The sequence below is a fragment of the Schistocerca gregaria genome, chromosome 1, assembly GCF_023897955.1.
Source record: "Schistocerca gregaria isolate iqSchGreg1 chromosome 1, iqSchGreg1.2, whole genome shotgun sequence".
Lineage (NCBI taxonomy): Eukaryota > Metazoa > Arthropoda > Insecta > Orthoptera > Acrididae > Schistocerca > Schistocerca gregaria.
Window position 1 is genome coordinate 478985995 of NC_064920.1, and position 144179 is coordinate 479130173.

The 144179-nt window shown below is 42.6% G+C and overlaps 2 protein-coding genes and 1 pseudogene across 2 annotated transcripts; all 3 read right to left on the reverse strand.

Moving 5' to 3' along the window:
- Window positions 1-1876: 1876 nt before the first annotated feature.
- On the reverse strand, window positions 1877-89861 carry LOC126353460 (putative odorant receptor 85e). Its single transcript, XM_050002765.1, has 9 exons — window positions 89745-89861; window positions 78787-79044; window positions 74291-74443; window positions 66468-66746; window positions 41576-41802; window positions 37433-37532; window positions 34512-34625; window positions 11731-11886; window positions 1877-2031 (listed from the first exon to the last, which is right to left on the reverse strand). The coding sequence occupies exons 2-9, from the start codon at window positions 79021-79023 to the stop codon at window positions 1972-1974; spliced, it is 1326 nt and encodes a 441-aa protein (XP_049858722.1). The 5' UTR covers window positions 79024-79044; window positions 89745-89861; the 3' UTR covers window positions 1877-1971.
- Window positions 58678-58795, reverse strand: LOC126287526 (5S ribosomal RNA; annotated as a pseudogene).
- A 21437-nt stretch (window positions 89862-111298) lies between the features above and the next one.
- On the reverse strand, window positions 111299-120396 carry LOC126354885 (uncharacterized). Its single transcript, XM_050004973.1, has 2 exons — window positions 120388-120396; window positions 111299-115021 (listed from the first exon to the last, which is right to left on the reverse strand). The coding sequence occupies exons 1-2, from the start codon at window positions 120394-120396 to the stop codon at window positions 111671-111673; spliced, it is 3360 nt and encodes a 1119-aa protein (XP_049860930.1). The 3' UTR covers window positions 111299-111670.
- Between the last annotated feature and the right edge of the window lie 23783 nt (window positions 120397-144179).

Genomic DNA, 144179 nt, shown 5'->3' on the forward strand with positions numbered 1-144179 from the left:
CGTCCTCTCAGTTAAAAATATGGCCTGCCTATACTTCAATTACAATTACTTGTATTACTCTGACACTATATTGTGGCAACTGGCTGCGAGTGTAAACAAAACGAAGACTTTTCACGTGCCACCTTGTAAAAGGTAAACCTCCTCTGCCAGAATTGTTTTACTTTGAGAAAAAAGCCTTACATTCTGTGAACTGCTTTGTCTTCTTATATAGAAATAAGAGTGTTTGTTTGTTTTCCTAATTTGTTTATAGTCGAGGCTGACTGCCACGATATAGTGTCCAAGTAGTACTTGAAGTTGTCAGCTGTGGCTAAACTGTTGCCACGCAGCCTGTCAGTTGCCAGCTACCAACTGACAGTACACTGTTGCCACCCCGCCTGCCAGTTGCCAGCTACCAACTGACAGTACACTGTTGCCACGCTGTCTGCCAGTTGCCAGCTACCAACTGACAGTACACTGTTGCCACCCCGCCTGCCAGTTGCCAGCTACCAACTGACAGTACACTGTTGCCACGCTGTCTGCCAGTTGCCAGCTACCAACTGACAGTACACTGTTGCATCGCCGCTGCTGGCTATGGACTGACAGCTGCCGTTCAGTAAACACGCAATGACGTATTTCCGAGCTGTTTACATGGACACGAAAATCGATTGTGGAACTGGAAAACGGCTTTATAAAAGCAGATTTCCAGAATCGATTTTGTAGTGTTTACCTGACCAACCGAAAGCGAAACTGGGACATCGGTTTACGAAATCCGGTTTTGGAAACACATGTAAACTGGATGAATGAATTCCCACACATTGCACAACAGATGTCACAATAGTCCTTTAAAGGCAATTCCTTGGCCTCTTTTCTTTCGTGATGTGTTTTTATCCCGAATCATGGGTCTGCCTCTTTTCTTCACTGCCGAGCGGAATCGCCGCGCAATCTGAGGCGTCATGTCGTCGTGGATTGCGCGGCCGTTCCCGCCGGAGGTTGAGTACTCCCTCCGGCATGTGTGTGTGTGTGTATGTGTGTGTGTGTGTGTGCGTGTGCGTGCGTTGTCCTTAGCGGAAGTTAAACTTAGGTTAATAGTGTGTAAGACTAGGGACTGATGACCTCAGCAGTTAAGTCCCATAGACTTTACATACATTTGAACATTTTTCTTCGGATTTAATAGAACCCCCGCCCCCCCTCCTCCCACACACACACTCACACGACTGTTACGAAATATGAATGCTCCTTACACAACAGTAGCCAAACAGTGAAAGTGAACAGATCACGTTGATTGCTCTTGGAGGAAGGCAGCTCCAGCGTGTGAAATGTCCATTATCAAGTAATTTTAATCAGGCTATAGTGTATTGAACAAAGGGAGTAAATCCACTAGTAAGTGTCTGGATACAGTGAGAATTCAAATTGGATCGTTAATTTCAAGCTGTTTTCATTCATTTCTAAAGCAAAGACTATTGATACTTCAGGGGAGGGGGCGAGGGGGTGGGGTCACTGGGAACATGGCACTTGCATTAAGAAGCTTTCACTTCCCATGGGTTTCGCTCTGAAATTTAAAGTTACTGTGCTCTTGACTGACTAGGGGTCCGACATGGATTTTTGACTGAAGAAGGGGTCTGCCAGCTGAAAAGTTTGGGAAGCCCTGGTCTAATGAATACCTGTTTATGATCTGCATATCTTCTTGGTGTAGTAATTTTAATGGCCAGCAGTGTATGAGGAATTTGGGCCGGATTAGTTTCTGGATGTCTAATAATGATGTTTAGTGAAAAGCTGAAAAATTTGTAATTAAGGTGAGACGTTTTTTATTTATTTGCGCAGAAATACCTTTATTTACATACTACGCATGTTAATCAGACAATAATCAAAATTATTATATTGTATTACAATTCCCAGAATACCTATTATAATAAAATGCAAAGAATTGTATCTATCGACACCGTTGCATTTGTTTCGTTGTGTAGTTCCAGTGGCGTCAGGCATCTCGTGGAGTCACTTTTTCGTCTGCACCTGGTACAACATGTTGAACAGCGTATACGATCCATTCAGTATCTGTGGGATAGAGTACACTTTGTAATATCCAAGTGAGACTGTTATGATTAATAATCTAGTCTCAGACTAACAATTTGTTCTGAACACTAGAGCCAGAAGCAAAACAGTGATCCTAGGCTAGGGTGACCAAATTATTTTCGGTGAAAACCGGGACACCTCAATCCACATGTATCCAGGTTTCTTAATTTTAAATATTAATGTTTTATTGATACATTTTGTTAACCTGATTATTATAACTAATAAGAGGATACAAAAGATTGATATAATCTATATTATCTGTATAATTAATGACGTTTAATAAACGTATACAGTAATAAAGAAATGTATTCCGATTTTACAAAATTTTACAACCATTCAATTTTTAATCAATTAATATTACCATGAGCTTTAATATTACTGAACACTGGTAGATGGAATTGACTGTCTTTGGAGAAAAGGGTATTTTTCACTGCCTCCAGCCATCTTGATCATGTCTTTGTTCTTTGATACACAGTGATAAAACTCGGCACAATCCATCTTGTAGTTGTACAGGATCTGCAGTATTGCTTCAAGAGAGTCCACCTCCCTTCTGTTTCTTTCATCAGTCCACTGGATACTCATGAACGAAAATATTCTTTCCACATTGGCATTATGGGCTGGGATTGCAAATAAATACCTTGCAATTATTACCAACTCAGAGTAATGCTGAAGACAGTTACAACTCTTAAAAAAAACTCACTCACTTCTCATGACATACCAATGGTGTTTTTTTTTCATCATTCCACTTGTGAAGACTTTCTTCGACAAAATTTGTCAGTATGCCGAACTGATCAAAGAGAATGGAATCATCGATTTCAAGCTCTTTCAAGCTTTTTACTCTTCAAATAAGAAACTGTCTCTTCAACACTTTTCCGTTTTGGCACTCTCTTCAGTAACTTCCAATCAAACACCGGTGATGAGGGTAAATATGAGGCGCTCCTTTTGCTGAGATATTCTACACAAGCGTCATAAAACTTGTTGACTTCTTCTCTAAAACTCCTTTCCGCTGCTTTTGATACTTCTGCTCTTTTAAGGACATATTTAACATTAAAAGAAATGAACTGCTGTTCTCTCCTCTTAGTAACAGTTTCCAGACTATTTTTCAAAACATCATTTACCTCTTTTACACTTTTTGTGCTTCCTTATATTTCCTTTATTCCATGCTGTAAAGTGCTAAGCTGACTGTGAATGAACCATAAGTAGGCTTCACTTAAAGGGTTACTGAAAAACTGTACCAATATTTTGGGGGCTTTGTCTTCATTTAGGAAAAAATCTTTTAACGGTTCAGACATGCGGATTACTCTTTCAACTGTTGGAAACAGTGATAACCAGCGAGTTTTCGAGTGACACATTACATTCATATATTAAGTTCCCACATAATCACAGAACTCCTTAAGGCTCTCCGTTCTAACAGTATATATAAGTAAAAGTGTGAGTATACCTTCATGACGATAGTTTCAACATCACAGCTTAAACCGTCAGAAGATGTCTACACGCTATTGTGTAAAACATGTGCAGGGCACCCTATGCCTTCAATGTTTTCATCCAATGTTACCTTTAATTTGGTAAATACGTTGCATTTGCAAGTTTGTGTTGGTGTTGTCTCCACAAAATGACACACATTTATTTTTCTCAAGATCAAACATTTCGATAGTATTCTTACAAAATCTTGAAATTTCGTCAGATGTTTCATAAGGTAGGGAACTCACCTTCAAAAGTTTGGTCTGAATTCCCTGATTAATATCGAAAAAGTGAACAACAAACGGAAATATTTTAGTGGACTTATGATTGCTGGCATATGTGGATATCCCGTATTAAGAAGATTTTTTGATGTATTCAATGCTTTCCTTTACACTCTGGAGAGCAATAACTCCTTTCACTAAGGCTGACACTTTAGTTCTTGCTGAACTAAACTTTTTGGCAATGGAAGAATCATCAAACATAATGCTGTTAAGCTTATTAGTACAATCACTAGATCTATAAGTTTGGTGATGTTTCACCGTGTGGTAGGCTAGTGTACGCTCGGCTGCTCGAACTTTCGTCTCTTCACTTGACTGATGTTTCACAAAATAATTTTGTAGAGTTTTACTGCAGCTCGGTGCACTGTATCTGTTAATGTGTTTCTTTGACCTAATGTTATCAACTATGTCGGAACGTCCACCATGACTTATACTAATAAAACAGTTACATACGGAACACTCTGCTTCGTAATCAAAACGACCTTTCTTAATGAAATTCCATTCCTTGGAATAACAGTCACTGAACTTGCAGGCACGTTTCGGCATTGTGTTTCACAGTACTGCAGCAATAATACCACTAATATGAGAAAAAACTGTTGCAGTTTGTCTGACAAAACATCAACTAATACACTGCTCTGACAATGAGGGTGTAAGTGGCGCGACAATCGGACGGTTTCATAGCTCTGTTACAATAATACAACTTCCTACTTGTTGGCCAAAGTACCGCTCAAAGTAAATTATTGCCTGACTGTATCAATACTGATACTGTGATTACTACACTCCTGGAAATGGAAAAAAGAACACATTAACACCGGTGTGTCAGACCCACCATACTTGCTCCGGACATTGCGAGAGGGCTGTACAAGCAATGATCACACGCACGGCACAGCGGACACACCAGGAACCGCGGTGTTGGCCGTCGAATGGCGCTAGTTGTGCAGCATTTGTGCACCGCCGCCGTCAGTGTCAGCCAGTTTGCCGTGGCATACGGAGCTCCATCGCAGTCTTTAACACTGGTAGCATGCCGCGACAGCGTGGACGTGAACCGTATGTGCAGTTGACGGACTTTGAGCGAGGGCGTATAGTGGGCATGCGGGAGGCCGGGTGGACGTACCGCCGAATTGCTCAACACGTGGGGCGTGACGTCTCCACAGTACATCGATGTTGTCGCCAGTGGTCGGCGGAAGGTGCACTTGCCCGTCGACCTGGGACCGGACCGCAGCGACGCACGGATGCACGCCAAGACCGTAGGATCCTACGCAGTGCCGTAGGGGACCGCACCGCCACTTCCCAGCAAATTAGGGACACTGTTGCTCCTGGGGTATCGGCGAGGACCATTCGCAACCGTCTCCATGAAGCTGGGCTACGGTCCCGCACACCGTTAGGCCGTCTTCCGCTCACGCCCCAACATCGTGCAGCCCGCCTCCAGTGGTGTCGCGACAGACGTGAATGGAGGGACGAATGGAGACGTGTCGTCTTCAGCGATGAGAGTCGCTTCTGCCTTGGTGCCAATGATGGTCGTATGCGTGTTTGGCGCCTTGCAGGTGAGCGCCACAATCAGGACTGCATACGACCGAGGCACACAGGGCCAACACCCGGCATCATGGTGTGGGGTGCGATCTCCTACACTGGCCGTACACCTCTGGTGATCGTCGAGGGGACACTGAATAGTGCACGGTACATCCAAACCGTCATCGAACCCATCGTTCTACCATTCCTAGACCGGCAAGGGAACTTGCTGTTCCAACAGGACAATGCACGTCCGCATGTATCCCGTTCCACCCAACGTGCTCTAGAAGGTGTAAGTCAACTACCCTGGCCAGCAAGATCTCCGGATCTGTCCCCCATTGAGCATGTTTGAGACTGGATGAAGCGTCGTCTCACGTGGTCTGCATGTCCAGCATGAACGCTGGTCCAACTGAGGCGCCAGGTGGAAATGGCATGGCAAGCCATTCCACAGGACTACATCCAGCATCTCTACGATAGTCTCCATGGGAGAATAGCAGCCTGCATTGCTGCGAAAGGTGGATATACACTGTACTAGTTCCGACATAGTGCATGCTCTGTTGCCTGTGTCTATGTGCCTGTGGTTCTGTCAGTGTGATCATGTGATGTATCTGACCCCAGGAATGTGTCAATAAAGTTTCCCCTTCCTGGGACAATGAATTCACGGTGTTCTTATTTCAATTTCCAGGAGTGTAGTATGGGACAATGGAGGTTTTAGACAAATAAGCTAAAATATATTAATTTCTTGTGTTGTATTTCCTTTAATATAGCGAAATCCCAAAAATTTGAGAAAGTTTCACGAAATGCATTTAAAAACTGAATTCCGGGACTTTTGAGCGTCCCGAAACAAATTTTCGGGACACCGGAACACAGGGGTGAAAACCGGGACAATCCCGGTTTTCCGGGACGTTTGGTCACCCTATGCTAGGCGCAAGGAACTGCTTTCCTTCACTTGAGATTTCACGTTCCTCCTTGCATCCTTTTAACAGCGGAAAGATGACTACTTTTACGCGTCAACGTGGCCACCGTTATGCGCAACGTGTACACTCAGAAAGGAAACAGCCTGGTTATCGCTATTCGCGAGCGCCCTTTAAAATGCATAACCGCAGTCGTTATGTCGGTAGAGTCATTCTTTTAGCGGAAATAACAAAGGATCCCGCACTCTTCTCAAGAGTTCTTGGAAGAGTCCTTGAAAGTGAGCACAAATGTGCCCCGTCGGCTTGAGACCCTCAACAGACTTCCAGAACCGTATTTTAGTGCGAAAGCGCGAGTTATCAGTGTCTTGCATGGGATTGTTTGTGTGTAGGCCTGCTGTAGTACCCCCGCCGATAGTCCAGCAACACGTTCCTGAATGTGGTTTGGACAGGAAGTTGAAGCTTAACATCTCGTCGACAGCGAAGTCATTAACGACGGTTAGCTAGCTTTGTTGGACAGTGTGTGGAAGCCAACACGTTGTTGCTTTCATGAAGTTTAGAGATCACACTATTCACTGGTTGTTTAAGGAAACAATGAAAAATTAAATTTTGATTGCCGGAAATTGCGCCTCCAGATGCTGTAACCGACTAACAGCCTCGTCATAATATTATGACTCGTCTCTAAGAAGAACGTTGAGTTTTCAGCGCACCGAAACACAAATCATAAGAGGTGTGGGCTCTTTACACTCGTAGGTTACGGAAGTGATTATGTGGACTACCGTTTAGAGACCTACGCGGATACGGACATACGCGGGTGTATCTGGGGGACATCTGCAATAATAAATAGTTTGTAGTTAAAGGTGCCAGTATTATGGTTTTCATATATTTTTGCATTGTACGCGGTAGATAATAATTATTATTGACATATTAAGTCACTCGGGATGGAAAGCCGCTATATTGGCTTGAATATGCCCTGTCATGAAGAACCTAGATGCGCTGCTGACATCAAATGGCGATATGCTCATTTCACTGGTTTTCTGCAACGTTTGCTCGTTCATCTTGCTACCGTGGTAACAGAGGCTGTCTTACATCTGAGTCATTCCTGTTTCTTTTACATTAATAGAGCTCGCCTCTCGTATTTACCGCAAGCTGATACAAAGCGAACTGAAGGCTATTTTAGGACACCCAATCCATTGGAATCTTCGCTTCATAGCCTAATGCCTGTTTATTTAATAAATACAAGTAATTTTCAGTATACATAGTGTTTCACGATTCCTATTTCACTCTTTTAGCCATTGTAGAGGGGACGTAGAAGATAAAGTTTTAAAGGAACGTATGTCCAGGAACGTACCGTAAAACATATTTGGAGATCGATCACTTTCGAATCTACCGCTTAGTTGCACTTACACAAACTGAGAAGCGGGCGCCGTAGTTAGTTCCTATAGTAATTGTGACGTCACATAGCATTCTCGTTCTTCTACGATAACGGCTGCGGGAGGCTGTTACGTTGGCAAGTAGGAGGGGTTGACGGTGTTGCTCCACGCCTGCATCGCACTCTCGACTTTGAACAGGAATTTCTTCGTCACGTAGAAGAGAAACCAACGACGAGTACTCTAAACGTTGCCCAAGCTATGGAGTCCTGTAGAGCACACAAGCCTCCGTTGTGTGCGTGTCGTGAAGCGGCATATTTGAAAGTGATCCAATCTTCAAACATATTTTACACCCAAACGGTAGATTTCCGGGCATGGATGCCGTATCAAAATTTTATCTACCACGTTTCCCCTACAACCCATAGAAACATATAACAGGTATTGTGAAACGCCCTGTATAATCAGCGGTGTTACCAAAGTTTCTCTTGGAAAGACACTCTAAGAAAAAAAAAGACCCATCATGAAGGAAGTGTCCGAATGGAACAGAAATCGGTAGATGTGATGCTCTTGTACAGACAAGCAAATCATTACAGTTTCAGCAAGCGGATGAGTTATTCACGGGAAAGAGCTTCACATACTCGGCAACTCAGAAACGCGTTTGTCCGCCTGTGATGCTTATTCAAACAGTTATTCGGCTTGGCATTGATTGGTAGAGTTGTTGGGTGTCTCCTGGGTGATATCGTGCCAAATTACGTCCAACTGGCTCGTTAGATCGTCAAAACACGAGGTCATTCGAGGGCTCTGCGCATAACGCTCCAAACGCACTCACTCGGGGAGAGACATGGCGACCTCGATGGTAAAGATAGGGCTTGGCAAGTACGGAGATAAGCAGCAGGAAGTCTCGCCGAAAGTGAATAGGCATTATCTTGTTGAAATGTAAGCCCAGGATGAATTACCATGAAGACCAACAAAAAGAGTCGTAGTTATTGTCGACGTACCTTTGTGCAGCAAGGATGCAACAGATGACAATCAAAGGATCCTACTATGAAAGGAAATGGCAACCCAGACTATCATTCATGGTTGTCGGGCCATATGGCGGGCGACAGTCAGGTTGGTATCCCATAGTTGTCCAGGGCTTCTCCAGACACTTCTTGGCTGGTCATCGGGGTTCAGTTCAGAGTGCGGCCCATCACTGAAGACAACTCTACTCCACTCAATGAGATTCTAGGCCGACGACCTGTGTGCAGACGACCTGGACGACGGTGGAATACCAAGAGCGATTGTCTGGGGTGCTGCTACTTTTCATGTCAGGGCCACTTTGCTTGTCATCTGTGGCACCCTTACAGCACATTGGTACCTCGACAATATTTGACGCCCCTGTTTGTTACCTTTCATGTCAAGGCATCCTGCATTTACATTTCGGGAAGATAACGCGCGCCCGCACACGGCGAGTATTTCTACTGCTTGTCTTCATGTTCGCCAAACACTACCTTGGCCAGCAGAGTCACCGGATTTCTCTCCAATTGTGGACGTTTGGAGTATTATGAGCAGGGCTCTCCAAACAGCCAGGGATTTTGACGATCTAACGCGCCACTTGAATAGAATTCGGCACGATATCCGTCAGGGGGACCTCAAACAACTCTATCATACACAGCCAAGTCAAGTAAATGCTTGAGTAAGGCGAGAGGTGGACCAACGCATTATTGAGTTACTCATTTTGTGAAGCTCTTTCTCTTGAAGAAACATCGAATTTATCTGAAATTGTAATCATTTGTTTTTCTGACATGTGCATCACATCTACTGATTTCCGTCTCATTTGGATAATTCTTACGTGATGCGAGTTTTTTTTTTTTTTTTTTTTTTTGTCTTAGAGTTTATGCACAGTACATAAGCTTATGCATTTTATGATTATAATTTTAGAAATTCGTCTCTGTAGCAGATGGAGTTGTCAAACAGACACGATTTCAGTTTTTGTTTGAATTCAAAGTTAACATGTTGTAGCTCTTGACATTACTGGATAACTGGATGAATACCTCATTTCTTGCTGCGCCACTTCAAGACTAATTGATGGATATTGTTTAGATATTCCTACTGCTAGAACTACTGGTTTTTTTTTTCGATCGGACCTTCTCGTACAGCTTGCTGGCAGCACGATAACTTTCCAGGCAAGGGGGTGAGAGAGACCCAAACTGATGAGCGCACATTGGCCATTCCTATCGTAGTTTTCAGACGGTTTTCCACGATCATTTAGGCAATTCGCCGCCTCCGAAAATACACTGCTCTACAAAACTGAAGGAAGAGAAAGATAAAGCAACATAACATTAAACACTCTGTGGCAGTAAATGAAGCTGTGGGGTGATGTCAGATGTCTCCCAGTCGTGCACATAATGTTGGAGATCACGCGGTGTGAGGTCAACGTCACTATAGTGGCAATTGGGGCTGGTGCTGCAACACGAGGAGGTTGAAGAAACGGCAAAAGACAAGTGCGCCTTTCAGTAAGCAGATACGGTGCCCTGTGATGGTGGTGTTCTTCGTTACAACACGGCCTGGAGACAACACTTGGATGACTTGACACGCAGAAGAATCATTGGGAGCTTGGAATGAGGACGACGTGTGGCGAGTGTAGTCAGGAGTATGATATTGTTCACAGCATTGTTTCACGTGCATGGGGAGTGTTCCACACCGAAAGCATGGCTGCACCAAGGAGAAGAGGCGGTCGACCACGCTCAACTCAAGAAGCAGAAGCAGGTGTGCAGCAGGTTGAAGGTACCATGTCAAAAAGCAGGTACAATTGGAATCACATTTAACACAACTTCAAGTCACGCAATATCAGGCTCCACAGCAGCATGACAACTACATGGAGGTGGTCTCTTTGCCAGGCCGCCATTGTGTTGCGTGTCGTTGACACATCGGCTGCACCGTTTGTGATGATGCCAAAAGCAAGGGTCTGGACCAACGAGAAGTGGATCAGTCTGGGTAGTGATTCTGGACGTATTCTCTCGGGTGACAGGTAGGAACATGTGATACACCCAGAAACATTGTCAAACATGATCGTTCTTGTGGTTTAGATGTTATAGTGTGGAGAGGTATAGTATTGCATGGGCATACTCATGTCCAGTTCTTTGAACAGAGCACGCTCGTAGATCATTGGTTTGTGTTACGGTACTCTTTCCCACGTCCGTCTTTCCAGAGATGCAATCGGCCCTGACTTCACTTTTATGGCCGGGGGGGGGGGGGGGGGGGGGGGGAAGGGGGGACAGATGATTGAATCAACTCAGTAATAGATACGGATTAGTTGAAATTTTACACGGAGGCATCTGCCACGAAATCTCAAGCCTGTTTCGCTGTTCGTCTCTATTCTCTTTGGAACTGAAAGTGTCAGATAGTTCTGAATTCTTAAAGTTCTATGTACACTGACTTTTTTTCTTGTGATTAGTTAATGTGAAAACTTGTACAATATGAAGAAAGAAAGTAATCGTACGTATCTAAACAGTACATGCCTGATAACAAAATAATATGAACAAACGTCACATGACTATACCCTCCCACTTAAGTACATTGTAGGTAGTAGGTATCTACCTACTATAACGTGGTAGTGTTAGCATGTTTCATGATTAAAGTTTCTTTGTAGGAAACGTACAAATAAACACCAGTGACGGGTTAGGGTTTTGACCTGAACCGACTGGCCAACTTCTGCCTAAAAACAGAAAACAGTACGAGCAGCGATTTACGTCCGTGGGACACGTATTCTGTATGTCACCAATTCCTCCAGACGCTGTTGCCAGTAAAAGAATTATAATAATGCCGATGTTTCTTCATTCGAACCCCACCTCATTTGGCCTCACGTGGCTGAGTGGACCACTTCCAGGCCTCTCTATGTCAGAAAAGTCTGAGAATGTATCGATAATCGAACCCGAGACTTTCTGCATCGAGAACACAGACGGTAACCATTTGGCCCACACACCCTTCGCAAAACCGGATGGAGTCTCCTCCACACCATCCCACCCTTCCCTTCCACCTGCAGCTCGGATCACACCAGTATCCAGATTTGATTGTTTATATCGTTCTCGTTCCAAAGCCATTACGTTGCTACGGGATGCTCTTGTGAGCCACTGCGTACTGTTTATAACGGTTGTAGCTCGGCCAGCATACCTGGAGAAACGTGTGCCTGGAGAGCACGTACAGCTTGCCCACGGTGAGTTTCAGTGGCTTGGACGAGCGCAGCATCAGCACGAGGAGTGCTTTGCGCATGCGCGCGTCGCCCTCGGGCCAGTCCCCACTAAAGGCCGACGCAGTCAGCTGTTCACCCTGCAACAGTTTACATCCCAGGAAAATTAGTAAAACCAACAGCAAATGAGGAAATAATTTACAAAGTTTTGAAACGTGAGGAAAATATTCATATACGATGTAGTTCTAAGAAACAGAAAAGTTCCTTCCAAATTTTAAATTTTTGCGCGAAATATCATGTAGGACAAAAAGGAGACTGTATCTACTTTCTAGGAACTTTTCATCATAAAATTCTACACAAAAACGGTCTTTTGCTTCGAGTCAGACGAATAGGTTTACAGATATCAATTAAAGTAGACTCCTTTTAATGCATAATTTTTACAACTTTTGTTGCTTAGGCAGTTATGTATAAGAAAAGAGTAATTAAGTAAATGTAAATATTTAGTATGTTTTCAGCTTGATGAAATTTCATTTGTGTTAAGTATTGTTTAAAACCGGATTAGATGTCAAACAATGAAAACGTCACGTTGGTTGGTTGGTTGATTTGGGGGAGGGGATCATACAGCGAGGTCATCGGTCCCATTGGATTAGGGAAATATGGCTGACGACGTCGGCCGTGCATTTTCAAAGGAACCCTCCCGGAATTTGACTGGAACGATGTAGGGAATTACGGGAAACCTAAATCAGGATGGCCGGACGCGAGTTTGAACCGTCGTTATCCTGAATGCGAATGCAAAACGTCACGTTGCGCTTCCCATTCACTCACCATTCCCCTAATTATGTCACTTCCGTTTTTCCCTACGAAAGTGCAGTTTAGTTTGACGTTGTGAGGCCGTGCACACAATTCAGTTGTGTTTCTTCTTACTAAGGACTCAGAGAAGAATAATCCTGGGACCTAACACCTGTTACGTTTGCGGTAAATCTGTTTCAGAAGCTGGGGCATCAATACTGGCGACGCTGTTGACAACTTTGATATGTATCAGCAAGGAACGGAGGGATGAGGTTCATGCTGTTCTACAGAACGTTGGAATGGTTGAAGTGCATAAGGTATGTCTACGTAAATATATTAACGAACGTAATGTAAGGAAACTAATTAACTAGAAAGTTTCCCAAGATGATCTTATGGTGGAAGATTAATGTTGTCTTCGTTATATCCATTCAGTTTCAAAAAAAATCTGTTTCATGTGTGCTGAAATATGTGACTTGCGAGCTGAAAGAAAAACCACCCCAAAACAGTCGTGAAACGTTTGAAGTTCGGTATCTAACTATGAGACAATACTGCTTGAGAAAGCAGAGAAACGCCATGACGATTTCAGTAGAAAGGTTGCCTTTCATCAACAGTGATCGGCCGATGTGCCCGAGTGGTTCTAGGCGCTTCAGTCTGGAACTGCGAGACCGCTACGATTCCAGGTTCGAATCCTGCCTCAGTCATGGATGTGTGTGATGTCCTTAGGTTAGTTAGGTTTAAGTAGTTCTCAGTTCTAGGGGACTGATGACCTCAGATGTTAAGTCCCATAGTGCTTAGAGCCATTTTTGAAAAACCATCAACAGTGCTCTGAGTTCATTGGCTGCGGAAGTCCGTTATCATCAACATTGCTATGCTCATCCCTCTATCGATTTCATATGAAACGACCAATAGCTCCAGAAAAAAATGTTACTACTGATTTTATTTGCTGCACTCAAGGTTCCAGAAGAAAATGCAACTGCGTGATGACTGGCTTACCCTGTATACCCATGTATAAAAGCTGTCAACGACGACGTTGCACTAACGTGACTCGCAGTGATCCGACAGGATTGCAGGGTGGTTTTCTGTATATAATTATACGCAATAGCTTATGTTTTCAAAAGATTTTGCAGTATTTTATTTGTGTACGTGTTGTACATACGATGATCGTAAATGTATTATAAATATGATTCATTGATTCTACAACAAATCTTAATAATCATGACAACTCATTTTGATTGCAATATAAATTTTAAGGTGGATAATACTGAACAAAAAGGGTATAGCAGTATTGTTCTGAATCAATGTCAGTTTTGAAAGGAATTTCTCTCTCTCTCTTTTTACCTTCAGGCTTCAGTATTAACTTTTATATCCTGAAATTAAGTTTCAATATCTTTAAATGCAAGTAGCTGTGGAGAAACAGACGAAAGATTTAATTGAGTTAATATCGATACTGAAAACTATGCCAAACTCATATGCTAATGGATTTTTAATCTGTCACTTAGGAAGTCTCGAAAACCGATCTTGTTCAAAACGTTCTTGTGACCTGCTTTGAACAGAATTTTACTAGGAATATTTTTTTCAGAATAGGTGTCTTCGGAAAATGAACGGTTTTCCGTGAAAATTTAAAAAAGTACAGAAATCTGATTAAGCAGAAATCGAATTAAGAGGTGGCGAAGGGGGATGCTCACCTGTTAGAACCGGAAACTTTTACCTTCTCACTACTACATGCCCTATGAGTGTTATCTCAAATCTTCACAACTTTATCAATTATTTCCACCATTTTTCCTAATTTGCCCGAGGTATTACAAATGTACAGCAAATTCCTATACAAACTTGTTATTACTGTTGTCACGTGCATCACAAATATAAATAATGGTTCACTATGAAAATTTCAAATGCCCTTCGTTGGTAGCCTGCATCAAGATGCACTTGCACCCCTGTATCGAGAAAGTTGTCTACGAAGTGCAATGCAGACTGAACAGGGCCGCAATCATACAAACAGCGAACTGCCTCGGTTTTACTTAGAGTCCGGCGCTAAAAGTCGCATACTTGGGAGTTGAAATGATGTTACGGCTGTGGAAATCAACGAGCTAGTCCAGCAGTTTGGGAGGTACTGTCGCCACTGCTTATCAACATTCGTTCTGAAGCACTATTTCGGTCTGAATCAACTGAGTGCACACCTACCATTTCAGGCGGACTTACAAACTTAGTTTCACCGATTTCGTGTTGCTATATTATTTGACATATTGTCACAGGGCTTTTCAAACACTGACGTATTACAAGTTCTTTGTAGAAGCCCCCCCCCCCCCCCCCCCCACTGATTCTGCAGATATGCAATCGACAATCAAGTTCTTCCCACGTTCAGCGCAGCATGTCCGTGACAATCTGTTCAAAAGCACTATCGATGTGAGCTAGCAGTTATAGTAGATTTGTTGGTAGGGGAGGTATAACGCCGAATCTTACACATAACCCCAGTGTGCCATTCACAAAAAATGTTGCTTCATGACTGAATATGACTTTCTCACAAAAACCATGATCCTCCACAAGCTGTTGCGACTGTGCCGAAAATTCGAAGCGTCTGACTTTGTCATTGGAAGTCAGGCTTGCAGCTATTGCAAGGGGTAAGGCTACGGCTTCGGTCGTTTCCTTAAGGTATTCCAAACAGTCCGTTGTGGTACGTTGAGCTCTCTGCGTGCTCTGTTAGTAGATTTCTGTGCGCTGCGTCCGAAACTCGTCCTCACGCGGTCAACCGTTTTCTTCGCCTACTGCAGGCCGACGCGTTGATTTCAACTGGGCGTACCATCGCTGAATGGAGTTGGCAGTTGGTGAACCTTTGCTGAACTTAGTTCTGAAGCGTCCATTCCAAGGAAGAGACCGGAGCGTACTCGATGGTCACAGCCTGCCTCCCAAGTATTGGTTCCAGGGCAACACCAGATATAGCAATTACGTTGTACGTAAAACACCCTGTACATTTTTGAAATGTTCTTACCAGTTGTTCTTCTTGATACTGTGGTTACTTCCACGTGACAAGTATTCTGCTGCTTTTCGTATCACACACTCTACGACAAAAAAAAAACCTACAAACTACAAGGGATTTATCCTATATAGACGTAAATCTGAAATGAATACAATTTAAGAAAAATTGAATAATTTATCCAAGATAAAGTGAAACGTCCCCTTTGAAAAATTATACAAGTCTGTGCTTAAACTGACACACAATATTTTTTAGCGCAACACAATCTGACTTTTAAAAATCCATACGAAAGAATGGCCCTGACTAACATTAACCTATACGTTTCACAAATCACTTACCTCACAAAACTCTTCGTTACTCAAGCTACTGTAATACAGCGAGCGCCACTACTGCCAGCTAAATAAATGATTCAAACTACGAAAGGCACTAATTACTGATAGGCATAGTTAGCGAATGAAAGATTTTAATAAAGAACAAACAATGTATTTACCTTAATAGTCATAATATATATAGCAGTTCATGACATCCAGTCTTACAAATTTCAAAACTCCGCCATCTCTCTCCCCACATCCACCGCTGCTGGCGGCTCACCTCCAACTGTGCAACGCTACGCGCTGTTAACATCCAGCTGTCCAAGACTACAATGGCGAGTATTACAACAATGCCAACCAGCCACTGACTGTACACAGCACAGCCAGTGATTTTTCATACAGAGCGCTATGTGGCGTTACCAATAAAAAAAACTAAACAGCCTACTTACATAGCCCCCATGCTCCCCACAAAAAATTGTTTTGGGCAGTGGCCAAAACAGATTTGAAATTTTTTTTCATAATTACAATAACAATGAAATGAAATGCACACACTTATCGATACAATGTTGGTCAAAAGCTAAAAGATTCTCACAGTCCATAACGACAGTCCTGATCGTTCATCACAGTAAAATAGCAGTGTTTTTGCTCAATGTCTGAGCAGTAAAAGAAAATGTACACTGAAGTAGTGGATTTCCATGCAGTATTGAAGAAGTAGTGTTGTCCTTCCAACGGAAAGACAGTGCTGACTCTTGACATGCTGACAGGTAATGGGCCACAACAGAGTAAACCCACAGCAGAGTCAGTCCAAGTTTTGAAGAATATTGGTAGGTTGGTCATCACAGAGCAGACACACTGTAGTCCTGGTAGAGATCATGTAATTGGTGGGCCACCATAGGTGCAGACCCACTGCAGTCCTTGTTGAAATAATGGTATTGGTGGCTCATCAAAGGTGCAGACCCACTGCAGTCCTTGTAGAAATAATGGTATTGGTGAGTCATCAAAAGTGTAGACCCACTGTAGTCCTTATAGAGATGGCTAGCAGCCAACTGTTGCGACTGTGCAGGTGCACAATAACCATTGAAGAGTCTTGTGGACAGTATAGCAAGTCCATAAACCACCACTTGTCCACTCACAAAGAATGTGTTTGAAATGTCCTTAGAACCAGTAGTGCTGTTGTCCAGTCCCTTGCTGAATTATTAACACACATGCAAACACTATCAGTCCCTACTTCTCACATATTGTCCATATACAATGACCAACAGAAACGTGTGCAGTGAAATGTAATTTACAAGTTACTTAATTTGATTTCTGGTGTCAATTACAATTTTATAACATGAGAATACAATAACAAAGATATAAAATATATCATTAAAGAACATAATAGTACAGATAACATTTGCAGTAATACAGGCTTTACAAAAGAATCGAAATAACAAATACATCAGTGTTACAAAAATTATGACATAAGTACATACATAAAAGCTCAGAATAACTTTTGAAACACCAACTTCACACATGAGCATTAGAACAAAACAGAATAAATAATGTGTAAACATCTTTACGAAGTAAATAACATGTTATTAATGCAAATTATATTTGAGGATAACAGTATTCCTCATCATAGTGAATGTAGCTTAGTATTAGAAGAGAAAAAATTCTATGAAACCGTATACAGAGACAGGAAGAAAATAAATACACAAGGGTACACAAACACATAGTGGGATAACACAAAAGGGAAGGACAGGGTTTGTTTTCAGGGCAACATTTGGTACTGCAGTCCAACCCAAAACTTCATTCCATAGATCGTCCTTCTTATTTCAACATTTGCTCAAGCAAAAAAAAAAAAAAAAAAATCCTATCCAAACATGCTTTCTGTATTCTGTTCACATCCTCTTTCAAAAATAGTTTTTCTCCACTGTACACTACTTTTTTGGCCGAACCATTTTCTTATAGCTTCTCAATGCTTTTCTTCCAATTCATCATAGTTAGTTTCTTATATAGTCTACCCCCTCTTAAGCTAACTTAAACCTACTGAGCTCAGATGCTAAACTAAGGGACGACGCAATGCAGCAGCACAAAACAATTAACACAAACAGCAATGACAAAAAAATGCAAATTGGCAAAAAAAGGCAGCAATATAGGACTTAGCAAAGCAAATGCAACATTACAACTAATATGAAGCAATGAACAGCAACAAGAAAAATAAATCAGTAGTAAAACTGGCTTAACAGAGTAATACAAAGTGAAATTCAGTAACACTATGCCTGGCAAACAGCAGCAGCAAATGCAATAACTTATATCTAAACATGACAAAGCTCAAGCATAAAAAATATTACAGTAAAGACAACAATGCAGAAAAGGGAAATGTCTATTCACATATTAATATCTATGTCATTAAAGTGGGGCACCACAAAACTAATTCTACAAAAGATATTACCAAGTAGTTGAAAAGAAAATTAAGTATGCAGTAACTGTTATTAATCCCTTCTTATTGTTCTTTTCTTTCCAAGTGATCCTTTGTCGAAGAATGTGGATCGTAAAATGATTATTTAATAAATCTGTTGACAGAAAGTGTTCACATTAGCAAATGCATTTAATTTTATTTTATAAAACCAATGCTGCAACACAGTTGGAAACCAGATATCAAATGAAATAAGCAACTATGAAAGGCAAAGCATAAAAATATCATTCAATAGTCATGTGACATTTCACAAGTTAGTACAAATTCTCTCAACTCTCGTAGAAAGACGCTTGTCATTATCAGGTGTGCAGATGTAAGAAAGTATCATTCCAAGTAATGAGCGTGTCGTTTTTGCGATGCTTTCTACAAAGGAATGTCAATAGCGAGGATAATGGCCTCTTTTTTTTTCCCTCCACCTGTGCCTCTGACAGGCACACACTAATAGCTTTTTTTCAAAGGCGTCTGTCGCGCAGCTGGGTGCCCACGACGCATTACGTGTGCAGGTGGTCACTTAACTTTCTTACCGAAATATTTACGATAGCAGTTTCCGCTACAGTGACAGTCTCATTTAAAAATATTTCACAGGTCAAGAATTTGCGTTACAAATCTGTAGAAACAAAATCCTTTAAATATAATAGTGTCCAAAAAATTTTCGCCAGCATAGTGATACATTCACGCATATACATATATTTCATAACTCTTAAAGCACGATTCTCGGTTTTCAACATCCTTTTTCACAAACCAGAGTCCCTAACCACTACTCATTATTCCTTACCTTATTAGACATATACATATTCGTCGACACTTCTCCAATATTTCATCATAACAGATATGTAGCATAACCAAATAACTCATACAGCATCAGCTTAAACATACCTCAGCAGCATAATTCACATCGTCGTCGTAATAATAACATCATAACACCTCAGTCAAATCTCAAAAGCGTCATAGCTTTCTGCAATAATTTCAAACCTAAAAAATATTCTCTGCTCATTTCAATAGTGTCATCTACCTCAAACGTACTTTAAAAATCATGATCTCATACCAAATACATCATTCAAAGCTCTTATAGTATCACAATGGTTCCGAAAAAATATGAACATTTCACAAAGTACAGACAAAATACAATTTCATAAGAGTGAAGTTATCCAACCGTGTAATTACGAAAACATCTGTCACTGATGTAGTAAAATAAATATTTGTCTCTCTCAGTTAAATGATCAGATAGCTGTGTAATTCTGTGTTAGAGAAATATGGTACCGATGTGTAAAGTTGTATAAGCAAATACCATATTAGCTAGGGCTCCTTGTGCTTGCCATACACATGGTACACAAAGTAAGCATGTACCCCCCTGAGGATTAATGTAATTATACCCTCAGGTGTTACAGATTACAGCAATGGAATGAAATGTATCAGGGAAAACTTTCTTTGTAATTGGAAAATCTTGAAAAACAAATGGTCTAAGTACAAAATTAATCACTCAAATGCGTGACTTGTAGTGCTAAATGTGCGTCTTGCTGTAAGATAATTCTGTGGAAGTGTCGTAGTTATCGTCCTCTGTAAGCAAAGTTCTGCTGAAGTCAATGTACTTACCTCATGATAAACAAAAGTGAAATGCCTTGCGTATACATATCGTAGTTATTACGTACCTTATCGTGATCAAGAAAGTACTATAATGTAACGTATTGTTGTGCTACGGAAAAGGCTCTCACATTGTAGCTACACCACAAAAGTTACTACTAAAACATGTTTTACTTTCCAGAATAATACAGAAAAACTGTGCAGATATAAAACAGATACACCCCAAAAGCAACAATGTAAATTGTGTCACATATTAGTAGCGTCGTGATATAATAGTGTAGTTATCAAAGAAACCAAATGCTAAGTCATCTTTAATCTCACGGAAAGTACTTCAAATAATGAATGTCTTTTCAACTAAACCAAAACGTTGCATTAAAATGTCATTAACAGTATATGTTCTAAGTATGTGAGCCTTATAGTCGTTACGTAATCGTGCAACTAACAAGCAAGAATGTACAAATAACAACACTGTGCCGTCTGTTCACTATAACAATGCATTCGTAATTTCTGTTTAAAAATGTTCCCTAGGTTCTAGACTGGATAGTTAACTTCAAAACATTGTTGCATGTTAACAGTTTCTCAGTGTGACAAAGCATACTTGAAATGTGAAGTGAAATGTTTTATGGCAAAGACAAAGTTAAAAAGCTGATTACTTCTTAAAAAACGGTTTTATATGTGAAATGTGGTGCAATCTTTAACCCTTTCTAGTGCGGAGCGTTTCAACTTCAAAGCAATTATCATGTTGTGCACGTCGGTAAGGAATGCTAAAATTTTTTCAAGGTGAGCGTCTATGATATTTTTCTCTGAGCCAGCCGGCGTACGCGGCTGCCTGCGGTGCGAGTCATTGTTATTCAGATCATCATCTACCTTTGCAGATAAGTTAATGAACTGATCCGAAAGTTCGGCTACTTTCTCCGACAGTGTACTTATTTCCTCAGGGTGTTTTTCTAAACCAAATTTCAAAGAGTCCATTTGTGTTGAAATCGTATCTACTGCGTCCTTTAAGTTTTGCTGAGTTTTTGCAAGTTGCGTAACCGAATCGGTAGATGCAACTGAGTCAATTTTAGCTTGCAAGGTCTCATGATTTTCATGAACAATAGTTTGCAGTTCTTTTATGGCTGATTTGTGATTCTGTAATGTATTTTCATGCCGCGAAAAAATAGGTTGGAAATGCTCACAAATTTGTGTTTTTACGTCATTCCAGACTTTTTGGCATTTCGATTCGATTTTATGCAACTCAGTAGTTAAATCATTACGTGTTTGTTCAAGCGTATGTTCCACTGAATCTAACTTTTGGAGCTTTTGTTCCATTGTGTCTAACGTTTGAAGAATTTGTTCCATTGTGTCTAACTGTTGCTGTGTTTGTCTCTGGTGTTGTTCGATTGTGTCTAACTTTTGAAGCTTTTGCTGTGTTTCTCTCTGATTTTGTTTCATTTGTTGCATTAATTGCAATAATAATGTATTAGTGTCTGGAATCTGTTCCTCTATGCTTTTCGGCAGTGCATTTGCACCGGCAACATTCACATTTTGACAAGCAGAAAATGTGTCTTGACTTATTTGAGAAAACGGTGAGGACGCAAAACCTGAATGTACAGAATGTGCAAGATTGTGTCCTGTCATTTCGGATTCCTGACGTGAGCTGTTGCCGACCGATAGATCGATAATGCTTCCCTGTTCACTAATTGTTTCACTGCCTACACCATTATTTGCAGCCCGCTCCATTTCCCTATGCACTATTACCAAATTACTACTTTGAACATTAGGTAATTCATTACATGGTGGCGCTAACACATTGCTCTCGTCTTCACTGTCATTTCTCAGTTTACTTTGGAGCCTAGTATTACGTTTTTCACACGCCATTATTGTCACGATATTTCACACGACAACACAGAAAACCACAATTTGAAAAGCAAAATAAGAGAACACATTAACATAGTACTGAAAATAATAACTAGTTAATTGCAAGCGCAGCTGCGAAATACTTGGTGCAAATGTACATGCATGCCACAACTGTTTTACTGTACAACAATGAAAGACTACAACTACAAAGGAGATTCTCTCTACAATTACGCACTAGCAATAAACAAAATCTACACTAATTACACAAACTACATGAAAAAAATCAGAAGATTCCAGTGAGGTATCCTCGGCTAAGGGTTGACATATGAAACGTCCCCTTAGAAAATTAGTACAAGACTGTCCTTAAACTGACACACAATATTTTTCAGCGCAACGCTATCTGACTTTTAAAAATCCCTACGAAAGAATGGCCCTGACTAACATTAACCTATACGTTTCACAAATCACTTACCTCACAAAAATCTTCGTTACTCAAGCTACTGCAATACAGCGAGCGCCACTACTGCCAGCTAAATAAATGATTCAAACTACGAAAGGCACTAACTACTGATAGGCATAGTTAGCGAATGAAAGATTTTAATACAGAACAAACAATGTATTTACCTTAATAGTCATAATATATATAGCAGTTTATGACATCCAGTCTTACAAATTTCAAAACTCCGCCATCTCACTCCCCACATCCACCGCTGCTGGCGGCTCACTTCCAACTGCGCAACGCAACGCGCTGTTAACATTCAGCTGCCCAAGACTACAATGGCGAGTATTACAACAATGCCAACCAGCCACTGACTGCACACAGCACAACCAGTGATTTTTCATACAGAGCACTATGTGGCTTTACCAATAAAAAAACCTAAACAGCCTACTTACAAAAGTACTTCATAAACACAGCAAGTCAATAACGCGTGGCCGGCAGCTGTGGCCGAGCGGTTCGAGGCGCTTCAGTATGGAACCGCGCGACCTCCCTCGGGCATGGATGTGTGTGATGTCCTTCGGTTCGTTAGGTTTAACTAGTTGTTAGTTCTAGGGGACTGACGAGCTCAGATGTTAAGTCCCATAGTGCTCAGAGCCATTTGAACTATTTGAATAACGCGTTGGTGCACCTCTGGACCTTATGAGAGCAGTTATTCACAGAGTTGTTGGATGCTCTCATGAGGGATAACGTAGCAAATTCTGTCTAACTGGCGCCTTAGATTGTCAGTGGCCCGAGTGGGTTGGAGGGCTCCAAACGTTCTCAACTCGGGAGGGATCTGGTGATCTTGTAAACAAGGAGTAAAAACTCTAACCGTGTGTGGGCGAGCTTTATATTGCTGAAATGTAAATAAAGAAAGGAACAAAACAGGGCGTAGAATCTTGGTACTCGTACCACTGTGCTGTAAGGACGACAGCCAAAAGGGTCCTGCTATCGAAAAAGGGCACTCCAGACTCACACCATTGTCAGGGGCATCTGCAGACCCGTCTGCGCTGGTTTGCATGGCTCTGTTCCAAGCGGGACTCATCACTGAAGACAGTTCTCCAGACAGTTGTACTCCAGTCAATCAGAGTTAGGGGAGGACGTGTCTGGAGACGCCCTGGGCTGCAGTGGAATACCAACCTGATTGCCGTCTCCCATAAGACCCGACAACCAGAAGTGATGGTGTAGGGTACTGTTTCATTTCATAGCAAGACCCCTTTCGTTGTCATTCTCGGTACTCTTACAGCGCAACGGTACATCGACGATGTTTTACGACCCGTTTTGTTGCTCTTCTTGGCAAGCCATCCTGGGCTTAAATTTCAGTAAGATAATGCCCGCCCACACACAAGAGTTTCTACTGCTTGCCTTCGTTCTTGTCAAATCCTATCTTGGCCGCAGGGTCAGCGGGTCTCTCCGCAACTGAGAACGTTTGGGTCATTACGGGTAGAGCCCTCCAACCATCTCTGAATTTTGACCATCTGGCACGCTAGTTGTATAGAATTTGGCACGATATCCCTCAGGAGAACATCCTGCAAGTCGATGAAGCATGGACCAACGCGTTATTGACTCGATCAATTTGTGCAGCTCTTTCTCTCGAATAAGTCATTCAGTCTTACTGAAATTGTAAAGAATTGCTTGTATATGTACATCGCATCTGCCGATTCCCGTGCCATTCGGAAAATTTCTCCGTAGTACGAGATTTTTTTTGGACTTTAAGTGTAGGTTCTCGATAAAATGCAGAAATAAACGGTCTACTGAGGTGCGAGTAAACATTGTCTTTGAGTGTATTAAAATGGCATGACTACTTTTTTAATTTTTTTTGTCTTTCTAGACCTGAAGATGGCAAATGTCAGCTGAAACCGATTACTTCGTGAGAAAAAGTTATCGGTCCAGTAAATTAATCTTTCTTTCTTTCTTTCTTTTTTTGAAAAAAACCGTTTGGGAGAAATCGGCCATTAGTAACAGGACGTCGCATTACACGCTACCTGATGCACCGTTAGTCTACTAAGTTTGTATTCCTTAAGATGCGTTTTCAGTGAGAATGTTGTAGTTCAGCGGACGGCAACGTTGAACTCTGCGGCCTCGTTTCTGCTTTCCGGCACGACTGGTTTCTTTTCCCGGCATTTCCATACTCTCACGTTACAAAACAGGACGCTACAGTTAACGTGTCATGATTGCAGTAACCCAGACGGTATAGTTTGCTATGTATCACGCCACGTTCATCACGTCAGAGGAAGGCAACGGAAGTTGGCATAGTGGGCGGGATGCGAGCAAACATGATTAGAAGTATAAGCGCCATGTAATTTATGCAAATGTTGGTACAAGTATATAGTCTGTGTTTAGGAATAAAGGCCGAAAACTGTATTATGAAAGTTCGAACTTGTGTGTGCAAAATGGCGTCTAATAGGCACGTGACGGCTAAAAATATGCCCGAAAGGATTAAAAAATGAAAAAGAAGCATATGATGAATCTATAGAATACTAATTTCTGTTTCAAGTACTGCCGGGTGGAAGAATGTGAGCAGTAACATGTCTAATTCGGATATTGCAGAATATACAGGTAAAATGCAAAACGGACAGTATTCCGATGTATATAGGGTGTTTATAAATGAATATCGGGGTTTTAACGCTTTATAATATTTATTATATTAAACTTACAGTTATAAATGATATGTCAAATGAAAGAGCAAAGCGAACAGTTTTACCAAGAAACTTATAAATGTTCAATGTGAGCACCATTTGTCACACGGCCTCCGCTACCAGCAGACCTCCCTGAGCTAAGAAACAGGACTAAAGCAGCTGTTGCTACAATCACTGAAGACACACTTTCCAACGTTTGGGAAGAACTCGGCTGTAGACTTGATGTGTGCCGTGTGACAAATGGTTCTCACATTGAACATTTATAAGGTTCTTGTTAAAACTGTTGGAGTTGCTGTTTCATTTGACTTATCATTTATAACTGTAAGGTTAATGAAATAAATATTCTAAAGCGTTTAAACCTCGATATTCATTTATAAACACCCTGTATTATGCTGCATCCAGCGATCCGCATATCGATACATGCGATCGGTTTCGCCGGTCCCACTACCAGCAGCAAATCACTACATTTCCACCGTGAGCGGCTCTACAAATCAACAACACACCTCCCAGCGCCATGTAAGATCACGTGCCGGCTAACAGCTTCTTCCGTGCTAGAATAAAGGGACCGACATGCCTTGCGGAGAACCGCTTGCATGTTGTCCTCGATCAGTGCTCAGACCCTGTGATGCAGCTGTTGTTTATATGACGACTATTGCAACAGACATGGCGCGGTGTACTGTGCCGGCCCGATTCTCATCTACAGCTCGTATACAGATACTCACATATATTGTCGACGACGCCTTAACTTGGTTTCGAGTATTATACTTGTGTTCTGTGCAACCAGCGTATTGTGCTTAAAAACGAGCCGTGTACCAGCACTCAACATATTTTGCAACTTTTTTCACAAATAATGTCTGGTTATTTGTTGTTACTAGATGTTGACACTGCACAAAAATAAGAAATGTGCATGTGGATTTAACCTAAACGTCAGTCTTTACTAGACTGAATTTTTGGATTCTCAGGTTTCCCGCCTTCGTTGTTTGCGTGCATCAAAACAACAAAAAATCTTTTTTTTTTAATGTAACTGTGTATCTTTGCGGGTTTGCTTTCTGTGACATCAAATTCAAGAAAAGACTAAAACTGATAAACATATGATATTTTTATAATAAATTTACCACAGATATAAATAACCATTAGTAGTATTGTTAGTTAGTCTTAAATAAACATTATTTTCTGAATTTATGTTTTTGTAATGCAGAACGACTAGAGACATTGGGTTTTATGTGCGAAGAGAAGTATTTTTGGTGTAGCAAAAAGTAACATAAACCAAAAGCTGTTAAAACAACTGGTATCTGTACGAGCAGAACTGTTGTCGTGTGGCCTACTCCAAAAATACAATCTAAGGCAAAAGAAAAGTGGCAAGTAGTTTCAAGGAAACTGAGAGATTTTTGAGAGAAATGAAGCTTGGCTTAATAACAGTCTCAGGTTTTTTGTTATCAATTGCTCCGAAAAGCTAAATCAAACTAAAATGAACATTGAACTTCTATTCTCGTAATGAGCGATCTCAACGTGGTAAAACAGGAAATGAGGAAACAACATGCGTCGAAGTTATTGACACATGGATCTAATTCACTTGATGGTTCGGATTTTAAAAGTAATTTAAAATATGAAGTAAATCATATTATAGATGTCATTTTGAATTTTTATAAAATACTTTTACCCTAAATACAAAATATACACTTCTATCAGTTTTTGTGTAAATTATATGCCTTTTGGACTTTTGACCACATTTAGGATATTCCTACTACTGTATAGGGTGTCCGGGGAAGATGTATACAAAAATATTCGTACCTATTAAGCTGTACGTTTATTTGTCCAGCATTGTACACAGGAGCTCAGACATTGCTGGCTAAGGTATACGTAAACATTTCTTTATATTTCATTACGTATTAACGTTTATGACTTTATTTGTCGAACATTGTACACAGCAGCTAAAACATTTTTATGGAGTTTAGTACAGATCAATGTGGGTGACGTTTTTATCTCGACAGATATCGAAAATGCACTCCATTCCTCGTCATGACAGGTGTTATGACTTCTACTGCGGCGTAGATCCGTTGTCTCAGATCCAACAGATCTTGAACCGTTGCTCTGTAATCAGTATCATTGATAAACCACCATGCACTGAAATCCAGCAGAGGCAAATCCGGAGACAGAGAGCGCCAGGCAATGTGATCTCTTCCCCTCCCTCCCCCCCCCACCCCTCCTTACCAATACAACGCTCAGGAAACGTCTCATGGAGAAATGTGGTAACATCCCCATGATGTTGGGCACTATCCTGCTGGGAAATGACAATCGAGAGGCATCTGTGGAACTGCATAATTGATTTGGCCAACAAGTCGAGATATGGGTGCCCTGTTACTGTAGATAGCATGGGAAATGGACCAGTCACATCATGTTTCTATACTCCCAACCACACATTAACTTCTGGCATGCCCCTTTCGCAACTCAGTTTTTTCTCCTGGAGTCTCACTTCCTCATATTCGATAGTTACATCGGTTGACTTTGCTACAATCGTGGAAGGTAGTTTCATCACTGAGTAGTTCTGCATTTAGGTAGGCCTCGTTTTCGTCTATACGAACAACAAAAACACAATGTCTGCGGTGATACTCAGGCTTAATGTAATGCAAAAGTTGGAGCAACCGGAGACGTTGGTGCACAATGTCTGCAGCGTTGACTGGAGGACGGCTAGTTCCCTACTAGCTAGTGTGGTGGATATACGTTGGCTTCTAGAGAATGCTTCGCGCACACGTTCCACAGTCTCTTCATTAAAATGCGCTGTAGGATGTTTTCCGGCATTTAAATCTTACTTACCGTTTCTCAAAGAGTTCTGTCCCGCTGATAAATGAATTTACATATGGTGGATCCACGTTCCATTCTCTTCTTGCACGCCGCAGAACACGTGTTAGAGATTTTAACTCTGCTAACCACAGCACACAGTGCGCCTTTCGTTATGGCGTCCACATGTTGACTGTCAGGAGTATGCTACACAGTAAACATTTGTGTGCATGCGCAGACATGTGCCATACGACTCAGTGTTGTTCATGAAATGATGAGGATCATAGCTTTGAGAGTGTCTCTACTGACTGCGTATTTGCCCAACAACATGACATGTCAGATTATTTTGTTTTAGGCATTTGTTTGTGTAGAACACTCCGTACATGGCCGGCAAAAACACCTTGCGGCATGACTGTTCGGAATTTCCGCCTTCCCCTCTGCTATCAAAAATCAGATCTAGTGACTTCATGGGAGTAATTTACATGTCTGTGTTACTACTTTATGATGGTATGATTCTATTTGCAGTGATGTTTTATATGAGTTGCGAATCTTTGAAAAGTGTTGCTTTTTGTTACCTGTACATGGAACATGCGTTGCTGAGTCAGTTAATACGCTACTAAAATGGTTCTAATAGCTCTGAGCGCTATGGGACTTAACTTCTGAGGTCACCAGTCCCCTACAACTTAGAATTACTTAAACCTAACTAACCTAAGGGCATCACACACATCCATGCCCGACGCAGGATTCGAACCTGCGACCGTAGAGCGCGCGGTTCCAGACTGTAGCGCCTATAACCGCTAAGCCTCTCCGGCCGGCAATACGCTACTAAATTATTTATGTTGTCTCGTCCTGCTACTGTTGCAGCTAATGGTGGTATGAGATGCCCGTGTAAGAAATTGCACAGTTAATTTGACGTCAAGAACATCGAACTCTAGCACAATTTTGATGATTGTGCATATGTTAATTGGAGACGACTTAATTTGGTGTCAACGCTGGTTGGATTTGGTAGCGTATGTTGTAAACAACGGCAGTGAGAGCGCTACCCTTATTATCTGTCTTCCACTATCATTAAAGTCTTTTCAACTCGCCAATGCGGAACTTGAGCCCTCGATGTAATTCCTAGGCGGTAGCCTGCGACGGCTATGATACAAAGCCTCATTCCTGCTTGTGATTTTCTCTCATCATCTATTTTAACTATTGTTTTTAGTTAATTATCGGGCTTCCAATTAAATATTTGTTTTCAGATAAGTGTATCTACAATCGACAGTAACTAAAACATTGTACACACCTATAAAGGAACCTCTTCGAATGGTCATTATTTTTCAGATGTTTCCTGAACTGGAAAAAATGCTATTAAACATCTCATTTGTTCCGCATCTAACTTGTTCGAAGAACAATGTAATAAAATAAATTTAGTGGTTTGCTTTTGGCTGCAAAGAAGAATTAGTTTTGTGATATCCAGCAAGCGGACGTACTACGTATAGTTTTGCGTACGAGAAACACGATTCATTTCATTTCACTCCGCAACTGGGAATTTTTGGTCTTGTGCTTTTTTAACAGTTGTACTCTACACTTATCTACCGGAAACTGGAGCTTAATTTAGTTGAGTGGAATTCGTCGAATGGATACTGACTTGTTTTTTCGTTTCCGGCACATATTTCTACTTCTATGATGTAGTCCATTAGATGTTATGTGAGGGTATATCGGGAATATTGATCGATTTCAAGAATTCTGTTGAGAAGTTACGCTTTTGTCTTAGTTGATCATTGTATCAACGGATTTAAATATTTTTATTCGCTCGGTATCACATACGCTGATTTGTTTGTTGAACTATCTGTTTCGTTAAAGGTATTCCCGCTCCCAGAGCCAGTCTCAGTTGATATAGTTTCTCTCTAAAAGCGGATACACTTTTTCGATGATTTATTCCTCTGCACAACTCATCGGTTATGACGATTTTGTCCGAGTGCGGCTTAATGCGATATGTACTCATTCGATTATAGAACATTCGTGAATAATCTAGAACTGTCGTTAACATCCGAGAATATTCTTAAAAGCTCGAGAACGTTATAGATCGATTTGGAATTAATCCCCTTGACAAATAAATTGATGCAAACAGACAGCAGCTATCCTAAGTACCACCGTGGAGTGACGACGCGACTTCAGTTATTTCTCCACAGCCACAACAGCTATCACCACACAACCACTATAGTACACACCATTGGATTCGAGGGTGGCAGGAGACACAAAAACGAATGATTCACGGTGTGTGTTTTCGGAGGTATCGTCATCGCAGTCCATACAGAAGGTTTGTCCAGAAAGTAATTAGCGTTTGGCAATAAAAACAAACGAGTACATATGCAGAAAAACTATTTTCCTATAAAAGTGCAAATCTTAAACTTACCTTCTACATAGCTCTCACAATTTCGAAGACACTTGTCATGTACCCATTCGCCATAGAAGATTGCCACCTGTGTGATCGATCACGTGGTAACACGGTCTTTGAGTTTCTCGTCGTTGTTGAATCTTTGGCCACCGTGGAATACTTATATGTGCAAAAGTCGCTATATGGAGGATGGGCCAAGAGAGTCTAGCCAAAATTTTGTAACGGTTATCGTATCTTGTTCGCAGTGCGGTGTCTGGCATTGTCACGAATTAACTGAGTTTTACGTGTCGCTAAATCTGTATTTCGCTACGCAATTTCATAAGTGATTCACAGTAAACATTTTCCCTGATTGTTTCACCTCGCGGAAAAAGAGTAACAGTAGAATGTCGTATCTATCCCAAAAGACTACACACATGACTTTTCGAGATGTCAAGATCTGCTTGGAATCAGTATGTACTTCTGACGCACGTCGTCACTTTTCCATTGACAGTAATTAGGATGGAGGGATTTCGAAGACTCATCTCCGATCAAGTACACTGCCCTGACGCTGTTTTTGGTGTAGCTATATAAGAGTTAATGGCAGCCAAGTAGCACACAATTTTCTAAAATTAAGTTTTCAGAAACAGTTTTATGAAGAAATTATTTTGAAATTTGCGGAAAATTCATACAAAGATCATGTTTTACTTTACGAGTTCTTCAACTGAACGAACCATTTGTGCTTTAACCAAGCATAGACGCCCGCTTTGTTGGTCATCGTGCATTCGATAACGGCCTTCATTGAACTATCGGGCCCATCTCTCTACCACTGAATCACTTACTGCGTTTTCTTCGTAATTCTTGCAAATATGTCGCTGAATGTCGAACGCTGTAACGTTCTTCGCGCTCAGAAAACGAATTACAGATCTAATCCCACAAGCGGCAGGTTTTGAGTAAACTTCGCCATTCTAAACAAGCGCTCTACAGCATACACAACACATATCTCTGCAAGTCGAACTTACTTTCTGGATGTGTCACGTATATATATTCACCACATTCTCTTAAACGAAGTACTAGGTTAGTATCAATAAATGAAGCGCTGAGTTAGTATCAGAAAATTAATAAAACAACTCACTGCATCTTTGAACCTTGGTTAGATTCGAAACGCCTGGGAAGAAGAGCAAATGGCACTCCACCACAGTTCTAGGCCAGTGCTGACTACAGAGCTGATTTTCCGGAGGCACAAGTTCCGGTCATCTGACTGGGAAACTGACTTTCTCTGCGTGGACGAGACATGTGTTAAATTCAAATGATTTGATAGACCTGACTGCGTCCTGTTTTCATCACAAGTTTGTGATACATTTGGGTAAAAAAAAGAACGAAAATTATCATATTTATGAGCGCTTTAGAGGGACTGGAAAAGCAGAAATGCGCGGAAGTAAAACGCCCAAATTCTTAATAGTGATATATGTACAGAATTGGCATTATATTTAGTAGGATATAAGCAGATTTTGTTTTCGACGACGATGAAGCTGTTAGAAGGATATGGATGAGTTTGAAGATCGCAATTTAAATTAAAGTAACAGAAAAATTTTAGAATTAAAAGCAGTGTTAACATTAATTCAATAAAACAGTCTTGATCGCATTTACGTTGTATATTTAGTTTGGTGATCCGTTTCGGACTTTTAAAAGACCATCATCGGATCATTTTTTACACCCTGGTGACTGCAGCAGCCGGTGGCATGGAGCAATTCGCTCTGGAGGCATACGGAACACTGACCGATACCGGTCTCCAGACGAAATATACATGCAGTCAAGAATGATTTATTGAAATAAGTGTAATATAATTTTACCAATCGAAGTTTTTCCTAAGAACAATGTCCCAAAAAGTTCCTAAGAACAATTTAGTAAATGTTTTTCTATGTAGTAAGAAAAAATGGTCGCTTTGGTCAATTTTGTTAAAAGAAAACATTTTTCTGACGTTAAATGTTCAGTGTCTCATATATGACAGACATTTCTAGGCAGGGAAAAAAATTGCTTCTCTACTCTTCTAAAATACTGCTACGTATCTAATCTTCGTTTTTACGTAAAAGACAAAATCGCAGTGCTTTGCAAGAAACAGCCCTGTTGCTTCTTGTATGTCCTTATTTTCTTCCGACTTAGCAATTTTGTTACCAAATTGGACGTGGATTCTGTACTTCGATGTAGCTCGGTATTTTTCACACTAGCAAATCATAGCCGAACACGAAAAATCAGTGCGTCAGAGCACGAACAGCGTTTAGCAGATGCACTACAAATAGTTGTATGTGTCTGTTAATAGTACATGCATCCTGTGATTAAAAACAAATTTTAGCCAAACAGACAAACGTCAAAAAACCACCACATTGATGAGCGTTTGTTGTTAACGACATGATGCATGTGTATACTATTGTTCATTGTACAGCTGTATGAGGCTTTTCATGTTGCATAACGATACTAACAGAGTGCCACTTAAGTTGGGCCCGTGACACGATACGGGTTATCGGTACACTAAAAGTTTAAAAAAGAATCCTACGCAGCTGATGTCGACTATTAATCATTATAAAGAACGTGAGATGCGCGCGGGATACGGAGCACAATGTGTATGAAACTTTTATACCGCTGAAGTCTTACTTACGCAACTCCTACTATTCTACCATTCTAATGAACTAATTTCTTGGCAGTATGTACAGGGTGTTTCAAAAATGACCGGTATATTTGAAACGGCAATAAAAACTAAACGAGCAGCGATAGAAATACACCGTTTGTTGCAATATGCTTGGAACAACAGTACATTTTCAGGCGGACAAACTTTCGAAATTACAGTAGTTACAATTGTCAACGCCGGCCGCGGTGGTCTCGCGGTTCTAGGCGCGCAGTCCGGAACCGTGTGACTGCTACGGTCGCAGGTTCGAATCCTGCCTCGGGCATGGATGTGTGTGATGTACTTAGGTTAGTTAGGTTTAAGTAGTTCTAAGTTCTAGGGGACTGATGACCACAGCAGTTGAGTCCCATAGTGCTCAGAGCCATTTGAACCATTTTTGAACAATTGTCAACAACACATGGCGCTGCGGTCTGGGAAGCTTTATAGTACGATATTTTCCACATATCCACCATGCGTAGCAATAATATGGCGTAGTCTCTGAATGAAATTACCCGAAACCTTTGACAACGTGTCTGGCGTAATGGCTTCACATGCAGATGAGATGTACTGCTTCAGCTGTTCAATTGTTTCTGGATTCTGGCGGTACACCTGGTCTTTCAAGTGTCCCCACAGAAAGAAGTCACAGGGGTTCATGTCTGGCGAATAGGGAGGCCAATCCACGCCGCCGCCTGTATGTTTCGGATAGCCCAAAGCAATCACACGATCATCGAAATATTCATTCAAGAAATTAAAGACGTTGGCCGTGCGATGTGGCCGGGCATCATCTTGCATAAACCACGAGGTGTTCGCAGTGTCGTCTAAGGCAGTTTGTACCGCCACAAATTCACGAAGAATGTCCAGATAGCGTGATGCAGTAATCGTTTCGGATCTGAAAAATGGGCCAATGATTCCTTTGGAAGAAATGGCGGCCCAGACCAGTACTTTTTGAGGATGCAGGGACGATGGGACTGCAACAGGGGGCTTTTCGGTTCCCCATATGCGCCAGTTCTGTTTATTGACGAAGCCGTCCAGGTAAAAATAAGCTTTCGTCAGTAAACCAAATGCTGCCCACATGCATATCGCCGTCATCAATCCTGTGCACTATATCGTTAGCGAATGTCTCTCGTGCAGCAATGGTAGCGGCGCTGAGGGGTTGCCGCGTTTGAATTTTGTATGCATAGAGGTGTAAACTCTGGCGCATGAGACGATACGTGGACGTAGGCGTCATTTGGGCCGCAGCTGCAACACGGCGAACGGAAACCCGAGGCCGCTGTTGGATCACCTGCTGCACTAGCTTCGCGTTGCCCTCTGTGTTTGCCATACGCGGTCGCCCTACCTTTCCAGCACGTTCATCCGTCACGTTCCCAGTCCGTTGAAATTTTTCAAACAGATCCTTTATTGTATCGCTTTTCGGTCCTTTGCTTACATTAAACCTCCGTTGAAAACTTCGTCTTGTTGTGTTCTAGGCGGTGGAATTCCAACACCAGAAAAATCCTCTGTTCTAAGGAATAAACCATGTTGTCCACAGCACACTTGCACGTTGTGAACAGCACACGCTTACAGCAGAAAGACGACGTACAGAATGGCGCACCCACAGACTGCGTTGTCTTCTATATCTTTCACATCACTTGCAGCGCCATCTGTTGTTGAAAATTGTAACTACTGTAATTTCGAAAGTTTGTCCGCCTGAAAATGTACTGTTGTCGCAAGCATATTGCAACAAACGGTGTATTTCTATCGCTGCTCGTTTAGTTTTTATTGGCGTTTCAAATATACCGGTCATTTTTGAAACACCCTGTACTTCTCTCTAGAAATGTCCGATTTTTTTATAACTGTCAGGTTTTTGCTCCTCTTTTTTTCATTTGCGAGTAATATCAAAATTTTCTTGAGCACCTACCTGGTCAATAATTGTCTGGCCGAATATGCAGTACAGCCCCGTTTCGTACATGTATATTGGGAGTGTGCATAACATCTTGGACATCGTCGTGCGTTCCACGTCTTTCTGTAACAGCTGTTAAATTACAATTAACGTGTTAGATTTACAGGAATAAATCATTATAAGATGAGGACTTCACGTATGAAATCACAAAGCAATAGATACACGGAGGTGACAAAAGTCACGGGATACCGTCCAATTTCGTGTTAGACCCTCTTTTGCCGGGCGTCCTGCAGCAACTTGACGTGGCATAGACTCAACAAGTCGTTGGAAGTCCCTGCAGAAATACTGACCGATGCTCCCTCTATGGCCGTACATAATTGCGAATGTGTTGCTGGTGCAGCATTATGTCCCAAAAATGTTCAATGGGATTGATGTCGGGCGATGTGAGTTACCAAATCATTCACTCAAATTGTCCAAAATGTTCTTGAAACAAATCGAGAACAATTGTATGGCGCATTGTCATCCATTAAAATGCCGTCGTTTTTTCGGAACATGAAGTCTATGAATAGCTGAAAATGGTTTCCAAGTAGCTGAACATAACCGTTTCCAGTCAATGATCGGTTCAATTGGACCAGAGGACCCATTCCGTTCCGTGTAAACACTGCCCACATCATTATGGAGCCACTACCACCTTTCACAGTGCCTTGTTGACAAAAGGAGCCATGGCTGCGTGATGTCTGCGACACACCCGAACTCTCCCATCAGCTCTTGCCAACTGAAATCGGGCCACAGTTTTCCTGTCATGTAGGATGCTACCGACATGATCACGAGCCCAGGGGAGGCGCTGCAGGCGATGTCGTGCTGTTAGCAAAGGCACTCGCGCCGATTGCCTGCTTCCGTAGCCAATTAACGCTAAATTTCGCCGCACTATCCGAAAAGCTACGTTCGTCGTGCGTCCCACGTTTCTGCGGTTGTTTCACGCAGTGTTGCTTGTCTGTTAACATTAACAGCTCCACGCAAATGCCGCTGCTCTCGGTCGTTAAGTGAAGGCCGTCGGCCACTCAGTTGTCCGTGCTGAGAGGTAATACCTGAAATTTGGCGTTATCGTCACACTTTTGACATTGTTGATCTCGGAATATTCAGTACACTAACGATTTCCGAAATGGAATGGCCCATGCAGCTACCTCCAACTACCATTCCGCTTTCGTTGTTGTTGTGGTCTTCAGTCCTGAGACTGGTTTGATGCAGCTCTCCATGCTACTCTATCCTGTGCAAGCTGCTTCATCTCCCAATACGCACTGCAGTCTACATCCTTCTCATTCTGTTTAGTGTATTCATCTCTTGGTCTCCCTCTACGATTTTTACCCTCCACGCTGCCCTCCAGTACTAAATTGGTGATTCCTTGATGCCTCAGAACATGTCCTACCAACCGATCCCTTCTTCTTGCCAAGTTGTGCCACAAACTCCTCTTCTTCCCAATCCTATTCAATACTTCCTCATTAGTTATATGATCTACCCATCTTCAGCATTCTTCTGTAGCACCACATTCCAAAGGCTTCTGTTCTCTTATTGTCCAAACTATTTATCGTCCATGTGTCACTTCCATACATGGCTACACTCCATACAAATACTTTCAGAAACGACTTCCTGACATTTAAATCTATACTCGATGTTAACAAATTTCTCTTCTTCAGAAAGGCTTTCCTTGTCAGTCTACATTTTATATCCTCTCTGCTTCGACCATCATCTGTTACTTTGCTCCCCAAATAGCAAAACTCCTTTACTACTTTGTCTCATTTCCTAATCTAATTCCCTCACCATCGCCCGACTTAATTCGACTACATTCTATTATCCTCGTTTTGCTTTTGTTGGTGTTCATCTTATATCCTCGCTTCAAGACATTATCCATTCCGTTCAACTGTTCTTCCAAGTCCTTTGCTGTCTCTGACAGAATTACAATGCCTTCGGCGAACATTAAAGTTTTTATTTCTTCTCCGTGGATTTTAATACCTACTCCGAATTTTTCTTTTGTTTCTTTAACTGTTTGCTCAATATACAGGTTGAATAACATCGGGGAGAGGCTACAATCCTGTCTCACTCCCTTCCCAACCACTGCTTCCCTTTCATGTCCCTCGACTCTTATAACTGCCATCTGGATTCTGTACAAATTGTAAATAGCCTTTCGCTCCCTGTATTTTACCCCTGTCATCTTCAGAATTTGAAAGAAGTTATTCCAGTCAACATTATCAAAAGCTTTCTCGAAGTCTACATTTGCTAGAAAAGTAGGTTTGTCTTTTCTTAATCTAACTTCTAAGATAAGTCGTTGGGTGAATATTGCCTCACGTATTCCCATATTTCTACGGAATCCAAACTGATCTTCCCCGAGGTCGGCTTCTACCAGTTTTTCCATTCGTCTGTATAGAATTCGCGTTAGTATTTTGCGGCTGTGACTTATTAAACTGATAGTTCGGTAATTTTCGTTCAAAGTCTGTCAATTCCCGTCGTGCGGCCATAATCAAGCCGGACACCATTTCACATGAATCACCTGAGTACAAATAACAGCTCTTCCGATGGACTGCCCTTTTATATCTTGTATACGCGAAACTACTGCCACCTGTATTTGTGGCAGTCCCATGACTTTTGTCACCTCATTGTATGTATAGCTACTACACATTGCTTAAATCTTAGTTTTGATATCACCTCGTGTAATGTCGACAGGTTTACCTTCATAGCAACATGTATTACGTTAGAAAGTTGTTTGCAAGAGCAGATGAGAAAAACATACGAAATAATATCTTTTCCTGTTTTTACCTAACAGATGCATACGTGACTTTCCGTCGCTTCCCATACCAGAGCTTCACATTTAAGCCGCCCACCAATTGTTTTTTGTCTGAAACGTTACAACTATTATAAATATTGAAAATTTATATTATGCTTACCACCGATGTAACGAAAATGTGTACACAGATGTTCATCATATTCAGAAAAAGGAGGACGAAAACGGACTGTGACATTACTGACTCCAACTCCTCGACACATCTGAAATGATATAAAGATTAGTATGTAATAGAGAGTGGAGTAGGGCAATTAACTGCATTCCCAACATTTCTTGAAAAAGTTAAGATAGTTACAGTTCAAGCAAACATTTTATCATAAGTGTAACGGTTACAAATGATGTTTTCCCTAGTGATTTTTGTTGCAGCTTCTTTTTGAAAACGTGAATCAAGTTTAACAAACTTATAAAAACGTAATTATAAATAATAAAGTTCATGTAGCAAAGGAGATTCAGTTTTTAATAGTATTGTTTTAGAAACATCTGCTACTACGTACATACGATTCCAATCACTATCAAGTGCATGGCAAAGGCTACATAACATTGTACTACGCAAATTCTGCTGTGCAAGATAGCTAAACGACATCTCAGCATTTAACACTGCATTTCTAACGAAAGGCGTTATGTAAGTTCCGTGATGTAACTTCTGTTTAAATAACTTATGTTCACTGACGTTAAATCACTTTATAATTGATACCACACATTTTCTGGTGCCGAAACCGTGAACGGGATCACGGACAGAAACTTTTGGAGTCTTTGTCTGCTGTAATTCAAGAGGCGTTTTTCATCTATTTCGAGCGCGGTCCCAGCTGTCATTTAAGCATTGCGACCTTCAAATGGTTCAAATGGCTCTAAGCCCTGTGGGACTTAACATCTGACGTCATCAGTCCCATAGACTTAGAACTACTTAAACCTAACTAACCTAAAGACATCACACATATCAATGCCCGAGGCAGGATTCGAATCTGCGACCGTAGCAGCAGCGCGGTTCCGGACTGAAGCGCCTAGAACCGCTCGGCAAAAGCTGCCAGCATTGCGACCTTCGGATTACTTGCATTCATTATTAAAATTTCTCAGCTTACTGCCCGTGTACAAGCTGCTGAAGTAATATTTAAGTAGAGCGTAAAGAATAAATTGTCGAATTACATAAAAAAATGCATATTTGACCTCTGCTGTGCAAATCTAACATTAAAGCTTGTCCAGTGCTGCAACCTTATAGTGATGCCACAATTACGACTAAACATAAGCAAACGTACTGAAACAACTGACAGTCTAAGTTTTCTAGTGGAATCTGAATCTTCTCTCCGAGCCTGTTACAATTGGTGGCTCGGATCTTGGCAAAGTTGTGAGTCCCTCCCCCACCAAAAAGTGTGCTGGTGAAAGCACTTTGTCTTACTTTTCAGCGATTGGCCTCAAGTTGAGGGCGGTTTCAATGTCCACGAGCACAGTCTCTGTAGCCTTTCCTCGTTGTGGAACGTTCGAGTTCTTTTCTGACATCTTTCGACTGAAAGTACCCCCTCTCCAACGGGCCCTACTAAGCCACAAGTGGAGCTTTAAAATTCAGTGTTATGCCTTGTTTTGCGAGGTTGTGATAGGTGATACCAGCATGGACTGCCGTCCACATTTCCATTATCTCTTTGTTCACTTCATGGAATGTCTGGATATTGTCATAGTAGATGGTGTGTCGAACCTCGCGTCTACCAATAAAGCTCTGTAATGCCAGCAAATATCGATCCGTTGTTGCATTGTGAACTGCTGTGTGAACTGTTCTAATCTCAGCATACGTGATATCAGTTTATAATTGGCCCCACATATCAGGGCTTGTCTCCACTGCACTACTTGGCTTTAAATACTTTTTATAAACAGAATTTCGAAATACCTAGCTCCTTACACGATTAATGTGAATTAATTAAAACATCAATACGAAAACATCAATAATTTTTCAACGCACTACCTACAAAATTGCTACATCTAATAATCAGCATAAAACGTTTCAATAACACCTTGCAGTTCTAGCAGAGAGCAGCCCTCTGAAGAAAACTCGAAGGTGTTACTAGCGTACGTTAGTTGTCACCACTGGAAATTCCGAATTGTTAGGAACTGTGAGCTTGATTTTATCCATGGGCTACACGTAGAGGAAAGTTTTCCCCGATGAAAAGGATATAGTAGTTATATTTCATTAGGAACAACTAAATTATCATTCAAGAGCATCTTAGAATGCCGGATGTGTGGAAATTGAATATGTATCGTAATTTTTAAGAGGACTGCTTTCCGTATTTTCACTGTAATGAGAACACCGTAGATGTAGGGTTGGAGGGGACTAGGTATATTCACGACTAGCCTTCCGTACCTATTTCTTGGGGCTATGCGTGAAAAACTCTCACTCGTTCAACACGTTCTTCAGTCATTCTTGGTTTGAGTAGCTCTTTCATTTGATGTATCGGTTATAATTACATTGGCAGTTCCAGTGACGTCTGTGTGGAGATTTTTAAGGAGACGCTTACAATTATTTCTTTATCGTTTGCAGTCGTTCTTTCATTTGATGCATTATTTGTAATTATAAGTTGATTGTAATAAATGCAGCAAAGCCCTAAAACCCATATACTCATTTTCAAAGGCGCTATATTTTCTCGGTTTTTGTACTCTGCAAATGTATGAACGTATGTTTTCTAAATCACCATGCAGACTCAGATGTTAACTGTAGGCAAAACTATCTCATAACACTTGTCACTCTTAGCTTTCTACCAGGAAAGCTACTATTATATCTAAATTTATGGAAATGTAGTATCTACCTGCAGGCACAAAATAACAGCTTTCGTTGCAGAGCCTGACGCTGATTCAACCGGATATCGACAAGGCCTGAGTATTTCCTTACGGAAGCACGCCCTTAGCAGTCCCATGGCAACATCCTTGAGCCGTAAGCACTGCTTTGTACGAGGGTTCAATGAAAAGTAATGCCTCCACCTTCGCTGATTGGGTTTGGATGGAAATACTTTAATAAATCAAACGCAGAAATAATCCTTAAAATGTGATCTTTAATTACCAATATTCACTTTCCCATATAATGACCAGCAAACTGGATACATTTCTGACAACGATGAACAAGTTTTCTGAAGCCGTCACGGGAGAAGTCAACACTTTGTTTCCATAACCACAGTCTCATACGTCCCTCAACGTCTTCATCAGAAGCATAATGATGTCCCTGCAGATCGTCTTTCATTATCGGGAACAAATGGAAGTCAGAGGGCGGCAAATCTGGACTGTATGGAGGATGCCTTACCGTGGTGAGATTCGGTCTCTGAAGTTCCGCTGTTGTGGCACGTGAATTGCGTGGTTTGGCATTGTCATTCTGCTTTCAGAGTTCGCAGTGTTGGGATGTAAACACTCTGAATTTATTGTTGTTCCACGACCAAGGAAATCGACATGGATAACACCATATGCGTGTCAGAACATTGTGGCCGTGATTTTTCCAGCTGAGGGCTGCGTCTTGAATTTCTTTTTCTGGAGCAAGTCGTTGTGTCGATATTCCATAGGCTGAAGTTCCGTCTCTGGGTCGTAGTGGTGTGCCCACGTTTCTTCTCTTGTCACAATTGATTGTGCTTGCAGTTTCTCTCTGAGTGATACGTCGATCGTCCTGAATCAATCTGTGAACATTTTGCTTGTGAAACTCGGTGGTTGCTGTCACAGGCCGTCCAACTCTTTGTTTGTTATGCAGGTGAAATGGTCCCGCCTCAACATCTTTAAGCTTACTCGCCCAACGGCGCACATTACTGACGTCAACACAATCACCATAAACTGCTTTCATTATTTGATGAATCTCCTTCGGGGTGACACATTCTGCTGTCAAGAATTCAATGGCGGCAAGTTGCTTACATCGCACTGACCGACCGTCTACGCGGGGTTCCATACTTTACATTGTAACAACACAACCGTTCAATGCTAAAGCTTCCTGCCAACTGGAGCTCTAGAGAAGAGGCTACGGAACAAGCCAGTACCTGCTCACATACCAATGCTGCCAACTGTTGAAGAGTTACGAAGGTGGAGGCATTACCTCTCAGTCAACCCTCGTACATTCAACTCTTTCGGTGAGAGACAGTGGTAGCGTTCTTCAAGTTGGTGTCAACTACCATGGTTGGGAAAATTTACCACACGACAGAACACAGATAACGGAATACGCACAGTAGCGGCGGTGATGCTGTTACTATGGTGATGATGTCGTTCGACACTGAAGAGCATGCGAAGTACTCACCGAATTATGGCTTGATGGTGTTTTATACTCTTCACCAGCACGCGGTACATCTCTGTACCTATCCCATTCGCATCGTCAGTGATGATGGCAGAACTCTCGGTGCGTTCTTCGGTTGACTGATGACCGTTATAAGCAATCGCACCTCTTGGGCTACTGAGTCCACAGCGCAACCAACTTCCATTTATCACATTGGTCACTCTATACGAGGCACTATAAAGTGCAGGTCTCTGAAACGTAGAAGAAATGAATGACAGAAAATGGACAAAATACACTTACATTTGCGAAAAATGCAGACCAAGAAAAATGCATTTAAATTAAATGAATTTCATACGCGGTCCAGACGGACTAACGTGACCACCTGTACAAAGCCTGAATAACCGTCTTTTGCAGTGCATGCGCCTGGGAAGAGAGTGAGTGAGGTTCTGAAAGATACCAAATGGCGTGTAGAGCCGATCTCCAGTGCCGTGACCAGCTGCTTAAGTTTCTCGGTCGAGAATCCAGGGCGTGAACTGCCCGATCAAGGTTGTACCACAGCTTCTCGATTGGGTTTTAATCTAGAAAGTATGGTGGCCAGGGAAGTATAGTAAACTCATCTTGATGTTCTTCGAACCACGCACGTACACTGGCAGCTTTGCAGCACGTTGCAGTGTCCTGCCGGTAGATGCCAGGGCGCAGAGGAAGAACAATCTGTATGTAGGAATGGAAATGGTCACCAAGGATGCATGCGTACTTGTGTTGATTCACCGTGCCTTCCAGAATGACGATATCGCCCAGGCAATGCCACATAAAGATTCCAAAACCCAGAATTCTCCCTCCTCCGGCCTGAAACCCCACGCCAATTGTTGCAGGGCCATGTACTCCAACGGCCATACAATGGAGCATAAAATGTGGTTCGCCTGAAAAGGCCACCTGTTGTGGCTCAGTGAAAGTTCAGTCGCGGAATTGGCATGCATATAAACAGCAGTCAGCATGGGTGCCTGAACCAGGTGCCTGCTACGGAGGCCCATCCGCAGCTCCGTTCTCTGAACAGTCGTTGAGGAGAAACTGTCGGTAGCCCCTTGGCCCATCTGAATGGTCAGTTGCTCAACAGTTGGACGACTGTACGCCCCACGCATCTCCATAGCATCCTTCACCCCTATGATCCATGGTGCGCTACAGCTGCCTCTGCGCTTCTTTTGGATAGCACCAATTTGCCATGCATGGTATACTTTAAGCAAAACGGCACGCGAAATGTTTATAAACTTAGCCGTTTCGGAAATGCCTTCATTCTTTGCTCGCAATCGAATGATCACGCTCTTTTGGACGAAAGACAATCGCTTTTTCTGGATTAGGACACGACTCGATTTTCCCAGCGTCCCCCGACACGGCTTCTATATCTTCCACTGTTAGTGCCGCCATCTGTCGTCTGTGAGTCGTTATAGCAGGCTGACGGCGAACATAGACGGTACTCACATTAATGGGACTGGACTGTGTACCGTAAACTAGGCCTATGACAATACACAAACATTTAAGAGTATCGAACTATTCATGGTCTCCTTCTTCAAGAGAAAAGTAAGGTGTGAAACTGAAGCGTAGTAACTCGACTCTTTTTATAATTTGAGACAACGTGAAATCATCGAACCCACGCTGCATTTCGAAGCTCACAGAACATTTTTTAAATTTATTTTCAATGGATAAGTTTTTCAGTATGCGTAAATGGAAAGCGATATTTTTTTGAGGTAGAAAAATGTAATTACCTTGGTAATAAACGAAACGAGTAGTCTGTACATTAATTAAAGGAACACACTGCATGACATAATGTAGAGGAACGCGTGTCAAGCTAGTTTTCGCACATAGGCGGGAACAGCATGTAGCATCGTGTCAGAGGATGTCGTACGAGGCGTAGTCTTGGAGTTGCAGAGGCGAAGCCGGAACATGAATGGAAGGTGTCCAAGCGGAAGCGATCTGCAGGACAAATGGCTCTGAGCACTATCGGACTTAACATCTGAGGTCATCAGTCCCTAGAACTTAGAACGACTTAAACCTAACTAACCTAAGGACACATCCATGCCCGAGGCAGGATTCGAACCTGCGACCGTAGCGGTCGCGCGGTTACAGACTGAAGCTCCTAGAACCGCTGGGCCAGATATGCAGGAGATAGAGATTCTTCTAGGACATTGCCTTTGGAGGACATCTGGTTTCCAGAATATGTAAGACGCAACAAATGTTCAATGTCCCTCAGCCGAGAGGATGGACTCGTCCATCGGATGGAGGATGGAAGAAAAATAGCGTGATACAAAGTAATACAGAGTGAGCGAAATAAAAATGGCCCGCAAGATATTTCGTGCACTTAATACAGGCAGCCTAACTTACGTCAGCCTCTCTGGAAGCCTATCGCAAGATGCATGAAATGTTTTCTAGGCCAGTTTTATTTTACCTAGCCTGTACTATCGATGGAGAGATAAAGTATGAATAAATCCACCATAACCTCGTGATGAACTTAAAGATTGATGAACTTAAAGATCCAACATAGGTGTTACGCCTAAATTTGCATCAGTGACAGTATGTTTAGCGAAGTCACAAGGGTTGGCCACGATAGCAAGTAGCCGGCCGCTGTGGCCGAGTGGTTCTAGGGGCTTCAGTACGGAATCACGCTGCTGCTACGGTCGCAGGTTCGAATCCTGCCTCGGGCATGGATGTGTGTGATGTCCTTATGTTAGTTAGGTTTAAGTAGTTCTAAGTCTAGGGGACTGATGACCTCATATGTTAAGTTCCATAGCCATTTTTGATAACAAGTAGTGATAGTCGCTTACGCGGAGAACTGTGACCAGTTAGAGACTGACTTGCTCACAGAAGAATTCGCATCTCTTGACCGGGCGTGGTTGCGCAATGGTTAGAACATTGGACTCGTATTCGGGAGGACGACGGTTCAAATCCGCCTCCGACCATCCACATCCAGGTTTTCCATTATGTCCCTAAATCGCTCCAGGCAAATGCCAGGATGGCTCCTTTGAAAGAGCACAGCCGATTTCCTTCCCCCTCCTTAATAAAGCAGTCCAAGCTTGTGCTCCGTATGAGATCACTCTCTAAGTTTTCATCTATTTTTAGGTTTCAGATATATATTTTAACGGTTTTTCTGATAATATTTACTATATAAGTGACGTATTAGTGGTTTGCTCATTCACCTCTGCCTTTCTTGTGTGGTGACCTGATATTTGTGAGTGTTTCGTGCCGGCCGCGGAGGTTTCGCGGTTCTAGGCGCTCAGTCCGGAGCCGCTCGACTGCTACGGTCGCAGGTTCGAATTCTGCCTCGGGCATGGATGTTTGTGACGTCCTTAGGTTAGTTAGATTTAAGTAGTTCTACGTTCTAGGGGACTGATGACCACAGATGTTAAGTCCCATAGTGCTCAGAGCCATTTGAACTATTTTTTGAGTGTTTCGTATCGAGCAACTTAACCTCTTACCCGTGTTTACATTCAGCGCTGACCAGTTGCAGCTGTAGCGGCGCATCGAAAGCTAAGTACTAATAAATTGTTTGTGTATAGTAGTTTATTTAGGAACTTTAGTAGTCTTCAACCGGTGTTCTTGGTGTTTTCCGATGAAATAACTTCAGAAGAAATTTTTGCGAACTGCTTTCAGTTTCATTACTGCGTCATTAGACATTTGTTTTTCTTTCTGTGTTAGTATATTGTTATATTCTCATTTGTTGTTGATTAATACTGTCAATAATAGTAGTTACTTCCCTTGTAGAGCAAGTTTGTGATTATTGTAGTCAGTTTTTAAATCTTCTTATTCTAGTAGCGGAACTTAGATAAAGTTGTTTTCTTGTTCCAATACCTGTAAAATTTTACCATGAGTGAGAAGTGTGGGCTTTGTCATAGGTTCGTGAGTAGTGGATTGCGGTGTGAGACTTGTTCGAAGTATTTTTACGGGGGGGGGGGGGGGGGGGAAATGCAGTGGTGAGATCCTCTCCTGGAACTGCAGGTTATGTAGCAAGAGTAAGTTGACAGAGGAGCAGGAGCGTAAGATCTGTGCCCTTCAGGTGCAGTTGAAAAACGCACAGGAAGAGCTAGATAGGATGAGGAGGGAGAAGAGGGTTGGGGAATGGGGGCTGGCTGTTGGCAAGAGATTTGCTAGGAGAAGGAGATTTTCAGACAGTTTTACTATTGTTGTTTATAATAGATATGACCAACTGTCAGAGTCTAGTGGAGAGGAATCTCCAGTAGCTGTAGATGTAGGAAGTATGCAGCAGACCTCAGCAGTTACGGTGGCTAGGATAGTTGCAAAGTCTAAGAGAAAGAAGAAGGTTCTGCTGTTAGGTAGTTCTCATGGTAGAGGTGTAGGCCAGCAGTTGCAGGATGTTTTGGGGAGTGAGTACCAGGTCACCAGCATTGTGAAGCCTAATGCAGGATTGGCTCATGTGACTGTTAACATAGGGGGGTAATGTAGGGATTTTACTAAAGAGGATCAGGCAGTGATTGTGGGTGGGGCTGGTAATAATATTGATAGGGATGGGGAGTATGACGTAGATGGTGACCTGGAAAAGATAGCCATTCAGACTGGCAACACAAATGTGCATCTCGTGGAACTGTTTCAGCGTCACGCTCAGCCTCATCTTAATACAGCCGTCAGGAGTAATAACATGAGACTTTGGAGTGCGCTGATGACAGAAGGCATGAGTCACATTTCAGTGGTGTCGGTGGAGTCTATCAGCAGGACGGGTTTCACTGGACATGGCTTGCACCGCAACAGGTATGGAAAGGGGAGGTTGGCAAAGCTTATAGGTGACAGCATAGGTGGGGGTGGTGGGATCACTCATGGGAAAATTCCGGTAGTTGTGGGTGTTAGAGCTGCACCTATTTTAGATTGAAGTCAGCTGATAGGTATTCCTGCTTAAGGGAAGTCCCTCTAACAAAGAAATCACTTTCGACAAAGCTTAGGTATCCGATTAATGAGGGAATTAGTATATTTCATCAAAATATACAAGGTATTAGAGATAAAGTTAGTGAACTGCTTATAGATGTTGACTGAAATAATTGGTATATCTGAACACTTCTTAAATAAGGAGATAATTCAGAGGCTTTCTTTACCAGGATACAGGTTGGCTAGCAGCTTCTCTAGGAGCTATTTGCGGTGTGGGGAAGTAGCCATGTATGTGAAAAACGGTATCCCATTTGAGTCAAATGGTTCAAATGGCTCTGAGGACTATGGGACTTAACATCTTAGGTCATCATTCGCCTTAGAACTACTTAAACCTAACTAACCTAAGGACATCACACAACACCCAGCCATCACGAGGCAGAGAAAATCCCTGACCCCCGCCGGGAATCGAACCCGGGAACCCGGGCCAGGGAAGCGAGAACGCTACCGCACGACCACGAGATGCGGGCCCCCATTTGAGTCAACTGATGTTTCAAAGTACTGCACTGAAAGGTGTTTGAATGTTGTGCAGGTGTGGTTAAATTCAGTGGAGCTAAACTTCTTAATGTTGTTATTTATAGATTCCCAGACTCCGATTTCACAACATTTTTGCTAAAGCTAGAGGAGGTTCTTGGTTCACTTTATAGGAAATACAAAAAGTTTGTTATATGTGGTGACTTCAATATTAATTGTATAAGTGATTGTGCAAGGCAAAGGATGCTGGTAGACCTCCTTAATTCATATAATCTTATGCAAACCGTATTCTTTCCAACGAGAGTGCAAGGGAACAGTAGAACAACCATAGACAATATATTTGTTCATTCCTCATTACTAGAATGGCATTCTGTTAGCAAAAAGCTGAATGGCCTTTCAGATCATGATGCACAATTTTTAAGTCTAAAAGATTTTTGTGCTGCAACGCATGTTAAATATAGTTACCAACTTTTTAGGAAAGCTGATCCAGTTGCTGTAGAGACTTTTGTAAACCTTATCAAGGAACAAGAATGGCAAGATGTTTATAGTGCTGATACAGTAGACGATAAATATAATGCTTTCCTGAAGACTTTTTTCGTGCTCTTTGAAAGTTGCTTTCCGTTGGAACGGTCATAACAGGGTACTAGCACAAACAGGCAGCCTGGGTGGCTGACTAAAGGGATAAGAATATCTTGTAGAACAAAGTGGCAATTATATCAAAACGTTAGAAACAGTCACAATCTAAATGCAGCAGCCCATTACAAACAGTATTGTAAGCTGCTTAAAAAAGCTATTAGGAAGGCAAAAAATATGTGGTATGCAGATAGAATAGCTAAGTCTCAGGATAAAATGAAAACCATATGGTCAGTCGTAAAGGAAGTGGCTGGTCTGTAGAGGCAGGTCGAGGATATAGAATCAGTGCGTAGTGGGAATGTCCATGTTACTGATAAGTCGCATATATGTACAGTATTTAATAATCACTTTCTGAATATAGCAGGTGAACTAAATAGAAACCTAGTCCCAACAGGGAATCATATAGCGCTCGTAGAAAAATGTGTTCCGAAACTGTTACCTGAAATGCTCCTCCATGATACTGACAAGAGGGAGATTGAGTTAATAATTAAATCAATAAAGACTAAGAACTCTCATGGATATGACGGGGTATCTAGCAGAATACTGAAGTATTGTTCCATGTATGTTAGCCCAGTACTTAGCCATATCTGTAACTTTTCCTTTAGGAGTGGTCGGTTTCCTGACCGATTAAAGTAATCGATAGTGAAGCCACTTTATAAAGAAGGGAGACAGGGATAATGTTGACAATTATAGACCTATTTCTATGCCATCGGTGTTTGCTACAGTTATCGAGAGGGTTGTATATACAAGGTTACTGGAGCATTTAAATTCACATAATTTGCTGTCAAATGTACAGTTTGGTTTTAGAAATGGCTTAACAACTGAAAAAGCTATAGTCTCTTTTCTCTGTGAGGTTTTGGACGGATTAAATAAAAGGTTGCCAACGTCAGGTGTTTTCTTTGATTTAACGAAGGCTTTTGACTGTGTTGACCACAAAATATTACTGCAGAAGTTGGACCATTCTGGAGTAAGGGAAGTAGCTTACAATTGGTTCGCCTCTTACTTTACGAACAGAAAGCAGAAGGTAATTCTCCGCAATTTTGAGAGTGGTAGTGATGTTCAGTCGCAATGGGGCACTGTTAAATGGGGCATTCCCCAAGGGTCGGTGCTGGGACCACTGCTGTTTCTTATTTATATAAATGATATGCCTTCTAGTATTACAGGTGATTCAAAGATATTTCTGTTTGCTTATGACACCAGCTTGGTAGTGAAGGATCTTGTGTGCAATACTGAAACATTATCAAATAATGTAGTTCATGAAATAAGTTCGTGGCTTGTGGAAAATAATTTGATGCTAAATCACAGTAAGACTCAGTTTTTACAGTTTCTAACTCACAATTCAAGAATAACTGATATTTTACTCAGACAGAATGGGCATATTATAAGCGAGACGGAACAGTTCAATTTCCTAGGCGTTTTGACAGATAGTAAGCTATTAAGCTGTTGTGGAAAGCCCATGTTCAGGATCTTGTTCAGAAACTATATGCCGCTTTATTCACCATTAGAACAGTATCTGAAATAAGTGACATTTCAACACGAAAAGTAGTTTACTTCGCATATTTTCATACGCTTATGTCATATGATATTATTTTTGGGGTAATTCTTCTGATTCAAAAAGGGTATTTTTGGCTCAAAAACGGGCTGTACGAGCAATGTGTGGTGTAAGTTCGAAAACCTCTTGTCGACCCCTATTCAATAGTCTGGGAAATTTGACAGTGCCCTCACAGTATATATTTTCTTTAATGTCGTTTGTTGTTAGCAAAAATTAGCTTATTCCCAAGAGTTAGCCGCTTTCACTCAGTTGTCGTTTGTTGTTAGCAAAAATTAGCTTATTACCAATAGTTAGCAGCTTTCACTCAGTCAATACTAGGCAGAAATCAAATCTGCATGTGGAATGCACTTCCTTGACTCTTGTGCAGAAAGGAGTGCAGTATTCTGCTGCAGCCATTTTCAGTAAGCTACCACAAGAACTCAAAAATCTTAGCAGTAGCCCAAACACTTTTAAGTCTAAACCGAAGAGGTTCCTCATGGCTCACTTCTTCTATTCTGTCGAGGAGCTCCTGGAAGATCTAAAAAATTAAGCAAATTCTTGTGTTACATTCTTGATTTTCTTTATTGAAACTAACGACTTGTCGCCTAAATAGGTTTCTTATATTTCATTTTATCTGTTTCTACAATTTACAACTGAATATGTTTCTTATATTTCATTTTATCTGTTTCTATAATCGTGTTATAATTTCATGTATTGACTCGTTCCATGACCATGGAGACTTCTCCTTAATGTAGTACCACGGAACAATAAATAAATAAATAATGACCACGTTGACGACTGGACGTCAAGCTCTAAGCTTCCTATATTCCAGATCAAGTAGCAAGCCTGTATCATGGTAGATTGCGTTTGTTCCGTTTCTCAGAGTGACTGTTATAGCGCTGTGACCAAATGGTTTCAGTACAGCACGGCTTGTAAATACGTAATATTAGTCTTGTGAAGCGAATTTTCTTCTGATAGGCACCATACTCTGAATCCTGTACAGTTTTATTTAAAGACCCACTTGGCAGCTCCGTATTTTTATGATCGAAAATGGACGCTCGCTTCTGTTTAGATTATGTGTCGCATGGCTTCCGTAAAACTCGCGGGAAAGGCGCGTGCTAACTTTATGGTTCTCTGTGACAGCTCTTTGCGATGTGGTGCCTAGTACAGATTACGTATGACCTGTAGCCTATGACAAGCAAGAGCATTAGGCTCCATCACACCTCGATAATGTACAGTAGTGGAAGTCAGTATAAAGACAGGATTTCACGAAAGTAATAGTACGATGTCTGAAGCATACATGTACCGAATTTACTATGAAAGTGGTATATACATATAAGACGGAATTACATAGTTTATTTCGTAGCCCGAGTAACAAAATAAGGCGTTCGCATTTCCTGGATAGAAACTGGTATAAAGGCACTCACTGTCCTGTTGTGTTATAGCATTGTCAGTACTTTTTCCACCCTCCGTTTGCCCCAGTTACCTCGAAAATACTCTGCGGCACTTATTTAGTTAGGGTTTGTAGTTCTTGCAGTGAAATTGTCGCCCACTCTTCTCGTATCGCTCTTTTCAGCTCACAGACGGCCTCAGATTGCGTTCCATTGTTTGTAAGTTTTCCCCAAAGGTTTTTCCGCTGGGTTCAAATCCAGGCTACTTGCAGGCCAGAGTAAGACATCGATATCTTTATCGTCAAGCCACTCTTTGGTTGCAGGAGAACCCTACACAGATGCAGTATCTTGCACAAACATTAGATTTTCGGACCCTTGGTTCTCATGCATTCTTATCAATTCTGTCTCTAGAGTTTCAGTGTGCATTTGAGAATTCATTCTAGTGTTCAATCAAGCAGTGCATGATTCACCTTTAGTATTGAAGGCAGCCCAAATCATAACACTTCCACCATGAAAATTTCTGCTTATTCTTACCTGCTGCTCCGTTCTCACATCATGTCAATAATACTGAAATCCATCTGGCCCATCTAAATTACACTTCTTCTCGTCACTGGAGATCGCTTCATCTCATTCTGAAGTCAACAGTCTAGCCTGTTTATGTTTGCGTGTTGGAGCGCCTTTCTGCAGTTGTTTGTTGAATGCAAGATTTTTGTAATGTGACAAAATTAATCGTACACGTATCGCAGATACTGGCAACTGTATATCAGCAACATCTGAGAAGAATGACGGGTTTTGGTCCTTGATTTGAGCAAAAGTAACCGTTTCTATGCCTCTGATAATTTTCTGTTTTGCCCGTATTTTCCGTACTGTCCACATCGTGCGCTCAGTCTAACGAAACTATAAATAACTTTATTTGAACGGTTCAACTTGTCGGCAATTTGACGATTAGAGAGCCCCATTTCTTTGTACGTACAGATTTTTACTTTTTCATCACATGTTAATTGTTTTCCGCGTGACATTGTTACAATCTGCATTAAATGCACGTACGTACACACCAACGCCGCACAGGGCCGTCTGCATTCGTACCGAGTTCAACCATCTGCCTCCTGAATCTCTGATGTTTATACTATGCTGCTGACACAAATGCTGTAACATTTGGATGCATTTGTCAACATACTAGATTTCATACTATTGCACATACGTTGTGATCAACTATAACGGCCGACAATGTTAATTTCGCTGCAAATATCCATGCCTTTATACAGACTTTTACTACTATATTGGAGTTACAGTATATTTTATCCTCTGCGTGCTTGTAGGTTTAACAAATTCAAGGTTTCCCGACGCAGAAGACGAATTTAAGTATACTCAGGAGTATGACCCAAAACTGTGACTTTCCAGGCGTAATATTTCTTGGAAATCTCCTCGGGTTTGCTGCCAGATCCTAAAATCATCGTGACTCAATATTTCAGCGACCCAAGTGTCCGCCATATTCAGGAGAACGCTGCTGCTGCTTCTGCTGAGTCCCGCTTGAAATTGATGCCAAGGCTGTAAATGGTTTTCCTATGTAGGCTTGCGCCACCCATCGCAGTTGCTGCCCTTCAAGACCGGGCTGGTGGAAAACAGGCGGTAACGATATATCACACTCAAAGAGTATTTTTAAACAATCGGACTGGCCGCACCGAAGGCCTTTCACTTTTAATGTGGAATAGTATAGAGTTCCCCATCCTGCTTAGAGGAAAACCACTGTCCGTTAATCAAATTGTCTATCAAACTAATTTCCATTGGCCATTTATAAACAGTGTTCCAAAAACCGGAAGCGCTGGCAATTATCACAGTCTCGTCAAATTTCATCTCGTGTCCCTCGTTTCAGCCATCTTCTGCTTCCGACGACTTTTCCGTCCTCAAGATATTTACCAAATAAAAATCGCCAAAGAGCCACATGTTTCAGAAGTTATTTTATTTAGACGACCAGTTTCGGTATCTCATTAATGCCATCTTCAGGCTCCTATGGACTCTATGTACAGAGCATCAGATATATCGATGCATGCGTAACTGGAGCCATCAGTATCTGGAGCCCCAGAATTTTTTGTGGAGTGTGTACTTCGAAGACTTGATAACAACGGGTTGCATCTATGTATCTGATCTCTGTATATAGAGACCATAGGGGCCTGAAAATGGCATTAATGACACGCCGAAACTGGGCATATAATAAAGTAACTTGTAAAAAAAAACGGCTGTTGGCGATTTTTATTTGGTAAATATCTGACCGGACGCTGTCCTGTATCCACAAGGGAGCAACAGAGATGTCCTGAAGATGGGGGACAGTTAGATCCCCGAAATATCGAATCACATTGATTTTAGTATCCGGCAGCAAACACGATTAGACTTTCAAAAAGATCACTGAAAAATTATTTGTGAAGAACTACGAATTTATCACCAGTTACAGACTGCGGACTGATATGAGTACATTTGTGTATGCGTTCAAATGGCTCTGAGCACTGGGCATATAATAAAGTAACTTGTAAAAACACACGGCTGTTGGCGATGTTTATTTGGTAAATATCTGACCGGACGCTGTCCTGTATCCAGAAGTGAGCAACAGAGATGTCCTGAAGATGGGGGACAGTTATATCCCCGAAATATTGAATCACATTGATTTTAGTATCCGGCAGCAAACACGATTAGACTTTCAAAAAGATCACTGAAAAATTATTTGTGAAGAACTACGAATTTATCACCAGTTACAGACTGCGGACTGATATGAGTACATTTGTGTATGCGTTCAAATGGCTCTGAGCACTATGGGGCTTAACTGCTGAGCTCATTAGTCCCCTAGAACTTAGAACTACTTAAACCTAACTAACCTAAGGACATCACACACATCCATGCCCGAGGCAGGATTCGAATCTGCGATCGTAGCGGTCGCGCGGTTCCAGACTGTAGCGCCTAGAACCGCTCGGCCACTTCGGCCGGCCTTGTGTATGCGCATTAACTATTATAGTGCATGACAAATTATTTCTTTCATAAGGGACCATGTTTGCATTCAGTATATAGAAAGAAGGCATGAAGTAACTGAAAAACTTAATTTCAAAACGCGAACTTTTATGCAAAGAACAGATCGTATGACTAAACGGAAAATGTGGTTGTTGAACAAAGTGTGACTGTTTACGTCTCAAAATATTGCTCCAGCAAGCTGTAATAAACTACTGCAGTAATTACTTGGAAACAAATTACTGCACCAGCTGCAAATCTACCAGGTGATTATTGTTAAAGTACAACTATCCACAGACGTCCTCTGTAGCCGAGCGGTTCTAGGCGCTTCAGCCCGGAACCGCGCTGCTACTACGGTCGCAGGTTCGTATCCTGACTCTGGCATGGATGTGAGTGATGTACTTAGTTAGGTTTAAGTAGTTATAAGTTCTAGGGGACTGATGACCTCAGAAGTTAAGTCCCCCTAGTGGTCAGAGCCATATGAACAACTACCCACAGATGTCCAGCATGGGATGTAATTATCGTATAGCAGCGAAACTTGGTAACGATGCATTAATGTTGAGCCTATTTACGCTGCAAAAAATATTAAACTGCGGCCGCCAAGCGCAGATCTGGCGCTGTGCACTGTTTGTACCACGGTATGACATCCACGCTGTCTTTTGACAAGCCATAATGTGACTAAACAGAAATTGAAAAGTGAGAGACCGCGTGCTGTTAGTGAAACTGTTTTATTTATTTATTTATTTATTTATTTATTTATTTATGCATTTATTTTACCTGGCAAGATTAGGGCCTTCAGGCCCTCTCTTACACCTAACCAGGCATACTCAGATTGAACGAGTTACAGTTTCTACTTAACATTAAGGACATATAGCCTATTATGCAGTATTGATGTTAAAGAAAAAAAATAGATATTATAACAGTAGTACAATGATAATTATAACAATAAAAAATAATTATAACAATCAATAATAATAGTAATAATAATAATAATAGTAATAGTAATAGTAATAATAATAATAATAATAATAATAATAATAATGACTATGTATATGAAAGTAAACATACTTTTCTTTTCTGAATGTCAGTCACATTGTTAGTTGGGAATTTTCTCGTTATGTTCTTGCAGCTTGTGAGTTATTCTCATCGAGCAGAGACATAAGACGATAGAATGGGGTGAAAGAGATATATAAGAGGTAGATAGGTTAGAGGAAGAGAAATAGAACGGTAAAATTCGAAGCTGTGATGGAGAGGAGAAAGAAAGAGATGGGAGGGGCACAAGAATGGTGGCTATACCGTCCCTAATATGTATGTTTTGAGTTCCCTCTTGAATGTTGAGTAGTTCTGGATAAGACGCAGATCACAGGGGAGCGCGTTCCATAGTAGTATGGCTGAGATGGAGAATGACACGGAGAAAGATTTTGTGTTATGTAAAGGTACAGCCAAGATGATAGACGTATCCGATCTGGTGTTGCGATTGTGGAATGATGATAGGTGTTTAATGTGAGAAGATAAGTATTGTGGGCACCAGTGGCTAAGAAATCGATGAAGTAAGCACATCGTGTGGAGATCGCGTGCCGTATGTGGACGTATCCAACCTAGCTGGGAGTATGAAGGACTGATATGATCATACAACCGAATATTGCACACGTATCTAACGCAAGCATTCATCACTAGCTCGAGGCATCTAGAATTTTCACTATTTGTGCCGTGTTGAACTACATCGCAGTAGTAAAGATTAGGCAAGACTAGTGTTTGGACTAATTTTTGTTTAACATGGGTTGGAAATATTTTTCTAAATTTTTGAATTGCATGTAGGGAGGAGAGCGATTTCCGGCAAGCTGTGACTGTTTGTTCTTCCCAGTTTAGGTGTTCATCCAAGATTATTCCAAGGGCTTTTACTGTTTTTTGGTATGGTAGTTGGGTACCATTGAGGAGTATTCTAGGGACTGTTTCGCGAAAGTACCGGCTGATTAACTTTGGATGAGATATAAGTATGACCTGGGATTTCTTGGGGTTTAGTTTCAGACCTAGGTTCTGTACCCATCGAGAAACAGAGCAAAGATCTGCGTTCATACTCGCTACTGCGCCAGCAATGTTCTTGGGGCTTGCACTTATGTACAGTTGGATGTCGTCGGCATAAAGATGGTAGTTGCAGGAGTGAATCACTGAAGAAATATCATTAATGCACAGTGAGAAGAGTAGTGGACCAAGGACGGAGCCTTGGGGAACTCCAGAGTGCACGCTTTTCCATGATGACTTTTCCGACCCACAAACGACTTGTTGACTTCTGTTTTTGAGGTAGCTGTCGAACCAGTGTATTGCGCTGATTGAGAAATTCAGCTGTTTCATTTTAATTAGTAATATATCGAAGTCAACTGTGTCAAAAGCCTTGCTAAAGTCAAGCAGTGTTAGGATAGTAGCTTCACGTCTGTCCATAGCATGTTTAATGTCATCAGTTACTTTGATTAATGCGGTTGCTGTACTATGGTGCTTTCGAAAGCCTGACTGATATTCGTCATGGATGTTATGAGTTTTGAGGTAATCCGTCAGTTGTTTATGGACGATGTGCTCTAGGGCTTTAGAAATTGCAGGTAGTATGCTGATCGGCCTGTAGTCACCTGGCGACTTAGGGTTGTCAGTCTTGGGTATAGGCTTAATTAAACTTTGCTTCCACTCAGTAGGATATGTACTACTGACAAGAGACAGGTTGAAGATGTCTGTGATAACTGGAATAATAGTGTCTACGACGTTCTTAATCATGCCAATGCTCATTCCATCATTTCCTACTGCCTCGGAAGAGATTCTCATAATTGCCTTGTGTACTGTGCCGGTAGTGACATGTTTTAGGAAAAACTTGTCTCTCGAGAGATTGATATCTTGGGGCTGGTAATTTGTCGCTGCGTGGCAGTTTGCAGCTGTTGAGAAGAAATCGTTTAATTCTTCTGCAGACGCTTGATAAACAGCGTCAGATCTTCGCTTCCCTATACCGAAACTGCGCAGCTTTTTCCACAGTGCAGCAGGTTTTGATATGCCGCATACGACAGAGCGGGCATGTCTGATTTTGGCATTCCTCACGCTTTGCTTGGTTCTGTTTCGGAGTTTCCTATAAGCTTCGTACGCCTCGGGAGTTGGGTTACGCTTGAAGGCCCTACGTGCAGCATCACGTTTATTCATTAACTGACGTAATGCAGTGGTGAGCCACGGAGCGGGAGCTCTCTTTACCTTAACAGTGCGTTGAGGAGCATGTTTATCATACAGTGCAATAATTTTGCGACATAATTGCCGAATTTTTTCGTCTAAAGTCGGTTCATCGCTTATATCATGCCAAGGGATGTCTGAGAAAGCCTTTTGAAGAGCGTCATGGTTAACATTTTTTAAGTTTCTGTAGGTTACCAGGTGAGATTTTTCTTTGGTAGTATGCATTGAGTAATTTAAAAATATCACGTCATGAGCAGAGAGTCCCGGAGCGGATGTCTGATTGGCGCGGATTATTTTATCTGGTCGCTTTGTTGCTATTATATCTATGATTGTGTGGCTGTGTGGCGTGTGATGAATTGGGTCCAGCGGTGTTAAACTTTTATGTGAACGGCAGCAATTACAGAGCTGCGTGAGAGAGTATGCCGACTGACACATCTGAGGAGAGGCCCGATGTCATTAAATGGTTTAAAGAAGGTGACAATGAAATTCCAAAACGCGAGGTTCCTGAGGCATCTGGAAGAGGAAGGTATCCTGCCCCGACGGAAGTAATTGACGAGGCTGCTGTTACTTTAACTGACCATGCAGCACGAGCACACGAGCAGTGATAGTACTCGTGCAGTGTCACGAGCGTTGTCCATTCCATAGTCAACAGTACGGAAAATTTTGCAGTCTATTTTACGCTGGTCTCCTACAAGATCCAGATGGTGCATTTGCTGCACCATCCACAGCAACGTTCTCAATTCGGTTTCAGGCACTAATCAAAGTTGATGACATGTGGCCAGGCAATATTCTATGGAGTGACGAGACACATTTTACATTACAGGGTGCACTGAATACAAAGAACTGCCAAATTTGGGGTATTGTTAAATCAAGTGTTGTTCACGAAGATCTATTCCACTCGCCGTATGTGACTGTGTGGTGTGGATTTCCAAGCGCCTTTCTTATCGGTCCGTTCTTCTTTGAAGAGGATAGACCCAGATGGCCTGTCAAGTGTACCGTGACGTCTGCTCGTTACCGAGACCTCCTTGTACAGCTTCCTATGGAAGAGCGCAGCTGTGTGGAAACCACTGTTTTCATGCAAGATGGGGCAACGCCTCACGTCACTCGCACAGTGAAAGATCTGCTTAATGCAACCTTCCACAAACGCGTTACCTTCAGTGGTTTTTTAGATGCTTGGCGTGCAAGATCGCCTGATTTTTGGCTCTTGGGATATCTAAAGGAAAGTGTTTACCTGGGACATGTTCTGTCTTTACCTGTTATGAAGGCAAACGTTGCTCAGATTCCATTGGAACTGCTGCGAGCAACTGTTGGTCATCCCGTTTTACGGGCACAGCATTTCGTTGACGTCTCCGGTGCTGATACTGAAAAAATCGTGTATACGGCGGTTAACAATAAAATGAACGTTATGCCTTTCCCATCTGTCTGAGCTTTTCTACCCACATTCCTTTCTTAACCTTATACGTATGAAAATATTTCTATACATCTTCCTTGCACACACCGCAAAATTTGCAACTTTTGGCAAAAACTCGAAGTAATTTTCTTACAATGTAAATAGGTTCCACATTAACGCATTAGAATGTCTACCAAGTTTCGTTGCCATATGATAATTACAGCCCACACTGTAACTCTTTGAGCAGCTGCAGTTTAGTTATATTAACGCGGTATTTTGTAACACCACACCGGTTTCACCCATCACGGGCATTTTCAATTCGACATAAGCCTAGCGTTGTGGTGTTATAAAATAATTTGTTTCCAAGCATATTATTCAACGACTTTGCATGTTGAAGCACTCCGTCTTCAGGCTACATAGGGACCATCCGACCGCCGTGTCATCCTCAGATGAGGATGTGGATAGGAGGGGCATGTGGTCAGCACATCGGTCTCCCGGTCGTTATGATGGTTTTCTTTGACAGGAGCCGCTACTATTCGGTCGAGTAGCTCTTCAGTTGGTATTACGAAGCTGAGTGCACCCCGAAAAATGGCAACAGTGCATGGCGGCCATGATGGTCACCCATCCAAGTGCTGGCCACGCCCGACAGCGCTTAACTTCGGTGATCTGATGGGAACCGGTGTATCCACTGCGGCAAGACTGTTGCCCTTGCATATTGAAGAAATACCATTATTTTATTTCCCCTTAATAATAGCAATCAGAACACACGTTGGTAGTTTAGATGATAGCAACCCGTTTTTCTGATATAACAAACCCCTTTACTCGTCCGATTGCCAATAAGTCAAAGTGAACAGTTTAAAAAGTAGTTATAATAACTACGCATCCATACTGCAAACGATTCGAAAATAATGTATAACACTGAAGTTTCTATGGTACTACGACTTAGAATTCAAGACATATTATTTAAAATTTGTCCCGATCGTGAGTCAGAATATGTAGGAATGCTGTAGGCAGTTTCTGTTTCCCATTTGTGTTTTACTTTGCATCAGGACTGAAACATTCAACATTTGATTACGAAAATGCGTTCTGAGGACAGTTAACAGTGACGTAAAATATTGGTAACATTTATTACCCACTTAGCAGAACAGAACAACTGGCTAAGTCTCCCCAAAGGGCAGTTCCTCAAATCTACCTACGAGTAAGGTCTTAGCTTCATGATCCTTCTACGCCGTTGAATCCTTAAACCCTGGGTCGGCCCTGCAACACGACTTTAACATTCAGAAACATCAGAACTGCCATATCACTATTTCTCCTGCTATCGCAACATTGCCACTCTCGAAATTTCATAACTTGTCAACCGCAGTTACTTGCAGTGATACTGACAACTAAAGTAACATCTGCTACACCAGGGTGAACAAAGTGTAAAGCACGTCTACCTAATAAGCTTTGTGGGCATCTATGGTATCCACAACGCTCTCAGTTATCATAGCAATGTATGTAGAAAACAGTGAATGGTGACCTAGTGACTTTTATACAATTTCCGCAACTAAAACGAATCTTTGAGAGATAAATGAAATTAGGTAATATAGTATTAATTGTTCAAATTTAAAAAATTACAGATACAGAATAATTTTCAAACAAGGAAAATTTGTAGGACATTTTCATATGCATCAGTCGTGAGAGTGGAGCATTGCAATTGTGGAAAATGCGTTTCCCTGCTTAGAACAGCACCTATCCTGTTAAACGAAAATACTCACCCAAAACTATTTCATGTATCTGACAAGTTGGCTTTATTTTCAGTAAGATCAAAGGTATGGTCGCTAAAGCCACCACATAATCTCACTATGCTTTGCAGATGGAAGAATACAGTACGGGTTGTGCGCCTCCCTTGATGTTCCTCATTTGCTGGGGTGGGGATCACCACATACATATACGATTAAAAGTGATCTGGATGTAATGCAGAATTGGCCACTATATCAGTGTTCCGCAACCTTTAATTAAACACGACACACCCAAACGGATTCAACACGTCACACCAAAATGTCTATTTCCTCAAAATCGTAATTATATTATTACGTTATTATGTAATCAGTTATTATTATTATTATTATTGTTACACAGAAATAGACTAGTGTATTTATTAACAACTTTTTGAATTTAATTCACTGTAGACTGTAGGCATTTCTAGTACGAATTTTGATGTAAATAACTTACTAATACCGTCGATGTGATACATGAGTCTTCCTAGATGCACTAAAAACGGCTGATTCGTGGAGGAATCGTCGACACAGCAAGCCTCATTTCTTTGTCGATGGATCTGAGTTTGATGCTTTAATTTCAGTCCACATGGAGAAGCCGAATTCGCATAAATTCGTAGTTGAAAATGGTAATACCACATTAGCTGTTATGTCGGGGATAGTTGGCTGTTTCTGTTGATTGACAAGCAAAATGCATCCAAGGGTGGTTCTAAAATTTTTCATTTCAATGTCTGCTTTCAATTCTGCCAGTTCTTTTTGTATGCCTAAACCTAAATTATTCGGAAGATGTTTCGAATCCACGAATGGATTGCGAACCCAGTCGAAATCTTCAGCACTTTCTCCAAAATATTTTTTGAAATTCTGCTGCAAGACTACCAAATGTTATTTAAGCATTTCCATCAAAATCTTATTATAGTCTGTTAGGAACAACTCACTGAATTCATTTTCAATTTTCTGTATCCACAAATTTAACTTGTTAACAAATCCTTGAATATTATCCATACTAGTCAGAATGTTCTTGTTTCTGCCTTTTATTTTTCTGTTTCGTTCATGTAAATGTACGAAAATATCGGAAAGTTAATGCCAGGTTATATATCCATTCATCAACTGCATGTAAGTCAGCATTGTTATGCCTCTCAGTAGTTAAAAACGCGAGTACCTCATTTCTCAAGTTCAGACATCCTTGTTAACACTTTACGTCGAGATTCCCATCATATTTTCGTATGTATCATGAGTGTAAAGTGCTGTGATCCAATTTATTGACATAAAACCTTAAAAAGTCTCGTATTTATGGGCCGCTATTTAATGAAGTTCACGGTTGGACTGCTTCACCCATCACAATGTTCAGAGGAGACGGCAAAAACTTGGCAAACGTTTTTTCGCCGTGAATATGACTATGGTCGTTATGTAAATTAGAATTTACTTCGCATACTTCACCCACGAATCCCTTACTCGCCATGTCACAGAAGCGGCTCCCTCTGTACAAAACACTAACGCAATCCTGTCATGTTAATTCATTACGGACCAAATATTCATTAATCAGACGAAATATTTCCTCAACGACTGCTCGACGGGGTAAAAAAAGAAATTACCTACAATTACATTGCGATCAACATGTCCTTTGTAGGAAAGAAGTCGTGTGTTACCGCCAGTATCGATGGATTCGTCTGTCTCAATTGAGTGCTTACAACTGCTCTTCATTTTCTCCTTCAAAATGGCTTCAATGTCACTGGACGTGTCACGAGCACGGCGACTGTCTGCGTCATCGGAGAGAGAGATTTCTGAAATTACAGTAGCAGATTCTGAAACAAGAACTATTTTTACAATTTCTTTACACGGGCACTAACAGTGTTTCTGCTACTGTGTGTGGTTTTTTGGCCTTTATGATATATTGCAAAACACATACCGACGTAGTCATAAGGTTCACTTGTTTTTTGTTTTGTTCCAATAACTGACGAAAATAATTTACATCTAAAAATAGAGGAATGTTTTGTTGACAAATGTAGTTTCAGTTTACTGGGAACTATAGCAGCATTACTGAATTTTTCACCACACTACACCAAAAAAACCTGTAAGATTAATATTTATCACTGTACTTCCTTGAACTATTTTCTGTTTCTTTTTTTCGGGTCGGTGGTTACATTGCTTGCACTCGAAGACGTACCACTCAACGACGCACAACGAACTTATCCATATCAAAAAGGAAACATTCATAACACAGTAATAGACGATATTGATTAGCAATCACAATTTTCGCAGTACTGCAGAGCACAGCTGCGATAAAACTGAACTGAAATACTCAAACAGTGGAAAGTCCGGGATGAAATAACAATAATGTTGAACTGAAATACCGTATTCTTCTCCGATGTGTGGGTCTTTTGCCGATAAACGAAAGGAGCAATAAAATTTACGAAGTGACTACGAACCGCAACAAATATCAAAACAAGCCTATAAAAATGATAAGAGAGGGACATTTTTGCTAATCCCCGACAATTTTAGGGAAAGTACGTGCAGTCAGCCGTACACAGAACACGCGGTGTTACAAGCTGTCCTCACCCTAACGCCATAAGGTGCAGTGGTGAGGCGAGAATAAAATTAATTCAAGATAAGCAAGGTATAACAACAATATTGAGGAAATAAATTCAATTTCATTTCTGTAAATGAATGACAGCTACCAGCATGTATTAAATAATCAAAGAATGAACAAGCACCGTCTAATTTAAAATCGAAGGAAATAAATTAAATTTAATTTATTTAAAAATATATAAATTCGTTGTATGTCTAGAATCCTTGCAGTAATATGTAAATGTTCACTTTGTGGCGGTGTGCACTAGAGGTCACGAGAAGCGGAGCCGTCAGTATAAAATAGGGTGAGGAGTCATGTGTTGTCATAAGAGAAGTAGAAACAACATAATGTGTCGCTCAGGAGATCCAGTGAATTCGAACTTCGACTACTCACATTTCACCCGTTCTGCTATGTGTTGTGGTCATCAGTTCGAAGACTGGTTTCATGCAGCTCTCCGTGCTACTCTATCCTGTGAAAGCCTCTTCGCCTCCAGCTAACTACTGTAACTTACATCCTCCTGAACTTGTTTAACGTTTTCATCTCTTGATCTCCCTCTAAGATTTTTACTCCCCCCCCCCCTCCGACACACACAAACCTCCGTCCACTACTAAATTGTTGAATCCCTTAATGTCTCAGAATGTGTCCTATCAACCGATCCCTTCTTCTTGTCATGTTGTGCCACAAATTTCTTTTCTCCCCAGTTCTATTCAGTACCTCCTTATTAGTTATGTGATCTACCCATCTAACCTTCAGCATCCTTCTGTAGCACCATCTTACAAACGCTTCTACTCTCTTCTAACCTAAACTGTTTATCGTCCATTTTTCACTTCCATACAAGGCTACACACCATACAAATACTTTCAGAAAAGACTTCCTGACGCTTATATCTACACTATACGATAAAAAGTATACAGACACCTGGATGAATATGACTTACAAGTTCGTGGTGCCCTCCATCGATAATGTTGGAATTCAGTATGGTGTTGGTCCACCACTACTAGCCTTGATGACATCCACTCTCGCAGGCACACGTTCAATCAGGTGCTGGAAGTTATCTTGAGGAATGGCAGCCCATTCTTCACGGAGAGCTGCGCTGAGGAGAAATATCGATGTCGGTCGGTGAGGCCTGGCACGAAGTCGGCGTTCCAAAACATCCCAAAGGTGTTTTACAGGATTCAGGTCAGGAATCTGTGCAGGCCGGTCCATTACAGAGATGTTATTGTCGTGTAATCACTCCGCCACATGCGGTGCGTTATGAACAGGTGCTCGATCGTGTTGAAAGATGCAATCGCCATCCCCGAATTCCTCTTCAACAGTGGGAAGCAAGAAGGTTCTTAAAACATCAATGTAGGCATGTGCTGTGATAGTGTCACGCAAAACAACTTGGTGTGCAAGACCCCTCCATGGGAAACACGACACCACACACACACATAACACCACGGCCTCCGAATTTTACTGTTGGCACTACACACGCTGGCAGATGACGTTCACCGGGCATTCGCCATACCCACACAATGCCAACGGATCGCCACGTTGTGTACAGTGATTCATACTCCACACAACGTTTTTCCACTGCTCAATTGTCCATTATTTACGCTCCTTACACCAAGCCAGGCGTCGTTTGTCATTAACAGGCGTGATGTGTGGCTTATAAGCAGCCGCTCGACCGTGAAATCCAAGTTTTCTCACCTCCCGCCTAACTGTCATAGTACTTATAGTGGATCCTGATGCAGTTTGTAATTCCTGTGTGATGGTCTAGATAGATGTCTGCCTATTACGCATTACGACCCTTTTCAAAAACTGTCGGCGGTCTCTGTCAGTCAACAGACGAGGTCGGCCTGTACGCTTTTATGCTGTACGTGTCCCTTAAAGTTTCCACCTCACTATCACTTGGAAACAGTGGACATAGGAATAATTAGGAGAGTGGAAATCTCGCGTCCAGACACATGACACAAGTGACACCAATCACGTTTGATCACATAGTGTATGTCCGATCTTACAAAATTTGTCCTCTTCAGAAACGCTTTTCTTTCTATTGCCAATCTACATTTTGTATCCCCTCTACTTCGGCCATCATCAGTTATTTTGCTGCCCAAACAACAAAACTCAACTACTACATTAAGTGCCTCGTTTCCTAATATAAGTATGATTCCCTCAACATAACCTGATTTAATTCCGCTACATTCTATTACGCTTGTTTTGCTTTTCTTCATGTTCATCTTATATCCAACTTTCAAGACACTATTCATTCCGTTCAACAGCTCTTCCAAGTTCTTTCCTGTCTCTGACAGAACTACGATGACTTCGACAAACTTCCAAGTTTTTATTGCTTCTCCAGGATCTTTAATTCCTTCTCCAATTTTTCTTTGATTTTCTTTAGTGCTTGTTCAATGTACAGATTGAATAACATCGGGGATAGGCTACAACTCTGTCTCGCTGCCTTCCCAACCACTGCTTCCTTTTCATGCCCATCGACTCTTGTGTACAAATTGTAAATAGTATTACGCTCTCTGTATTTTAGGCCTGCTACCTTTACAAATTGAAAGAGAGTATTCCAGTCAACATTGTCGAAAGGTTGCTCTAAGTCTACAAAGGCTATAAACGTAGGTGTGCCTTTCCTTAACTTATCTTCTATGAGATTTCTCTGGAATCTAAACTGATCTTCCCCGAGGTTGGCTTACACCATTCTAACGTTGCCTAATTCGACTGCTAGCGATGTAATTGTGAAGTGGAAACGCGAAGAAAGAAGCACAGCCAAGCAAAGACCAGGAATACTTCATGTACTGACGGAAAGGTACTGCCGACCGTTGAGGAGGTTGGTTGTAACAATCGTGTGATAGCAGCGGAAGGAATTATTCGTGAGGTCCACAGTGCTACCAACAATCGCGCTATCACAATGACTGTTGGCGGGGAGTGAAACGAATGGACACAATCGTCTAACATCTTGTAGCGGGACACATCTGTAGTTGGCGTTAAGCGGATCTTGTGGTGGTGTAAAAAGCGACGCCACTGGACAGTGGACGACTGGAAACGAGTGATTTGGAGTGATGAAGCACACTATGCCCTGAGGCAATACATAGAACGGTCTGGGTTTGTCAAATGCCTGTGGAATGTTACCTGTTGTCACGTGTGATGCCAACAGCGAAGTACAGTAGGGGGTTGTTTTTCGTGATTAGAGTATGGTTCCCTAGTTGTGCTTCAGTAATCAACAATGATGCGGAAGGACATTAGCACATTTTACTGCGTTGTGTACTGGATACAGTACAGGAATAGTTCAGCGTGACATTGCATCCTGTAGTAAATTAGCTTCTGTGAGGCCAGGGTTTTCTGGACAATAAAATTCCTGAAATGGACTGTCCCGTCAAGCGTTCTGACCTGAACCCCATGGATCATCTGCGGAATGAGCTAAGAGTGTCGACTTCACTCCAAAATCCAGCTTCAACATTAATACTCTTCCCGGTTTCGGCTCTTCAGGAAGAATGGGTTATTATTCCTGCATAGGCACCTCACTGAAAGTGTCCCCAGCAGAATTCAGAGCGTTATAACCCCTCCCATATGAAAGTGCATATCCACAACCTACCATCGGATCGCCAAATTGTGTACCGTGATTCTTCACTCCAGACAACGTTTATCCAGTGCTAAATCATCCAGTGTTTACGTTCCAATGTGTCCGTTGGTGGGTAGACAATGTTTGGTGCTGAAGTCAACTCCTTAGTACTAACCTTTTCATTGGAGGAAAGAACGCTCTTTAATGTCCTACGTCAGTAAGTTCATTCTTTCTCCCACTAGTGTCAGCAGCAGACAAGGTTTACCCATGAACCCTTGATACATGATACTAGAAACACGGACTGTAGGTACACCTAGCAGATTTTAAGGGTGGACCAACTGTGATAGTGTCTGTAGTTATTTGAAGTTTGTAGCGTTCAGTATGACAGTAGAGTGACATAATAATCTCAGACGCCTTGGGTCATAGAATAGTACCAGAGATACCAGGCAAGAGGTGTTTATAAGAGAGAGGTGGTGTCTAGTTTGTGTCCAATTAGTGCAGTTACTGACCAGAACTGCTGGAGCCTTGATGGAGGCAACGGCGTCGTTGAGCACGTGCAGCTCTGCGGAGACGCTGAGCATGAGAACGACAAAGCAGACGTCGAGGTAGAGCGACGCTTCGACCACGGTGATCATGGCGAGAGCCTGGAAGGCGTAGAGGATCTGGTGACCCGGTGAGGAGCGCAGGCCCGGCGGTACCCACATGGGCATCGGGAGGCGCCCCGCAGAAGAGCCGGCGCCCACCAGCGGGTCCAGGAGCCACAGCGTCGTCGGTACAACCACCATCACCTGCAAGCCATCCGTGGTTCGTCAGTGTACCTTTCCTATACTTCTGCTCGACCACTCTGCAATTCACACGTGTTAGCCAGAGGACTCACAGAACAACTTAAAGCCTATTCCTCTACCGTCCCCCTCACGAATAGCTCATGGGAAAAAGAACTTGCAAATATTTCCGTGCGATTACTGATTTATTTTATTATGATTGTCTCGTCTCCCCCCTCCTGACCCTAAGTAGGTGGGAGTTAAGAAAATATTTTCTCATTCTGGGGGGAAATTTGGTCATTGAAATTTGGTGATAACATTTCGCTGCGACTATAAACGTCTTGGTTTTAATAACTGCCAATCCAACTCGAGTATCGTACCTGTGACACTATATTTCATTGTTCGAGATAACAAAAACAAGCTGCATTTCTTTGATCTTTTTCGATGTCCTCGCTCAATCCTCTCAGGAAACGATCCCAAACGGTGCAACAATACTCTAGAAGAGGAAGGACAAGCTTCGTGAAGGCAATTTCTTAATAGATACCTTGCCAATAAAACGCTGTTTCTAATTCTCCCGCCCCACAATATTTACTATACGATACTTACTACTGAAGTAGTACTTAATTGTAATCGCTGGATATTTATTTAAATCGACAATCTTTAAATTTGTTTGATCTATCGTGTAACCGAAATTTAAGGGATTTTTTTAGTAGTAACGTGACGATCTCTCCTTTACGGTCAATTCCCACAAAGATATTTTATCTAAGTCATTCTGCAATTCGTTTTGATCCTCTAATGACACAACTGCGACGATGCTCCATAGACACACAATTTGAGTAGAAGCCGCTGGCAAGGTACGGTGTCAAAACAGGAACTCTGAAAATATGGAATCAACTTGAGATTTTCTCTGTCGATAGCACTCATTACTCTGCGTGAATAAAGTGCCAGCTGATTTTCACAAGAACAGTATTTTTTCAGTCCGTGATGCTTATGTGTCAATACATCGTTTTCTTTGAGGTATTTCATAAAGTTCCAAAATATTACTACAAATCGATATTAACGATATGGTCCTTTAATTCAGTGTATTACTTCTATTTCCTCTCTTGTGCAGTAGTGTCATCTGTGCAACTTTTCAGTCTTTAGGTGTGGATCTTTCGTCTAACGAACTGTTATATACGACTGTTAGCAACTGAGCTACTTTATCAAAATACCCCGACAGCAATGTAATTGTTACAGTCTGTACCGGAAGACTTGTCTTAATTAAGTGGTTTACATTGCTTTGCTACTTCTAAATTACTCATATTTGCAGCTAGTCTTTATTCGAATCCTGCAATATTTTCCTGCATATTCTTTGGAGAAGGAATAAACGGTGATTAGTAACCCTGCTTTAGTGGCGCTGTGCTCGGTAGCATTATTACTGCTAATGTGCATTGATAGTGACTTGGCCCTGATATACTTTACATACGATCAGAATCTTTTTTTATTTTATGTTAAGATTTCGAGACGGAATTTCCTTGTGTAAACTAATGAAAGCATCACGCATTGAGGTCTGTGTTAAGTTCCGAGGTTTATATATATATATATATATATATATATATATATATATATATATATATATATATATATATATATATATATATATATATATGTGTGTGTGTGTGTGTGTCTATTGTTTTGTTCTTCTTACATATTGACGTTGTTTTGACATTCGCAGCATTCACTTAATCTTAAAGAGTGAAAATTCAGCAACTGATTTTCAGGGTTTCGATGTGTAGTCATATAAGTTTTAGTAGTTCACAGTTGTTTGCAGATCGCAGTTTAGTTGTCTGCATTCCCTCTCTACATGGAAACGTAGACAATTGAAAACGACATGATCAGCTTAACCTTCCTCTCCACATTCACACAGTGAAGTATTACTACACCCCACTCAATATAAATGGTTTGGTCATGGACTATGAACTGTTAACAGGTGCACCATACAACGAGTAGGGTCAAAGACGCACTTACGAAGCCTGTTCATAATGCTTGTAAGTATGCTATACAGCTGTCTTGCAGTGCGTCTAGTATCCCCATCAGATTGCATTAGTCTAAGTTCCAGGCACTTACTTGTCTATTATTAAAAATATGAGCTCCTGCGATCTCAATCATATTCTTCTCGCCCCAACCACTACAACGCTGCCCTGCAAGCTACGATAGCCATCGAACATATCTCGAGAATTATCAGCAAACCATCTGTTGTGTGAAAGGCACCAGTGAACCTCAAGAGCAAGATCCGCTGCATTGGTGCAGCATTTTTCGTAGCTCTCTAGTCGAAGGCGATGTGCCCAGACGTCGGCACCAAAATCCGCAGTAGCGTTGAAGATATTTCCCTGATAAGACTGAACCACATATAGCGGTAATTTGTAATCGCCAAAGCTATCATGATAAACTCCTACATAATTTTAGTCGCTTTCTGATTAATAAGTTTTACATGCTCTAGAAAGTTCTTTTTCTCATCAATAAGAATGCCTAAATATCTCCTAGCAGTGCTGCGTTTTGTAAGTATTCTGTTAAGTCTCAGTGAAGGATTTCTGTCTAGAAACTGTCTCCACTTTAGAGAAATATAGATAGTTATACAGACGACTATAGCTACTTTTTTTATCCCTGTGCCACCGCTGCATCTGAGCATACACATCTTTCGTCTCTTCCTCAAGTCTCGCCCTGGAGTCTACTTACATAACTGCCAGGACGTCATATGTGTATGCAGCAACACCTTAAATAGTATCCACCCCATCTAAGAGATGTAAAAGGGGAGTCCTTGGATCAGCCCCTGATAACGTTTCTAATTACCCTACTCTGTCCTACAAGCTACTGAACGCCGTGTGAACGTCAGATAGTACGTAGCTTTACATTATTCCTCTGGGTCAGGTCTGCTTACTAGAGGACGGACCCTTTAATTGTAGGTAACCACTGACTGCAGGCTTGTGCCTGAAGACGGCGCCCACAGTGATCCAGGAGGAGGTGCTGCCATCTTGGCCAACTCATACTGCATCATGCATCGATGTAACACAGAGTCGGTGCCTATATGATGAACAACTTGTCTGACTGAAGCCCGTATGACCCTGCATAACGTGGCTGGTCAGACCTACCCAACGTCGAGCCCAGGCTCCCTTCGAACTGTGTTCCTGAGTGTCTCTGATCGTGGTGAGTTGGTATATTGATATAGTATGCTTGTAACTCGTATTAATGTGGTTTCTCTCGCCACATTTGATGAGGAGAGATCGAGAACATTTGCATGTTTCCTTTGCTGCACATCACATCCTGCCCAGAGACGTCTGTTACCCTTAGGAAGGCAAACATGAGCATGGCGGGTAGTTTTAGACTCTTTTATGGGTGATCGGTGCGTGGTCTACCAAGGAGCGACATCTTGTCTCCAGAAGAAACTCTCAAACCAGTAACTCATACGTGTGGCCCAGCACCGCAATCGACAGCCCCAGCACTTACCGCACGTGTCCCTTCCAGGGAGGTACTCATGTTGGTCAGATCCCTGTCACAACAATGGACAACTCACTGTTGAGGAAGTTCGCCTGTTACCTCCCCTGTATCTCTTTCTCTACTGTAAAGAAGCCCGATGCCCATGACGACACGCCATAGAATGAGATAGATGGCGATCGTTTTATGGATAAACATCTTATGGTATTCCAGAGTACTTCGTTGTGGCCACAGTGAACCTGAGATACTAGAAAATCTCACGCGTTCACATGACTTGACATCTCAAATGAATGATCCAGTGCTTACGCACCTTCATGTGTCACTTCATCATTGTTGTTGTTGTTGTCTTCAGTCCTGAGACTGGTTTGATGCAGCTCTCCATGCTACTCTATCCTGTGTAAGCTGCTTCATCTCCCAGTACCTACTACAACCTACATCCTTCTGAATCTGCTTAGTGTACTCATCTCTCGGTCTACCTCTACGATTTTTACCCTCCACACTGCCCTCCAATGCTAAATTTGTGATCCCTTGATGCCTCAAAACATGTCCTACCAACCGAACCCTTCTTCTAGTCAAGTTGTGCCACAAACTTCTCTTCTCCCCAATCCTATTCAATACCTCCTCATTAGTTACGTGATCTATCCACCTTATCTTCAGTATTCTTCTGTAGCACCACATTTCGAAAGCTTCTATTCTCTTCTTGTCCAAACTAGTTATCGTCCATGTTTCACTTCCATACATGGCTACACTCCAAACAAATATTTTCAGAAATGACTTCCTGACACTTAAATCTATATTCGATGTTAACAAATTTCTCTTCTTCAGAAATGCTTTCCTTGCCATTGCCAGTCTACATTTTATATCCTCTCTACTTCGACCATCATCAGTTATTTTACTTCCTAAATAGCAAAACTCCTTTACTACTTTAAGTGTCTCATTTCCTAATCTAATTCCCTCAGCATCACCCGATTTAATTTGACTACATTCCATTACCCTCGTTTTGCTTTTGTTGATGTTCATCTTATATCCTCCTTTCAAGACACTGTCCATTCCGTTCAACTGCTCTTCCAAGTCCTTTGCCGTCTCTGACAGAATTACAATGTCATCGGCGAACCTCAAAGTTTTCACTTCGTCTCCATGAATTTTAATACCTGCTCCAAATTTTTCTTTTGTTTCCTTTACTGCTTGCTCAATATACAGATTGAATAACATCGGGGAGAGGCTACAACCCTGCCTCACTCCTTTCCCAACCACTGCTTCCCTTTCATGCCCCTCGACTCTTATGACTGCCATCTGGTTTCTGTACAAATTGTAAATAGCCTTTCGCTCCCTGTATTTTACCCCTGCCACCTTTAGAATTTGAAAAAGAGTATTCCAGTCAACATTGTCAAAAGCTTTCTCTAAGTCTACAAATGCTAGAAACGTAGGTTTGCCTTTTCTTAATCTTTCTTCTAAGATAAGTCGTAAGGTCAGTATTGCCTCACGTGTTCCAACATTTCGACGGAATCCAAACTGATCCTCCACGAGGTCTGCATCTACCAGTTTTTCCATTCGTCTGTAAAGAATTCTTATTAGTATTTAGCAGCCGTGACTTATTAAACTGATAGTTCGGTAATTTTCACATCTGTAAACGCCTGCTTTCTTTGGGATTGGAATTATTATATTCTTCTTGAAGTCTGAGCGTATTTCGCCTGTCTCGTACATCTTGCTCACCAGCTGGTAGAGTTTTGTCATGACTGGCTCTCCCAAGGCCGTCAGTAGTTCTAATGGAATGTTGTCTACTCCGGGGGTCTTGTTTTGACTCAGGTCTTTCAGTGCTCTGTCAAACTCTTCACGCAGTATCGTATCTCCCATTTCGTCTTCATCTACATCCTCTTCCATTTCCATAATATTGTCCTCAAGTACATCACCCTTGTATAGAACTTCTATATACTCCTTCCACCTTTCTGCCTTCCCTTCTTTGCTTAGAACTGGGTTGCCATCTGAGCTCTTGATATTCATACACGTGGTTCTCTTCTCTCCAAAGGTCTCTTTAATTTTCCTGTAGGCAGTATCTATCTTACCCCTTGTGAGATAAACTTCTACATCCTTACATTTGTCCTCTAGCCATCCCTGTTTAGCCATTTTGCACTTCCTGTCGATCTCATTTTTGAGACGTTTGTATTCCTTTTTGCCTGCTTCATTTACTGCATTTTTATATTTTCTCCTTTCATCAATTAAATTCAATATTTCTTCTGTTACCCAAGGATTTCTAGCAGCCCTCGTCTTTTTACCTACTTGATTATCTGCTGCCTTCACTACTTCATCCCTCAGAGCTACCCATTCTTCTTCTACTGTATTTCTTTCCCCTATTCCTGTCAATTGTTCCCTTATGCTCTCCCTGAAACTCTGTACAACCTCTGGTTGTTTCAGTTTATCCAGGTCCCATCTCCTTAATTTCCCACATTTTTGCAGTTTCTTCAGTTTTAATCTACAGGTCATAACCAATAGATTGTGATCAGAGTCCACATCTGCCCCTGGAAATGTCTTACAACTTAAAACCTGGTTCCTAAATCTCTGTCTTACCATTATATAACCTATCTGATACCTTTTAGTATCTCCAGGGTTCTTCCACGTATACAACCTTCTTTCATGATTCTTAAACCAAGTGTTACCTATGATTAAGTTGTGCTCTGTGCAAAATTCTACTAGGCGGCTTCCTCTTTCATTTCTTAGCCCCAATCCATATTCACCTACTATGTTTCCTTCTCTCCCTTTTCCTACACTCGAATTCCAGTCACCCATTACTATTAAATTTTCGTCTCCCTTCACTATCTGAGTAATTTCTTTTATTTCATCGTACATTTCTTCAATTTCTTCGTCATCTGCAGAGCTAGTTGGCATATAAACTTGTACAACTGTAGTAGGTGTGGGCTTCGTATCTATCTTGGCCACAATAATGCGTTCACTATGCTGTTTGTAGTAGCTTACCCGCATTCCTATTTTCCTATTCATTATTAAACATACTCCTGCATTACCCCTATTTGATTTTGTGTTTATAACCCTGTAGTCACCTGACCAGAAGTCTTGTTCCTCCTGCCACCGAACTTCACTAATTCCCACTATATCTAACTTTAACCTATCCATTTCCCTTTTTAAATTTTCTAACCTACCTGTCCGATTAAGGGATCTGACATTCCACGCTCCGATCCGTAGAACGCCAGTTTTCTTTCTCCTGATAACGACATCCTCCTGAGTAGTCCCCGCCCGGAGATCCGAATGGGGGACTATTTTACCTCCGGAATATTTTACCCAAGAGGATGCCGTCATCATTTAATCATACAGTAAAGCTGCATGTCCTCGGGAAAAATTACGGCTGTAGTTTCCCCTTGCTTTCAGCCGTTCGCAGTACCAGCACAGCAAGGCCGTTTTGGTTAATGTTGCAAGGCCAGATCAGTCAATCATCCAGACTGTTGCCCCTGCAACTACTGAAAAGGCTGCTGCCCCTCTTCAGGAACCACACGTTTGTCTGGCCTCTCAACAGATACCCCTCCGTTGTGGTTGCACCTACGGTACGGCCATCTGTATCGCTGAGGCACGCAAGCCTCCCCACCAACGGCAAGGTCCATGGTTCATGGGGGGGACTTCATCATTAGTGTTAGCAAAATCCATCTGTTTGCATTTGACGAGTCATTGCTGAGAGCGCTTTAGCGAAACCGCTTCTGCACTTCTAATGCTAACGAGAATGGCTGTTGTCCTAGCTTGTGGACACTAGGAGCTGGGTAATCTGTCAGTTGTAAGTTACTCGCCAATTGGTCTCATGGTTGAACCTAGAATATTAGATATGTATAGTGCATGAACCGGAACCTCAAACACTAGCCCCAGCTATACTCTAATCCCATGATAGGGAGCCTCTTACTTAATATATATTCTGTGGCAACTCCCTGTATTACAAGGTTGGGGGCTCCCCTATCCACAACATGAGAAATACGCACGACATTGGGGATCCGCCCAGTTGCGAGATGTGCTTCCCTGACATGGCCGACTCATCGGGTTTGTACCCGCGAAATATATCACCACTACGACGTCAGGCTGGCTCAGAGACGAGTGTCACCACTGACCTGCATGTAGACGACGATGCGGCGGATGTGTCGCCGGTAGCGGGCCCGCGTGTCGCCAGGACCGCCTCCGCTACACACGAAGCGACGTCTACAGTCCGCCAACAGCACCGCCAGCCGCTGCGTCTGCTCCTGCTGCCACAGGAAGGCTGCAACCTGGTGGCACAAGGCACAAGGTGTCCACCCAGCTGAACTGCTAGCAAGCTGTATTTTATTTGCATACACTGAGATGACATGGGATACCTCCCAATGTCTTGTCGGAACTCCGTTTGCCCGGTGTAGTGCAGTAACTCGACGGGGCGTGGACTCAAAAAGTCGCTGGATCTCCCCTGCAGAAATACTAAGACGTAATGCCTCTACAGCCATCCATAATAGCGAAAGTGTTGCCAGTACTGGATTTTGTGTACGAACTGACCTCTCGGTTATGTCCCATACATGATCAATGGGGTTCATGTGGGGCGATTTGGGTGGCCAAATCATTTACTCGAATTGCGCAGAATGTTCTTCAAACCAATCGCAAACAGTCGTGGCCCAGTGACATGGGGCATTGTCAACCAAAAAATTCTACCGTTTTTTTGGGAACATGAACTCCATGAATGGTTGCCAGTAGTCTCCATCTATCCGAACATAACCATTTCCAGTCAATGACTGGTTTAGTTGGACCATAAAACACTGTCCATTTCATGTAAACAGAGCCTACACCATTATGGAGGCATCATCAGCTTGCACAGTGCGTTGTTGACATCCTGGGTCCATGGCTTCGTCGGGTCTGTACCACAATCGAATCCTACCGCCAGCTGGAATTGGTACTCAGCTGACCAGATCACGAATTTCCAGTCGTCTAGGGTACAAGCGATATGGTCACTAGCCCAGGAGAGGCGCTGCAAGTTTCGTGCTATTAACAACCGCACTTAAACGTCGACCGTCTGCTGCCATAACCCGTTAACGCCAAATTTCGCAGTTCGTCGTATGTTCCACATTGATTTCTGCGTTTATGTCACGTAGTGTTGCTTGTCTGTTGGCACTGACCACTCTACGCAAACGCCGCTGCTCTCGGCCGTTAAGTGAAGGCCGTCGGCCACTGCGTTGTACGTGGTGCGAGGTGACGCCTGAAACATGGTATTCTCGGCACCATCTTAACGCTGTAGACCTCGGAATTTCGAATTCCCTAATGATTTCCCAAATGGAATGTCCCATGCATCTAGCTCCAACTACTGCTCTGCGTTCATAGTATGTTAATTCCCGTCGTGCGACCATAATCATGTCGGAAAGCTTTTCACAAGAATCACCTGACTGCAGATGACAGCTTTGCCAGTGCACTGCCCTTTTATAGTTTGTGTACGCGATACTGCCGCCATCTGTGTATGTGTCGCTATCCGATGACTTTTGCACCTCATTGTATTCCTACCACGACATAAAACATAAAAGAGCAACTGTTCTAAAATTAGAGAGAAACTCCGCCTTACATAAGACACGGTTTGTTTATTTTCGCTCCACTCAGACAAGTTTCTGCAGTTTCTGTGAAATCTTCAGTGGGAATTTATTTATTAGTCTGTATGACAATTATTATGAGATGGTAACAACTTGTCAGGCTATATATATTTCGGGTTACAGTAATTTCATTTTGTAAAGGTGTGACAATCATGTGTTAACCCTTACGACGTTTATACTGCCTGACAAAGAAGTCAAGTCGCCGGAACACACGGCCTAGTGGTAAAGTGACTAAGTACGCGTTCACATAATCGCCGGGTGTGCAGTGGTTAGAGTTGCCATTCTCTTTGACAGGCAGAACGAATACGAGAGTGCACTTGTGTTTCTCGTGTGTGGTGCTGGCCTGGTAGGCCATTAACGGGCTTAAACAGCATCAGATCTTGAGTAGTCAGTACGAAGGAGAAAGAATTGCAGCCTACTCGTGTGGGACTTCGCAAGCGGCCTCATTGTTGGACTCCGTTTAGCTGCCTGCTCGAATCGTGCAGTATCCAGATTTCTGGAGCGTTCAGATGTAACTGTGGCCTGATGACGAAATGCATGGACACGTGAGTGCAGGCACACGCGTCCGCACGATTACGGTCGACGACGCTATCACCACAACAGAGGATCGCCGTAGAGTGCACCAACCACATCTTAACCACTTAACATCTGCGCCTCGCTTCCGAGAACAAGTAACTGACTTCCTGCAACCTTGTATGTCATCCCATACTATTGGCCAGAAACTAGGAGCAACCAGATTAGAGAATAATCGCCACAGGACAGACGGTTACGTTTCGAGTGGTGGTGTGACCACTGATTAATGGCACCCAACTGTGTTTAATAATAAATCGCGTTTCTGCACAACCGCCGACGATCATTGTCAGGGAGTATGCTAGCGACTTGTGTAGAGGTCCCATTCTTTCAACGTTTTGGATACGTATTCCTGCCACCTTTCTGTTTGGAGGCCACGGATGTGACTCGCGGCTGGTAGTGATTTGACAGAACTTTCACGTCACAACGGTACGGTACGCTCATGCTGCGTTCCCATGTGTTACGTTTCGTGCGACAGTGCCGCGATGCCATTTTCCAAAGTGACAATGGTCGTCAACACGTGGCATGTGACTCTGTGAACCGCTTGCGTGATTTTTGAGGTGCTTCGGTGTCCAGCGAGATCCAGAGATCTCACCCCTATGGAACATGTGTGGGGTCCACTGGGATGTCAACTCCGTCCCACTGCCAGTACTCAGGAAATCATGGGCCGTTTGAAATAGCTGTAGGCCAGCTTGTCTCAAAATAGGATACAAGGGCTTTGTGACACCCTTCCCAAGCGAATCAGTGCATTCATCCGGGCCAGAACGGGCACAACGTCATACCGATAAATGGGTTCATACTGTCAAGTTCTTTGCAAATTTACCTTGATTGTGTAATCATTGAAATGACAATACATACCCTCTCATACCATGAAGTTTAATTTAGTTTCTGGCCTTCTCTTGTGTACTTACTTTTTTTCATCAGACAGACACATATTACACAACTAAGTTGCGAAACGCTATTTTAAGTTGTATTGCAAGTTAGTGCTACAATACTGATTGGAATATAAGTTAACTATACAGATACTCACCTGACCTACTCATACAGTGCAACGCGCAGAGCGCTAACTTGCGAGACTGGGAGGCGAGCCAGACCTGCATCGTATCCGCCCGACGGATTAACGACTTTGGCCACGTACTCCGATCAATCTGTGTGTGGTTTCTAAGCGGTTACCCAGGATTCTTTTGGTCAAATGTTGGGTTGGTCCCCACATTCCGTGTCACGAATATAACACACACAAGGAGCTAAAACACGATACCACACAGAACAAAGTTTACACGATCCACAGACAGATGGCGGAAACGACTTGCCTCCCTTAGCCTCTTGACTGTGGCTTCAGGAAGGCCATCTGGCTAAAGTGTTAAATAATGAAATAAAATATACCAATTTCTAAAAAAAAGTGGACCCGTACTAGACGGCAAAATTTTAGGCAAAAGAAAGATACGGTTACTTAAACACCTGACACTGATTTTGTGCTGGTAGTTTTATATGTACCACATACTCGTATTATACAGCCTCTTTCAGACTGAAAATCGTCAAAAATGTGATAACATATAGCACGATATCAAACTGGTCAATCCATGTAGCTTTGTCAATAGATTCATTACGAAGAACTAATCGAGTTTGCGCACAGTGCTTAGAAGATTATGTGGCACAGAAACTTCTGCTTGTCACCTCACTCTCAGATGAATTAAATCACGGTTCGATAATGGTCCTTAGTGATTTGGCCATGGTTCGAGAACACATACCATTTCCAAGACTCCTTATTTTGTTAGCGTTCTCGCGCTTCTTTAATTCACGTATGCGTAGAAGTCGAAGAATTGAAACACCGGTAATAAGGAGGGATTTAGATTCTAATGTTTCCCCAGTCGCAATCAAATGGATGAAAGTCTCCTTTAATCATTCTATTTATGCAACAAGATTATTATTTAGATTGCTTTCTTTCTCATTCCGTGTCATATCTGAACGGAAGCCCTAATGTACTTTCTGATGAAAGAGTGAGAAAATGAAACACTTAAGTTCGCCGGTCATCTGAGGTCAAACATTGCAGTAAAATAGGGCCCATGTAAGGGCACATTAATGTCTCCAGTACGTCTTTCACCGTTGGAAAAAAATGTGTCCCATTGAAGGGTAAATATGTAGAGCGAGGCTGACACCAAGTCTTGTGTTAGCAGATCGACTTCTCGATGCGATAATTGATACTTTATGTGTAGGTTCTAGGCGCTACAGTCTGGAACCGCGCGACCGCTGCGGTCGCAGGTTAGAATCCTGCCTCGGGCATGGATGTGTGTGATGTCCTTAGCTTGGTTAGGTTTAAGTAGTTCTAAGTTCTCGGGGACTGATGACCTCAGAAGTTAAGTCCCATAGTGCTGAGAGCCATTACTGCAAGCCTGACCTCGGTGGCACCGCCTTCTCTTACAAAGTCGACTGCTGCCTACCTTCACGGTCATGGCGACACCGGTGACACAGACGAAGACCTCGACGGCGAGCTCCTCGAGCTTAGCTGCCGGCGCCACCCACAGCTTGGAAGCGGCCATCGCGGGCACGGACGCGTTCACCACGAGCAGCAGCAGCGCCCTCCACGTCAGTGACCAGGACGTCGACGGCGCCTGGAGCCCCAGCAGCCGCAGCGCGGCCGCCACCGGCCCCAGCAGCTCGCCCAGATCGTCGCTCATCTCTCCTGGGCCCCTGAGCGCCTGTTACAGTTAGCTTCGCTTCACTTACTTACATTCCATCTGATTTTATTGCCGGCTTTTTCTGGATCAGTTTCATTTTTTTGTTTTATTTCTTTCATCCGCAACTCATGTCAGCAAGTGGCCGAGGGGGGGGGGGGCGCTGTGTTAGGGCTTCATCTTTATCAGCCAAATATTCCATCAGTACTGGAGTGGAGCAGCCAGAATTCCAATTAGAAATCTTTGGGGAAGGGGGGTATTTCCACTTTGCATATTCCCCAAATGACCAAAGGAAACTTCTCGAAAACCTTGGTCGAACTAGGTTATTAGAGCTCTTTCATTCCTGAGACAACGATATCCATCGTCCCAGAGACAAAGGAAAATTTCGTGATGTATGTGTATGTACACTGAGGCAACGAAAGTCATGGGATAGCGGTATGTACATATGTAAGTAGGCTGTTTAGGTTGTTTTTTTTTTATTGGTAACGCCACGTAGCGCTCTGTATGAAAATCACTGGCTGTGCTGTGTGCAGTCTGTGGCTGGTTTGCATTGTTGGAATTTGCTAGTGTAGTGTTGGGCAGCTGGATGTGAACAGCGCGTAGCGGTGCGCAGTTGGAGGTGAGCCATGAGCCGCCAGCAGTGGTGGATGTGGGGAGGGGGGGGGGGGGGGGGGGGTGAGATGGGGGAGTTTGGAGAGCGGATAATCTGGACAGAGACAGTAAATTTGTAAGACTGGCTGTCATGAACTGATATATATATATATATATATATATATATATATATATATATATATATATATATATATAATAACTTTTGAACATTATTAAGTAAATACATTGTTTGTTCACCATCAAAATCTTTCATTTGCTAACTATGCCTATCAGTAGTTAGTGCCTTCAGTAGTTAGAATCTTTTATTTAGTTGGCAGTATTGGCGCTCGCTGTATTGCAGTAGTTCGAGTAACGAAGATTTTTGTGAGGTAATAATTCATGAAAGGTATAGGTTATTGTTAGTCAGGGTCATTCTTTTGTAGGGATTATTAAAAGTCAGATTCCGTTGCGCTAAAATATTGTGTGTCAGTTTAGAAATGATCAGAATAAGTAAAGAGAAGACAGTCTCAGTACGTTCAGTTTCACTCTGGTGTTTGACAATCAAGTAACGTAGAAGTCTTACCAGCACAGTCATTCTTTACATTCAAAGGGGAAGTTTCAATAGAAAGCGATAGCATCGCGTATACAAGGCATAAAAGGCCAGTAATCGGCGAAGCTGTCATTTGTACTCAGGTGATTCATGTGATAAGATTTCTGACGTGATTATGGCCGTACGACGCGAAGTAACAGTCTTCTAACGCGGAATGGTAGTTGGAGCCAGACGCATGGGACATTCCTTTGGGAAATCTTTAGCGAATTCAATACACTGAGATCTACAGTGTCAAGAGTGTGCCGACAGTACAAAATTTCAGGCATTACGTCTCATCGTGGACTTCACACTGGCTGGCGGTCTTAACTTAATGACAGAGAGCAGCGGCGTTTGCGTAGAGTTGTCAGTGCTAACAGACAATCAACAATGAATGAAACAGCGCAGAAACCAATGTGGGGCGTGGAAGAACGTTACCCTTATTTACAGTGCGGCGAAATTTGGCGGTAATGGGCTATGGCAGCAGTAGACCGAAGCGAGTACCTTTGCTAACAGCCCGACGTCGCCTGCAGCGCCTCTCCTGGGCTCGTAACCGTATCAGTTCGAGTGCGGCGAGACCCCAACGACGCCATGAACCCAAGTTATCAACAAGGCGCTGTGCAAGATGCTGGTGGCTCCATAATGCTGTCGGCTGTCCTCTAGTCCAACTGAACCGATCATTGACTGGAAACGCTTATCTTCAGCTAGTTGGAGATCATTTGTGGCCTTTCATAGACTTTCCAAACAACGATGTAATTTTTATGGATGACAATACGCCGTGTCACTGGACCACAGTTATTCTCGATTAGTTTGAAGAACATTCCGGACGATTCGAGCGAATGATTCGGCCGGCCAGACAGCCCGGCATAGATCCCATAGAATATTTATCGGACATAATCCAGAGGTCAGTTCGTGCACAAAATCCTGCGCCGGCAATAGCTTCGCACTTATGGACAGCTGTAGAGGCAGCATGGCTCAGTATTTCTGCAGGGGACTTATAACGACTTGTTGTGTCCATGCCACGTCGAGTGCTGCACTACGCCCGGTAAAAGTAGGTCCGACACGATATTAGCAGGTATCTCATTACTTTTTTCACCTCGGTGTAAGTAAGTATGTGTATTTATGCAGTCGTGCTACTAACTTAAAGGCGTCATGCACGCCCAATATTTACTGCCCAATTCTGAGTGTTGTGCAGTAATACTGGGTGTCTGAGAGCACTATTGATTGTCTATGTAAGATACTGAAAGAGACAATGAAGCTCACTCACAGTATTACGCCATGTAAGGGTGATACTGTGCAGGACGTGGGAGTTCCTGCAGATATTTCATGATTTGCTAACATGGAGACAACTGATACGGCGACACCATATGATACGAAAACATTACGAAGGACGAATGAAAGGAATCATATGTTGAAGTGCTTTCAGGGGAGTAGTTCGACTACACATTTAATACTTATTCGGTAATTAGCTAGGGAAATATTCGACGAAAGTATTTAAAGTTCAGAGTTCCAACTGCAACTGCTTATATTTTCGTTTCAGCATCTTGAATTATTTATTGCAGAAATAACAACAGCACTACCTACCGATCTTTTACAATAACGCACAGTTTTACAGTTTTTATCAATTTTACAGATCTCTATGGCATTACGGAAAGTAAAATCCGACCAGTGTATGAACAGCATCTTTTATTTGTACATAGACTGTAATGAGGTTCACCGATTCATTGAATAATTCCTCGACTATTCTTTAAAAAATTTCACTAGTCTTCTGATTGTGTTCTAAGTTCTCTTAGCACGTTAGTGTAGAACGCCTTACAAACCATGATTCGCCTATTGCCGCTTTTTCCTGTTTTTGTTTTTACAGCTCATAGCAGTTTCAGTCGCAGTACATGCGAGTTTCACATCACTGAGTGCCGACATGTTCGTTATGCAGAGTTCTAACTGACGCGACGCGGGCGTAAATACATACAGTTGTTCTTGGCCTCTCACTTTTGTGCAACGTATTGCCACAATATTAATGCGCATAAATATTGAGTGTGTGAGAGTCCCTTAAGATGAAAGAAAGAATAGTACAGCACTGTTGGGTGCGTGAAAGCTAGGGCTATGTTTGATCATCTAGCTTGACAAGCTTTCAAGCAAGATGTCACGTTTCTGTCACTAAGTCTGAGAGCTGTTTCCTGAATGTCTCTCCTACAGGTGAATGTAAAGGATGTGTGAGCAATGAGGTGTCGTGCTTGTGTTGTAGTTAAAGATGACAATAGGAAAAGGCTGAAACGTAGTGCTGGTGTACAACTTACTCTTCTCGAACAGCACACCAGGTAACTGCTGAGCTTACCGTCACTATCGGACGGACGGATCACCATCAACAGTGAGGCAGGCTCAGTCTATGAGACTTTGCTCACTGGTGTGAAATCTAATCCAGGTCACTGACGGGTAGTCTCGCAATCAGGACATTGGTATGACCACTATTCATTTCCCTACCAACCAAACAGTGGCGCTGAAAATTTTGCTTGTCCCGCAAACAACTTTGAAGATGGAGTATTGCTCGCTTGTCGTTGCCTCGATGTTTCGGTCGCGTTGAAGTGTGTTCAGATATTAAGACTTGCTCGCGCTTCCTGTGTCAAAAGCGGAATGGAAAACGTCTGAAAGTAATAGAATTCACGTGCCACGCTGAACTATTCCATTCGCTGTGAAAAGCTCACTACGCTTTCAATGTTAATGGCACTGCAGTCTTATTTGAGAGGAACGGTGTTCGATTACCAGCCAGGCTGACTTCGTATTGAAATACTGAGATTTCTGTAAACTTACTGTTACCTACTGTATGAAAGTAAATCGCGTCTCAACGACACGTGATATGAACACCGAGATGAGTTATTTGAAAAGGCCGCTCTCTGCCACTTGGACGATACACCTGGAATTTTGCTGCTTCTGTATCTACACTGTCGTCGATGGGATGTTACATTCTATCTTTCCTCCCTTCCTTTAAGAACTCAATTTACAATGAAACTCTTTTTTCTTTCAAAATTTGCTGAGGCTAGTGAGATGCCAACCCGGCCGGGAATCGAACCCGGGCCCCCGTGATCCAGAGGCAGCAACGGTAGCCACTAGACCACCAGCTGAGGACAAAACGTTCAACAGTTCAACGGATCGACTGACTAGAGGAAGTAGAGCAAGGCAAGATAAAAAGGGAATGACCCTTGATGGCAAACCTATACGGTCTTATATAGAGTACGCAAAAGAAGTTGCTTCTCTTGTGGCACATTCTACCACAGGTAGTTAGACGAATGAAATTTTCTAAATGATTGGAAAAACGCACAGATCAGTCCCATTTTCAGGAGAGATCATCAAACAGATGCACACAACTACAGACCTATAACGCTGCCGTTAGTGTTTTGTAGAATCTGAGATCTGTTTGACTTTAGGCCAAAAGTCTACTGCGTAGAAATCGAGATGGATTCCACAAACAACGACCGTTTCAAACCCTCCTCGCTCTTTGCGTCCAAGACACCCACGTAGATATCGGTTCCTTGACTTGCGGAATGCGTTCGATACAGTTCGGCACTGTCGCGTAGCTGTGAAAATACGAGCACCTAGTTGCCAAAACACGAGTGTACGTAATATCAGATTAGCCTTGTAATTGGATTAAAGAGTTCGTAGATAATTTAACACAACATGTCATTTTTACGGAGAGATATCTTCAGACGTGACACCAATTTTGGGCGTAACCAAAAGGCTGTTACGGGACTGACACGTGACAAATTAGTAAGGAAACGGGAGACCAAAATTTTCTAAGTTCGAATAGACAGCATTGCTCAATCACGCGGAAGTATCAGCAGCCGCCAGCCGAGAATTGTAAACATTTCACAACCGCTATTCGGTCAGGGAGACAGCAATCTCGACACTCTTAAGCGATACTGCGAACGAGCTCAGCAGAAAATCGTTAGAAGAGTGCAGACAAAACTACCTTTGTGACTTTATGTAAGAGATACTAGGTAGGACGTAACATCGCTTAGCAGGAGTTTGACTAAGCAGTAAAGACGCCGTAACAAATTCGTTAAGCAAATGTAGCAGAACTGAAGACCGCTGACGATTCGAGAAATGCAGAACCGATTCGGTCATTATGAATGACGTGGTAGAGCGGTGCATCTCCTTGACAACATAAATATTCCACTCCTACTAGCCTAGAGCAGTCGATCAGCAGGATCGATGGCGTTCATGCCGTTCGGAATAGACTCTCTAGTTATAGTATGGCAACATCTCATATGAGAGAAGACACTTGGTGCCTTACGAGAAGGTCCACGATCCCTAGCCATGGGTAATTAAGTGCGGCATCCAGTACTGAAGTCTGCGCAGCAGCCAGCACTAACTGACAGTCCAGGGGTCTACCAACATGGCCCCAGTACAGGGCAGAAGCTGCCCTGAAACAGCATAGCACGGGTCTGACGGCCCACCGTAACGGCGGGCCAAGTTCAGCATTCAGAAAGACATCACTGCATCCGACATCGCGGCCACTTGGTAGGACGAAGTGGGCAGTGATCTGAAAGGGACTGAGTATTCCGCGAAACAGCGTGTGTATCAAACACACGTAGCAGTCACCACCCTCTCGAAGCAGGGCTGCCTCTGGGGCGTGCCTATCTCGCCAGCAGGCGGCAAATCATCGCACCAGAGTGCTATCGACTTCCACTCCGAGCTGGTGCAGTGTCGTCGGCGGCCTCGTGTCCGCTATTGAACTCAATGAATTCCGCTCCGAATAACATAGCCACCAGCCATCGCAGCAGACACGGCAACAATTTGTATTCTGAGTGATAAATAGAATAATCTTGAACAGTGTTTTATTCCGTCTAACGACGCCGCACAGGTCTTCGATTGCATCCTGAGTAAACAGTAGGGGTTTCCAGCCCTGCAGTTCGCAACCCCTACAGGATCATTACTGTTCAATATTTATAAATGAGCTAATGGATAACGTCAGCAGCTCCATGAGACTGTTCGTGGATCATGCTGTTCTAAGCAGAGACGTTACAAGGACAGAAATTTGTTGTGAAATACTGAAAGACCTGCAGAGAATCTACGCTTGGTACACGGTTTGGCAGTTGACTCACAGCATGAACAAATATAACATAATGCGCATAAAAAGGCAGAAAACTCCAGTATTACCGAACAATCACAAACACAACCGTTAACTATATGCGAGTAAGCGCACAGAATGATTTAAAGTGGAATCTACATCTACATCTACATGGATACTCTGCAAATCACATTTAAGTGCCTGGCAGAGGGTTCATCGAACCACCTTCACAATTCTCTGTCATTCCAATCTCGTATAGCGCGCGGAAAGAATGAACACCTATATCTTTCCGTACGAGCTCTGATTTTCCTTATTTTATATTTGTGAGCGTTCCTCCCTATGTAAGTCGGTGTCAACAAAATATTTTCGCATTCAGAGGAGAAAGTTGGTGATTGGAACTTCGTGGGAAGATTCCGTCGCAACGAGAAACGCCTTTCTTTTAATGATGTCCACCCAAATCCTGTATCATTTCTGTGACACTCTCTCCCATATTTCGCGATAATACAAAACGTGCTGCCTTTCTTTGAACTTTTTCGATGTACTTAGTCAGTCCTACCTGGTAAGGATCCCACACGGCCCAAAGGTATTCTAAAACAGACCGGACAAGCGTAATGTAGACAGTCTCCTCAGTAGGTCCTGCCAATGAAACGCAGTCGTTGGTTAGCCTTCGTCACAACATTTTCGATGTGTTCCTTCCAATTTAAATTGTTCGTAATGTAATACCTAGATATTTAGTTGAGTTTACGGCTTTTAGATTAGACTGATTTATCGTGTAACCGAAGTTTAACGACTTCCTTTTAGCACTCATGTGGATGACCTCACACTTTCCGTTATTTAAAGTCAACTGCTACTTTTCGCACCATTCCGATATTTCTTCTAAATCGTTTTGCAGTTTGTTTTGAGCTTCTGATGACTTTATAAGTCGATAAAAGATAGCGTCATCTGCAAACAACCGAAGACGGCTGCTCAAATTGTCTCCCAAATCGTTTATATAGATAAGAAACAGCAGAGAGCCCATAACACTACCTTGGGGAACGCCAGAATTCACTTCTGCTTTACTCGATGACTTTCCGTCAATTACAACGAACTGTGACCTCTTTGACAGGAAATCACAGATCCAGTCACATAACTGAGACGATTTTCCATAAGCACGCAATTTCACTACGAGTCGCTTATGTGGTACAGTGTCAAAAGCCTTCCGGAAATCCAGAAATACGGAATCGATCTGAAATCAAATAGCACTCAACACTTCATGTGAATAAAGAGCTAGTCGTGTTTCACAAGAACGATCTTTTCTAAACCCATGTTGACTGTGTGTCAATAGACCGTTTTCTTCGAGGTAATTCATTAATTTCGAACACAATGTCTGTTCTAAAATCCTGCTGCATATAGACGTTAACGATATGGGCCTGTAATTTTGTGAATTACTCCTACTACCTTTCTTGAATATTGGTGTGACCTGTGCAACTTTCCAGTCCTTGGGTACGGATCTTTCGTTGAGCGAACGGTTGTATATGATTGTTAAGTATGGCGCTAATGAATCAGCATACACCGAAAGGAGCCTAATTGGTATACAGTATGGGCAAGAAAACTTGTTTTTATTAAGTGATTTAAGTTGCTTCACTACTGCGAGGATATTTACTTCTACGTTACTCATGTTGGCAGCTGTTCTCGATTCGAATTCTGGAATACTTACTTCGTCTTATTTTGTGAAGCCATTTCGGAAGGCTGGGTTTAGTTACTCTGCTTTCGCAGAACTGTCTTCGATAGTATCTCCATTGCTATCGCGCAGAGAAAACACTGATTGTTTCTTGCCGCTAACATACTTCACATACGACCAGAATCGCTTTGGATTTTCTGCCAGGTTTCTACACAAAGTTTCGTTGTGGAAACTGTTATAAGCATCTCGCATTGAAGTCCGCGCTAAATTTCGAGCTTCCGTAAAAGATCGCCAATATTGGGGATTTTGCGTCTGTTTAAATTTGGCATGTTTGTTCCATTATTTCTGCAACTGTGTTCTGACCCATTTCGTGTACCAAGGAGGATCATCTCTGTCTTTTGTTAATTTCTTTGATATAAATTGGTGCCGATAATACTTCTTTGAATTCAAGCCACATCTGGTCTACACTTATATTATTAATTTGGAAGGACTGGAGATTGTCTCTCTTTATCTGCTTTTTTGAATAGGTATAATTTTGATTATTTTTCGAGGATGTGGGGATTACAATATTCAGTCTTGCTACGACAGCCCTGTGTTCACTAATCCCTGAATCGGGGTTGGACACCTGACCTACTCAGCGGAACGCGAAACCCAACCACTCTTTGGCGCAAGTCGAGGAATATGCGTCTTACACGGTCGCAGAAGCGTCTGAGCCTCTGATTCAGACCTTCCACTCGGCTCTGTACCAGAGGTCCGCAATCGGTCCTGTCGACTATGCTCCAAATGGTCATCTCTGCTTTCATCCTGCAAGCAAGACTGGCAGCCTTTACCACTTCTGTTAGCCGCTCGAAACCATAGAGAATCTCTTCTGATCCTAAGTGACACACATCGTTGGTACCGACGTGAGCAACCACCTGCAGTTGGCTGCACCCTGTGCTTTTCATGGCATTCGGGAAGACCCTTTCCACATCTGGAATGACTCCACCCGGTATGTATACGGAGTGCACATTGGATTTCTTACCCTTCCGTCAGCCAAGTCCCTAAGGGGCCCCATAACGTGCCTAGCGTTGGAGCTCCCAACTACTAATAATCCCACCCTCTGCGATTGCCCAGATCTTGCAGGCTGAGTGGTTTCCTCTGAAACAGGACAGGCGACAGCATCTGGCTCAACGACAGTGTCAGCCACAGACAGCACCTGGAACCTGTTTGTCAGACAAACCGGGGAGGCCTTGCGTGCGGCCGCCTGGGAAGTCTTTCACCACCTGCTTCCCCCTGGGGCGACCTCCCATTCGACCACAGGTGAGGGGTCAGCCTCAGTGCCAGCAGAGACTGGGTTGGCCACCGGTGAGGACTGATCGGAGGAGTCTGACTCGCTGGACGTCCGTTGGTTCCCCACGGCCGGCCCACAACAGTGGTGCCCATCCACTGCAGCCGCAAGCTGTGTAACCGAAGCCATCACAGCCTGAAGCTGAGAGCCAAGTGTTACCAACTCAGCTCGCATCAGCACACAACTATCGCAGTCCCTGTCCATACTAAAGGTCGTGGAAACCTAAACTATGCAGATAAACGGATTATCAGCATGTGCTGCGCAACTCTACTGTAGAACCTGACGAAAACGCACGAACTGTGTCCAGTAATACGCAGATATTCAAAAACCTAACTACCGAAGCACTCAGGTGAAACTAAATAGTTTGACCCTGATTTGGAATTTGAAATATGTCACAAATTCGGTTTACTTTCTGATGCAGACGAAAACGCGAGAACCTTGGCTATTAGATGTTAAATTTATACGCAGAAACTCAAGAAACTAAACTATTAAAGCACACAGATGATATAATAAAATTCGCTCCTGGTTAGGAACTCGTAAATGACAAATTCGGTTACTTATCTGTTGCTGCGTCTCTTGCGGTCGGCTACTGCTACCTGACTGGCTGACATCACATAAAACTACTTGCAGGAAAGGCAGATGTCAGATTGACATTTATTGGATGAATCTTCAGTCCTTCCATGCAGGAGACAGCTGACAGAACCGCTGTCCGACCCACAGTTCAGAATTCCTCGTCAGCTTGGGATCTTTACCAGAGAGAACTGACAGACGAGATAGAGAAGATACACAGAACAACAGCGCGTATAGATTCGTTTAGTGAGAAAGTATCGCGGAGATGCCCATCCATCTATGCTACAAGACAGTCATTGTGCATCACAGCATGTTTGTAGTTAATATTACGAGAGCGTACGTTCCGAGAAGTGTAAAGCAACGTATTTCTCTTTCGTTCGTACATCTCGAGAGAAAACCACGAAGACAAGATTAGAGAGATTTGAGCTCGCACGGGAGACTACTAACAGTTGTTCTTCCCGCGCTTCTTTTGCAGCTGGAACAGGAGAGAGAGGGAAATACCCTTAGCGGTACCTGAACCTGTGTCAAGCCTAAAAATAAATAAAAATCAGCAACTGATTGGCTGTGTTATTTCGTAATTGGAAAGTTACAGTTGCTGCTAACAGACACTTTCAAGATTAGGAAGTAACATTGGTGTACATAGTACACTTCGCTACACACAAAATGTACCCTACAGAGTATAGCCAGAGATGTAAATGTGAAGCTGGTACTGTACGATATTAGTGTAATGCAACATATTCAACTTTCGTCTTAAGTCCTTTATGGTTTCTCGGGTGTTGATGTTTTTGTGATATTTCTGTGACTTATGATCGCAGTTCCTTGTGCAGAAATTAGTACATTCCCCTTTACTTGACACTATTTTTTGGGAGCTGTAAGGATAACAAACAAACAAGGTAATTTCAATACGGATAGCCTCGCTTCATACCTTCACTAATAAAGAGATGAGCACGATGCGCGTAAAGCTCGCGCAGCCGAGTGATGACTGACTTCTGGCACTGAGCAGCCCACTCTGGACAACGGTCCTCCTTCCCCTGCTCGTTGCTCCGCCGGCCGCAGTCGGTGTAGGCGCAGGAGGCTGGGCCGTGTGTCAATCAGCGCCTTGCGTGGGTGGCAGTCGACCCGCGGCGCTCTAGATGCCGTCCCGCCAAGAGGCGCTTAATAATGAAAACACTAGAACTGCACTTACACGCTCTCCGTTCTAAGTGGACTGCGGGAAGGAACACAGGGTGAATATTTAAATAGGCCAGTCTCTGCGTAGCACCAGCCCTTTGTTTTGCAGTATTAACATATTTCCTCAGTTGTCGCGTACGGGACACACAAACGTAAAGAATAACGGGATAACGACACTACAGAGGCTGCCATCGCGACATCCGCTAACAGGCCAAATGATGTTGCTTTAATTGACATCCCTTGGAAGAAAATGTCGGCTGCTCCTATAGTTTGTCACGAATTTTCTCCGCCTAGCTTCCGTCTTGAATTGTAAATGTGGCTTGTTACCGTTCATCTTATTTTTAACCTCCGCTAGTCGAATGTCCACATACTGAGGTCTTATTACTCATCATTTCCTAACAGATCATCTACGCCGAAAAGAAGACCGAAAAGGAACAGGGTTCAGTTACCGGAAAATGTTTGACCTTCCTTCTGATGGTTACTTATAATCTCCTGTTTTGTTTTAAATGGAGGTAAGATGTAACCACCTTGGCAGCTAGGTATCATAACAGCTGCGATGAGGGAGCACAAGATGAACGCCAGAAGAAATTTCATCATTAACTTCTTTAGCTCTTCTCCTGATTGGTCTGTGCCTTCGAGAAACCTATATGAGATCTGTAAGTTCGCCTTGATACAAAGACCCTGCCACTGTGGCTCTGTTTACATGCGGGGAACAGGGAGCTGAGGTAATAATAGCTTACACACCGATATTCTTACAAGCGGAGGACTGTCACACGTTACATCTCTATATGCCAATGCCTTGTACTCTGTCGATCTGGTAATTTTCCTAGGGGTATAGAAGCCATTTATCGCTTCCCTGCCATGTTCGCTAGGTACGACCCGTTATGTACGTAGAGACTTCAGAGAAATTTGGAAATTTGTGGTATGGTCTTATGGGACCAAACTGCTGGGTATCGTTCCCTAAGCTTAAGCACTGCTTAATCTATCTTAAAATGACGCTACGGACGACACACACACTCATGTCCGAGGGAGGACTCGAACCCCCGACGGGGGAGTCGCGCGGGCCGTGACAAGGCGCCTCAGAACGCGCGGCTAGAGAGTGAGTTACTCATCAACCAGGTGTACCGTATATGCGAGGCTCTGTTAGAAAAGAGTGGCAGAAGTGTGTATTTTGGCATGTTAGATTCATCACACATGAGCTGTTTTTTTCTGTTATGGTTTTATAAATGTAAAAGGGTGAGAAGGTGTTTCTTTATCTTTAATACAGTATTCCAGTATGTTTGTCAAGTGGCTCTGAGCACTATGCGACTTAACTTCTGAGGTCATCAGTCGCCTAGAACTTAGAACTAATTAAACCTAACTAACCTAAGGACATCACACACATCCATGCCCGAGGCAGTTTTCGAACCTGCGACTGTAGCGGTCGCTGGGTTCCAGACTGTAGCGCCTAGAACCGCACGGCCACTCCAGCCGGCCTATGTTTGTCTCTGATGGTAATTTTATGTTCGTGTTGATGTAAGTGCCCAACAAAAGTGAAAGTGAGTGAAAGCTACAAAGCTTTCAGACTTCAACCTCTACTAACGATGAGGGAAAAACCTGTGCTCTTCATAACATGTAAAAACGAATAATAAGAAAGTAATTAAACTGTACACCGAATGAATAAAAAACTGTTTTAATCTATAAATAGCAAATCGTAGAAAAGACCTACGTTTACTACAATTACAGAAACTCATCAATGATAAAGCAGCTACTGTGGAAGATGGTCATCCAAACAAATTTAACATTTACAGTCTATTTTAACAGTTTCTTGGCTTCGAATCTCTCGGAAGAAACCCAAGTCTTTTCATAGGAGAGCAAGTGGTAGCACATCTATCCGACCGTTGGAAACTATGCAGACTACACTGTTGCTGGCGCCACTCGTTGCAAGTAGTTTTATTGTATGCTCCGAATAAAATTGTCCCCGCACTGTCGGTGAGCCGTGGCATTGCTGGCTGCAGCAGCGGCACTCTATTTTGGGAATGAGTTAAATTTTAGTATCTGCAGACACTTGTTTTTGTCACGCCCTTTCTACGAGGTTTACGGCTAGCAACAGTTTATTGCTTTCTTTGCTTCGAATGAGGAGTCACTGTGATTGATATACTACGCTAACATTCAGGTGAAATGGAATTAGAATTCTACCAGGTATCCTGAATTAGATTTTCCTTTGTTTCTCTAAAAACGTTTTAGTCGAACATGGGCGGAACGTTCAACAAGTATTGTACAGACTTCCTTCGCAATCTTGCGCAGCAGAGATTGGATACCAGTTGGGTTAGGAAACAGTCTGAAATGGATCGCACCTTCTGAAAACGATCTCGGATGCTAACGACACAGGACTCGGCGTCCGGACGTGTTTCTCGAGGCATATCTGTTGGAGGTGTTCACTTTGAGGGCTGTGGATGATACGTTGGGTTCCCTTATCACAAAGCACATGCTGAATCTTTCGCCGGAGCTTTCTGGGTTGCAGGCCGCTGTGGCCGAGCGGTTCTTTGCCCTTCAGTCTGGAACCACGCTGCTACGGTCGTAGGTTCGATTGCTACCTCGGGTATGGACATGTGTGCTGTCCTTAGGTTAGTTAGGTTTAAGTAGTTCTAAGTCTAGGGGACTGACGACCTGAGATGTTAAGTCCCATAGTGTTTAGAGCCATTTGAACCAGCTTTCTGGGTTCCCTTTCCAGTTAGAGAAACAGCCTGGTTAGCAGCATGCGTTAACGCGATCGCTTCCGGGACCGGGAGGTATGCCGGCCGCGGATCGAATCCGGCCGTTGGATTAGCAGCGAGGGGTCGCTGTGCCGGACAGCCTGGATGTGATTTTATGCCATTTCCAATATTTCACTTAGTGAATACCGGATTGGTTCCCATGTTCCGCATCACATACAAGTTACGTAATCATTTAGAGTACTTTCTCACATTTGCGCACAGAATTTAGTGTATACACAGACAGATTGGGTACACTGCTTTTGTCCTAGGGAGAGTGGGGAAGGCCGGGGGGGGGGGGGGGGAGAGGAGGGAAGGGTTTGGTCTCCTTAAACGCTTAAATATAAAAAAAAACATGTCAGAGAATTTCTCTTAACTTCCAGGAGAGATTGGTCTGTGAGAATGCTCGTATACTTCTCCTGAAGCAGCGGATAGGCACTTGGTGCAGGGAGTGGCAAATGACCCTTAACGTAGACAAATGTAATGTATTGCGAATACATAAAAAGAAGGATCCTTTATTGTATGATTATATGATAGCGGAACAAACATTGGTAGCAGTTACTTATGTAAAATATCTGGGAGTATGCGTGCGCAACGATTTGAAGTGGAATGATCATATAAAATTAATTGTTGGTAAGGCGGGTACCAGGTTGAGATTCATTGGGAAAGTCCTTAAAAAAGTAGTCCATCAACAAAGGAGGTGGCTTACAAAACACTCGTTCGACCTATACTTGAGTATTGCTCATCGGTGTGGGATCCGTACCAGATCGGGTTGACGGAGGAGATAGAGAAGATCCAAAGAAGAGCGGCGCGTTTCGTCACAGTGTTATTTGGTAACCGTGATAGCGTTACGGGGATATTTAGCAAACTCAAGTGGCAGACTCTGCAAGAGAGGCGCTCTGCATCGCGGTGTATCTTGCTCGCCAGGTTTCGAGAGGGTGCGTTTCTGGATGAGGTATCGAATATATTGCTTCCCCCTACTTACACCTCCCGAGGAGATCACGAATATAAAATTAGAGAGATTAAACCGCGCACGGAGGCTTTCAGACAGTCGTTCTTCCCGCGAACCATACGCGACTGGAACAGGAAAGAGAGGTAATGACAGTAGCACGTAAAGTGCCCGTCGCCACACACCGTTGGGTGGATTGCGGAGTATAAATGTAGATGTAGATGTAGAAGCTGACTAGTTGAAAAGCCTGATTGTTCAGTTTTGGGAGTTGCTTGGCGTTCGCAAAAGCGGGGAGTCGGCTGTAGCCCTCCTGTGTGTACCAGGCAGCTGGAGCGCTCTTCGTGTTTGAAAGCTTTTCACATTTCTGAGTTAAATGTCAAGAGTGATCGATAAAGCTGTTCTGCAGAACTGACAGCTTAGACTAATTCACAAGTGCAGTCCTCGTGAGCAGGCGCAGAATTCCGGTTTTGAGCTTGGTCGGTAGACAGATTTCGTATCAGATCCTGGAGCCAGTAGCTAGTTACATGTAGTGTGTAATGAAAGAGGTGATCGTGGCGAAACCTAATTGAACCAATAAAAAGGGCTTCTATCCGTGAAAGCTTGGTGTATTTTGTTTTCGGTGTGGTTTCTCAGAAAGCTGCAAGAAACCATTTGGAGATAGTGTATTGCCGGCCGCGGTGGTCTCGCGGTTCTAGGCGCGCAGTCCGGAGCCGTGCGACTGCTACGGTCGCAGGTTCGAATCCTGCCTCGGGCATGGATGTGTGTGATGTCCTTAGGTTAGTTAGGTTTAAGTAGTTCTAAGTTCTAGGGGACTGATGACCACAGCAGTTGAGTCCCATAGTGCTCAGAGCCATTTGAGATAGTGTATTCGTTATCAGCGCTGTATGTTTTCCAGCCCAAATGACGCTTCATGGAATGTTTCTGGATACATTTTGTTCACTACAGTGTGTTTGTCATCGGTTTCAGAGTATTTATAAATTTAACCATGTATCGCAGGTTAAAACGTGGCTGGTGATTCAAATTAAGCCTATTTTCTAAATATTGTAGTGTAAAAAACTGATCCGAGTCCAGCGATAAACGTTTCTGGAATAATCAGCACAATTCTTTCTCGCACCTCGCACATATCTGAGAGTGCGTGGGTCAAACAAGACACCAAGGCATCACGGGGGAACAAGAAAAGAAACCTTTCAATGGCTTATGATATTGGTTGTTTGCAGTAACGCCATGTGCAGAGGAGGCAACTACCATCATTTACAGAGCACATATATGATTCTTAGAGACAGAACATAATGATACGTAAATGTGGCCGAATGGATGAACTTGGATGGATGTGAGAAAGGGAGGAGGTCCTATTGTAACCAACTTCTGTAGTTTATGAGCTATTTTAAGATTTTTAGGGGATGGGGGAGTGAGGGTGAATACAGTTGACATGACATTTTCCAGACACCTAAAGCCAAACACATAATGCAAACGTTCGGAATCATTAACAACGTATGTGGTCTATGCCTGAGCAGCGCCATGATTGTCAAATACAGGCTGTTAAAAATGTGTCCCCCATCTTCGAAAGAAGTAGTGTAACTGAGCAAAAAGTCTTATAAGCATATTGCCGAGAATAGTGATACAATCCGAAATATGATATCTTTAGTTAACATCACTAAAAAGTACGTGAAGTGAACCAACGTGCGCCAAAAACATTATAAAATTTCCTGTCTACGATGCTTACTTGAAATTCAAAGGAAGCTTCTACTATATTACTATAAGTTTTGTAGAATTTATTCCATAATTAGTGTTTTCGCAAGTATTGCGCTTTTAGCTGTGTCACTTGTCGAGAAACGGGCCAATTTGTCCTGCGGTACCTATCTATCTGTTGACATTCCAAAAGATGTACCATTTGGTCTCCATTGTTTCATACACACCCACCAACCCTCCTTCTTGCAGAATCACTAACTTGTGCGTATACAACCGGCTTCCTTCTAGCTTGGCCACTGATTTCGCCACACGCCCTCGTCGGTGTGTGTTGGATAAACTAATTCTTTTACATATCCCCATAGCCAACAAACCGATAAGATTAGGCTCAATAGGTTGTGGCGGTCGTGTTATGATACTTCTCTACCGACCCATCGCTCATTAAACATTTGCGCTTTGTGTACTCATATGAGGTATAAAATGGGGCGGTGCCCTGCTGTGCATAACCACCTCTTCTGTCTTGCTGCAAAAGTAAAGTTCTCCAGCAGAGGGGACAAATTGTTGATAAAGAGCAATTGAAGTACGGCTAGTAGGGGAGGGGTGCTGACTGAAGTGAAGCTGTGCGGACTGGATGTGAGTCGTGCTCGGAGAGCTGAGTCGGTAGAACACTTACCCGCGAAAGACAAAAGGTCCCAGGTTCCAGACCCGGTCCGGCACACAGTTTATATCTCCCAGGACGTTTCAGCACCTGTTAATGTTTTGGATAAACTATTCCGACCTACGAATCTGTCACCTCCGACTTATTCCTATACAACTATGCTAAAGCGAGTCTGGTACGTTGCTTCTATTACGGTAGGGTGACTTTAATCTGAACCCATGTCAGTTTTGTGATAAATTTTTGTTTCACCTTTTATGAATTTCACTTCATTCGTTCATAAAGGCGTTGACAGAACTGTGATCTGCCTGTGACCTCCATCAGTACCACAGTCAGTGGAATAAATAAAGAGACAAACACAACCAATGCGAAGTGAACGATGAACCACAACACGAAGATTGTTAAACATTCTCAACACAACTGAAATGGTCATATTTCAGATGTTATTTGTTAGCTGCTACATCTTTGGGTGACGTGTTTTTTATATAAGAACGTGGGCACTTTATTTAAACATCATCCCCAGTCCACCATCCTCTCCCCATGTAGACGTATTGGCGCAAGCGATTCGTTTCGGGATTGGGGAGCCCAACACGTACTCTCTCTATCACTTCGTTTTGGACTACCGTCATATCTGACCACGAGCGAGACACTCCAACTTCTAGCGTGCATTATCCAGCCTTGTGTAGCACGAACGCCAAATTTATTGATTGATGTGCTAATCGGTGTGGCATTCGTCTTGCTATGTCTGAATTGCATGTAATTTCAACAGCAGCAGCTACATCTGTACTTCGTACTGACATGATTGTTTCATCTGTCGTTAACGCCACTCACATTGTAAGTAACCTCATGAATTTTTCTACACCACCTATTGTGACTATATTTTGTCACTCGCAGAACTACCACAACTGTATTGTGTCCAATTCTGGTTGTCGTTGGTCTTTTGTAGTTGATTCTTTCTCAGTATTCTTCTGTTACTTTTATTTTTTCCTTGTATTATTTTTCAAAGTGTGTTGCTTTTTGTGTTCTTCTTTATGTCAATTTTAAATGAGCATTTATAATGAAACAATCTCAAGCATCATTATATACTAAACAAAATATTTGCGAAGGTAGACGTTTCAATAGGCTTATGAATACTCGTAGAGCACTGGCTTTAATAGTCAGTGAACAGTATCCTTTCCTGAGTTAACACAGCAACATTCAACAGAAGATCGTAACTGCTGTGACTACTGCCAACTAAAATGCGTTATCATTTTTATACGCGTAGCCACCTTCTACAGCAGCTGTTGTAATGAGTTAGTATTAATTTTTCCGTCTTAACCTTATTGCAGATAAATAAAGTGTATTTTTCACTGCTGTGTTTGTTTTATTTGTAAAGCATTTTCAGAGGTGATTTAGGAAACATGGAAAAATAAGTTATACTTTCCATCATTTGCAGATTAAAAACAGTATGAACTTTTTAAGTTAGAGCACTATGTACCAAAATTGTTCAAATGACTCACAATATACCCTCGGTATTTTTGCCTGTTGTTTTGCGAACCACTTAATACCGCTCCCCGTCAGATTACCGAAGTTGGACGCTGTTGGGTTTGGCTATCACTTCGATGGGTCACCGTACAGGTTAGCCGATTGTTGTTGGCAAGTGAGGTGCACTCACGTGGCGACGACAACTGAAGAGCAACTTTACACAGAAGTAGCATCACCGGTCACCAAAACTGATAACAGACGGGAGAACGTTGTGCTGACCACGTATTTGTTTTCTGTGTGCAGACCACTGCTTTTTCCTTCGTTATTACAAGAAGTTAAGTTCAAATGGTTGAAATGGCTCTGAGCACTATGGGACTTAACAGCTGAGGTCATCAGCCCCCTAGAAGTTAGAACTAGTTAAATCTAACTGACAGCACACACATACATGCCGGAGGCAGGATTCGAACCTGCGACCGTAGCGGTCGCGCTGTTCCAGACTGAAGCGCCTAGAACCGCTCGGCCACTCCGGCCGGCGAAGTTAAGGTCGAAAGGAAACTAGTTGTTGCACATTCATTTTTATCAATTTTTTTGCATTTTTTGAAATCGCGTTTTCTTGCACTGCATTACTGTTTTTCCATTTCACTTTTGTAAAGACTTCACAAGAAAAAGGTACCGTGATTACACGTTCTACACTTAGCAAGTGTTTATGTTTATTTATTTGTTTTCTGCGTAGGTTGTGAGCGTTACCAACCTGTGAATGCATTTTTTTGTCATTGTAGTGTGACTGATAATACGAGTTCCATTATTCATAATCAGTTTTTTGATATGCACATGTATTTCCGTAATGATCGCTCTGTCTGGATCTCTCTCACTGAGGTATTTTCTTCTTTTTCTTTTTCTTCTTCATCTTCTACACCACATGGATTAGGAACCTCACCTATTCCAATCTCAGTCTAGAGTCTCTTACATGGTCTTCAGCGGTCAATACTGGTCTTACCATTTCTCTTCTGCTATGCTAACAGTATGTTCTAGCCATTTCAATCTTTGGTTTATTAATTCGATAATTTATAAAAGTCCCAACTCAGCTCTGATGTCTTCATGTCTTACATGATCCTTCAAGCTGCTACCTTTCGTGCGTCTCATAAATTTAATTGGCAGTGGCTTGTATACGCATTTTATTCGTTTTTTTTTTAATTTTTGACGACTCTGAGGCGTATGTAAAAATAGGCGTAACCATTACTTACGTATTTTTTTACTTTTCGTATTTTTCTGCCTAGTTTTCATTGTACTGTTGCACAAATCATCTGACTTTTACTTCATTTATTGTGTGGTTCATTTTCAAGCTGGTAGCTTAGGTCACAACTAAGAAGTTAAAATGGAAAGTTTTTTCTAAAACATGTGACTGTTACTGTTGATATAAACCGAGTGGCGAAGCGTTGTCCCATTTCAAGATGTGCCGCAGATGGCGCTCTAATTTTGCGTCTGGATGTTATGTTTGACGCGAATGCGACACCTTATCTGAGCAGTCTGTCACAAACAGGTATGTAGTGTGCGTGGGAGGAGGTCGCGAGTTAACCGACTTTGAATGTAAGACGATAATCGGTGAGAGACACATGGGTCATAAAAACTGCAAATCACACAATTGTTCTGGTTCCCGATGTCAGCAACGTCCAGGGATGATCTTCAACACCGCAGAGACAACGGTTCCACAAGAGTAAGCAGTCGCACAGCGCGGCCTCCAGAGTTCGACGAACGATCGTCACGTTTACCTCGCAGAGGCGTCCGGGGCGACCAGCGGTAAACTGTGAATGAGATCGCTTCCGATATGAATCTAAACGTCAGGAACTCATTGTCCTGCCAGGTCTCTACGAAGAAAACTCTACAGCATAGGCTCCAGCACCGGATGTCAGGCCTGTGTCACAAAATGGTTCAAATGGCTCTGAGCACTATGGGACTTAACATCTGAGATCATCAGTCCCCTAGAACTTAGAACTACTTAAACCTAACCAACCTAAGGACATCACACACATCCTTGCTCGAGGGAGGGTTCGAACCTGCGACCGTAGCGGTCGCGCGGTTCCAGACTGAAGCGCCTAGAACCGCTCGGCCACACCGGCCGGCCCCCGTGTCACATTAATTTCAAATAATATTTAGCTACTCGTTGTATGTCCGCGTTTCGTGAGACAAAGTTGTTACGGTGATTTTTGTCTGTGTCAGAACCCACAAGAGAAACACCCGCAGCCCCAAGGTGGAAAGACTGCCTGCGGAAGACTTCACAAATCCATGATGTAGCCGAGCTAAACAGGGCTGATTGACGAAACACAAAACACAGGTCATAGACAAGGGCAGTATCAAAGCAACCTACGTAAACAACGAAGTCCAAAGCGGAAACCTTCGGCACAACGGTGTCCACGGACCGGGAGCGAAGAGAGATACGATCTGAATCGCGACCATGGGGAACGACCAAGTGCCAAGCGAGGTTGTTATTGAATAGTACGTACTACAGCGATGATGTTAATCGTCAGTATCAGATGCCGTTACAGAACTGACTGACCGTTAGCTAGGCGGTCGTATTTACTTTGAACACAATGTGCCGGCGTGTTCACGTCGCAAGACGAGACGCTCGCTCGCGTTGCGACCGCTGCTCTGCGGCGAAGTTCCGCCCTCTAGCGGCCGTCTAGGTCCGTTTCCTCCGAAGAGCATTCAACTTCTGCGGAGCCGGATACCACTGTGTATGGAACGAATTAATTACTAGCTTATTTTTGTAGAAAAACATCATTTGCTAATTCGTTGCAGATCTTTTCTGATCTGTTGTTGAAGTGGAGATATCTACACTATCTGATCTAAATTATCCTGATACCCCCGTATAGCGTGGAACTGATCACCCGGTATCACTAGCGGCGGACCCGCCAGTATAAAAGGAGTTTTCAGCAGACAACCCAATGCGTCGGTCGGCTCAGTTAAGTAATAAATCCATCAGCGACGTTTAAACCCTTCTAAAGCTGCCCAAGTCGACTGTTGGTGATGTGAAGGTTAAATGGAAACGCGAAGACATAACCACAACTAAACCGAGACCTGGCATATCTCATGTACCAACAACCAGGGACGGTCAGGCGTTGCAGAGGGTGGTTGTAAAAAGCCGTATGAAATCAGCAGAAAGAATCACTCGTGAGTTCCAAAGTGTCACCAGCAGTTCACCTAGTACAATGACTGTGCACAAGGAATTAAAAATGTTCAGATGTGTGTGAATTCCTAAGGGACCAAACTGCTGAGGTCATAGATCCCTAGACTTACTCACTGCTTAAACTAACTTATGCTAAGAACAACACACACGCCCATGCCAGAGGGAGGACTCGAACCTCCAGCGGGAGGTGACAAGGAGTTACAAAGGATGGGTAACAATGTTCGAGCTGCTCCTCATAAGCCACACGTTTTTTTAGTCACTACTAACAAGGGACCCGTACGAACTTCCGACGACGATTTGATTCATATTGGCGGGTTGTGTAGGGCATGACACGGACTACAACGTATGTAAGCAAGAGACCGCAACTCTCAACCGTTTTCGAGAAAATCGAGATACAAAATTTGAGGCGCGCTTATATATTTTGTATGGTTGCGAGACTTCAGAGAATCCGTAGCGGAGGAAGTAAGCAGCTTGTTTCATAAGCGATGGGTCCCTGGATCGAATCTGAGTGCCACCAATTTATTTTTCATTCCCACGTTATTGTGCCCAAGAGCAGTATTAAAGTAATCCCTCCCAAAGGTACTCTGCTGGTGTACCCTTGCGGCGTTTATTTTTACATGCAGGAGACTAACCCTGTAAAACGACTACAAAACTGAGCGTTCACTATAGAACAGAATGGAGAGATAGCTTCTAGAGAAAACTGCATAAAAATTCAATCAATCGTACATCATCAGTCGACTGTGTCAGTGTTCGGTAATTTATTTCGATATGCGTGGTACGCCGCTAAATTGAGTGATGACCGAGAACCGTTTATAATCTGCACCAACGTTATTTTGCAATAAACGCATTGAAAAATCACGGACATGCAAAAATTCGGTGTTCATTACACGTGCTTTATGTCGCAATAATTATTGTTTTCCATCCAGGTTCGTGCAGGGCTTCGTAGATTCCATATTGTATTTGTCACAAATGTAGAAACAATAATGTTAACGAAATGACTACTGATTTGATTAGACGTTCTCCTTAAGAAAAAAGTTTTTTCTCCTTTCTTTCAGAATGAATACTATGCAGATAATAAACGAATCTTTAAATACCGATACTTTGCACAGTCGTAATAAATCCGTTAGAATTACTTGGGAATGGAAAAAAGTACCAGCAGCGAGATTCGATCTAAAGACTTCGCGCTTATGGAACTACGCGGTTACTCGCTCGGCTGCGACCATACAAAGGTTATAGAAAAAAAAGCACTCCGTCTTCAGGCCACAAGTGGCCCATCGGGACCGCCGTATCATCCTCAGTTGAGGATGCGGATAGGAGCGTCGTGTGGTCAGCACACCGCTCTCCCGGTCGTTACGATGATTTTCTTTGACCGGAGCCCCTACTATTCGGTCGAGTAGCTCCTCAGTTGGCATCACGAGGCTGAGTGCACCCCGAAAAATGGAAACAGCGGATGGCGGCTGGATTGTCATCCATCCAAGTGCAGGCCACGCCCGACAGTGCTTAACTTCGGTGATCTCACGGAACCGGTGTGTCCACTGTGGCAAGGCCGTAACAAAGGTTATAAGCACGCCTAAAATGTTCAAACTCCATTTCTTCTATAACTGCTGAAAGTTGCATCTTTCTGTTCACTTATGTTGAAGTCCTAATCGTGCCTCCATACCCTGACATTATGAACCAAATCAGTGCGGGGAAGACTGGACGGTCACCTTATGGGGAAGTCTGGACGGTCATCTTGCAAGCGAAACTTGAGGTGGTGAAAAGAGTGACGCTACTGAAGTATGGGTACTTAGAAACTAGTTGTTTGAGGTGATGAAACACGGTACATCCCTTGCCAATCCGAAGAAAGGGTTTTGGTTTGGCGAATGGCTGGTTCAAAATGGTTCGAATGGCTCTAAGCACTATGGGACTTAACTTCTGAGGTCATCAGTCCCCTAGAACTTAGAACTACTTAAACCTAACCAACCTAAGGACATCACATACATCCATGCCCGAGGCAGGATTCGAACCTGCGACCGTAGCGGTCGCGCGGTTCCAAAGTGTAGCGCCCAGAACCGCTCGGCCACCACGGCCGGCGAATGGCTGGAGAACGTTATCTGTCAACACGTGCAGTGTCCACAGTATAGAGGTGGTTTTGGTGATCACGGTGTGCTCCCCTTTCGTGCTTAAGAAAACACTAAACGCAGGCGTATATGAACACGTTTTTCAGCATTATGCACTACGCACAGTAGAGCAACAGTTCGGAATGATGATTATTTCTATCTTCAGGACAGTGCACCGTTTCATAAAATAGCGTCTATCAGGCAACTGTTTGTGGAGTATAATATTCCTGAAATTGTCTGACCGGCCCAGAGTACCAACCTGGATCCAGTGGAACGTCTCTGGAATACGTTAGCTTGTAGAACATTAACTTCACATTGGAACCCAGCGTTTAACATTACTACCTTCTCTGGCTCCTGCTCGTCAGAAAAATGCGCTTCAGTTCCATCACAGACATTCAGAAACCCATTGAAAGTGTCCTCAGCAGAATTCAGGTCTCCGTAAAGGCGAAGGGTGCAGACGCCCCATACTGATGTCCACTACGTGGTGCCCAAATACTTTTTATCAAACAGTGCATCTTGTGGCTAATACCCCCTTTGCCCTGATTATGACGCCAGCCAGTCGCAACATGGACCCCGTTAAACGCTCTGTCATGCCATGCCACGCCATGCCCGTCCTCTGTTGTGGGGTCGGTCTTTTCGACATCCGGTCCAAATTATGTGGAAATTATAGCCGTATTTCCCATTGAATGGTCCCATTTTCGTCGACGCTGCAAGAGTGTTCCCCTCCACGGCACTAATTGCTGTTCATTATATTAATTTATATGAACGTAAGATTTCATGATATGCTGCTTGGTGGTGTACGGTGCTGTGTTACTGGCATTATGCATCAAAAAACATGATAGGCCAGCATTTTTGGGACTTGACAGTCACGAAAGGAAGAGCAGGAAGGCTCGGTTACGCTCCTTGGCGACGCAGGTCCTGCGGAAGTACGAAGCGTCCTGGGCGTGGTGCAGGCCACTCACCTTCCTACCTCCATCCTTGGCATTGACATCCGGCGTCTTACGTCACCGACGTGACAAATTTGTTCCTTCACGCGATGAAGGTCCTGAAAGTGTCATATTCGATTCTAAAAGTTTACTGTACTGAAGATATTTTCTTGGTGATACTGGATCAACAAGATTTGTAATAAAGCTGGAATAAGAAATGTAAATCTAGATTAGTGGCAAAACGAATGGGATATGTTCTCTACTGGTCAAAGAAAATTTCAAGTGCTTCTCGTCGAACGAAGGAGATTAAAAAAAAAACGTTTTCATCAACCGAAACGAATAATAAACTTATTCGCTGGTCATGGGAGCTATTCTGCACACCTCCTTCAAATTGTGAATGATAGTTAACTGGGGGCACTATACGGGTCGTATACAGTTTTATTGACACAAGTTGCCTCTGTGACGAGACAAACACTACCTACCAGATATATGTCAGACAAAGTTAGAAAATAAAAAAAAAATAGGATAGACTAGGTAACTTTCCTGTACAGATTTTTGAGACATCAGCTTTCTGACTGCTTTGATGCGGAGAACCACGAATTCGTGTCCAGTGACAAGCTCTTCATCTCATCTCATGGTAGCTACTGCGCCAAACATCCTAAGCTACTTGTTAAATGTATTCCAATCTCTGTCACTCTATTCTCCCTTTTGTAGCTCCCTCTAGTACCGTGGAAGTTATTCCCTGATATCTTAACACAAATTCTATCATCCCGTCCCTTCTTATTGTCAATATGTCAGTATGTTACTTTCTTCGATGATTATGCCGAGACCTACTCACCCTTTAGCTTATCATCCCACCTAATTTTCAATATTCTTCCGTAGAAACACGACTGAAGGTGGCGTCCTGTTCTCTGTTTTTGGGTGCACCGTAAAGCAGATGGAAAGTGGTCCAGTCTTCAAACTCATTTTATATCCAACAGGTAAATTGCCGGATATGTGTTCCTTACCGGAAGTTTAGCTACTCAGTACCTTCTACAACCCTTAGAAGCCTGTAACAGAAATTGTGAAACCCTGTAGATAGATGTGAATAGATGGGGGATACTATGAGCATAATAGATGGTTCCACAGCATAATGGCGAATATATTCATTACCATGTACTTTTGTTATCTGCAACGATGCATGAACCCAAGCGAGTCCTATAGAATTTAAAGAAAATGAAATTAATTGTGGCATGTTATCCACAAAAAAACACTGAAAGACAAAAGCACGTTAAGCCCGATTTCACAAAAAAAAAGAAAAGGGAAACAGGACTAAGGTAATCACAGCCCAGATACCTGGAGCCCAGGCCATGTAATCTATGCCTGAAGAAATAAAGTCCTAACAAAGACAAGATGAACTGCAGGAAAGTTTCGTAAAACGTTTGTGAAGCTTCAATACGAATCGTTAAACCCTGAATGCGTCGATGTACTTCGATTGCTTCCTCTCTAACACACGGTAGCCCAGGTCACTCCAGTTACCACATCTTTGAATTCTCGCATTTCGATTTAAAGGATTTTAGCCGGCCGCGGTGGTCTCGCGGATCTAGGCGCGCAGTCCGGAATCGTGCGACTGCTACGGTCGCGGGTTCGAATCCTGCCTTTGGCATGGATGTGTGTGATGTCCTTAGGTTAGTTAGGTTTAAGTAGTTCTAAGTTCTAGGGGACTAATGACCACAGCAGTTGAGTCCCATAGTGCTCAGAGCCATTTTTTGGAAAGGATTTTAGGAAAATTAGACCGAAGGAAAAATAGCTGACCACACAACTCTTTGGAACCAACAAAATAAACAAAACTAATTAGCTTTGTGTGTGATACTTGCTACTCCACAGCATGACCCTCATCTGAGACAGCGTAGTGCGCCAATGGCCGTCGTTCGATCGAGTTCCCACAAACTTAGAGAGGAAGAAATTAAATGTTCCTCAGTTTGTGCATAATGATAAGATGCGAATGATGACGAAAGGAAGAAAGACGCAACAGACTCCTTTCAACTGTATCCCATGTTTGCTTCTATTTGATATTTATTCTCCTCTTCTAAGAAGCTTCGAGATAGCACTTCTTCGTTGTGCAAACCGTACGTGTACTGCTGTACTATTTAATTTAACAAACGGGAATTAAGAGACGAACATTTTGAGTCTAACCACTCTTTTGTGCAACATTTAATTAATGAATGGCCAACACACAGCAACACAAATTGATCAATTACAGCGCGCTGTCTGTATCTTGTATAAGGTTAACACATTTACTTTCCGGTTCGCCGAAAGTAGTTTTAATATTGCCAAATTAATACCTCTTCCAAAATTCGTACGATATGATTCACTGCCTTTTTCAAGTTCCTTATGACCTTTAATTTAGCAAACTTGTCGAACGAAAATAAATTCTGCAGAAATCCATTAATTTGTTGTCAAGTGTTGCTCGACACGGATATGAATTTTTTCGTCGAGGTTTAGATCGTTATTCTCATTAGCTAAGCAGAACATAGCCTCTCACCTCCTTTCTTACGAATAAGGTACTTGAGCCACAGGAGTGCGTTCGTGCACCTGAACGGAAAAAAAAGAAATAAGAACGCGTGACCGTGTTCATTCGAATCGTTTGCATAGAGCTCAATCTAGTTCAAGGATCTATAGCCGGACGACTTGTTGAGGACCGTCGTATTTACCAGGCGGGTGTGTGTGACTTTCTCTCTATAGAACGCCATTCCCGCTGACCCATCTACATGTCAGAGAGAAAATCGGGGCTCTTAGTCGCAGTAGAATATCTTACGTAGGGTGAAATAACAACAGACAAAAGGAGTATACGGTAAGTGAAATGCCAAATAGGGACAAGAAATTGTAAATCAGCATTAAAAATAAACAGCCATCAAAATCTTTTACTTCTGTGATTTAGAGGGAAGTCTGAACGGTTGTGTTCTGATCACGAAGGGCTCTTGTGATGATTATTTCTTCGCTAATATCTCAACTTGTTAGCTAACGCAGTGAGACTCTTTTTTTTTTCTTTTTTTTACCTAAACTGTCAAATACAGCGTGTATCAAAAAGACTGAACCAATTTTACAAAATCGTAACTCCTATGTCATTGGAGATATGTGTGTGATGAGATATGTGTGTGAACAAGAAAGAGCAAACTCTCGAGTTTTACATGGTTCCCGCTAGGTAACAGCAATGTGCGCCGACTTCAGTTCTAGTAAAAAAAAGTATTGGGACAACAGAAATCGTTTTGTGTACTACGTTTTGCGCAGTATGGGTCAGTAATAACTGTTCAGCGTGGCTTTCGTGCGAGGTATGGTGTGGATCCTCTTACAGTACAGTGCATTAGACGATGGCATGAACAATTCCGAGATTGTCTGTTTAAAGGTAAATCACCTTGCCGTCCCTAGTGTCTGACACAGAAGTCAAACGCATCCCCCCTAGTTCCACAAGGAGCCGCAAAAATCCGTCCGCCATGCAGCTCGAAAGCTCAGCATGCCCCCCCCCCCCCTCCTCCCCCCCATGTCCGGTTGGCGTGTGTTGCGTCGACGTTTCGACATGAAACCACACAAAATTCAGCTACTAGAAACTCTTCGTGAATGTGATAAACAACAATATGTGGAGTCCTCCAATTTCGTTCTTGGCAAGATGGAGGATAACAATTTTCTTCCACGCTTAGTGCTTAGTGAAGCGACAACGTTCCATTTAAATGGAAAGATGAACCGTCATAACGTGAGAATAAGGGATACGGAAGAACCACATGAAGTTGCAAGACCTGGGAGGGACTCTCCAAAATTTAATATGTTTTGTTTTTTGATGATCGGGAAACTCAAAACGTTTTTTTTTTTTTTTTCATGCCTTTTCATAGGTGTTCAACATACCCCCATTGAGATGCACGGCATATGTACGGTTGTGAAAGCCTTACTTTTAGGAGAACTGATGAAGAGAAACTACTTGTTTTTGAACGAAAAATCCTCCGAAAAATACATGGTCCTGTGATAGATTCACAAACGGGGGAATGGGGAATTCGGAAAAACCGAGAATTAAAAGAGCTTAACGCATAGCCTGATATAAAAAGAATAATAAGAAGAAGGTTGACCTGGGCTGGATATGTAGCAAGAATGAATGAAGGGAGGATACCCCAAGATGTGTTTCTGGGAGATGTAGCTGGAACGAGGTACCGGGGACGTCCGCGGACAAGATGGAAGGACAATGTTGACAAGGACACCGATAACATGGGACTAGGAGCGAGCGAGTGGTGGCAGGAGGCTCGCAACCGGGACGATGAAGGAGGAGTGTAGAGCAGGCATATGGTCACTAAGGCCCAAGCCACGGGTAAGTAAGTAAGTTGTGCAGCTTCACAGGAAAAGGTTTATGGTCCATTTTTCTTTGCCGAGAACACCGCTACAGGAAAAACATATCTCGATACGCTTGAGAACTTTCTTTTCCCACAGTTGGAGACTAATTCGAAGGACTGCATTTACCAATAGGATGGAGCACTTCCACACTGGCATCTGGAAATGTAGGGATTTTTAAATCAAAGGGTTACTGAACGATGGATCGGTTGCACTGGACCCAATGATCCAGCCTTACATCAGTGGCCTCCAAGGTCAGCGGACATGACTGTGTCTGATTATGTCTTGTGGGGGTTTATAAAAAACTTTGCTTGTGTGCCTCCGTTACCAACAACACTGAATGAAATAAGACATCGCATAACAGCAGCTGTAACTCAAGACTTGCTTGCTACAGTGTGGAAACAATGTGGAGTACCACACTGACATATGCCGTGCAGCTCACGGGGGGCATATTGAACACCTATGAGTTTCCTGATCATCAAAAAAACAAAATTCATTGTGTATGTTTATTAGTTTCAGCAGCATAGACTTGCCAAACTGGATGATTCTTTTTTTATACACTCTGCACAACACTCCACCAATAGCATAACTACATGAATAAGGAAATAATTTTTCAGAAGCGAACATTTTCTCGCAAACAGCGAGAATGATGCGTAACTACACTACTGGCCATTAAAATTGCTACACCAAGAAGAAATGCAGATGATAAACTGATATTCATTGGACAAATATATTATACTAGAACTGACATGTGATACATTTTCACGCAATTTGGGTTCATAGATTATGAGACATCAATACCCAGAACAACCACCTCTGGCCGTAATAACGGCCTTGATACGCCTGGGCATTGAGTCAAACAGAGCTTGGATGGCGCGTACAGATTCAGCCCATGCAGCTTCAACGTGATACCACAGTTCATCAAGAGTAGTGACTGGCGTTTTGTGACGAGCCAGTTGCTCGGCCACCATTGACCAGATGTTTTCAATTGGTGAGAGATCTGGAGAATGTGCTGGCCAGGGCAGCAGTCGAACATTTTCTGTATCCAGTAAGGCCCGTACAGGACCTGCAAAATGTGGTCGTGCATTATCCTGCTGAAATGTAGGCATTCGCAGGGATCGAATGAAGGGTAGAGCCACGGGTCGTAACACATCTGAAATGTAACGTCCACTGTTCGAAATGCCGTCCTTGCGAACAAGAGGTGACCAAGACTTGTAACCAATGGCACCCCATACCATCACGCCACGTGATGCGCCAGTATGGCGATGACGAATACACACTTCCAATGTGCGTTTACCGCTATGTCGCCAAACACGGATGCGACCATCATGATGCTGTAAACAGGACCTGTATTCATCCAAAAAAATGACGTTTTGCCATTCGTGCACCCAGGTTCGTCGTTAAGTACACCATCCCAGGCGCTCCTGGCTGTGATGCAGCGTCAAGGGTAATCGCAGCCACGATCTGCGAGCTGATAGTCCATGCTGCTGCATAAGTCGTCGCACTGTTCGTGCAGATGGTTGTTGTCTTGCAAACGTCCCCATCTGTTGACTCAGGGATCGAGACGAGGCAACACGATCCGTTACAGCCATGCGGATAAAATGCCTGTCATCTCGACTGCTAGTGATACGAGGCCGTTGGGATCCAGCACGGCGTTCCGTATTACCCTCCTGAACCCACCGATTCCATATTCTGCTGACAGTCATTGGATCTCGGCCAACGCGAGCAGCAATGTCGCGATACGATAAACCGCAATCGCGATAGGCTACAATACGACCTTTATCAAAGTCGGAAACGTGATGGTACGCATTTCTCCTCCTTACACGAGGCATCACAACAACGTTTCACCAGGCAACGCCGGTCAACTGCTGTTTGTGTATGAGAAATCGGTTGGAAACTTTCCTAATGTCAGCACGTTATAGGTGTCGCCACCGCGCCAACCTTGTGTGAATACTCTGAAAAGCTAAACATTTGCATATCACAGCTTCTTCTTCCTGTCGGTTAAATTTAGCGTCTGTAGCACGTCATCTTCGTGGTGTAGCAATTTTAATGACCAGTAGTGTAAATAGAGCTCTGTTACTGTTGAAGGAGTGGCCACACCCCCGCCCCAAATTCCCAAGAAACATTGAAATTGATGAATTTGTGTCTTTCTGAGCAAATTATTCATTCGTTAAATGTTGTACAAGAATGTGCATAGAGTCAAAACGTTCGAGTCTTAATAAACTTTTAGATTCTGCGTCTCAATACTTTCTGCACTAACGGAAGCATTGCGAAGCACCAGTTCGATATTTGTCAAAATTTTTGGAGAGATCCATCATACAACGGACACTAAATGATTATTTCTTGATGCAATAATTTACGAACAGCCGCATATATTGTAGAAATTTATTTTATGAACTACCAATTTCGGCATTACATTGATGCCATCTTCAGGCCCCATACGTCATAGTCGTAAAATCGCTATACGCGGAAGGAGCCATATAACTGGATCCGTGAACCAAATCGTTATGCAACGGCTCTTTATGGACACGGACCCTGTGTCGCCTGGCCACTAAGAGCTGTTGCATAACGATTTGATTCACGGATTCCTTTATATGAATCCTTCCGTGTATAGCGATTTTACGACTGTGACGTGTGGGGCCTGAAGATGGCATCAATGTAACGCCGAAACTCGTAGCACATAAGAAGTTCATAAAATAAATTTCTACAATACATACGGCTGTTGGTAAATTACTGCATGAAGAAATACATGCCAGCCGTTGTCCAACGGTCCATAACGGATCAACGAAGACTAAATGATTAATCTTTCATTCAGTTCCGAACTGGTATCTATCATCATGGTGTGAGCCAAACGGAAATTAATGCACTCTTATATCTGTTGTGTCACGGAACAAGCAGCCTCCCAACATAATGAGAAATTTCTTATCATGCCTGAGGCAAATGCGGCATCAGCTCATGAAGATCGCTGAGAGGGTGCTGGTACTGAAGTATGCGCCTCCACATCGCATCCCAGACACGCTAGTCAAGGATCAGTACATTATTCAAGGCGTTTGTGATGTGAACTGCTGTGAGGTCTTGCATGTAGGGTGAGAAAATAGGGTTTACCAATCCAGCCAAATACTGACGAGCAGTGATCCTCCCGACACAATTACTAAACAAGAGCTGTTTTGAAACTTCCTGGCAGATTAAAACTGTGTGCCCGACCGAGACTCGAACTCGGGACCTTTGCCTTTCGCGGACAAGTGATCTACCATCTTTTTTTTTTTTTTTTTTTTTACTACAAAAAAATACTTTTATTACAAAGATCTTTGCAGTTACTGAAGTACATATAACTATACATATGTACAAAATGCTGTGTTTCATCAAAACTGATACAAAATAAAATATTGTATTGGATCTGGCAATCGTGAGCACACTACAGCATAGTGCAAGTGGAAGTTAAGCAGAATCTGAACAAATTTTGCCACTTTGAATCACATTACTCTCCACCTCTCATTCTACACAGCAATTATTTATGTGATTACAGTAAAGGATGCACAATATGCTACGAGATATACATTCACTAAAAATCAGAATTAGTGATGGTTCTCTCGTTACATACACAGTCTCTCATAATAACAAAGCTTTTATTCATCACAGTGATCTCCTCTTCACAAATTCTTGCAAAAGCCTTTCTGCCATTGCTCCAGGTGATTCTTCCCTTTGAAAATTTCCCCCACTGTTGTTACTTTCAGGGGACGACGTAACATTCCTTTTCTTTGGACTTTCCTTTTTCTTGATTTTAACTGGGGTTTTAGTCACTGGTTTGGAGTTGCTTGCTTCAGTCTCTGTAGTACTCTTTCTTCTAGGTGTCTTTCCTGAAATTTTAGCTTGCACTGTAACTGGACTCCCTTCTCCCAAATTATTTCTATTCCTATCAAGTACCTGCTCTCCAGCTTGGGCTGTGGAAACGCTAGAGAGTTTTTCAGCAGAAGGTTTGAAGTAAGATGTAGCATCCAGATGCTGCATATTATCTACTTCCCTAACAGTGCTTTTCATATCTTTAAGTTTGTTGCTCTCCTTCCTTTTGTGAACCTTCTTGGATTTTGAGCTATCAAGATCACTATCTTCCAGTTTACTTTTTCGCCTTGCTTTGACTGCTGAAGAACCTAATGGTTTATGATTTTCATCTTTCATAGAAAGATCTTCTTTATTCCCATATTCTAACTTTTTGATCATATCAGCAAGAATTTTCATCCTTTCAGCTTCCAGTGAGCCATCTTCTCTTAAAGGACCTATACTGTCAGTTTCATGTCTTGAAGGTTGAGAAACAGGACTTTCTTTTTCCTTCTTGATCCTATGTTTAACAGTCAGATGACTACCACCTTCCTCAGCATCTGCCATTTTCTTTCTTTTAGGTGTCTTTGGTAGGATTTTGGCCTGCTCTTTTACATGTCCTCTATCTTTGGGAAATTCTGCACTGTACACGTAATGAGCATCTCTTTTGCTGTCTCTACTTGTTAAATTAACTGAATCTTTTTCAGCAGATGTTGCTGACAAACTCAGACCACTGTCAGGGCTACAAGCTCGATGGGAAGTTTTTGTAGTCTGGCTGGAGGACTGATTAACTGCAGCTACTCGCTTGTGTCCGGGAGATCTTTCTGATGATGGAGTTGTATTTAATTTGAGAATATTTTTTAACACATTATCCTCATCTGAATTACTCCCTTCCTCTGGTGTATTTTCACTCTGTACCAAGCTAGATGTGAAACTTTTCCTGGTAATGGAAGGTTGTTTTTTAATATTTGTCGTGTACTCAGCTAGGCTATTTGACATTTGTGTTTTTCCAGATTCTCCACACTGAGCAACCATCTGATTATAGCTATTATTTCCATAATCTTGATTATCACAACTGTCATTAATGTTGTTATCTGTTTTCATTGTTCTCTTAGGTTCATTTAAGATACTATTTTTCTTCTTTGCAGATAAATGACTCTCCTTCTTGCTAATTTTCACTTTACCTTCTACAGGTGACTCCAAAACACTTTTTGTCAGTTGTTTACTAGACTTATCAGCACTCTCTCTCATCTTATTTTTATGTTCTGTTTCTTGTATATCAGTTACTGATTTGTTACTCGAGTTTAGATGTGTAGTTGCACCTTTTGTCTGATTTTCTATGTCTGAGCAACTTGAGTTGCTTTCTTGGTGATACGAAACACAATGGCTTCCAGAAAATTGACAATCCTCTGAAATTTTTTTAGTTGGGCTCTGCTGAGTCAAACTAAGTCTCTTCTCTTTCTTTGAAATTCTTTTAGCTGGACTCTGCTGAGACAAACTTAGCCTCTTCTCTTTCTTTAATTTTTTTACTTTTACTGGGACAGTATCACTTTGAACAGCAGGACTACTTTCTTTCTCTTTCTTTGGGTGTTTTGCTTTCAAAATAGGAGAATGCATTAGTGAAAAAGGGTCCATCGACTCAGATAAATTTGTTGGTTTGAAATCTGAGTGACTTTCTGTGCTACTAATAAGAGAAAATTTGTTCTCTTTCTTGGTTTTGTGTTCAACAGGAGTTGATGTTACAAGTTCAGTTGTCACAAGTGGTTTCACTTTCTTACATAATTTTTTAAAATGTTCTTGGCTGAACTGCATTTTCAATGGCAGTTCTTCAGGAGTGTTATTAACATATGGACTAGTAGTTTCTTCACTCAACTCTGCAGATAGTTCTTCTGTAACATCCCTTTTATTTTTATTTTTTCTCTTCTTGTCCTGATTTGTAATTTCTTTTGATGTATCTATGCTAAAATCATCTTCAACAGATTCATCAGCATTAGCTACTTCAATAACATGTTTTTCTTTCTTGCTCTTCTTCTTCTTATGCTTTACACCTTCATTTTGTGTACTGATGGTATGATTTTCATCATCATAATCATCATCATAAAATGCTTCACCATATTTTCTCTTTTTCTTTTCCAAATTAACAGACCTATTTAAATGATCAAATGCTGATAAATGATAAGAGCTATCAATTTGTTTTTTACTGAGTAAGATCTTTTCCTCATATTGTTGTTGCTCTTCCTCTTGTTGATTTTGGTACAAAGTTCCCCTATCATTGTGTAGCCCATATGTCTGCTCTTCATGTTTTATTGGATCAATCTGGTCAGCATTTTTCCTTTTCTTCTTCTTGGGTGTTTTCAGGAGACTGCCAGATTCGTCATGCCCCTCATCATCCTTCTCATGAATACTATCGTATTTTTCATGTTTCACAAATACTGAGTCTTGGACATTTCCTCCACTTTCTAAATCTCCATACTTCTTATGTTTCTTTTTCTTTTTGTGTTCTGTTGTGGGTACAGATGCACAAGTGTCTTCATGCTGCTCCAGAAGTCCATTACATTTACTAAAGGGAGCAAAAATTTCTTCCTTTTCTGTGGTCTTCTGCTCACCATATGTCTCACTGGGAGGGCCGGACAATGACCCTACATCAAGCAAACAGCCTAACATATATGGAAGGCTACCAGTAAGGTCCAATGATTCTACTCTAAATGTGACTTCCTGTCCAATTTCAACATAATATCCTTGCCAGTCTCCATCTGTTTCACATTCTGGTCTAGGTATAGACACATTGAATGCCTTGTGCACAAGACATCCAACGTGATCTGCACTTCTTTTATTCACAATACCACGTAGAACACATCCTACTTCAGGCCTAAACAGATAAAAATCAGCTTGGATAGTAAGGTAAAGTCGAGAATCATCGTATAATACATTTGCAATATTCTTCACAATTTTTATGTTCTTGTAGCTCAAAAGTATTCCTTTCAACTCGTGGTCAAACTTAGCCAAGTTTGCATCCAAAACCTCGTGTATAGAACCTTGCAAATCGCTTAAGCTGTAAGGTTGGAGAGGTAGTTTTCGAATACTCCTTTGCAGCACAACACGGGCCTTTTCATCCTGTATCAAAGCATTCAACTCCTTCAGCGTAAAGCGTAAAACTGACCATCTGAGCTACCGAAGCACGACTCACGCCCGGTACTCACAGCTTTACACAGTTTTAATCTGCCAGGTAGTTTCATATCAGCGCACACTCCGCTGCAGAGTGAAAATCTCATTCTGGAAACATCCCCCAGGCTGTGGCTAAGCCATGTCTCCACTATATCCATTCTTTCAGGAGTGCTAGTTCTGCAAGGTTCGCAGGAGAGCTTCTGTAAAGTTTGGAAGGTAGGAGACGAGATACTGGCAGATGTAAAGCTGTGAGTACCGGACGTGAGTCGTGCTTCGGTAGCTCAGATGGTAGATCACTTGCCCGCGAAAGGCAAAGGTTCCGAGTTCGAGTCTCGGTCGGGCACACAGTTTTAATCTGCCAGGAAGTTTCATATCAGCGCACACTCCGCTGCAGAGTGAAAATCTCATTCTGGAAGAGCTCTTTTCATATGCAATAGCGCACCGCAAAGCAATTTCAAGAGCTGGAGGATGTGTACCTCGAGAATTGCTGCTTCATGCCATTCTACATCCCCGCTGGCGTCCATATGACCACCACAGAAGCGAGAATCCCCAGAACGCCACAGAATGCCACACAAAATCCCAGTTGGCTATGGTTACACCATGCAATTCTGCGTTTTTTGTGGTCTGCTGTCAGCGGTAAACGACTTATGGTAAGTCGAGATCTCAAACCAGCTTCCAGTAACCTGTTTCCGACTTTATGTCTCTACACTATGTCCGAAACATCTGACTCAATTTTGTTGTCATCCATCTATTAGTCAGAACCAGTTAAACAGTCTTGTCCTAGTCCGTCTGGGATTACTTCTGCCTGCTCTCCTCACCACACTCTCATCCCGAGTCCATGTGGTGACAACTCGTTCTACAGCTCTTTATCGATCCTTCGTACGATTCCCCATTGTCCTTCGTGCCAGTGGTTCGACCGTTTTCAAAGTCCAAAAGTTGGCGATAAGATGCGCGTGCATATTCTATGCGCGTGCTGTGGTGCTATCCCCACCTGAGAACTTCCAGTAAAGACAAGGCAAATAGCTATTCGTCATTTATAGAAATGGCGTTTAAGAATGAAATTTTCATCTACATATCCTGTAGGCGTGGAAATACTGGAGTGTGGCCTTGGTAGCTTTGGGTCAAAGCGTTCACGTTATAAAACTTTTCATTTCCGTCCATGTGCATTCAGCGATGTTGAAAATGTTTCCTTTGCATGGAGTGTGTCAACAATATATCTCTATGCTACATGTGGATGCTCAATAAGAACTTTGGGGAGCAGCCATCCTATCTCAAAGTGCGTGCCCCAGCAGTGACCTCTAAAATCAAACACGTAAACTGCACAGCCGACTGCTCGCTCAAAGTTCAAGACGAAACAATGTGCGTCATGTTTCAGCAGTCTGCGGCGAAGAAAATTCTTTACATTTGGAAGTAGACAGTCTAAGTAATCGATGTTCGTGGATATCGGTTTGTGCAAAAGAGCGAAAGAAACTGGTACACCTGCCTAATAACATATAGGGCCCCCGCGAGACGGCAGAAGTGCCGCAGCACGACGTGCCATCGCTCGCCTAATGTCTGAAGTAGTGCTGGAGAAAATTGACACCATAAATCCTGCAGGGCTGTCCATAAGTCCTTACGAGTACGAGGGGTTGGAGAGCTCTTCTGAACAGCACGTTGCAAGGCATCCCAGATTTGCTCAATAATGTTCATGTCTGGGGAGGGTTGGGTTGGGTTGTTTGGGGGAAGAGACCAAACAGCGAGGTCATCGGTGTCATCAGATAAGGGAAGGACGGGGAAGGAAGTCCGCCATGCCCTTTCAGAGGAACGATCGTAGCATTTGCCTGTAGCGGTTTATGGAAAGCACGGAAAACCTAAATCAGGATGGCTGGACGCGGGATTGAACCGTCGTCCTCCCGAATGTGAGTCCAATGTGCTAACCACTACGTCACCTCGCCCGGTCCTGTCTGGGGAGTCCGGTGGTTAACGGAAGTGTTTAAACTCAGAAGAGTGTTCCTGAAGCCACTCTGTAGCAATTCTGGACGTGTGGGTTGTAGCATTGTTCTGCTTGAATTGCCCACGTCCGTCGGAATGCACAATGGACGTGAATGGATGCAGGTGATAAGACAGGATGCTTGCGTGCGTGTCACCTGTCAGAGTCATATCTAGACGTATCAGGCGTCTCGTATCACCCCAACTGCACACACCTCACACCTTTAGAGAGCCTATACGAGGTTGAACAGTCCCCTGCTAACATGCGGGTTCCATAGATTCATGACGTTTCCATATGCACACACGTCCATCCGCGCCATACAATTTGAGACGAGATTCGCAGCAGGCAACATGTTTCCAATCAGCAAGAGTCCAATGTCGGCGCTGACGGACCCAGGCGAGGCGTACAGCCTTGTGTCGTGCAGTCATCAAGAGTAGACGAGTGGGCCTTCGGCTCCGAAAGCCCGTTTTCATCATGTTTCGTTGAGTGGCTTGCACGCTGACACTTACTGATGGCCCAGCGCTGAAATCTGCATCAATATACGGAAAGGTTTCACATTTATCACGCTGAACGTTTCCCTTCAGTCGTCGTTGGTCCCGTTCTTGCAGGATATTTTTCTGGCCGCAGCAGTATCAAATATTTTAGGTTCACGGTACGCTCGTGAAATGGTCGTACGGGAAAATCCCCACTTCACCACACGTCTGAGATGCTGTGTCCTATCGCTCTTGCGGTGACTATAACACCACGTTCAGGCTCACCTAAATCTTGATAACCTGCCATTGTAGCAGCAGTAACCGATCTAACAAATGCGTCAGACACTTGTTGTCTTATATAGACGTTGCCGACCGCAGCACCGTATTCTGCCTGTATTTGAATACGCTTGCCTATATCAGTTTCTTTGGCGCTTCAGTGTATATATATAAAAGTGTGTGTATGTGTGCGTGTGTGTGTGTGTGTGTGTGTGTGTGTGTGTGTGTGTGTGTGTGTGTGTGTGTATGTGTGCGTCAAGGTCGAAATAGAATAGACTATATCATGCACCACAGATTCACCATGTTGTCATACATCCAAACACTGAAGATGAACATACTTTCAGAAATACGGTGTAGTCCAGTAAGAAATGGGAATACAGACACTTGACACATTTTTACTAATATAATGTGTGTTTGCACTGTCTCTGTTTATTCGAGCCACAGAAATGGATTGGTTGAAATTCTTCACTGCTTGCTTGCTTGCTTGCACAGGCAACAATGTAGTTCAGAATTCAGCTTGCTATTCAAGTTACCAACATGGCAAACAATGTTTCATGTAGCTATATCATGGAAATTAGAATACAACATACATTTATATTATGCTTTCTGTTTCAAATGGTTCACACGAACACCTGTTAGCCTCTTTCTGTTTGCTCCATAAATATCCGCTGTACACCTGCATTTCGTAACACACAAAAAATGTTGTTCTGATGCAAATTATTCTTTGTTAGATACTGGATTACTTTGGATTCATGACATTTCCAAAGTACTTCTTTTAGATCATTGGAATATCAAATTATTTGAATGGCACTAAATTGAGTGATGTGGAGCAGAGATCTCGTATTCGCGAACAGTGTGATGCAACATTCAGTCCAGCCACTTTGCTAAATCCTGATTACGGCGACTGCCAGTTCTGATGAATGCTCGTTCAAGAAGACACTGCCGCATTCATTCATCTTTTTCCAACCGAAGTTTGTGCTGCGACTCTGTCGACACTACTGGTAATTATACGTTAATCCTTAAGCTTCTTTTATTGAATGCAATTGTTATTAACAACTCTTTCTTACAGGTGTTGTGCAATGATATGAAACATAGCGACATGTGATCTCTCCCATTCAGGGTTGCAAGTTTTCTTTTTTATATTGCCTGGTTCGAGGACATGAGCGTATCGTGTTGGCTGCAGAGAGAAACGAATACTGCTCTGCTATGTGGTTTAAGCATTCCACTGTCTTGTTAACACTATCGTATGATTTAATTATCATCCCAAATAAACTTCTCACACGTCAGTTGTTTAATTCGAGAGACAAAAGCCATTGTTCAATGAAGTAGATGTTTCAAATGCATGCGTTGTTAATAACGCTTTTGTTTTCTATTTCAAGGGTTAAAAGGATTACTGTGTTCCGATTAGGTAAGTATCTTCTACGTTACGTTGTAGAATCTTTACTGTACTCAGACTCGTTTTATTTGTTGCGTGTGTGGCCGTCTTCATGTTTTATGTAAGCGGCCTTCTGATGATGTAAGTACTCCGTGAGCGTCGTACGCTGTGTAAGAGATGCGTGACAGAAATGTGTCCTTGCCTCATACATCAGCAGTAGTATCTGGCTTCTTCTGATTTCACCTTCCATCACGAACTAACTTACTGAGAAACTTACGTTACATGAATGAGAGTATAAATTCATTCATGATATATAAGCCTCAAATATCGAGAGAAAATACAGAGCCCTTTGATGGTACGTATGGAAGTAGAAAGGGAAATGATTCTCATATATTTCTGTATGTGCTGTATATTTGTCTTCGTGATATGAATCTCTACACCGTTGTAATGCGGTGATGGCCAGTTTGTAGTTAACTGTTTCCAATTATAATGATAAAAAATATTTCATGGCTAGCATTTTGTGATGAGATGGTCGGCGTTAAACAGCTCCTGATCATAAAATTCTGGGGATATGTTCCGGGTCAAATGTAAATAACTTCTTTATAATAATCTGGAGGGAATGAACAAAAAAACTATTAATAATGGTTTTTCGGTAGTGTGGATGGTGTAAACCACGACTGTATACGAGATTATTAACGCATATTTGATTAGCAACTCGGAGGAAACTGGCTTGAATTCTCGCGAGGAAGCAGTTTTCATCAGTGGTATTTGCGGTGAGGGGGGAGGAAAGGTAATATCGCAGACCTGATCACCACACTGTGCGCCTGTGCTATGGATTAAATCCTAAATTTGTCTGCAGTGTCTCACAGAATGTGGGCATGTGACTCTTCATGATGATTCGTGGATCGATTAGGGATGTTACGGTACGCGCCTGCCAGGATAGTGCAAAAGCAGAAAGCAATGTGCTGAGATCAGTGAAACATCTGCTCCACTGACGTATAACGAATACAAAAAAAAAAAATAATTTTTATTGTTCCTGAATGAAATAAATGGTTTATGGGGACTATTTTTCATTTACGCCAAGAAAAATATTTATTCGTAGTTTGTGAATAAAAAGGGTATACGAATAGAAGGTAAACATTCATCATCATATCACGTGTTATTTGCGATTGTCTCGGTTTTTCACCTGTTTCACAAGTCTCCTTGCTGGAGGCCTCTGGCCGCCATTGTCCTGCGGATACCTTCTCTCCTTTGTCTACCTTGCGGACTCTATTACCATATGCATTTTGGCTCCTATCCCCTACATGAAAAAGCCACAAAAGCTGTTTTATTCCTATTGCATCAGTTACGGTCTTGGTGGTTCCCGTAATCAAAATTGATCTGGAAATTTATGTTCACTCCAGAGGACTATTTCCAGTGCCTGTAGCCTCTCTGTCTGTTAAAGTTCCCACGTCTCTGCAGCAATGGATTTATAGATGACTTGCTTCGTCCTGTTTGGTGTTTTTGAGAACAAGTCTGAGTTATTGTTCCTTTCCCATGCCTTGTTTCGTTATTTATACCGACAGTGTTCCCAGTGTTGGGTTGCAGCGATATTCCCGAGTATCGGAAAGAGTCACATCCGTCCAGTTTACTTTTCTTTCTCCTACAGATAAATGTAGTTTTTTATTTTATTGTTTCTCCCCATTCTTCATGTTCTTCTTTTAGCTTTCCTGCCGAAGCGTCGTCCTTATCGCCAACTACAATAATCTAATCGTTTACTAATAGAACGGTGTACGTATTTGCTTCTGTTGTTATTTTCATTCTGCACCATTTTTACCTCCATATCTTAAAGGACTTCCTTTAAGTAGATTTTAAATAAGGTTGATGGCATAGAACACCCTTGTGGCAGTTCTTCAGAGAAAGGGAATGGCTGAGAAACTACGTTTACTACTTTAACTCTACTAGTACATCTATGTAGAAATAATGTGCACTTTTAACATACTTTGGTACGCAAAACTTAAGGACGAAAGTGACTCTGCATGATGTGTCACTGCCAATTAACTTCTCGATGAGACCTGGACCAAATATAGAAAGAATTACGACGCTATAGTGCAGAACGTAACTGAAAGAAATATGCAATGAGGCGAGCAGAATTGACACTTTTATTGAAAGACAGCAATTACACTGAAGTCATAGCGATTTATGATGGTCCCCTCGACATTACGAAGGGCGTGGTATTGTTGTTAATAGGGTGTGCGATCATTACTGCGGCTGTGCATGTTCTACAACGTGCTCGCACGCTCGTCACAAGTTTTGATAAGGAGTTCTTGTGTTAGGGCGTTCCATTCTTCCACCAGTGCAGTTGACAACAGCCAGATGGTCGTTGGTGCTTGTGGAGAGATGGTATGCGTCGTCCCACCACATAACACACTTGCTTGACGGGGTAAGTTGAGGAAACGGGCAGCCCAATCCACTCGCCGAACATCCTTCCGTTATCAGAGCCTCATTATATGCGCTGTTGGATGCGGTCGCGAACTGTCATCCACAAGAGTGACGTCTAGGACGAATGTAATCCTGAAAAGACCACTTTGGGAAAGATTACAGTGTCACAATTACGTTGATCGTTTAGTGTACCGCGTTCGAAGATTTGGAGGTCAGTTCGACCATGTAACATTATGCTTCGGCAGGTCATAACATCTAGGCCAGCAAAATGGTCATGTCCGACAATATTACTGCGTGCATTTCATGTTCCCACCTCTCGCCATATGAGAGTATATCCAGAATCACTGCTCAGACTGGATCTACTCTCATCCAAGAAGAGCACCTAATTCCACTCCTCAAAAAATGTGTTTGAATTCCTAAGGGACCAAACTGCTGAGGTCATCGGTCCCTAGACTTAACACTCATTAAAATTACTTACGCTAAGGTCAACGCACACACACCCATGCCCGAGGGAGGACTCGAACCTGGGGCGGGAGGGGCCGCGCAAACCGTGACACGGCGCCTGGAACCACGTGGCCACTCTGGCGCGGCTTCCACTCCTCATTGGTCCAGTCCCTGTGCTCTAGGCACCATCGGAAACACGCCTGCGCCGAGTAAAGAGACCAGCCCCATGCAGTCGCTGCGCCACTGTGGAGGTGAGATTTGTAAGTAAGCTGCTAAGGTTTTTTATGTTGGTAACGCCACGTGGCGCTGTGTATGAAAATCACTGACTGTGCTGTGTGCAATCTGTGGCTGGTTGACATTGTTGGAATATTTGCTATTGTAGTGTTGGGCAGCTGGATGTGAACAGCGCGTAGCGTTGCGCAGTTGGAAGTGAGCCGCCAGCAATGGTGGATGTGGGGAGAGAGATGGCAGAATTTTGAGAGCGGATGATCTGGACGTGTGCCCGTCAGAAAAACGAAATTTGTAAGACCGGATGTCATGAACTGATATATATTTATGACTTTTGAACATTATTAAGGTAAATAAATTGTTTATTCTCTATCAAAATCTTTCATTTGCTAACTATGCCTATCAGTAGCTAGTGCCTTCAGTAGTTAGAATCTTTTATTTAGTTGGTAGTATTGGCGCTCGCTGTATTGCAGTAGTTAGAGTAACGAAGATTTTTGTGATTCATGAAAGGTATAGGTTATTGTTAGTCATGGTCATTCTTTTGTAGGGATTATTGAAAGTCAGATTGCGTTGCGCTAAAAAAAATATTGTGTGTCAGTGTAGTGATGATCAGAATAAATAAAGAGAGAAATGTCTGAGTACGTTCAGTTTTGCTCAGTTGTTTGAAAATCAAAAAATGGTTCAAATGGCTCTGAGCACTATGCGACTTAACTGCCGAGGTCATCAGTTGCCTAGAACTTAGAACTAATTAAACCTAACTAACCTAAGGACATCACACACATCCATGCTCGAGGCATTATTCGAACCTGCGACCGTAGCGGTCGCTCGGCTCCAGACTGTTGCGCCTAGAACCGCACGGCCACTCCGGCCAGCTCTGAAAATCAAATAACGTGAGAGGTTTACCAGCAGTCATTTTAATTTTTCTAAGGGGATGTTTCAGATTGCGAGCCTTGAATCTTGTTAAATGTGATAGAAATTGCACCCGTTGTTTAATGGGCGGCCGGTATGGCCGAGCGGTTCTAGGTGCTTCAGGCTGGAACTGCGCGACCGCTACGGTCGCAAGTTCGAATCCTGCCTCGCGCATGGATGTATGTGATGTCCTTAGGTTAGTTAGGTTTAGGTAGTTCTAACTTCTAGGAGACTGATGACCTGAGCAGTTAAGTCCCACAGTGCTCAGAGCCATTTGAACCTTTAATGGGTGTAACTTCTTGCCTGTTGCATAATGTAGAGGTCATCTGCTGATGTAGTTGACTGATTCATCAACTACTCTCGTTTGCGCACCAGTATCTGTGGTACAGAATGTTCCCTATGCATGCGAAACAATTCTGCGAGCAGTACCAAGCTCCTGGGCTTCACTAGTCGCCCTTCTTCCGTTTTCCTCCCTGCAGCTGTTGCCTCCAGGCCAGAACACCACCACAGTACACCGTGAGTGATCACTGATTGACATACGCTGCATTTTCTTGTTGCTTCGTTGCTTCAACTGCCTCGTGTTGCGGGACCAGTCCCATTTGGCACTACATTCACGCGGACCTCCCGCCACGTGACTCCAAACTTTTTGTGCACAACTGGAAGACATCTGCCAACATAGTCGAGCATTTTCATTCATTTCCACCCAGTAGTTAATATGTTATTCTACCTTATCTAGCTCGTCCTTAAGTTTTGCGGAGCATTGTACTGTGTGTACGATGTGCACACACTTCTCATGCTGATCCAAACCTATTTTGTGCAACGGTGTCAACTGGACTTTTTCAGATCTTGAAAGACTACATGAATCACTATGCCCATAGCACTTTGTTTCTGCATTAGATTCCCTAAAGTAAATATCTCATCTACGCACGAACGCTTCGGTCTACAAATGATTCCCATACTTCCATAATTCCTTTTTCTTTCAGGGTTTGTTCATATTATTGTTTATCGTTTATAAAACAAGTGTAGTTAAAGAGGTGTATGGAAAAATTAATGAGGTTTTATTTTTTTCAAACAACAATATTCTTCCCTTCAAAGTAATACCCTTCGGTACCAGCCCTGAGAGGCTTCAACTGGTAGGGCTTTAATGTGCTGGTCACATATTTTTTAATGTTTTCCAGATTCTCAAACTGACTCCTTTTAAGACAGTTTTCAGTTCTGAGAAAAGAAGACACAAAGTCTCAGATCAGATGAATAGGGGTGCTATTGAACAACACGAATTCCTTTTGAAGTGATGGAAGTGACTGTATGACATGGAGCATTGTCATGATGAAAAATCCACTTGCATGCAATGTCTGATCCCACTCGATTCACATTTTCCTAGGCCTTGCAAGGACATCTTCGTAAAACATTTGGTTGACAGTTTGTCCTGCAGGAACAAATTTTTCATGCACGATACTGCTAGTGCCACAAAAGCAAATCAGCATTGTTTTGATCTTTTATTTGCTCATTCAAGCATTCTTTTTGCCGAGCAAGTGTCTTAGTGTGCCACTCCTCACTTTGCCATTCTGTGTCAGGATTTTACTAAAAAATCCAGAATTCATCATCTGCGATAGCATGACTAAACCTTCCATGGTCACTGGCAGTCCTCTCAAGACGATCAATGCACACGTTTCTTCGATTTACCTTCTGCCTGTCAGGCGTTCTGATTTACGGACCTTACTTGAGCCCAGTCCATAATAATAGTACGATACAGTATGAGATCCTCAGAAAACTATATAATCAACAAAAAATCAGTTGCAGTAAACTCATGTACTGAAAACTAAGAAGCAAATATCTACCAATATAAAGACAGGGGCATGCATAAATAAGTTAAAGTGAAATGCATTTTGGAGATGAACCGAGCTGGTGGTTAAAGGCATTGGAAAACCCCACTTAACAAGAGAACGCCGAGCTTCAGCACAGAGAGGGATAAGGCCAGAACAATACACTATTCCTTTTTAACGTAAATACGGACGGGACCGAGAGTAAGTGGCTGCACCGCTTTAATAGGGCTAGCAGCAACCGGCCAAGAAAAATAAAAATTCACCTCTAACAAGACGGCGGTTGGCTGAAGCCATACTGGGCGACTCAAACGCGACATGGTGGGGAGATATCCATTACATAAAAGCATTTTGAGAACTAACAGTTTCTAGATTTCTCTCGTCTGGCGGCGGACCGCACAGATGTGTGGAAAATAGCGAGGGCGTTGAGAGCTTTGCATCTGCAAAGTGTGGACGATATGCTTCACATATCGTGGTGACAGATAGCAAAGATGATGTTAATTACTCCAGCAGGATTTTTTGCAGGCAATGAAATTGTGTACGTTGCTCCAAGCCTTAGTGAGTGTGCAATAGCCATTATTTCGACTAGGGAAACATTAACGTTCTATGGAGCGCAGGAAAGTTGAGACTGAGTGAATTCAGTCAAGGCCAGAGTAGGGAATTAGCTTTTCAGATCCAGCACGGAGACAACGTCATTGCAGATCCCGACTGGTAAAGTACCATCACGCAGTAGACCACAGTAAATTTTGAGTCGAGATTTTGCTCCCTCCAAACTGCATAAGCTTTGACGGTTAAATATCAAAAGCTAGGATAGTAGCCTACCCTCACATTGAGTGCATGAGAGTTTTTTCATTGGTTTAAAAGGTAAATATTCTACGATATTGTAGAAGTAAATTTAATTGATGAAGATTTTTGATCATTCTTGCCTGTGAAAACATTTTCATTTGTTATCTAACAATTTAATAATTGCCAATTCAATATGTCCAGGAGTTAAATATTTTGTTATTGAGTGTTGAAAGTAATTGAACTGTGTATCACTTGACCCCTCAAAGCACAGTTGATAAATTACACTCCTGAAAATTGAAATAAGAACACCGTGAATTCATTGTCCCAGGAAGGGGAAACTTTATTGACACATTCCTGGGGTCAGATACATCATATGATCACACTGACAGAACCACAGGCACATAGACACAGGCAACAGAGCATGCACAATGTCGGCACTAGTACAGTGTATATCCACCTTTCGCAGCAATGCAGGCTGCTATTCTCCCATGGAGACGATCGTAGAGATGCTGGATGTAGTCCTGTGGAACGGCTTGCCATGCCATTTCCACCTGGCGCCTCAGTTGGACCAGCGTTCGTGCTGGACGTGCAGACCGCGTGAGACGAAGCTTCATTCAGTCCCAAAGATGCTCAATGGGGGACAGATCCGGAGATCTTGCTGGCCAGGGTAGTTGACTTACACCTTCTAGAGCACGTTGGGTGGCGCGGGATACATGCGGACGTGCATTGTCCTGTTGGAACAGCAAGTTCCCTTGCCGGTCTAGGAATGGTAGAACGATGGGATCGATGACGGTTTGGGTGTACCGTGCACTATTCAGTGTCCCCTCGACGATCACCAGAGGTGTACGGCCAGTGTAGGAGATCGCTCCCCACACCATGATGCCGGGTGTTGGCCCTGTGTGCCTCGGTCGTATGCAGTCCTGATTGTGGCGCTCACCTGCACGGCGCCAAACACGCATACGACCATCATTGGCACCAAGGCAGAAGCGACCCCAGGAGCAACAGTGTCCCTAATTTGCTGGGAAGTGGCGGTGCGGTCCCTTACGGCACTTCGTAGGATCCTACGGTCTTGGCGTGCATCCGTGCGTCGCTGCGGTCCGGTCCCAGGTCGACGGGCACGTGCACCTTCCGCCGACCACTGGCGACAACATCGATGTACAGTGGAGACCTCACGCCCCACGTGTTGAGCAATTCGGCGGTACGTCCACCCGGCCTCCCGCATGCCCACTATACGCCCTTGCTCAAAGTCCGTCAACTGCACATACGGTTCACGTCCACGCTGTCGTGGCATGCTACCAGTGTTAAAGACTGCGATGGAGCTCCGTATGCCACGGCAAACTTGCTGACACTGACGGCGGCGGTGCACAAATGCTGCGCAGCTAGCGCCATTCGACGGCCAACACCGCGGTTCCTGGTGTGTCCGCTGTGCCGTGCGTGTGATCATTGCTTGTACAGCCCTCTCGCAGTGTCCGGAGCAAGTATGGTGGGTCTGACACACCGGTGTCAATGTGTTCTTTTTTCCATTTCCAGGAGTGTATATACAGGGTGTCCAGCTATCTTGTCCACCCAAAATATCTCTGGAACAATTACAGCTATTGGAAAACGACTTTCACCTGTATCAATGTAGGGCTGGGGCCCATGAATGTACATATTTGGAAACATTCTAAAACGAAAGTATATGTGTTTTTAACACAAACTTATGTTTTATTAAATGGATCTCCTATATTTTTTCTTCAGCAATCCATAGCATGACAAAGCACACACACAATGGCGTTGATTGCATCGCAATATTCCCATTACATCCCGAGATATTAAGACCCGAAGTTGACGCTTGAAACACCCGACATGCGCTGCTAGCGCACGTCCTGAGGCTCAGGCGTGAACACCATGCTGCCCGTAATCGCGATGTGGTTGACATGCGTAATCACACTTCCATATTTACCAAGAGGTCCGAAACGAATAATACGATCTGCTGCCACCCTGCATTAACGTCGTACATCCCAGCAGGTATTTATCCCATGGGCTAGGGGTGATGCGGTTCTGTAACATCTCTGTGTACCGCAACGTTAGTCACAAAGTTAACTTCGCTTATCGCTAATCCGTTACTAAAAAGGTAATGCCGTTCAACGTTCAAACTACTGTAGATCTAGCGCAAGTGACAGTTAATCATTCACTCGGAATAGTAAAATTCATGTTGATAGTTTTAGTGAAACGAGCAAGTGGACTAAAAGTTTTACCGTTGTTTAGGTTAAAATGTTTTGATTTGTGAAGTTCAGGTAGGACATAGAAGATGAATGTAAACATGTTTAACCAATTAGTTTTATTATCACTTAATTATCAATGTTATGTTTATCTAATGCGTTAAATGACAAATTGTTCCAAACAAATGTTTCTTAACATCACTGGGTAAAATGGCCCTTTGTAGAAACTTCCACTGTGATACCAGCACTACATACTAAACATAGCGTTCACATCTCATGCTCAAAGTGACGCCCATTGAACTGCATACATAGGGTCACTCTGCGGATGAAGGATGCCCTACTTCGTGCTACTGTTTCCTCTTTGATGGCTGTACAAGCATCAATAATGCGTTGCTTCATGTCGTCTGGTGTTGTTGGTCCATGTTGGTAAACAGCATCCTTCACTGCTCCCCAAAGAAAATAATCCAGCGGTATAAGGTCCGGCTGGGCAGGCCACCTAACTGGGCCACCTCGTCCAATCCACCTACCAGGGAATTTACGGTTCAGAAGTGGTGCTCGTAAGGCGTTATGTGCAGGGCATCCGTCATGCTGATACCACATGACCATTCTCCGGTTCAGAGGTACGGTGTCCAAGGGAACAGGAAGACTGTGTCGCATAAATCTGGAGTATTTTAATGCCATTTATAAAGAAAGGTCCGATAATGGTATCTCCAATAATCCCACACCAAGCATTAACTTTCCACGGACGTTGATGCTCTACCTGACGGAGCCATTTTGGATTGTCTGCGGACCAATAATGCATATTCCTCATATTGACAATTCCTTTGTTGGAGAATGATGCCTCGTCGGTAAAGATAACATCTGCAATAAAATTTGGATTAGTCAGAAGTTTTTGCTGAGCCCACCGACAAAAAGTTACCCTATTGCGGAAGTCATTTCCATGAAGATCCTGGTGTAAATGAACATGGTAAGGATGAAATTTATGACGTTTAAGAATACGCTGTGCACATGATTTCGACACACCAACTTCACGTTCAATTTGACGTGTGCTGATTTGAGGATTCACAGCTATGGTAGCGAGCACAGCAACTTCAGCACGTTCATCTGTGCTTGTTCTAGGACTATGTCGAGGTCTTGGATTTAAGCTTCCCGTTTCACGTAGACGAGATGTGAAACAACCAAACATGCGGCGCGAAGGCGATGGCTTGTCAGGGAATCGTCTTCTGTACAGTCGTTCTGCCTGAACAGCATTTCGTCCACCTACAACAGTGTACAGTACAGCCATTTTGGCACACACCTTTTGCACCTTCAGTCAAAATTTGATGTTTGGTAAAAGTGTTAAAGTTTACAAGGTCACCCATCATTCTTATTCTTTAACTTTGGTCTGATCTCACAAGAAAATGCACTTGTTAGACATTCTTAAAGATCTTCCTAAGTGAGGTTCCTCTTCAACCTGCTGTCGACCTTCCAAAAATGATTGGTGCCAGTGAAAAACTCGTGCTCTTGATAAGGAATGTTCCCCATAGACCCGTTTCAACATTTCAAATATCACACTCGTGAGTTCCTCAAGTTCAACGTAAAGCTTAATGGCATAACGCTGTTCTAATTCCGCTATTCGATTTTTGCAAAACAGAACAAAACATGGCTTCACTGATCGTGCGCTCAAAACTCACATAATGGCTGTACGGAGCTGAAACTCAGACTGAGCACCTGGAAGGGATAAAGACATCAGTCTAGACAAGCAGAACGACACAGCATTGTCGGATTGCTGCCAGTGTTGCCAGTGTCAGTATCAATACCTTGCTCGCATGCCTCGTATGTTGCTTTAGATTCGTTCCCAAAAATCACACCTTAACGTTTATTTGATAGCGGTAGAATTCCCCTATGAAAAAACATGTTCAACAGATGCCGAAGAGAGCAGCGGCTTGTTTCATTTCCAGAACACCGCCTTTATATCAGGACAGCGATCTAATTATTTCAAATCACGATCTTATTCAGAAGAAATTGAGACATCATCAATTCTGATATAAGTTTTATGGAATAACTTCGTCATGGCTCCATGTCAGTTTCACCTACTGAACCTGATCTGATGTTTGCAGTAAACCTCTTTTGATCACGGAGGGCAATAAGAAGCCACGTTGGCTTTTAAACAGTGAATAAAACTGTTCTGCAATACCTATATTCCCTCCCTTCGGTGTCGAAGGGCACAAAACTGCTAAAATTTCTGAGGAAATTGCCAATTTCTCCTTCTCCTTCGTCTGGTCCCGCGTCTCTATGAGGTCGGCATGTGGTTTCAGGTTTTCGTAATGTTAGTGGAAATTGGCCGGATACCTTTCTGATGGCACTATTCTCCTTGGCACGGAATATGTGTGCACCACCTCTATGCATCTACAGTAAATCTCATGATCAAATGCGTGAACGTTTTTTAAATGTTTGTGTAGCATTTAATTAAAGGGAGACGTGGGTACCAGCCTGGTATTTATTTATGTGGCTGGGGGAAACCGCCTAAATACCACATTCTGGCTGGCCGGCACCCTGATCGTTAAAACGTCAGGCGGATTCGATCCAGAGCCGACGTGCCTCTCCTTATCCCAGAAAAGGGCGGTTTAACGTACCCGGCTATCCGATCGCATGTTGCTTGCAGTGTGCTGCAGAACTTAAAGATGCTGTTCTCCAGTTTTCGTAACCCTTTTGTACTAAGTCTGTAATGCATATTATTTACCTTGCATAATACCAGAGATTCAGCAGTAGTGCCACGACATATCATAAATACTTTCATGTATTTGAACTCGGTGTCCCTCGTGAAATTTTTCAAAACCATAACAATACGTAATCCGACTTATTTCGGATCGAACAAATTTGCTTCGTATAAACTACTCCACCTTGTAACGCCATGTTTACTCAATATTTGTCCTAAAATTTATTTCGGACGGCTTCGGACGTCCAGAAACGTTCCACAAAACATTACATTTTTAATTAATCGCGATGCACTTCAGCTATTCTTATTTATTTATTATTTTCATCAAGCTTTTGATGGGCACGATGAGCATAACAAATTTAGTGGACGTGTAACGCATCTGATGTGTGGTGGTAACTGTATATTGTGTCCCACGATATCTGCGTAGTCACTGATCGGAAAAGTCTCGGACACTTCCAGACAATCGCTTTCATTAGAGATGCCAGCAACATTTTCTTATTGTGCAGTCGTATCTTCGTCTACCTCTGACCCCACTGAAACAGTCGTAGAGACGCCGAATTCTTTAAACGTTTTGAGTTAAACGATACTGCTTCTGTTAACAGTTGCAGTTGCAACGACTCTCACCGACCCACTAGCCAAAGTCAAAATTCAGATATCTGACATTACTAATATCGTAACTACTCTGCAGAAATCCTGTTGTGGATAAATTCCCATATCCGACCTCGAGACTGAATACGAAACCCTTTTAGCCTCCAAATGGTTGTCTGCTGCGTCGGCAATCTCAGAAAAGAAAAAGTTTTGGGACAACAGTTCAAAGATATAAAGGTCTAAGCCCCACTTCATCACTCCAGCTTCCATGGAACATAGTTTGATCCCACTTTAATAAACCTCACCATGTCTGTTTCTCTGACTCGCAGCTGTTTGCGCCATGATCTAAAACAAAATTGCCTCCGAATAACACAATATGTAGGAAAACGACGGCAATTCGAGTTTGAAAGTCAAATCTGTTTCTCAGCTATTGCTATAGTAAAGCTGCTGGCGTCAAATTTTAAGCATCAGTGCTAAAACAAAGAAGGTCTATGGAAAATGGAATCGTCAATATCACTGCATCGTTATCCCGCTGGGCCTGCCTTCTTCGTTTGCCGATGGTCCACAAACGATTCCGCAACTTTTCTTGTTCTGAGCAACTCACGGTATTTGTTAAACGTTTAGACCCTTTAGCCAGTCAGTGCCGTGGCTGCTGAATGTTTGGCTTCTGTTTCTCTGATGGGCATTTTATTTGCTTTAGCGTGTAATGGAACTGATCACTGTCTCATCTTTCGCTACACGTAGTAGTTGTCGATCGAGTTATAAAAGAATTACCTGGTACGCTTTATAAATTTAGTTTATTATAAAAACAAACCCAAAATTACTATTATTATTTCCCATTCCGCAGAGTTTTAATAATATTTATAGTATGAGTTTGATTATTTTTCAAATTACTTAATTATTTTCATTGACTGAATTTATTTCTAAATTGTTTATTTAATGTTATTTCCATTTGATGCAACCAACATTAAAAACTGCTTCTTATAAACGTTCAGAAAACTTCAGGAAAGATTAGAAATAATTAAGTCATTTGCTATATGAAACACATAACTTGATGATGTATACACAATCCTTGTTCCTCTTGGTTACTTGTTGTTGTATGTTGGCATGAGTGAGATGTAGGTCATACTGCCACGGTGAACAAGGATAATTTCATTTTATACTCGTTCAAATGATTCAATGCGATGAAATTTGCTAGATTAATTGCTCATTGATGTGTTGCTTTACTTACGTAAACATATTTCGTAGAGAAAGTATAATTTTTGATTTGTCGTAGAATTTTGACTAAGTATAGCGAAAAGTCCTAAATTTGGAGACTACTATCTATGATATGAAAGCAATGAATCAGAAGATGAATGCATTTTAACCCAATGGTGTTCTTGTCTGAAAATAAAAACCCGTATCATACTGCCTAGACGCAAAATTATTCTTTCAGCCAGTCACGTTTTCGTCGAGGATGAGCAAAAAACCCATGCATAATGAATTTTTTATTTGTGCGACCTTTTTTCTCACTCATTTCGGCTAGAATGCTCCAGTATCGCCATTGCCAAAAAACTGCATCTGATTTCAACATTAATCAAAGAAGTCTCTCAAGTTCGTAAACTTAATCGCTTTGGATTAACAGAGGGGATGGTCGTACAAGCTTCCCCTACGGCCAATAATCTCCTCTATAGACCGTACAGCGAAAGAAGTGGTCAGACGCGTTGCTTCGCGCGTCTGCCCAAACCAACCACGTAACGCGATTTTGAACACGTCTCTATCACTATGTTTACATGCCACACATCTTCCAAAAGACGAAAACTGAATTTCGAAAGGTGTCTTTCACTGTCGTGTTTACATGTGAGGTTCTGGCAGGCCAGTTAAATATGGCGCCTGGAAAACAGCTGATACAGTTTATGATTTAGTCAGCACAATCGTTATTTATCTTCAATTAGACGAGGTGTAAATATATGCAGTGAAATATTTCTACTCATCCTTCACTGTACAAAAAGTTACTCCGTCCAGATCAGCCGAAATTTTTTAACAACAAACGAAACCTGACAGCCCACCACATTTCAAAAACGTCTGCGTTTACATGGGAGCGAAAATCGACTGTGGAACTGGAAAACCGGCAACCAGAAGCGAATTCCTAGAATCGATTTTGAAGTGCTTACATGACCACCCACAAGCGGTATTGGGAAATCGGTTTACGAAATCCGGTTTGGAAGCCACATGTAAACGTACATACAGCAACGTCTTTGTTTGTTGCTACTCTATAAACGATTATTGTTTTCAGTTTAGGCACCGCCAACAGCCTGCTGCCTTCTGCTGTTGATGAAGGCTGGCAGCAATGCTTACAGCAGTCGGAGCTCGGATGAATTACGTAGATATTGTCGCCTTCCAGAATCATTAGCAGCCAAATTTTGCAAAAAATGGTTCAAATGGCTCTGAGTACTATGAGACATAACATCTGAGGTCATCAGTCCCCTAGACGTAGAACTACTTAAACCTAACCAACCTAAGGACATCACACACATCCATACCCGAGGCAGGATTCGAAACTGCAACCGCAGCAGCAGCGCGGTTCTGGACTGCACCGCCTAGAAGCGCTCGGCCACAGCGGCCGGTAAATTTAGCAAAAATAACGACCGCCAACAACTCGGATTTGGAGAAAATCCCTTACCCAATGTTTACTGAGAAAGCTGGTATCGTCCGCAGCTCGTGGTCGTGCGGCAGCGTTCTCGCTTCCCGCGCCCGGGTTCGCGGGTTCGATTCCCGGTGGGGTCAGGGATTTTCTCTGCCTCGTGATGACTGGGTGTTGTGTGATGTAGTTAGGTTTAAGTAGTTCTAAGTTCTAGGGGACTAATGACAATAGATGTTAAGTCCCATAATGCTCAGAGCCATTTGAACCATTTTTGAAAGCTGGTGTCGCCAGCCCCAGCACAGTTCAGAACGTCTTCGGAATATCCAAATACACGTTTAATCTCTATTCAGTTAGGCCTGTATTGCTCTGTAAAATAATTTTCTCATTGATGTATTATTAATGTCTTTTCACAATAGCTTTGACGATGTACTGGGGAGCTTTTTCCATATGTTTTAGAAACGTTGATGGGTGATCCTTGATTTCATAAAATATTAGTCAATGATGTTAGACAGTGTAATACGGACATTACAGAGGTCTCTCTCCCAGTAATAAAATTCCTTACTGTTTGTCAGAGTATCTCTAACGAAATTGGTGGAAGGACACATATTACGAAAGAATAAAAATGCGTACCTACATCTGGCTATTCCACGCCATGAAATTTTGCTTTGTAAGATGCTTATCAAAGTGAAACTCGACAGACGTGAAGTAATTTCATTAAGACGAAAGAAGATAATAGCTAAGTAACAGTGAAACTCGTTTGCGCTAATGGGCGCCTGAAGCAACAGCTATAGATACTTTGGCGAAAATTTATTAAGTGCTTCTCTTAATCAGCGGGATGATAAGGAATCCTCTTAACTTGTTTGTTACTTTGCTTTCCTGATAGTAGGAACAAGAAAATACTTTTTAAATCATTAACAAGTTACGTACTTCCTGTTACACGCGTGTCGTAAAACAAATGACGTTTTTTCATGCTGATGTCCAAAACATGTTAAAAGTTTTCCCGTGTTTTTGACAATCTGTCTCATTGTCTAAATTGTGCCAGAGGTGTATGAACGTGTTTTTCATTTATTTTGGGAGTATTTACGTTTTATTTATAGATGCAGTAGACAACTTAGAATGTCACTTTGTCTCCGTCCACATCGATACTTCGTTTAGTTAAGTGTGCAACAAGGATACGGCATGTAATTCTTATATAACTTGCAGTAAAGTGCTACAGATAGAATGCGCTAACAAGTTTTATCCAGAATCACGACGCATACACTGACGCATAATGCTATCCAGGGGCTCAGGCATCATTCATGAATGTTTTGTAAATATTTATGAGTTTCTACTATTATTTTTGCTCAGATAGTTTAGAACTTAAATGCCTTTAACATTTTGTTATTATTATTATTATTATTATTATTATTATTATTATTATTATTATTATGAGTATAAGGAGTGATCAGATAATTTCCAAGGGCGTTGCTGCAGCTCATATGCAACATAACGCGACTCCGATGCAGGCACATAAGCACCAACATGGCAAGAGATTCGTGCGCCATTCCTGTCCTTCCGACGTGCGTGCGGTAAATCCGGAAACCTTACCTATGGCGACGTTATTTCCAAATGAGTCCAACGGGGTGAATGTGCTGTTGTTGTTTTGTGGGCTGCCGAGGAACAAATAGCGGTCGACATCCACCGGAGAGTAAAGAATGTGGATGGGGCAACATGTTTTGTCGAAATAGTGCGCGACAAAGTGTGCTGTTCTGCATGATAATGCACGTCCACATATCGCGAATATCGTAACACAGAAGTTACGACAGCTCAAGCGGGAGACACTCGAGTATCCGTCTTATAGTCCTGATCTCTCTCCATGATATCATCACGGCTTCGGTCCCTTAAAAAAGGGCTTGAAGGGTTGACGGTACCTGGTGGAAGAGGACTTCTTCCCCCAGCAGGACACTGTGTTTCCTCAAATGGCTGTTGCCATCCTGGTGGGATGGTGGAATGATTGACTCACTGCTCATGGCATTTTTGCCTGATTGGAACACCGATTTTGGTCACTACGGTCTTCGCACGGAAACTTTTTGATCGCCGCCTATAGTAGTAATAGTAGTAGCAGCTTAAATTTCAGTTTTTTCCCTTAAAAAAAACGTAATTTTTATTTTTCCTTTCATTTGAGTGTTACTTATCTGATGAGTAGGAGTCATTTATAAAATTTAGCTACTCATAATTATGCATATCAAAGTTTAGGGAGGCACTATGACATCATGAGTTTCAGTCTCCACACACATATAATACACAGTTATACGAGGGTAAGTTAATTATTATTCGCAAAGTAATTAAATTTTTTTATTGTAATCAAATGGGGAACTTACAAGAACATCATTTTTCGACATAGTGTCCTTGCATTTGAGTGCACGTGGTCCATCGTTGTACAAGCTTCCTGATGCCCTCATAAAAGAAGGTTATCGGTTGAGCTGCGAGCCAGGAATGCGCAGCTTTTTTCACTGCAAATCGACGGCCCCTTAATACCTGTTTGAGTGAACCAAACAAGTGGTAGTCAGAAGGGGCAAGATCGGGACTATGTGGAGGATGATCCAGTACTTCAAATTCGAGTTTCTGGAGCGTTTCAGCTGTGTTGGCACCATTATGAGGACGGACATTGTCGTGCAGCAACATAACACCTTTTGACAGCAATCCTCGGTGTTTGCTTCGAACTGCAGGCTTTAGCTGGCAGTAACTGACAGCTTTTGGAGAGCCAGTCCTGACAAAACTCTACCATCTGGTGAGCAAGATGTATGAGACAGCCGAAATTCCTTCAGACTTCAGGAAGAATATAATAATTTCAAACTCAAAGAGAGCAGGTGTTGGCAGATGTGAAAATTACCGAACTATCAATTTAATAAGTCACAGCTGCAAAACACTAACGCGAATTCTTTACAGACGAATGGAAAAACTGGTAGAAGCCGACCTCGGGGAAGATCAGTTTGGATTCCGTAGAAATGTTGAAACACGTGAGGCAATACTGACCCTACGACTTATCTTAGAAGAAAGATTAAGGAAAGGCAAACCTACGTTCCTAGCATTTGTAGACTTAGAGAAAGCTTTTGACAATGTTGACTGGAATACTCTCTTTCAAATTATGAACGTGGCAGGGGTAAAACACAGGGAGCGGAAGGCTATTTACAATTTGTACAGAAACCAGATGGCAGTTATAAGTGTTGAGGAACATAAAAGGGAAGCAGTGGTTGGGAAGGGAGTGAGACAGGGTTGTAGCCTCTCCCCGATGCTATTCAATCTGTATATTGAGCAAGCAGTAAAGGAATCAAAAGAAAAGTTTGGAGTAGGTATTAAAATCCATGGAGAATAAATAAAAACTTTGAGGTTCGCCGATGACATTGTAATTCTGTCAGAGACAACTAAGGACTTGGAAGATTAGTTGAACGGAATGGACAGTGTCTTGAAAGGAGGGTGTAAGATGAACATCAACAAACGAGGATAATGGAATGTAGTCGATTTAAGTCGGGTGATGCTGAGGGAATTAGATTAGGAAATGAGACACTCACAGTAGTACAGGAGTTTTGCTATTTGGGGAGCAAAATAACTGATGATGGTCGAAGTAGAGAGGATATAAAATGTAGACTGGCAATGGCAAGGAAAGCGTTTCTGAAGAAGATAAATTTGCTAACATCGAGTATAGATTTAAGTGTCAGGAAGTCGTTTCTGAAAGTATTTATATGAAGAGTAGCCAAGTATGGAAGTGAAACATGGACGATAAATAGTTTAGACAAGAAGAGAATAGAAGCTTTCGAAATGTGGTGCTACAGAAGAATGCTAAAGATTAGATGGGGAGATCATACAAATAATGAGGAGGTATTGAATAGAATTGGGGAGAAGAGGAGGTTGTGGCACAACTTGACTAGAACAAGGGATTGGTTGGTATGACATGTTCTGAGGCATCAAGGGATCACAAATTTAGTACTGGAGGGCAGCGTGGAGGCTAAAAGTCGTAGAGGGAGACCAAGAGATGAATATACTAAGCAGATTCAGAAGGATGTATGCTGCAGTAGGTACTGGGAGATGAAGAAGCTTGCACAGGATAGAGTAGCATGGAGAGCTGCATCAAACCAGTCTCAGGACTGAAGACCACAACAAAAACAACAACAAACCATCTCACTGTAACTTACACTGTTTATTATTGTGCCCCTTTCCACACAATGTTCCAGTACTGGATCTTGTGCGTCCTGAAAAAACCGTAAGCATCAGTTTTCCTGCTCACGTTGTATCTTGAATTTTTTCTTGCACAGTGAATTTGGAAGTTTCCATTCCATACTCTTCCGTTTACTCTCTGGCTCGTAATGATGGATCCATGTGTAATGATCCTGTCTAAGACGTTGTCCCCTTCGTTAGCATAGCGATCCAAATGTTTTTTGCAGATGTCCAAGCGCGTTTTTTGTGCAACAGTATGATTTGTTTTGGAACCCATCTTGCACAAACTTTATGAAACCCGAGTCTGTTGTGGATGATTTCGTAGGCAGAACCGTGACTAAGTTGCAGACGATGTGCCACTTCATCAATAGTTAATCGTCTGTCTAAGAATATCATTTTACGTTGTAGTGGGTGTGCCAGGAGGTAGAATGTTCCACTTTAAAACTCGGCGAGATCTTTCCAAGTGATTTATTGTTTTTTAGCTACAGTGACCAGGTTCCTCTTGGTCTGGGTAACAGGGCGCCCCAATGCTGAGGAAGCACCCCAGCAGCCCATGTAATGCAATGCTGTGTCGTGCCAGCCTTGGCCGGCCCGCTGAGTCCCGATGATGTCAGGATGGCTGCTCCAGCAGCCAACTCAGCGGCCACCATCCTCGATGTCTCCGGCTCCGCCAAGTGACCCGCTGACAACTGCAAGATGGTCCGTGCCGTGTTCCTTCGCTGGCGTGGCTTAGGATGCTGCGGCAACAAGCGGCTGCGACCCGCAGCCGAATCCGCAACTCTCGCCCAGGTTGTCACCGGAGTGTGTTGGAAGCCAGGACGACTGCCCACGGTAGTGAGCTGGTGAGTTGTCTGCCGCTGGCTGGCTGGCTTAGGACCGCGCGTCGGCCTCGGGGTCGAAACAACTACCTGCCATGGGTTGGAACGCTGGTGCCCCATCTGCTGCTGTATGTAGCTAGTGGTGTGACACGCCCCACCATCCAGGAGAGCTACCACATTTGAATGAATCTTGTTAGAAAACGGCACCCATTTATACTCGGCTATGCGCCTCTGTTTCGCTAACGCACTGCTTTGCGTCACATACGTATAACACTTTGGTTGGCCAGTGGCCCCCTTCTGCCTGTGACTTGCACCATGCAAACTGCTGTGTGTGTGCCTTCTCCAGCATTTATACGCTCCTGTGCCTCTATTTGCCTTCGCAGCTGCTGGTATGTGCAACTCACTGCAATCCAGCCCGCACCTGGTTGTAACTTGTGCTCAGAATATTGCACAAAACTAGCTTTCCCTATCCTAAAGAGCAACAACGGAACGCTCAATGGTTTGTTCATTTGTGGTGGTAAAGAGTCGTCAGGCTCCTTCATCGTGGGTAACACTTGTGCGACCATTTCGGAATTTTTCAATCCATTCGTAGGCACTCCGTTGTGGCAAAACTGTTCCCGTACTGTACCGAATTTCAGCCCCTGATACGCCTTCCGACCACAAAAAACGGATCACTGAACGTTACTCTTCTTTTGTGCAAATAGACAGCGGAGCAGCGATGATAACGAAACTAACGTAGCAGATTGAAAATTGCAAAGATATAACAACAAATAAACAAAGCATGTGTCATCAACGTAAATGACAGTACTACCAAAATAAACAAAAATATAACTAAATTGCGGATAATAATTGACTTATCCTCGTATATGTTATCATAGATACATTCTACATTGGATTCGTGTAGTAAACGTACCTTCTGTGCTTGGTAGATATGAAGAGTGAATATGTAGAGAAAGGCTAACACCATCACTGTTTGATGGCCACAGCTTAATTTTTGCGAGGTGACAGGAGAAACGTTATGACTATCCCTCGTAGACTGGTAGGCTGCAGTAGTTACGCAGAGATGAGGAGGCTTGCACGTGACCAGACTAGCGTGGAGAGATGCATCAAAGTCTCCAGACTGAAGACCACAACCAGGGCTAATCTGCGGCGAGGAGAGAGGGGGAGGCTTGCCGTGATAAGAGGCCCCCCTAAGGGTGGAGGATATAGGGGGCTCAAAAGCTAACAAAAAATAAAACAGAAAGAAAGATGATTTAAGAATTAGCCGAGAGAGACACATGAGTTCGCCTACTCCTTGTATTCCTATCTTCTGCCTATGATAAAATGCCGTTCCCTCAGTCTGCAGCTAATAACACAAGCTGTTGTCACCGCTTGTTTGCAGTTTCTTGCAGTGATGTGTGATGGACCGAATCTTATCCCACTTACTCTTATAACATTTTAGCGGTTTCTGTGAACAAAGAAGACAGATTACAAATTTTTAAGTAGTCTTCTTGGCAGTTGAGGAGGTGTTGTCATTTGCGAGAACACTGCTGTTATGTCTACACGCAAATGCACCTGTTGTTCCAACATAAAATAAAAATAACCTTTCCTCGAAGAAAAAAAGATTAGTTAAGAATTTTAATAAAAAATTTGCAATGCCACGTACTATTCGATTGCACAGAGTGGGAACTTTGATATCGTGCAGGCTGCAGCACGATAAGTGAGACGAATGAAAGTTGGTTTCTTCTTCTTTTTTCGACAAAAAAGTAACTAAATAAACAAATAAATAAAATTTTTAAACTGTAGTGAAGTGTATTTCACACATTATTAGATATTCCGCTTATGCTCTTTTCGTATAAACATGTGTTTAAAAATGTAAAACATTCCCAGTATCAACATGTTTTGTTAAACGGGTGTCATTAAATCAAAGCTCAGATATTGAAGGTCACAGTAATGGAGGGTTGACTTGATACTTCCCTGTAATTTCTACAAGAAATTTAAGCAGTGTCGGGTTTTAAATACTGAGGCCCAAACATGTTACAGTATTTAAGAAACTGCTGACTAGTTTATCACAGCTTTTCAGGGGTCCCGGTTTTTTCACGGGGAAAATATGGTAGGGTTAAGTAGAAGCCGACAACATTCTCGGAATAATAACGTTTCAAACATTGTATTCTAGACTGCCGTCCTGACAGTTTATTTCCAAATATTTTGAACAATCACGAAGAAGATACCAGACAGAAACCCAATGATAATTTTCCGTTCAGTCACCAAGTAAACTGTACGTATTTTCAAGCTTGTATTGTCGAATTTCGTTCTTAAGGTTTATTTAAAGTAGCAAGTGTTTAACAATATTTAAAACTTCTGTCGTTTGTAAACGCAGTAATTTCACTACTTAAAAGGTTAAAGTGAGTACAGAGCAAAAAATGCCGCCCCCCTTAAGGTGCCTGCCTGAGGTCCGTGCATAGTGGGCCATTGACAGTGAACCCAAGGCGTCAGATTGTTGCCATTTCAACAATGCTCGTGTGTGGTCTGGAACTGTTGTGCTAAAGGAAAGGATGCTCTATCTGTGGATGAATTCTTCGAAATTGTGTTTTCAGAAACTCGATTACAGCACGATTATTCCCATGCACCGACACAGCTACGTTACACATCGCCATGTTTACACACTATAATGCGGAGCCTTCTGGCTGCGCCGCGCGGGGTAGTACTTTTCAGCACTTGCTCGTATATCAACAATGTGTTCACTGTCTCACAGAGTCGATTCCTTAAGCCCTATCTTGTTTCAAATATCTCTTTTGATCGCGCGGCTCCCCTCGCCTGAGGTTCGAGTCGTCCCTTGGGCATGGGTGTGTGTGTTTTGTGCTTAGCTTAAGTTAGAGCAACTTAGATTAAGTAGTGTGTAAGCTTAGGGAACGATGACCTCAGCAGTTTGGTCCCATAAGACCTGACCACATATTTCCAAATTTTCCTCTGGCTGCAGAGGGTTGCAAAAAAGTGGCTCAAATGGCTCTGAGCCATATGGGACTTAACAGCTATGGTCATCAGTCCCCTAGGACTTAGAACTAATTAAACCTAACTAACATAAGGACATCACACAACACCCAGTCATCATGAGGCAGAGAAAGAGGGTTGCAACTTGCGTCAGTGAAGCGGGAAAGCCGCTCTAGAAATATGCATGAAATGTAGTAGCTCAACTGATATTGAGAACAGCACTTGCTCGTATATCAATAATGTGTTCACTGTCTCACAGAGACAGATTCCTTAAACCCTATCTTGTTTCAAATATCTCTTTTGATCGATATTAACTCCCAAACTACAGCTGTACAAATGATTAGTGAGAGATGAATATTTGTGACGGATCGGAGCTGTAACCTGTATTTCCTGTTTAAAGCGAGCGGTCCGAAATGCATGGACGGCCAAAGTGGGCCTGTTAATGTGGAAGACAAGTAATGTTGCACACTTTATTGCTATCGAAACGTCCTGAAGACTTGTCATTGCCAGAGCGCTGGGTCATTGTTGAGGACAGTGCCGTTATGGCGAAATGCTGCGTTGGTTGGCTGCGAATTACGTCCTGGATACGGCACTTGGCTCCTAACTTGTTGCATTGGAAATTGGAAATTTGTGGTAAGATCTTATGGGACCAAACTGCTGAGGTAATAATCGGTCCCTAAGCTCACACTCTATTTAATGTAACTTAAACTACCTTACGCTAAGGACGACACATACAATACACCCATGCCCGAGGGTGGACTCGAAACTCGGATGGGGGAGGGGGGAGGGGGGTGAGCCTCGCGGACCGTGACAAGACGCCCTAGACCACGCGGATAACTTGTTGCTATATTAGTAAAGACTCGACGAAACGATTGTTGAGACGTATTCACGTATGTGTATAGCTAGAAATGTCTCTGGTTCACATCTATTCTTGCACGTCTGCGAGCTGTGTATATGTCGTCTGTGGGGACCAAGCACAGTGTTGCCAGATAAACCATGTTATCAACATACAGGGTGATCAAAAAGTCAGTATAAAATCGAAAGCTGAATAAATCACGGAATAATGTAGATATAGAGGTACAAATTGACAGCCGGCCGGAAGGCCGTGCGGGTCTAGGCGCTACAGTCTGGAGCCGAGCGACCGCTACGGTCGCAGGTTCGAATCCTGCCTCGGGCATGGGTGTGTGTGATGTCCTTAGGTTAGTTAGGTTTAAGTAGTTCTAAGTTCTAGGGGACTGATGACCTCAGAAGTTAAGTCCCATAGTGCTCAGAGCCATTTGAACCATTTGTACAAATTGACACACATGCTTGGAATGACATGGGGTTTTGTTAAGAACCAAAACCTACTAAAGTTCAAAAAATGTCCGACAGATGGCGCTTCATCTGATCAGAATAGCAATAGTTAGCATAACAAAGTAAGACAAAGCAAAGATGAAGTTCTTTACAGCAAATGCTCAATATGTCCACCATCATTCCTCAACAATAGCTGTAGTCGAGGAATAATGTTGTGAACAGCACTGTAAAGCATGTCCGGAGTTATGGTGAGGCATTGGCGTCGGATGTTGTCTTTCAGCATCCCTGGAGATGTCGGTCGATCACGATACATTTGCGACTTCAGGTAACCCCATACCTAATAATCGCACGGACTGAAGTCTGGGGACCTGGGAGGCCAAGCATGACGAAAGTGGCGGCTGAGCACACGATCATCACCAAACGACGCGCGCAAGAGATCTTTCACGCGTCTAGCAATACTTTTCTTTTTTTTGTTCTAATAAAACCCCATGTCATTCCAAGCATGTTTGTCAATTTTTACCTCTCTATCTACGTTATTCTGTGGTTTATTAAGTTTTCAAATTTATGCTGACTTTTTGATCACCCGGTATGTCTGTTTGGGAGAAGTTCAAATGGCTAAAATGGCTCTGAGCACTATGGAACTTAACATCTGAGGTCATCAGTCCCCTAGAACTTAGAACTAGTTAAACCTGACTAACCTAAGGACGTCACACACATCCATGCCCGAGGCAGGATTCGAACCTGTGACCGTAGCAGTCGCGGGGTTCTGGGCTGAAGCGCCTAGAACCACACGGCCACCACGGCGGGCTGTGAGGAGTCATTTCTTTCTTTTCCTCCGTCAAGAAATGACACTGTGGCTTGTGCAGCACATTGTTTAAATTAAGTGGGCACTAGTACTGCTAGCTTTTGCCAGGAAGGATGTTCATTTTCAGTGTAGTGCAAAATCTTTATAATTTTGTCTCTTATTTTACACAGCACTGGCCAGCAAGAGATGAAGCGTGTGCAAGTCTATATAAAAACTGGGAGGGCGTTATTAATGCCTTCACACATATTGCCAATAATACGTTTGAAAAAC

Coding starts and splice junctions, on each gene's coding strand:
- LOC126353460 (XM_050002765.1), bottom strand. CDS start 79,023: ATGAGCGACGATCTGGGCGAGCTGCTGGGGCCGGTGGCGGCCGCGCTG. Junction 37,533..41,575: donor CACCATCAAGCCATAATTCG/GTGAGTACTTCG, acceptor ATATCATTTCAG/ATGTGTCGAGGAGTTGGAGT. Junction 11,887..34,511: donor GCCAGACAATTATTGACCAG/GTAGGTGCTCAA, acceptor AAACTGTTGCAG/GGTGAACAGCTGACTGCGTC.